This window comes from Podarcis vaucheri, assembly GCF_965113315.1.
Source record: "Podarcis vaucheri genome assembly, chromosome: 13".
NCBI classification, from domain to species: Eukaryota; Metazoa; Chordata; class Lepidosauria; order Squamata; family Lacertidae; genus Podarcis; species Podarcis vaucheri.
Window position 1 is genome coordinate 12,752,701 of NC_138751.1, and position 110,214 is coordinate 12,862,914.

General features: G+C 46.4%; 3 protein-coding genes across 5 annotated transcripts; 1 reads left to right on the top strand and 2 right to left on the bottom strand.

Annotated features, from left to right (window-relative positions):
• Positions 1 to 1,051: 1,051 nt before the first annotated feature.
• NFATC4 (nuclear factor of activated T cells 4) lies at positions 1,052 to 32,093 on the bottom strand. Its single transcript, XM_082195772.1, has 10 exons — positions 31,547 to 32,093; positions 22,494 to 23,481; positions 14,542 to 14,704; positions 11,455 to 11,654; positions 9,655 to 9,827; positions 8,615 to 8,755; positions 8,248 to 8,303; positions 6,928 to 7,054; positions 5,930 to 6,451; positions 1,052 to 4,103 (listed from the first exon to the last, which is right to left on the bottom strand). Exons 1-10 carry the CDS (start codon positions 31,641 to 31,643, stop codon positions 4,036 to 4,038), a joined length of 2,535 nt encoding a protein of 844 aa, XP_082051898.1. The 5' UTR covers positions 31,644 to 32,093; the 3' UTR covers positions 1,052 to 4,035.
• Positions 32,094 to 41,132: 9,039 nt separating this feature from the next.
• LOC309516828 (ubiquitin carboxyl-terminal hydrolase CYLD-like) lies at positions 41,133 to 69,602 on the top strand. Of its 3 annotated transcripts, none has more exons than XM_082195769.1 (15): positions 41,133 to 41,234; positions 44,958 to 45,419; positions 46,236 to 46,565; positions 47,651 to 47,756; positions 50,854 to 51,245; positions 52,053 to 52,221; positions 60,545 to 60,689; positions 62,011 to 62,133; positions 62,753 to 62,844; positions 63,202 to 63,265; positions 63,574 to 63,706; positions 63,919 to 64,027; positions 65,015 to 65,133; positions 67,408 to 67,624; positions 67,970 to 69,602. In XM_082195769.1, exons 2-15 carry the CDS (start codon positions 44,991 to 44,993, stop codon positions 68,152 to 68,154), a joined length of 2,613 nt encoding a protein of 870 aa, XP_082051895.1. In that variant the 5' UTR covers positions 41,133 to 41,234; positions 44,958 to 44,990; the 3' UTR covers positions 68,155 to 69,602. The 3 variants fall into 3 exon arrangements, with proteins under 3 accessions (XP_082051895.1, XP_082051894.1, XP_082051896.1); XM_082195768.1 differs by having other exon boundaries at positions 41,138 to 41,214; XM_082195770.1 differs by lacking the exon at positions 41,133 to 41,234 and adding an exon at positions 41,396 to 41,553.
• A 5,134-nt stretch (positions 69,603 to 74,736) lies between these two features.
• On the bottom strand, positions 74,737 to 75,666 carry LOC309517434 (olfactory receptor 2D2-like; the record flags this gene model as incomplete). Its single annotated transcript, XM_082196670.1, has 1 exon — positions 74,737 to 75,666. One exon carries the CDS (start codon positions 75,664 to 75,666, stop codon positions 74,737 to 74,739), a length of 930 nt encoding a protein of 309 aa, XP_082052796.1.
• Between the last annotated feature and the right edge of the window lie 34,548 nt (positions 75,667 to 110,214).

Below are 110,214 nucleotides of genomic sequence, written 5' to 3' on the forward strand. Positions count from 1 at the left end.
TAGATCCACACCTGAGTAGGTGTGGAATGCATGACAAATTGCAGTTGCTAGCGCAAGAGACTCTTAATCTCAGGGTTATGGGTTTGAGCCCCACATCTGGGGAAAAGATTCCTGGATTGCAGGGGGTTGGACTAGATGACCCCTGTGGTCCCTTCCGACTCTACAATTTGATGTACGGAACGCTTATGTGGGGGACGAGGTGGGGCACTAGCTCTACATGCAGCCACTTCCATATTCATTCCCACTTAGCAGTTGGGAATGTTTCTAGACATTCCTTGATGTAGCCCACAGCGCTCAAGGAATGGGTACAATATGAAAATGAGACTAAGGGAAGTAGGGTTGCCATATTTCAAAAAGTAAAAAGCAGGACAGTTGAGCTTTTTTTTTTTAGACACACCCCAATGTTGTTGTTTTTAAAAAATGCAAAAAAAAAAAAAACAACCCAAGATTTTTCAATGGTCTTGCTAAAGATAGTGGGTAAATTCCCACGGACATCAATTCTGCCTTTGAAATCCAGGTAATGTCCGGACGCATGGCAGCCCTAAGGGAAGGGAGGATGGTGATAGACAACTGCTAGAAATCTAGCTAGACGTATAGCTCAGTTGAAAAGGATGGATCCTGAATAAAGTGCAACCTGCAACAAAATGGTGCAGCGTGGATAGTTCCTGGTCATTGTGCCAGCCCGCCATCCATGCTTTTCTCCATCGGATTCTATTCATTCCCCTCTCCCATCCATCTCTCTCTCTCTCACACACACACACGCACAACCTCCCACTTCTGTTTTCCCTCCCTCCATAGACTTCTGCAGTTCTGCAAACCCTTGGTGTGTCCCCCTCCATGCCCCAGCCCACCCCCCACCCCCAGTGTAGCTGCAAAGCAACAGCTCTTGCGCATGGACATCACAAACAAGAGAGAGGGAAGATAACCACCACCAGACAATAAATTTCAGTTTGGCATTTCCTCCAGCTGCTTCTCTGCTTGCTAGAACTTCCCTTTCTTTCAGATACCTCCGGGGCAGAAACACGCACAAGACAGCATTGCACAACAAGGGTTATTTCCTTTAGACCTTTTTTATGTGTTTAATTACAAAAGAACATTCCCACCACTCCCCCAAAGTACATATCAAAAATATAAAATGCCAGCCACTCCTCCGCAACAAGGAAAACGCTGGGGGGCTGTTACCATTTCCGATCCCTGAGTCTCTGATCACAATCTCAAGGAGCAGGATTTAAGGAAGGTGGGAATCAACATCAGGCGTAACTACTGTCTCCCCAAATTTCAAAACACCCTATTAAGTTACTGTGGTACACTTCATTTCCTTCTTTGAGCTTTCTGCTCTCTACCAGCCTCACACAGATGCCCGATTATTTTGGGTGGGGGGAGATGATTGCTTTTAAAAACAGCTGCTATCAACTCTGAGTTGCCAATCCCCCGTTTGTAGTTTGGTGGCGGCACCCTCTCTCAAACTGCCTAACTGCGTATTCTCCACTTGATTGAAAACTCATCACCCAGATAATGCAAACTGTTGGCTCAGAAAAGCTGGGATTCTGAAACCTGAATAAATGTTGTTAAAGAAATAATTTTGAATACTTTGACTCATTTTGCATAAACATCCCATTTCTGCTAAATGTGGAGAATGGAGTCACGGTGACGGTTGAGATTGTGCAAGGCAGCCAGGATCCTCACATTTTCTAGAATAGTCCTCGTAGGCTTAGGGCCTAGAACTTTGATTTTTTAAAAAATCACTGTGATTGTAAGGGTGCAGAAAGAGCTCACAGGACTCTCAGCTGCAGAGCAAGCCTAGCTTCACAAATGTGCATACCGGCCAATCAAAATTCTGGATGAATTATATCAGGCTTATCTGTCTCCTATGCTGCCACTTCAGGCAGCTTACCTACTTTATTATAAAAAGGTACTGGATTGACCTTTATTAATTCAACACCTTCTTGGTTTTGTTTTTTAAAAAAGTTAATGTGCAAAACTGCTCTGAGGATGCAGGGGGGATCCTGGCTGCGTCATCAGCACTGTGCACAGCCAGTTCCTGCTGCAAGCTCACAGAATACTTCCCTCCACTTCCCACTCACCTGGTCAACTCTGGAGAGGAATACACATCTCTTTTGAGTGAAGGTAGGAAGGCCATTTCCAAAGCAGCCCATTGCTCTGAAAACATTATGTGCCTCTTCATCTTCACCTATTACAATAACCCTTGTAAGGGAGAGTGTTCATGAGGACTAGGGACTACTGTTAGCACCAGTGACACATCTTATGGCTTTTTCTCCTGACTGGAAATGATTTCCCTCCCCGCGGACCAACTTGGAAGCATATATATTAAAGGTGGGAGGACAACAGTGGTACGGTTCCTTTCCCCTTCCACACACATCAGCAGCTTCTTCAGCAAGGGCACAATTATAAAATAATTCCAGAACAAGGAAACTGGCAACCATCGAGGAAAAAATTCGTCACGGCTGTTCTTCAGAAGGATCACTGCACCACAGGAGATGACGGGTGGAGGGGGTGGAGAGGGTGGTACATCAGGGGTCTCCATATGTTGCTGTTCAACTCCAACATCCATTTCCCTGGACCACAGGTCATGTTGGTTGGGGCTGGTGGGAGAACATCTGGAGAGCCATGGACTTCTCATACCCACAGAATGGCCTACCAAAGAGTCCCCCCAGAGCATTCGACAAGGAATACCTGCAAGCAAACAACAGAGCCTGGGAAATGTACTGGCATGGATAGGGAACTTGGTGCCGTCCAGATGTTGTCAGGACTCAGCTGCTGTCTGTCTTGGCCAACACGGCCAACGGTCAGGGTTGATGGGAGCTGGAGTCCAACAACATCTGGAGGAGATTCCCTAGCCCTGATATAATGACACATTCCAGGCTTAACACTCCTTGACAATGCCCTGAAGCAACTGAACAAATGCAGGAGAATTTACACGACGCTTCCCTGCCACTGCAAGGCAAGATCAGGAATCAGGGGCATTCTGCCTTTCAAGAGCAACTTTCCTTGCGCTCCTACTTCTCTAGCCAAGGAACCTTCTGATAAGGTTCTGCAGGCAGGGCCGGCCCACCCATGAGGCAAGGGGATGCAACCACCTCAGGGTACACAAGGGCAGCAGATTTGGCCTCCAAGGAATGCATCGCCTGCTACTCCTTGTAGGCCAGATCTATCGCTTCCTCAGTTCCTCTTGTTGAATAGGAGGTGCTGCTGGTCTCCTTCCATCCTTGTTCCCAGGACAGATCACTATCCACCCTCCCTGTTGTAGATCTTCACTAGTCCTTTCCTCCCTGGCATTTTGTGGTTCAGCTCAGGGGCCAAAATGTCTCGGGCCAGCCCTGTCTCCAGGAACCTATGGCACAAGCCATTTTGGAAGTCATTTAGACATCACCATCAAGGAGAAACTTGGAGCCCTTGTCAATGCCAAGGGGAGACGGTTGGTGGTGTGGATGGACGGACACGGCCGAGAGCAGGTGGAGAAAATGCGCAGAAGACTGGACGGATGAGCAGAAGGGACAGGGCAATCTGGCAAATGGAAGGCCTCACCTAGATGGCCAGCCTGGGCCATGGAATTCATTGCAACACACTGGCCAATATCATACATTTTAAGGAGTCACAATATAAGGTCGCTCTGGGCCATGACAGCCAGATGTGCAAGCCCACTTCTCGGTCCAGAATGATACATATCTCTGAGCACCAGATACTATGAACAAAAACAGGTGGCCACCACAGTGTTAGCTCTGCTGGTGAGCTTCTTTTGAGGCTTCTTCTGCCGGGACGTCTGAGAATGGAGAGCCACTGCCTGGGCCATTCTGAGGCTGACTTTGCCCTTTATGGAAGCATTGGCAGGAAAAGAAAAGGAGTGGTGGAAGGAATGAATAAAAAGGATAGGCAGGAAAATGTCAGAGGCAAAACTCATGGACGCAGAGAGTCCCTGAAAACTGGCCACTCAGGGTGATCTTTGGTGTTGCCAACTTTCTCTGGGTCAAAGCTCCAGGTTTCTCTTAGAAGATCAGAGCGCAATCCAGCGGCATCTCAGCTCCGCCTGCCTTCGCAGGAGGGCTCGGGGAAGTCGCTTAGGTCCCTGCCGATGATCTCGGTTACTGTGGAGAGAAAAGAGGTCAATGTGGGCGAGATGGAGAGGGCTTGAGAGAAGCCTCGTAAGTGCTGCCTTGGGAGCTCAGGGGCAAACTACTCAAGCCCCCCCCCCCCCCGGGCTTGGAGATGAATTTGTTTGTTTGCAGCAGGTGGATCTGGTCCTCTTGAGCCTGCTTGTGGGTTGGTGTGCAACTCCTAGTCAGATCATGCAGTTCTCTGGATTCTGCTATGTATTTCTGATGCGCAAAAAGTGTGCACAAAATTACGCCTTTTATGTAAAAGACGTGCAAAACATGTGGGTTTCTTTTACTTGTGAATGCACTGAAAAGTGCATATTTTAACCTTAAAAACATGTGTTTTAAGTAAGAAGTGTGTAAGTTAAAAAGCTAATCTGTGCATTCTCTAAAACACACACAATGAAATAGACCTATGGCTGACCTCCAAAGAGACAAAAAAGAGGGACTGAATTAGTTGCTCAGCCTGTCCTTACCCAAATCTCACCTAAGCAAGTTCATGACCTAGGCAAATTGAAATTTCTTAATTTCTCTATTCAACATCTGCAATAAGAGAAAAACACCACCAGCAGTGCTGCTGAGTTTATGTTTCCTGGGGCCACTTGCGGCCTAGGACAGGTGAGGCAGATCAGCAGGTGGAACTTGCAGAATACTGTGGCCTGGGATTGCAGAGGTGACATTTGCATGCTCCATATCCTTCAGACACCTGGGGCCTCCCCAGGCATCCTTTTTTATTATTTACTGTGCATACATGATGACTTATGCTCACAATGCTATCGGGGTGGTTAGACACGATCCTGCTTTTGAATACTGTTCGTGCCTGCAAAAGCTTCATTTCCAGTCAGTGCATATTCATAACCTCCTGCTGAAATCCTGTAAATTCTGAATACCACAAACATTTTTTCTACCCTGCTTTTGTTGTACAGACAGCAGTAACAAACAAAAGCAGACAAAATCCACCATGAAAATACACTATTACTGTGTCATGAGCATACAGTTGTACCTTGGATCCCGAACACCCTGGAACTCGGACGTTTTGGCTCCCAAAGGCCGCAAACCCGAAAGTGATTGTTCCAGTTTGCGAATGTTCTTTTGGAATCTGAACGTCTGATGGAGCTTCCGCAGCTTCTGATTGGAAGCAGGAGCTTCCTGCAGCCAATCAGAAGCTGCAATTTGGTTTCCGAATGTTTTTGAAGTTGAATGGACTTCTGGAATGGATTCCATTCGACTTCCAAGGTGCGACTGTATTGAAAAATGCATCCACAATAAACCACTAGTCTGGGGCGGTCCATAAAAAGGTAAAGGGACCCCTGACCAGTAGGTCCAGTCGTGACCGACTCTGGGGTTGTGGCGCTCATCTCGCTTTACTGGCCGAGGGAGCCGGCGTACAACTTCCGGGTTATGTGGCCAGCATGACTAAGCCACTTCTGGCGAACCAGAGCAGTGCACGGAAACGCCGTTTACCTTCCTGCCAGAGTGGTACCTATTTATCTACTTGCACTTCATGTTTAAGAAATGCTAGGTTGGCAGGAGCAGGGACCGAGCAACGGGAGCTCGCCCCATCATGGGGATTCGAACCGCCGACCTTCTGATCGGCAAGTCCTAGGCTCTGTGGTTTAACCCACAGCGCCACCTGCATCCTGGGGAGGTCCATAGATTACCACGATTCTGACAATATCTATCTGTCTGTTTGTCTATCATCTATCTATCTATCTATCTATCATCTATCTATCTATCTATATCACCTGTAAATATCTCAAGAGAAGACACAAAGACATGTTTTTGTTTCCCCGCCCCCTTCACAGCTCTAGCTATACCTTCCTCCAGCGTGATCCCGTGAATGGGCAAGTTATCCCGGAAGCCACCATCGAATCCCGATTTCTCCAGCTCTTTGGCGCTATGTTCTTGGGACCCCAGCTCCGGATCTGTCCATTCCGGAGTCCTCTCCCCGCTGCGGTTCTCTCCCCGCCCTGGTGGCTGAGCGCCGAGTTGTGGGCTGGGAGGCTGGAAGTGGGGCGGGCGGCATTCTAGGGCATGGAGATGGGGCAGGCCCGCTGGAGACAGGAGCGGCACAGAGAGGTTGACGCCCCTATAGGCCTCGTTTTGAGGGAAACGGAAGGCAGGGTTGTAGCGGTTGGGGGAGGAGAAGGAGCAAGGGTTCCAGTCGGGGCCGTAGGGGGAGCACGGCGGGGAGCGCTCGGGGCAGTAAGGGAAGGGGGGTCTGGAGGGAGAGAAATCCATGGCGCCCTGTGCCGGCTGTAGTGGAAAAGGAGAGCTCTGAGTGGTGTGGGCGAAACCATGGTGTGGGGCATCTGGGAGTGCTTCTTCTTTGAAGATCACTGGAGGAGATGGGTGGGTTGAAGAGGAAAGGGAGGGGGGAGAAAGAAAAACCATCAATATCACTTTTAGCAGTCATAAAGGTAAAGGGACCCCTGACCATTAGGTCCAGTTGTGACCGACTCTGGGGTTGCGGCGCTCATCTCGCTTTATTGGCCAAGGGAGCCGGCGTACAGCTTTAGGGTCATGTGGCCAGCATGACTAAGCTGCTTCTGATGAACCAGAGCAGCGCACGGAAACGCCGTTTACCTTCCCACTGGAGCGGTACCTATTTATCTACTTGCACTTTGAGGTGCTTTCGAACTGCTAGGTTGGCAGGAGCAGGGACCGAGCAACGGGATTTGAACTGCCGACCTTCTGATCGGCAAGTCCTAGGCTCTGTGGTTTAACCCACAGCGCCACCCGCGTCCCATTTAGCAGTCATACACCCTCTCCATAATATCCCCCCCCCCCATTTCCAGTTTGCACTTTGATGTACCTGGTAAGTATTTGAAGGCCTGAGCAGGGCTCCTTTTCCTGCGTCCGTTGGAGACGTAAAAATAGGTCTGAACAGGCCGAGACACTCGTTTGTTGCTGTATTCGGGGACAGTGAGGGTCAGTGAGGCCTGTGGAAGCAGGAAAAACGCAGCAGGTGATGTGTTGCACAGTAGAAAATTGCCAAACGGAGGTTCGCCTATCTATATAACCAGCCACAGTTCATGAGCAGGCATTTACAGAAGCACTTCAGATCCTCAAAATCGTTTCTGGGTTCCCTCGTATCATCTTCCTGCTCCTCATGAAAAGATCCAAAGCTGACTGGTTCCATTCCAGCATGAGAGGATATACAATGGTACCTTCGGTTACATACGCTTCAGGTTACAGACTCCAATAACCCAGAAATAGTGCTTCAGGTTAAGAACTTTGCTTCAGGATGAGAACAGAAATCGAGCTCCGGAGGCGCAGCAGCAGCAGGAGGCCCCATTAGCTAAAGTGGTGCTTCAGGTTAAGAACACTTTCAGGTTAAGAACGGACCTCCGGAACGCATTAAGTACTTAACCTGAGGTACCACTGTACACATTTTCAAACCCGCTCTGTGTACAAGCTCAAAGTGGGAGCCACTGTCAGCCATTCCACTGGGCGGCAGATGAACTAAAGATGAAATGGCATCTGGGAACAACTGCCATTGGACTCCCCATTCCCAGACCAGCCTCTGTCAGTGACCGTTCCACTTGGCAGGATTTGATTCCTTCCCGCCTTATCTCTCTATCCCTTTTATATCCCATCAATTTCAATGTTAATTGTTTTAATAATAATAATAATAATAATAATAATAATAATAATAATAAATCTGACTCGTGCTGGGGAGGGGCATCTTGAGGCCATTCAGATGCCACTGGGCTCCAGCCACAAATGATAGGAGTTATAATCCAACAGCACCTAGACAGTTTCCCCTTCCTGGACGTTGCATGTATCAGTAGAAAAACCACCAGGACTTATTTCCCTGCGCTGAATCTCCAGGAGCCTTTATGTGTGCATTTCCCCTCAATATACCTGTTCCTGGCAATAATAATTACCAGCACGGAGGTTTTTAAAAACCAACAAACCAGCTGTTCTCCAATAGCAAAGACTCATTACTTGTCTCTGTGTGATCAGCATAATGGTCCAGCCCAGGATTTCCCTGCTGTCATCCACGTTCAGTAAAAGTCTTTCCCCGTTCCCCACTAAACGTGTTTCAGAAACCTAGCGCCACTGCTGACAGAAAAAAGGCAGACTGCAAATTCACTTCCCACATGAGGAGATCACTGTCCAGAATTCTCACCTCTGTGCTTTTCAGCCGATTGACATTTGCCTCTTCCTCCCATTGGAGTTTTCCATCTGAAGCAAAACAGCAACAACAAAAGGAATTGACCAATATCAGATGGAGGGGAGGGCCTATTAACAAGGATGATGAGGGCAGGAGATTGAAAGGTGTGTTAAAGGCTTGCTGTATTTCTCTGGAGAGCACACCAACTGGCCGTGCAGGCCATCGCCTGCTATTTGTCCCCAGCATCTGGCAATTTAGTGGTAAACTGCCCCAGAAGATGGATGTTCCATCTCTCAGTTGTCATGACCGACCCGTGCTCCAAAGCAATTAAAGGCCAAGCTGCCGCCCCATCGCCACAAGTTAAAAATTGCGCACTGCTTACCGGGGCCTCGTTCAATGAAGACAACTTTTGATTCGGGCAGGAAGTTAGCACCAGTGATCACCATCTCTTCTCCGCCATGTACCGAGCACGCGCTGAGGCTGTAGTTTTCCACTTGGGGGAGCTCCTGAGCTGAGCGCTGGGCTGCGCGCAGGAGAGGAAAGGAGGGGTTCACAAAGGAGAGATCACCTTGCACAATGCTCCATTAAAAGGAATGAAGAACCGAATACACCCAGTGTACAAGAGAACTGCCTCCCCAAACCCCCCTCCCCCCCTATAAAATCCACCTTTTCCATGATGCCTCTGGCCTAGCCTCTTATGAATCAGCCGCCATTTTGTGTTCACAAATGGGATCAGCATAAGTTGGCCTAATCAGCATTGCGCTCTGGGAAATCACCTTTGTTTTTCTTGATCTCCAGAGATATGGGCGCATTCAGATGCAGGGATTATTGCATTTATAATGCTAACGCTTCCGTCCCAATTTCCAACAGTTCCTTTTACAACACATTACGTCTTGCTTCATATGACTTTTTGATCAATGCACCAAGTCACACTGAATTATTTCTTTCACACCAGTGGATGGTGTGTGACACTGCTCTTTATGTATGAATGCACTTCTATATAAGTCCGTGTAACTCACAGGCCTGTGCATTCCCCAGGGGGCACTGTTGCACTGATCAAGTAAAGTCGTCTGAACTATCTAAACCACACTATACATTTGAGAGTAGCATTATACCACTTCAAACAGTCATGGCTCCCTCTGTGCAAAGAATCCTGGGGCCTGTAGTTTTCTAAAGGTGCTGAGAGAGTTGCTAGGAGACCCCTTACAGACCTATAATTCCACAGCACCCTTAACAAACTACAGCTCCCGTGCTATTTTTTTTTTTTTTTTTTTAGGAGGGCGCAACAGTTAAGTGGTATTAGAGTGCTTTCAATGTCTGGTGTGGATGCGACCTTAGGGTTCAGACTGCCCTGCAGCTACATGGAGGCTTGCTTCTCCCATACACAACCACCCACCCACAACACCCACAGAGGGCACTCACAGCATTCGATGGGTACAGAGGCAGTCTGGATAGAGACCACCTTGCCATTTCCTTGCGGGACGTGGACCCGGAAGACCAGGCGCACCCGCGTGTTCTTGCGCCCGATGTCCGTCTCCCCCTTGCGCAGCTCAATGTCCGAATTCCGTAGCTTCAGGATCCCTGCGCAGTCAATACTGGTGCAGGGGGGGGGGGAGGGAAGGGGGAGTTGTCTGTGAATCCACGGCAGTTCACTGTTCATGTTATGCACCTCCTTCTCAATACATGGATGGCAAATCTCAGTCCCGTGGGTTAAATAGAGTCCTACAGGCCCCTTGGGACCCTAGCCACACCCCTTCCTCCCAGGCCTGCTCTGAACCCTCCTCGAGTGCTTTTGCCTGGCTAGAATGTTCCATTGAACTCTGGTGATGCTTCTTGCTCATTTGGATGGAGGGAAAGCCAAGAAACATGGCTCCTGTATTAAGCTAAGCATTGCATTTGTTGCTCCTCCCCATTTTTCCTTCTGGATCTGCCCTCCAGATCTGGGACCTGCCCTCAGAGGGTAGCTCCTCCCACTTTTGCTTGTGGCTCCACCCACCGCTGGCATGTGGCCTCCAGAAGACTGCCTGGAAGGAAATATGGCCCTTGGGCTAAAAGGGTCCCCCACCCCGCCTGAGAATAGAAGAGAAGGAAGAGTCTCTTAGATCATCAGCTTCTGTCTCCTACCAGCATCAGAATCCTGCCTAGAGCTGAACTGAAACTACACACACATTTGATAACTAGGACACATTTTGCCTTGGGGAAAATCAGGGTCACTGCCAGGTTTGGGTTACTCTCTGCAAGTGCCCTCTTCTATTTCCCCAACACAGGGTTTTCTTTTCTTTTTTCTTTCCTTTCAATGGGTAGACCAGAACACATGTACAGCCACCCAACATTTTGTTTCCCCCAGAATGCCTTGAGCCCCACTGCACTGCAAACCCAGAGGCATTATGGGGAAAAGAACATGGCAGGCAACAACTGCACTGGTTTTATGAAAAGGAAACTGGAGACCTGCAAAAGCTCAACTGGGCCCTGGCATTTGCCTGACCATGATGGGTGCTAGCACCTGTTGAGATCCAGTACTCCTTTCTAAAACTCATTAATCCCAAAGCACCCGCAAAACAAGAATAATGGGTGCATTCAATTTGAGAGTGGCACGGGATGGAACCTGGGGGATGGTCTACCTTGTTGCCCTGTAAATATATTATCTTTCTGAAACTGCACAAACCCACCTCCCTGTGTGTTGTAAACTCACTAAGTATGTTCATCCAACACAGGATAGGTTGCTACTCCCTGTTAAGCATCTATAAAGGTAAGGGGACCCCTGACCATTAGGTCCAGTCATGATCGACTCTGGGGTTGCGGCGCTCATCTCACTTTATTGGCAAGGAAGCCAGCATACAGCTTCCGGGTCATGTGGCCAGCATGACAAAGCCACTTCTGTTGAACCAGAGCAGCACACGGAAACACCGTTTACCTTCCCGCCAGACCTATTTATCTACTTGCACTTTGAGGTGCTTTCGAACTGCTAGGTTGGCAGGAGCAGGGACCGAGCAACGGGCGCTCACCCCGTCATGGGGATTCAAACCGCCAACCTTCCGATCGGCAAGTCCTAGGCTCTGTGGTTTAACCCACAGCACCACCCGTCCCGTTAAGCATCTATACTCAGTTGCAAAATCAGGTTTGCTGCTACGTAGGGAGGAATTTCCTTATTTTTTTATAATTGGGCATATTCACCAACCACATCACCTCCACTCTTCGAAAGCCCCACAAAGCAATTCTTACTTGGCAGCCATGTTATTCTCAGGCAGCAGGGACATCTCAAGGACCTTGGTGCCATTGATGATGGATTCATAGCTCGTGGTGGCAACCATTTTGCCAGTGATGCGGTGCACTTGGTAGAAGGCATGGGGACGCAAGTTCCGCTCATCCGCCGTGCCAATGAACATTTGTAAGGTAAGGGGCTTCTCATCATAGCCTAAAAGCTGGGGTGGGGAGAGAAAGGAGAACGGTAAGCTTCTCCGATATAAAATATCTCATCTTATTGCCGTGACCGCGGACCGAGCTTTTGAGTTCGTCTGAGGATGTGGCAAAATCAGTGTGATGATTGCCAGCCCTCTAGGAGAAAATAGTCACCCCAGACATTTTCCTGCACAGCCAAAGAGACTTAAGCGATCATCCCCGCCAAAGTCTGGCCACCTTCCCCAGCCAATGCATTCTGTAATGGGACATCTCACATGTGAATTTCCCCATCCACTTCTGAACATTCTGTGACGCTGCGTCATGGCAGATGCTCTGTATGTGGCAAAGGGGTGGCCCGGTTCATTTCCTTGCGAGAAGAACCCGCAATGGGTGGTCACGGATCTGCATGTTTTAAAAGTCCCAGTTTCAAATTCCTGGCCATCACCACTTCAGAAGGTTCAGAGACAGCAGGGCTAGGAAACAGTCTGTCCAAGACCCTGTGGCTATGATGTCACAGAATGTTCATAAACACTTAGCAGCTGAAGGAGAAGGTTCAGCTGTCATTAAAAAAAATAAAAATCAATGCAGTGGATATGAAATAAGTTTGCTTCAAATTCTCTGGAGACTTTATTCAGTCTTAAAAAATAAAATAAAATAAATTATGGGGGCTAATCCCTGTCTTAAATTAAGTTGTGCAATCACAGACCTGGAAGGTGGGCCTCTATTCCATGAAAAGAGCTCTGTGTGTCTTACATATTGATTATTCCCTGTCTCCACCACCTCCTTACCAGCCACCCTCTTTGGCAAAGGCCACTGCAGCTGGAGACATCGGTGGTCTTGCCTCAGGGACGCCCAGATGTTTCCAATCAGAGGCCAAGACTTCCAGCTGCAGTCGATTTGAGCCTTAAAGGAAAATGCTCCGTTTTTACCTCTCCCCTCCCCACTCATGCCATGGAAGATGGAAGGATCTGAGGCCTGAAGGATTGTGGGGGCAGTGGAAGCGGCCTTGGAACCTGCAGAAACCTATGCCAACTTTTGGAAAGGGCGGGGTGGGGAATGGGAAGCAGGGAGATGGCAGGAGGAAGGGGGAAGGGGGCGCAGCTTTAGGAAACGGAGGGTTTGCCTCTCTGCAAGGAAGGGCAAGTTCTGAACGCCTGCAGAAGAGGAGTGGAATTTGCCAGAAAGCATATGGAGCAAGGGGTGGGGGTATTTGTCCCACGTGCGCACATACAAACACTCCACACTCCGACTTGCTATCCCTAAGAGTGACGCAGAGGGGCTGGGTGCAGGAGGAGACCAGCGCTGCGAATCTGAGATGAGAGCGTGGGAAAGGGCAGCCCCAAGATCATGGTTACAGGGGAATGTGATGGGGAATGGAAGGGGAAGAACACACACACAAAAACGGAGTGGGGGGGCGGAGGCAACAAGAAGAGAGAAGGTCGGACCTCAGCTTTTCATGCCAACCTCCCTCCCACCCCAGTCCTAGGAAAATGTACATATAGATCTCCACATCGTAATTTGAGGAAACTAGGATACAAAGAGATGGAGTACAGTATAGGGAAAGTTGCATCACAGCACAAAAACACACACGCACTGATCAAACCTTCCTGTCACTATAAGAACAAGCAGGCCAAATATCACCCCCTCACTCTCATAAAGCCGTGGGTTGGTTTTGTTTTTTAAAAGTTTCAACCTTCCCACTTATTTAAAAGGCACTCATCTAAATTTAGCGTGCGGCTATTTCACAATTTGTTGCAAACAAAATCCGTGACATTTGTCTTTCTTTCTTTTCCTTTTTTTGGCCCCCGCAAGCAGCCTTTGAAGTGGGAATAGTTTTCATCTTTCAAATTTCTGGATGGAGACTTTCAAACCAGCCCTCAAAGAAAAGAGAATTAAAAGAAAAAGAAAAAAAGGAAGTTTCCCTTCTGGATTAGCTTGGCTGAAAATGCCGAGATATTTATATATGTATTTTTTTTAAAAAAAAAAAACCTACGTTGACAACAAGCTCCCTGGAGGCTGGGGGCAGAGGAGAGGGCTTTAAAAAATAACAACAATAGCAGAAAATTTAAAAATGCATATGAGCTCTTACGGAATAAAGGGTGTCGAAAGCAAAGCTGGCTTTACCTGGCTAAATGGCAAAGGTGGCACCCAGCCCTCATCCTGAAAGCCTTACCAGCTCCTATGCCAAATATGGAGGTGGAGCCTGTGATTATGTGGTGAGAATAAATATACTCTACACATGCTCAGGTGTACTCTCAGCCCACTTTCAAGGCGAAATCATGATACATAGGAGAATGCATTATTGCCTTTTCTACATTACCATACATTTCAAGGCTCCAGAAGTTTTTGACCTCCAGCTCCCATCAGCCCCACCCAGCAGGGCCAATGTTCATGGGATAATGGGAGTTGTTGTCTGATGACTTCAAGGCCATGAGTTCCCTGTGCCTGGCCTACAGTCGTTTTGTGAGACTGTGGTTGAAGAAGAAGAAGAAGAAGAAGAAGAAGAAGAAGAAGAAGAAGAAGAGTAGTAGTAGTAGTAGTAGTAGTAGTAGTAGTAGTTTGGATTTGATATCCCGCTTTATCACTCCCCTTAAGGAGTCTCAAAGCGGCTAACAATCTCCTTTCCCTTCCTCCCCCACAACAAACACTATGTGAGGTGAGTGGAGCTGGGAGACTTCGAAGAAGTGTGACTAGCCCAAGGTCACCCAGCAGCTGCATGTGGAGGAGCAGAGACGCGAACCCGGTTCCCCAGATTACGAGACTACTGCTCTTAACCACTACACCACACTGGCTCCTCCAGGAGAGATGCGAAGTGGGAACTTTTTTTTAGTTCATTGTCCCTCCTCCCACCCAACCCCCTGGTTCCGTTCTTATCCCGGTTCTTGTTAGCTCCCCCCACCCCTCAGATACCTTCACCACAGGGTGTCCTCCTGGAGCGGCTTTCACAGCACCCCTGCTGCCCTCCGTCTCGTAATGGGCTCGGTGGTGAGTTCGGGGCTGCACCTCGATTTTCAGCTCATACTGTTCGTATTGACTGGGGAGAGGCCAGTCCAGAGGGGGGAGAGCAGAAGACCTGGGGAATGGGCGAAAGGAAGGACCATGAAGTTGACGACTTAGGCACTAGAAGTGACCTCGTCCGACCTCCTCCTGCTCGCAACCCAAACAGGAATGCAGCAGGGGACTCGTGTACCTTTAATATGTAGCTGCAGCAAAGTGGAAACAGGAACACAGGAAGCTGTTAAGTAACAAACCACATTATTTGTCTACCCAGCCCACTCAGCATTTTCTACTCTGACTGACAGGATCTCAGGCAGCGATCTTTTATGGCACTTGCTCCTTTGAACTGAAGATGTCAGGAATCGAACCTGGAACATCACACGTGTAGAGCATGCGATCTACCCTGATGCTGTGGCTTTTCTTCCAATGGATGGTGGGTGATGCTCCCCCCATCCTGGCTGCAACAGGATGGCAGGTCCTACCAGAGTTCATACTTCAAAACAACTATTAAAAAGGCACATAAGATTTGACCAGCTAAATTTCTCCCCACCTACAATGCTCACAGGCACTCAGTGCAGAACCTCCAGCCTCCTTTCCCAAGTTTGCAGTTAGTAATATTTAAGAACATAAATTGCAAGCCTTGCAAAGGGATCTACAATGAGTTACTAGCCCTCACGTATTTCAAATATATATATTTTTTCTCCTGGCTTGTTCATCACCAATTTTGAGCTTGCCGTAGCTGAGGGGCTAGTCAGAGGCCAGAAAACTTTTTACATAGGCATTCATTCAGAGCACACTCCTGGTGAGTACCCATTTCACACTTCTCTTGCTCCAGATCATGATCCCTGCTGGATTCAGACTTAAGAACCATATCATGCAACCATCCTCTCTTACATGGTGGCCAATCAGAGGCCCTCGGAAGACCACAAGGAGAACATAAAAGCATAGGAAGATGTACAAATCAAATTGTATACAGTATAGCTCATTATTGTCTATAGATACTGGCATCAGGTATCCAAGGTTTCAGAAAGGGGCTTCTCCTAAGGATTACCTAGAGATGCCCAAGGATTACTTTCAGCAATGAAAGCAGATGCAAACCAAGCAGTTTGTCCACAGTAGCTCGTATCTAGAGATTTTGTGGTTGTTTAGTCGTGTCTGACTCTTTGTGACCCCATGGACCAGAGCATGCCAGGCACTCCTGTCTTCTACTGCCTCCCACAGTTTGGTCAAGCTCATGTTAGTGTATCTAGAGATATGCAGCTTCAAAACATGATCTGTTTTGCCATCACAGCTCACTGCCATAACTAGATCGATTCTCCGTGAATTGGTCCATCGCGGGGGGGGGGGGAGGTTCAGAATGGGGCAACCAAAACAATCAAGGGGAGGGAGGAATTACCCTATGAGGAAAGGTTGCAACCTGAGTTTGTAGCTCAGAAATTGAGGTAGCTCCATTGGTTAGAGTGTGGTGGCGATAACACCAGGGTCGCAGGTTTGATCCCTGCCTGGGACAGGAGTTGGACCAGATGATTCTCAGGGTCCCTTCCAATTCTACAGCTCTTATGATTCTGTGAATTGGAGCTTCTTAGCTAGAGATAAGTCAAGTACAGTGGTACAGTGGTGCCCCGCAAGACGAATGCCTCACAAGACGGAAAACTCGCTAGACGAAAGAGTTTTCCGTTTTGAAGGTGCTTCGCAAAACGAATTTCCTATGGGCTTGCTTCGCAAGACGACAATGTCTTGCGAGTTCCTGCTTGTTTTTTTTCCTCCCCCCTTTTTTCTAAGCCGCTAAGCCGCTTATCAGCTGATCCGATCAGCAGATAAGCCGCTAAAAGCCGCTAATAGCGCTAATCCGCTAATCCTTCAATGGACTTGCTTCGCAAGATGAAAAAACCGCTAGACAAAGAGAATCACAGAACGGATTCTTCTCGTCTTGCGAGGCACCACTGTACCCGGGTTAAGAACTTAATTCATTCTTGAGGTCTGTTCTTAACCTGAAACTGTTCTTAACCTGAAGCACCACTTTAGCTAATGCGGCCTCCCGCTGCCGCTGTGCCACCGGAGCATGATTTCTGTTCTCATCCTGAAGCAAAGTTCTTAACCCGAGGTACTATTTTTTGGTTAACGGAATCTGTAACCTGAAGCGTATGTAACCCGAGGTACAGTACGAAGAGGCATGATGGAAGTTTATAAAATGATGAACAGCATGAAGTGGATGGAGAGAAGTTTTTCTCAAATGAAGCTGAACATTGCAAGACTCGGAGCAGACAAAAGAAAGTGCTTCTCTATTCAGCACATCATTAAACTGTGGAACTCTCTCCCACAAGAAGTAGTGATGCCCTATTGGAAGACACAGGATCTACCCTCCCTGGAAGAGTGGCAGATGAAGGTGATCAATTATATGGGACTGGCTGAAATGACTGGCAGAATCCGAGACCAGGGGAAAGAGACGGCGGAAGAAGATTGGAAGAAATTTAAAATATATCTTAAGAAACATTGTAAAATTAATGAGGACTAAAATGTTGAAGTTATAGAAAACAGGGGATTACAGCTGTGGAAGATTAAGTAAAAGAAAAGAACAAGGAAAAATTTGATAAAAGTAAGGGGGAGGATTTGCTGAAATTAATTTGGGAATTGGAATGCGGAAAGGGGAGGTATGGAGAAGTCGGTGAAGTAAGGTTTAAGAAAAGAGGATTTGAAATTATACATGTTTGTTTATGTTTTTGTATGTTTGTATTGTGTATTGTTTGTGTTTATATAAACTGTGAAAAACCAATAAAAATTTTATATAAAAAAAGAAGTAGCGATGCTCACCATCCTGGATAGCTTTAAAGGATGATTAGACAAATTCATGGATGATAAGGATATCCGTTTGTCCCTAGCCACAGTGACTATCTTCGCCTTCCTGCCAGAGGCAGTATCCCTTTGAATACTAGTCACTGGAATCACAAGTAGACACTGTTACATGCAGGTCCTCCTTGTGAGCTGGCCATGGGACCCTGGCTGGCCACAGTGAGAAATGGACTAGGTGGGCCATAGGCCTGATCCAACAGGGTCCTCCTATGCCCTTATCTAAACAAACCAGTGGCCACCATGTGGCCCCAAATTCAATCTGCCTTATATGTAACTCCACAAAAGTTACTAGCCTTGCAGAGAGCTCTCTGTCCCTCCTACAACATTCTGCGGATGGAAAAGTGCCTCTTGCCATCCCTGGGCAATGGACTCTGTTTCTATGCTGGCTGCAGAGGAGTGATACAGCTCACTAGCCTGTACAGCAGGGATAATGATGATGATGATGATGATAATAACTTTTTAATTATACCCCACCCTTCCTGGTTCAGAAAACCAGGCTCAGGGCAGCTAACAACAAATTTAAAACACTTAATTGTAGAAGCAGCAGAAAATACAGTATAAAAACATGAATAACAATGAAATTCAAAGTTCAGAAATCAATTTGGGAGAAATCCATCTAATAAGCATTAGATAGTCACCAGGGCTAGCTGGCTGAATTAGTCCTACTTGGGCCAGCAAGGAGGCCAGGGGAGAATTAGCTGTGGGGTCTCAGAGCGGGTAATCTTCATAAAAGGGGAGGGGGAGGGAAGAGAAGGGAAATAAAAGAGCAGGCTGAATTCAAATTAAAAGCAGGGCAGAATGGGGATGGGGAACCTGTGGCTCTCTGGGCGATACTGGACTCCGTTCGGTGCCAGCGAGCATGGCCAATGCTCAGTGATGATGGGAGCTCTACTCCTGCAAACATCTGGAAGATCGCAGGTTCCCCATCCCTGCTCTGCAGCCTCCTGCATGCAATTGCTTGCCACCACTGTCTAGCAGGCCAGTGCGCTTAAAACACAAAAGGCTGGCGTACTTTGCAAATTAATTGTTCGTTGTACAAAGAAGCCCTCTGGCCTGTCCCAAATGTCAGCCAATCCATGTTTTTCTGGGCAACCCAGAGTTATATATGGGAGAGCTGTTGGCAAAGGCAGTTCCTTATCACTGGCCTTCTCTTCTCCAGGGCTGTCCCTGCAGATGTTTATTGGACTCCCAATTCCCCATCAGCCCTCAGCTAGCATGGACAATGGCCAATGATCAGGGGAGATGGGAGTTGTGCTCCAGGAACATCTAGAGGACCATGTTTCCTGCTTGACAGGGGTTTGGACTCGATGGCCCTTGTGGTCTATTCCAACTCTATGATTCTATGATCTATGTTGGCTACCTCCTGCTCTACACCACGTGTGATCTGATGAAGCTGCTCTTGTAATGATATATTTTAAAAACAACTGAAAAGCTTCAAATGCTTAAGATTTGGGGTGGGCAGAAGGCAAATCAGGAGCTACTGGTGGACCTCTGGGGGATCTGAAGTAATTCAGCAAGCGTTCCAGACTCCCAGTTGACTATCAGCAGCAACAAGTGAGAATGCTATAAAGCAGAGCCAGGCCCGTCTTACCCATAGAGGCTAGTAGCGCGGGGCTCCAAGTTCTGGAGGGCACCAGGCAAGAGTCCGGGGAACACTGAACAAGCGCACTGAGTGAGTGAGCATGCTCCCGCCACACATCGGCTAGGTTTTTCCCCTTTTAGCCTCCAGGCGCTGAATTCTGCAGGGCACCAGAAGGCTAAAAGGAAAAAAACCTAGCCAACGCTCAGTGGGAGCGGCGCACGAGCCCTCGCTCAGTATAGGCCCGCTTGCTCATTTTGCTGCCTGCAGTGGCCACCGCGGCACGAAGCGGCCAGCTGACCCAGGAGGTGCCGCGTCCAGCCTCCGCCTCTTCCCCGCCGGAGGAGCCACCCTGGGAAAGGGGGGGGGCACCGGAGGGATCTTTGCACCACGGCACCAGATATGCTTAAGAGGGCCCTGAGCAGAGCTTCCCGAACTTTTCATATGGGTGACACACTTTTTTAGACATGCATCATTTTGTGACACAGTAATTCAGTGTTATTAGCAAACTGGAGATTAAACCAATCTCTTTCCAGCCCCGGTAGGAGCACAAGGAGCATTCACACTGCAGCCAACACACAGTTTGGAAAGCTCTGCGATGAAAGAATGGTGGCGGAGAAGAAACCAGGATTGGTGTGAATGAGAGATAAAGGACTTATGAGGTCTGTTTAGATATAGGTCTCAAATTGCTGGATCAGGCATATGCTCAGAGCTACTCTGCTCTCAGCATATGCTCCCCTGGCTGGCCCACAGTCTTGCACCTGGCTCTGGCTGGTAGACAAAGTGGACCATATAAGCCTGAGATATGTGCAGACTCCTGCTGAAGGCCATTTCCAAACAGCGGGTGTTCCATGTGTTTGGTCGCCCTTCTCTGTGACCTCTGTGTCCGGTTTCAGAGACCGGGTTTCTGAGTACACCGTATCCAAGAAGTGGCCACACCATAGATCAGGCTTCCTCAACCTCGGCCCTCCAGATGTTTTGAGACTACAGTTTGCATCATCCCTGACCACTGGTCCTGCTAGCTAGGGATCATGGGAGTTGTAGGCCAAAAACACCTGGAGGGCCAAGGTTGAGGAAGCCTGCCATAGATTTTACATGCAGAGAGGCTATGAAACTGGGTGTCTTATTCTATGAGACTTCCTTCAATTTGCATACAGAGGGAGTTTGGCCAAGGACTCCTGCAAAACCCTTCCCCCTTGTACATGTCGTGCAGAAGAAGAGTTCCCAAAAGAAAGGGTAAAAGCTGTCTACACACTATTTGCTCTGTATCCAGTGCCCTCCCCACTGTCACTTTGGGAAGTGGTGTATGCATGTCAGCCAAAATCCATCTCTCTCCTGTACCTGTCTTGTTCTTTCTTATGAAATAGTTTTGATGCATTTTCCCCAGAACCAGCTGGGGAAAAGGACAACCAACTGCGCTTTAAGCTGGTACTGTGTACGCACCCAAAGGCTCTTTGATTTAGCCGTTTGGCGCTTGCAAATTTAGTCCCTTTAATGCAGCAGCTCAGCTTTTGCAAGGCTGACCTAAATTGCCAGTATCACCCTTATAGAAATCTATGCAAACAAGGCGGCAAGATATGCAAGGTCTACTGTATTTTAGTTCTCGTGGGGTTGTTGTCGCAGGCTAACCCATTGCATTCACAAGCTTGGCTTAAGAGATGCTAAGTTCTGCTTTGAAGAAACGGGGGACTTGGCTTGGCAGGATATTCCTGGCTATGGGCTTTGGAACTGCAAACGGGGTGGAGGAGGGAATGGATGGAGCCACTGCCCCTGAACTCAAAGGTCATGACGTTGATCCACCATGCAGGGGAAATTCTTCCAATCCAGCTGCTTACCTTAACAGGGAACAAGGCACTGCGTGTTTACGCCAGCTCCCACCCGTCCGCCCCCAGCACTGCATGCAGAGCTGGGGTCTGGGATGTGTAACTAGAGACACCAGCCCTTCTGCCTGGTCTGGTCTGACAAGTTGTTTTTATACAACAGAAACTCTGGCAGCCAAACCACAGAGCCGGCAATGGCGCTGGCAAATTCAAACCGGCTGGCTTAAGGGTGGGAGAGGGAGGGAGCCATGGCTTCCACCCCCATCCGCAGTTCCCGACAACGGCATGCTCAGGTGAAGGTCTTTGGATGCTAGAGGAAGATAGCTAGGATCCATGCTAGGAGGGCAGGAAATCTGCAATCGCTGGGGCTGCTCCAGATGCCCTGCTAATTGGGCATTCGTCCTGATTAGCTTGCGCAAAGCTTACGAAAAAGCTAGACGCCTGTGCTTTACTGAGCATTCCTTCTAATTTGTTTGTGGGCAGGTTATATGACAATGAGGTTTCATCTTGATTTGCTTGTGCAGTGGTTATACAATTCCTCAGTGCTATTTTTCCAGGGGGGCAAAGGGTGCCAGAGCTCACCACGAACTTCTCCCATGCTTTCTTAGAATCACAATGTTGCCCCCACCTGAGAGGTGCCAGAGCTGAGCTCTAGTAAGCTCCTGCTGGGGGGGGGGGGGAGCCCAGCATTTCCTCATTGATCATTTGTTTACACTACACGTTTTAGCGCATTTCCCCCATCCCTGTGAACCTGTGAGCCCTGTGAGCCCAAAGTCCATTTTTAAAAAGTGGATCTGCTGCTCGAGAGCACTTTAATCCACTTTAAATTGCACAAACCTAAATTTCCACAATCCTGCCTGTAAACTATGGATAGTCCAGAGGTGAACTAAAGAACTACATGTGAGGAAGATAAGAAGCAAAGCCCCATCCACACAATACATTTAAAGCACTCTCATAAAGCTCATAAACGCCCTCGGCCCAGTATACCTGAAGGAGCGTCTCCAACCCCATCTTTCAGTCCAGACACTGAGGTCAGGGCCGAGGGCCTCCTGGCGGTTCCCTCACTATGAGAAGTGAGGTTACAGGGAACCAGGCAGAGGGCCTTCTCAGTAGTGGCACCCGCCCTCTGGAACGCCCTCCCATCAGATGTCAAGAAAATAAACAACTATCTGACTTTTAGAAGACATCTGAAGGCAGCCCTGTTTAGGGAAGATTTTAATGTCTGATCTTTTATTGTGTTTTTAATATCCTGTTGGAAGCCACACAGAATTCTGGGGACTGCAGTTTGCTAAGGGCTGTTAGGAGATCCCTGCTCCCTTCACAGAGCTACAATTCCCAGACTAGTTTAATAATATGTGTGTGTTAGGGATCTGTCCAACTTGTAACTCCACATTCGCAAAGCCATCCACCTTCGGCTACCAAGATCTAGAGATAAGCACCAAAGATGGATATTCCCATCATGCCTTGCTTGGGAATCTCCCCAAGCCACCTGGATGACCGCTTTTAGAAACCCTCTCTCAGGCCATGGTTCCAACCCAAACTCTCAACATCCTTGCATGGAAGGAAGAAGGGGACCATTTATACAAACTTTAAAGAGCGTTAGAGTCTTGGTTTACCTGAACACAGGGCTGTGACCTCCAATGCGAGCTTTGGACCAGGCCAGTGGGGAAGGCACTGCCAGGTAATCCATTCCTTCCTTGCGCCCCACGCCAAGTCCATAGCCCCCCGTGGTGCCGCTGCCCCCATCCTCCCCATTGCAGCTCCCTTCCTCCTTCCTGGTCAGGGCCACTGTCTGCTCGGTCGAGGTCTTCCGGGCTTTCTGGGGGATGCTTTCGGCCGGTCGGGCTCCAGTACAGTTGAAGGGCGGCGTGTCGCCTCCTGCCTCCACGGTCTCCCCTGGGGTCTCCTCTCCAAGGCTGCCCCTCCGGGAGAGGCAGGGGGATGCCGAGGAGTGCGTTTCAGAGCTGGAGTACCGCCGCTTGCCACAGGGCGAAGCTGGCCGCGGGCCCAGGAGCATCCATCCATCCTCTGTGGCCCTGCTTGGGGAATAGCTGGCGCCGTAAGGCTGCCACGACTCGTCGGCGGGCGACCATGGCTTGGGGGAGCCCCGGGGAGAACCCAAGGGGGAACTGAGGGCAAAGCGGGCTGCTGCCTCGTTCAGCTCCCGCTCCACATCGTCCCCGGCGGGGGCTTCGTCGTCCGAAAAGAAGCTCCAAGGCGAGACGCTGCCGCTGCTGGCGGGGCTCGGGGTGAAGAAGCCGGAAGACGGGGTGGTCTCGCGGTAGCCCCCGAAAGCCTCCAGGAGGAGGTAGTCACGAGGCGAGGAGTCCCAGTCATCTTCCTCGGCCCGCCGGCCTGGCGAAATGGTGGTGATCTGGATGCTGGGGCATTCCAGCACACGGGAGCCTCCGAGGCGGACGCGCCGGGCGGGCTGGCTCTCAAAGGTGTCGCCGTCCAAGTCAGCCGGCCGGGGTGGGGGGGAGTGCATGCCTGCACGGCCCCCACCGAGATGCAGAGGGCAGGGGATTCCCAGGGGAGAGGTGTAGGGAGGCGGGTCTCCCAGGGCAAGTGAACAGTAGGCAGGGAGGTTGTCCGTATCCAGGTCTGTAAAAAGAGAGATAGAGGGGAAAAGAAAGAGATGAGAACCACCATGTTGGTTGAAAGTGATATATCGTTGGTATTTAACACCAAGGAAACTGGCAAATACTGCATTTTTCTTTGTATAAGACGCCCCCTATTTTGGGGGACTAAAAATGAAGTTGTTGAGCTTTATTGTGGGGGCTACAGTGGTACCTGTAAGAACTTAATTTGTTCTGGAGGTACGTTCTTAACCTGAAACAGTTCTTAACCTGAAGCACCACTTTAGCTAATGGGGCCTCCTGCTGCCGCCGTGCCGCTGCTGCGCGATTCCTGTTCTCATCCTGAAGCAAAGTTCTTAACCCGAGGTACTATTTCTGGGTTAATGGAGTCTGTAACCTGAAGCGTCTGTAACCCGAGGTACCACTGTATTGCAGAAAATTGCTCACCCACATGACCTGCGCTGCCACTCGCACGCATCGCAAGAGCCAGCTATCGTACTGACCAATCGCCAAAGTGACAGGCAATCAAAATCAGCACTTGCTGCAGCCTCCAACATGCCCTATAGCTGCTGACAATCTCCGGCTTGCGGCAGCAACCAATCCCACGTCCCCACTATGCACTATCCGTGGATAAGACCCCCCCCCCCAATTTTTCAAATGATTTTTTAATAAACAAACCTAGTCTTTTACATGGAAATGTACGGTATGTATAAATCTAAAACAAGTGTTGAATATGCAAAGAGAAAGAAGGTTCTTTTTATGTGGTGGTCTTGTGGTAAGGTGAAAGCTTACTTAGAAATGATATATAAGGAATTGCTTAAAACAATCGGGGCGGGCGGAAGCTTTTCTTTGGGGAATTATAGAGACAAAACTACCTAAATTGTACAGAAATTTATTCATGTATGTGACTACAGCAGCAAGAATGTTAATCGCCCAGAATGGAAAGAAGCCGAAGTCCCAGCAAAGGAAGAATGGATACAAAAACTTATGGAATATGCAGAAATGGTGAAACCTTGAAATGTTAAAATCTTTGTAAAATTAATGAAATGTATGAATTTGAAAAGGAGAGAGAGAGGGGGGGGGAGGGAGAACTACCATGTTGGAGTCAATCAAAGGTTTACTTGGCCACAGCATTCTAACAGCTTAGTAAGCTCACAAGATAGAGATAGCCATTTCCAGTTATTTGCCCACCCCACCCCCCACCCCCTGCTGCCGCAACTGGCAATCAAAGGTATACTGCTTTCGAACATGGGGGCTCCATTCTCCACTAGCTGTTGACAGATGTAGCATGTGGGCACGTTAATAAATCAATAAGGATCAAAACATAATTGTCACATCCACACCATACAATTAAAACACATTTAATGTATATTTAAAACATGTGGTTTTCCCCAAAAGATTCCTGGGAGCTGTAGCTCTCTAGAGAGGCAAACTACAGATCTTAGTACTCTTTGGGGGGACATCAAAGTGCTTTAAATGTGGGTGTGACCAATGGAATTTGGAGACCTTGAAGGTGACAGAGGATAATCTAATGTGCAAGTGATTCTCTACTCAGCAGTCCCAAGAGCAATAGGAAAAAACCAAGCTAGCAGGTTTACCATAAGTTTACCAAAAAGTGGCAGATTATACTTTTAGGCCAACAGACCACAGATGGGTAGTGATATGAGCATCTCTTTCTACTAGAAGAAGGGAACACAATTTGCTAAACTGCATGCAATCCCATGATTGTCTCACCCACCAATGCGATGTCTTGTGAACCACCTTTTTTGAAACAAGCAAAAGCTTTCTAGCTTCTATGGCTCTGAAGAGGACCTCAATCGTCATGCTGTTTCATGAAACAGTAAATGCATTTGGAGATATGTGTTTCCATTTGAATAACACAGTTAAATTTTAAAGAGCCAGCTCATTTCTATACCAATTGGTCATTGTAAGAGCCTTGTAACAGTAAGAATTTAGTGCCCGGGTACATGCATTTTCCTCTTCCCTCTCCTTCCCTTTTTCCTTTCATGCTGTGCCTTTTTTTTAGATTGTACGCCTAAAGGCAAGGATTAGTTATTTTTTATTGGGAGTTTCCCCTGGTATAAATGATTTGAAGGAACTGAGAAACACCCTAGTGAAGCCATGAGCCAACAGATGGCTGATCAGAACATCTAACAGTAAGAGAGCAGTGAGGGTCATAGGTCAGCGGCAGAGCAACTGTTTTGCTTGCAAAAGGTCTCAGGTTGAATCTCCAGATACAGGTAGAAACACCCCCAGTCTAAAACACTGGAGAGCTGCTGCCAGTCAGTGTAGGGTGAACCAAGGCTTTGACTCAATATAAACTTGCTTACTGAGTTGCTATCTTTCTACCTTCCTCCTCCCCACAGCTAGCAGTAGCTGAATTCATTACACCAAATATGCAACCCGATTGTCAAATTAATCCAAGAGAGGGCCTGAGCAATAAAGGGGAACCACCACCACCAACAGCAGCAAAAAGGGAGGTTTTTCAGCAACAATGAATCCTGGAAGGAGGCGTGCTTTCCTTTCGCCTATGGCATCCTGCATACGTCAAGAGAGAGAGAAAGCAAAGAACCCAAACCCCATGGGATGGATATTAAATATAGCTGGCTGGGGGGGAGGGACGACTACCCACAAGTCAAATAAAGGAAGAGGTATCCTCTTTCCCCCCCCCCTAGAAAAAACAAAATACATATACACAGCAAATATTTGGATAAAGATATAAAGAGGAGAAAAAGAAAGAAAGATGAAAGTTGATTTCTTCTTCTCTGCCCTGCAACCCTTTCTCGACTGACAGCTGCTTCTAATTTAAAGTTTCTCTCTTTCTGGTCTACAATTCCTAGGAATTGTAGTTTGCTAAGGGTGCTGGGAACTGTAGTTTCAAGAACCAGCAATTGCATAGCGGTTAAGAGTGCTGGACTTAGTACCTGGAAGGTCAGGGTTGAAAACCCTGCCCAGCCTCATCTGAATGTAACAAATAAACAAACAAACAAGGCGCCTTTAACAAATTACACTTCCCAGTTTCCTCCATGACTCTTAAAGTGGGGCAAAAGTAATTTAAAGAGATTGCGTGGCTGTGACCTCTCCGCTCCCGTCACTGCTTTCCATCATCTTCTTTCTCGACAGGGAGTGGATCACAGCACCCAAATGGCTCACACCTCAACTCTCCATCCAACCCAGTCTTGTCACATTACACCAGCTGTTGCCAACCTGGTGCCTTCTATGTGTTGTGAACTGCAAAAATGGAGCTGATGGGAGCTGCAGGCTGGTGGAAGACTACACTACACAACCCACTCCCAGGACCCTGTTTTGCTCCACCTTCTGCCAATATTCAGCGGGAATGAGCAGCAACTGTTTCCTGCTTGGGTGGTGCGGCTGGAAGATGTTGTGTGGTACTCGCAGGGCAATGCATGTGTGGTTGTCTGGGAGAGAATTAAGGGAAATTGGCAAAGCCGGAAGGCAGGGCAAGAATGAAGGTGGTAGCTCAAGAACACTAGGTAAAGGTAAAGGGACCCCTGACCATTAGGTCCAGTCGTGACCGACTCTGAGGTTGCGGTGCTCATCTCGCTTTATTGGCTGAGGGAGCCAGCGTACAGCTTCCGAGTTATGTGGCCAGCATGGCTAAGCTGCTTCCGGCAAACCAGAGCAGCGCACGGAAACGCCGTTTACCTTCCCGCCGGAGCGGTACCTATTTATCTACTTGCACTTTGACGTGCTTTCGAACTGCTAGGTTGGCAGGAGCAGGGACCGAGAAACGGGAGCTCACCCTGTCACAGGGTTCGAACTGCCGACCTTATGATGGGCAAGTCCTAGGCTCTGTGGTTTAACCCACAGCGCCACCCGCGTCCCTAGTCAAGAACACAAACACACACACAAGTAGACTGGCAGCCTTGTATCTGGGAAGGCAAAAAGGCAAACAAAGCTCAAACTGAGACTGCTGCATTGTAACTAAACAGAACCTGCAGGTTCAGAGGCACTCTATCCCAATGTTCTGCCTCCACCAATGGAACTGGTTGGCAGCTGCTGAGAACTGGGCACTGGGCTCGGTGGGCCTTTGGCGCTGGCTGGGGTTGATGGGAGTTGTAATCCAAAACATGAGTTTTGCAAAGGCAATACTGCTCTCGTTGGGTCGTAAAGGAAGCTTGCAACCCACCAGGTCAGATTGCATCCTTTATGTTTTGCATTGCCATTTTGTGACTTAAATAAAAACCCCATGAACAGAGGCAGTATATCTTTGAATGCCATGTGCCTAGGATTTTTTAAAACAACAACAAGGTGAGCTGCTGCGCTTGGGAGCTTTCCAGAGGCACCAGGCTGTCCTCTGTTGGAAGCAGGATATTTTGGGCTAAGATGGGCTTTGGTTTGCTCTGCAGCGAAAGCCCCAAAGTGGGGGGTGGCTCCCATCTTGCCGCCAGGAGTTGCCCTCCCAGCTTGCACCTTCCTTGGGCTGAGGGGCAGGTGGAGGAAGAAAGCCAAAGGCTCGCCTCCCTTTTTGAAACAAAAGCTTCTGAAAAGTTTTTTTGTGGGGTGGGGGGACGTGGGCTTAGAAAGTTCCCCCTGAACTTGGCCTAGTCTTCTTGGGGCCTCCACCCTGTTTTGTGGGCCAGAGACAAGGATCCAGTTGGATGGAGGAGAAAAGGGGGGGAGAGAGAAAATAAGAGAGACTGTCAGGGAGGGGCCGCCATCTGAACCCAATTAAAGGGCCATTTCCCAAAGCCCCAGGCTCCACTGGCAGGGACCCCTGTTGCCAAGGAAACGGGGCGCAGGCCAAAAGACGAAAAGGAAAATTGCACTGTTGCAGGGAGCTAGTTGAAACCGTATGCGGGAGGCTTGAAGTGTGTCTGCCCCCTCCTTCTTTCCCCACTTGCCGCCATCTCAAAAGCCACCCCCCCAACAACCCCAGCTCCCCTACACCCGGGATTTGAAGGCCTTGGATGGGAGCCAGTGTGGAGGGGCTGGATTCTGTGGGATCCCGAGGCCCTCTCAGACCCCATCTGGATTTCATTTGAACCAGACGCCGCCTGCCCAGAGACAGTTTGACCTTTCTCTCTGGAAAAAAAAACACCCCAGTTTCCTACCTCCGCCTCGGAGGCTGGCTCATACAGGGGGCTGCCAACTTCCTCCTCAAGCAGCGCCCTCAGCCAGGGTGTGGATATATTTTGGGGCAGCCAGCCCGCTTTCAGCTGAACCCTTTCCAGAAGCACCCCCACAAGTTCAGGGGGCTACAGGGGCCAAGAATGTCCCCCATACCAGCTTCCGAGGCAGATATTGGGTCGGGTGGGGGGGGGGGAATGGGAGTTGCAAACTTCATCTGAGAAAATAAAAGAAGGGGGAAGGATTTCCCCCCACCATCACCACCCCCACCTCCCATTCTCATTTTTCAAATATGCGTGTGGAAATGCATGTCACGCAACCCACATTTTTCCATTTCGGGATTCAAAGCCTGGATTTGCAAATGTGATATTTTGAGTTTTGAATTCTTCCTTCTGACGTGACCACTTCAAGCATCTGAGAAAGAGGGTTTTGGCCGACAAAAGCTCATGGCCCAATAAATTGGTTAAAGGTGCCGCTATGATCCGGGATTACCCTACGCTGCGACAACAATTAAATTATTCTGGGGTGAATGTTCATCCTGGGGGATTGGGGTCTAAGTTTGGTTTTGACAGGGGTGTGTCTGTGCGCATGAGACAGGTTTCAGACATCGAAGGGGGGGGGGAGCTTGGGGAAATACCAAAAATTATCTTAATTCACGATGAAAATTGAAGAAACGTTTGCAACTATGGTACTAAGAACACATTGGTTCCAACATGTCCTACTGCAAGCGGTTAAGCATCCAGATGACTTAACTGGAGATAAAGCAGTCACTAACTATACAGTGAACAAAACACCTGTTTACAGCCTCTCTTGTGTGTGGGCACATATGAATTACCACTAGGATGCTATTATTATGCCGTTTTGAACGTGCAGAAGCCTACTTCTCAAACTGATGGAGGGTTTGGCAGAAGAAAGGATTTATAGTTTCGTTTCATTCTTCTTGGGCATTTTGCACCACCTGTGACTAGATACCCTCTGCCAGATATATATTTCTGCCTGCTATTATTACCAAGCTAGTTTAAGCCCCACTTTTGGAGGAGGCAAAGCCTGTTCTTGTCAACTAGGTGGAGAAGAGTACATTCACCAGAGGGACTTAACGTAGGAGTAGGGGTGTTAGGCCTAGGGGCCAAATATGGCCCTCAAAGTTCCTCTACCTGGCCCTCACGATTCTCCCCAGGCCACACTCCTGACTTGCCCTGCTTCAGTCCCTCCTTGAGAGTTTTTGCCCTGTTAGAACATGCCCATGAACTCTGATAAATACTCCTTGCTTTTCTGGATGTAGGGCAGAGAGAGGCAGATAGAGAGATGTGTGTATGCTTGCAGAAACTACCCTACTGTATAATGAGGAAATTTGCCTTCATCGCTCCACCCACTTTTGCCTCTGCCCCCGCCCATGACTTGCCTATGGCTTGGGGAAAGTTGTCCCAAAGGGAAGGAGACCCCCAGGTTCACCACCACTGACTTAACTGCAGCTAATGTAGAGGAGCTCAGTGGTACTTAAAGGTAAAGGTAAAGGTACCCCTGCCCGAACGGGCCAGTCTTGACAGACTCTGGGGTTTGTGCGCCCATCTCACATCTATAGGCCGGGGGCCAGCGCTGTCCGCAGACACTTCCGGGTCACGTGGCCAGCGTGACAAGCTGCATCTGGCGAGCCAGCGCAGCACACGGAACGCCGTTTACCTTCCCGCTGGTAAGCGGTACCTATTTATCTACTTGCACCCGGGGGTGCTTTCGAACTGCTAGGTTGGCAGGCGCTGGGACCGAGCAGCGGGAGCGCACCCCACCGCGGGGATTCGAACCGCCGACCTTTCGATCGGCAAGCCCTAGGCGCTGAGGCTTTAACCCACAGCGCCACCCACATCCCCAGTGGTACTTACAACAACCCTATAAGGTAGGCAACCATTTCACGCACTGCGGCCAAGGCTAGGAAATCCTAGGTCACATTGGGCCAGGTGTGGGGACCCTGTGACCCTCAGTGTTTCCCAAACTTGGGCCTCCAGCTGTTATTGGACTGCAATTCCCACCATCTCTGACCACTGGGTCCTGCTAGTTAGGGATGATGGGAGTTGTAGTGCAAAAACAGCTGGAGACCCACGTTCTGCTCTAGATATGGCTGGACTCAAGCTACCATCAGCCATTGCAAGGCCAATGGTCTGAGCTGCGGTCCACTTCAAACTGGTCTTTTGACAGATCTTTAGGACTCGTGCTAGTTTTGTGGTTGTAAATTTTATCAGCTGTTTCTAAAATTTAAAATAGGGACCCTAGGGTGGACAGAGGGTAAAAAATAAATTTGAAAAACACACCAATAACCATCCAGTAACATTATGAGGGCCACGCAGCCCCCATCATTGTTTCAGATTAACCAATGTGTTCACAGCTAAACCACAATTTGAACCAAAGATTTTCCAGCTCACAGCTTCCGCACACATAGCAGCACACACATTAACTCTTTTTGATCAATACGATTTTCTGTATTATTATTATTTTAAAAGGGTTAACCAGTAATTGGTCCCAGGAACTCAGAAGCTACCAAAAAAAAACCAACAGCTCCACATTCTATGCAGAGTTCAGTGCAACCTGAAAGTTTTCAGATTCCAAAATTTTTACAGAAGCATGATGGGGCGTGTGTGAAACTCGAGACCGATTTCTTCTCTGATTCACTCACGCACTTTCCTCACCAGCATGGGCAGAAACGCAACACCCATCTTTAAAACGATTGCAAATAGTATTAACCATTTGCGTGGGCCGCGTGTTTTAGGGATTCGATTACTCACTCTCGGAGCAAAAGAACACACAGACTCTTCCTGCAGGGAGATGGGAACCTTCGTGCCATCTCCCTCCCCGCTTGTCCTAAAAAGGAAAGGGAGGGGGGGGCTTTTTCCAGCTACACCAGACACACGCACAAAAAACCACTTGATTCTCTCCCCCTCCCCATATATTATCACACCTCCCTCCTTGTAACCAACCATCAGAAGCCCCCATAACAACCCGCATCTCACCTTCCAAGGGGACCCCCATTCCTGGATGCTCCTTTTCTTCTTCTCCAAAAATCAGCTTGAACTCTAAGTCCTCGTCTTCGCAGTTCGCTGCGCCCATTTTTTCCAGGGGGTGGGGGAGAATCGGTGGATGCAGCCTTAATAGGGTTGCAAGCCCCTTCCTTCTCCCCCCACCCCTCAAAAAAAATGGGGGGCTGGATGGAGGAGGTTTTGGTTCGATTCACCTCTGCTCTCCCCCTTTTAACGCAATACCTCTTTCCGCGCCTTCTCCCCCTTTAATATGTTTTTTAAAAAAGTAATAAAGAAAAACTTTCCCCAAACAAACTTTTCCCTCTCCTCCAGCTGCCCCCCTCCCACTCCCTTCCTGACTGCTGATTGGCTCTTCAGAAAACACAAACCATGCCCCCATATGTCACTTTAAGCCACGCCCACCAAGCAGGGGAGAGGGGAGGGGGGGAGAAAACCCGAACTGGGCTGTTCTATAAATCCCCCATCTCACGCTCCCCGAGAAAATGAAAAAGGAACCACCTCCTCCCATCCCCTTTCTTGTCCTTCCAGATGGACCAGCCTACCTGGAGCCCATTGGAAGGCAGCCCAAGCAGGGCCCGCCCTCCTTAGGCTGCTTATTATGCACGGGTTGGACACACCCAGGCAGGCTGTTAAAGGCAGAGGGACGCGTCGCGCCTGCTGGGATTTACGCTGCGATTATTCTGATTATAGCGTGTGTGGTGCGCGCGAAGCCAGTTTTTTTTCAACCATGCAGGGAGAGGGTGACAGAGCCTATATGAGCACACGAAAGAATGGTGCAGCTGCCTAGATGCAGCTCTGGATATTTTGATGCTCCAAAACCCAACATTGGGAACATAATAACGTGGATTTCAGCCCACCTCACTTCCCAACCCGGAAAGCTGCGTGTTTGGTGCTTGCATCGGTGTTATGCAAAACATGAACGTCCGAACAAGTCGACACGCGTTTAAAGCACGGAGAATCCTGGGAGCTGCAGTTCCTCCTCACTGAACTACCCTTAAAAAGCTGCAGCTTCCAGGGTTATTTGGAAGTCATGCGTTTTCAATGGGCATTGAGTCTCCTTAAAACACATTATTATAGGGATCTGTTCTTGACAATGTTGAAACTACCTCTTTAAAATGGTTTGTTTTGGGTTTCCTGCTGCCATTCCTTTAAGGATCACAGGACAGTGCAATATGGTTGCTCCCGGGCCCCCATTTTATTATCATAACAGCTCGGTAAGATTAGGAGGCCCAAGGTCACCCATTGAGATTTGACACTGAGCAGGTGATTTGAGCCACATCCTGGTCCAACCTGTTCTAACCCAGTTTCTGCCATCCTGGTTCCCTGCAGCTATTTTGGATTACTGTGGTTGTGCTGGCTGAGGCTGGTGGGAGTTGCATCCAAAACATCTGGAAGGTAGTATTCTGGTGAAGCCTTCTTTTCCTCCAACTCTACACTTAAATCTAAGCTCGCCCCATTATCTTAAAGGCATGGAGATGGGATGTGGTACTCTGTGTGTGCTCAGAGGCACTGCCACTTCCTGGACTAGGATTACCAATTTACTAGGGGAAGAATACGGGTCTGCCTGGGTTTTATATTTAATCTGTTGCCTTAGGAGCAGTGGTTGCAAAAGCCACTTATTTGAAGTCAGTTCTTTGTCCCGGATATAAAATTCTAGGGGCATCCCTCAGATACTGGCCTTGTCCCCCAAACCCATACAGATCTACCCTCTGGCTGTGCCTGGGTTTCATGTTAGAAGAAGAGCAAACACTAAGACCCTGCTCAAACTGAAATCTGGCAGGTATGCACAGCTCAGCTTTACCTGGAGAGATGCTCAACTTGTAAGATTGGTTTTATATACAAATGTGCAGGCAGAGCATATTGGAAGCAAGAGACACCTATAGCAGGCAGCAATATTGCTGATTCTGAATATGATCCCCCCCCCCAAGAACAACAGTTTGTACCCCCACAATCCTGCTATTGATGCATTAAGTCCAGCTTGACTCAAAACTCTCTCTCTCCTCTCCAGACTTGGTATAATAAAGTATTTCACTGCCCCTCCCACTAGCTCTGATTAGTGCCACATTCCAAAAGCAGGGGAGCAAGAGTTCCAGGTCACTAACAAAGGCATCCCTAGTCATTAAGGATCACTGGCATTCTTTTGTCACTTCCCTGACTAACCCATTGTCTGTTGGGCGAAACCAAAGGTAAGGATCCTTCTGTACAAGGCAACTGAACTCATAGAAATTCCTATGGCTGAGTATGGATTTGAGGCCTGGTACCCCAACTTCTTCTTTTAAAAAATAAATAAAAAATTAGACAATTTCAACAAAACAAATTATCAGTCCAAATAACCCATTACATTAATTTCCCCCCTTTTTATTCCCCCCCATCCTTCCCTCCCCCCCCCCACACCAAGGACTTCCCTCAGCTCCCCTCTCTGATTTGTTTGCACATATTATTCTCTACATGTTAAAAATTGTACATATCATTGCCTTATCTGTCATATATACTATTAATAAATTTGTGGATGTTTATTCAAAACCTGCCAAGGAGTCCAAATCATTTTGTGTGTGTGTGTTTTTTAATAGTTTGTAAAAAGTTCCCAATCTTCTTTGAAGTCACGATTGTCGTCCTCACATAGTTTATGTGTCACCTCCCAGCTTCTAGTCCAACACTAGACAACCTATAATTGTTACTGAATGTAATGTTTCTTGATGTTGTGAACTGCTTTGGGTATGGTTTTCTATAGGAAAGTGCCATACAAATAAATGGTGATAATTACCGTCCAGGTTACTGGACAACTAGCTTGGCAGGGACAGAATCATAGAATTTTAGAGTTGGAAGGGACCCCCAATGGTCATCTAGTCCAGCCGCCTGCAATGCAGGAATCTCAGCTAAAGCATCCATGGCAGATATCCAACCGCTGTTTATAAACCTCCAAGGACAGTGAGTTCACCACCTCTTGTGGGAGCCTGTTCCACTGCTGAACAGCTCTTACTGTCAGAAAGCTTTTCCGAATGTTTAGTTGGAATCTCCTTTCTTGCAACTCGAAGTCATTGGTTCAAGTCCTCCAGAGCAGGAGAAAACAAGCTTGCTCCCTCCTCCCTCTGGCAGCCCTTAGTGCGTTCTTTAACTGGCTGGGAATCTCTCTCCTGTCATTGGAATGTGACACTGATCAGAGCAAGTGGGATGGGCAAAAGCTGCTTTTCAAAAGTAGTTCTGGAGTTCATCACAGTGAGTTCCTCCCAATAAAACTCTGATCTTTGGCGCAGACACCAAATGCGATCTTCATTGCTTCAGATTGGGACTTGATGATTTTGTCAGTTTTGGTTTCTCTCTTCCTTCTCATTCTTCTATTCTTAAATTTTCTTCTCTACATTTCTGCAGAAATTTACCAAATTGCAATTTTTAAAAAGCCAACGAACACCTGCCAGTATTTTGGTACAAATTTCTCCTAATATATACATTTTTGCAAAACTGTATGCTTTGGTATATTATTTTCACAAATGAATGCCTTCTTATGCACACTTTCTCCTAATATATGCATTTTCTGTACACAGTGCTTGGAGAGAACTGCATTGCAAAATTCAGAGGGGCGGTGAATTTCAAAGGCCACTTGCATTTTGGTTCACATATTAGTTCGAGAAGTTCAAATTAGGTAGTTTCTCATTGAGATGCAAACAAAATTGAATATGTACCCCATTCCAGATTGACAGGCCCCACTCTTGCAATCCCAACCGCCCCTCTTCCCCTAGAGCAAAACCCTGTGAAGCAGCCTACATCTTCGACACATGCAAGCCAGCTCCCCAGATTCCCCATCAGTCCACACTCCAAGGGGTTAACATTCTTTCATTCCCCATTTCCATGGCCCACGAGGGAGAGTGACGCATGTGGCCTTTGCAAAAACAGAGAGATGTCCCAGGCCAAAGCACGTGTCCTCCTTCTCTCGCCCCCCCCCCCGCCCGCTCTTTTCTTCTCCTTCCTTAACTTAATCAAAACCATCCGTCTGTTAGCGTGCAGAGTTAGGGCAAAGCGCAGCGCACAGGGCGGGACAAGTTTGAAATCTTTTCCTAGCTCCTGCTCCAAGCTGGACTTGGGGGGGGGGGCTTAGAACTTATCAGCATCGTCTCCAAGGATGCTGTAACTCCTGTCTTTCTGGACCTGCCAAATGAACCCCAGAAAGCTTTCACAGCCCCCACTGATTTTCAGTGTCGGTCCAACATCTGTCTGCCTACTCTATAAAAACTTTGCATTCCCAGCAGCCAGACATGGAAACTGTTTCTCAGTGAGATCCCCCTGTCTTCTTTCTTTCTTTCTTTCTTTCTTTCTTTCTTTCCTCCTCCTCCTCCTTTTTCAAAGAAGTTCTTTTAAACAAGCCAGGCAATCCCAGGGCTTCCACCACATATTTTTCTGATGGCTTGAATGGAAAGAAAGAATGAGAGAGAATGATCCCTTAAAGAGCAAAGATAGCTCTTTTTAAAAAATCTCCCAAATCCACAGTTAGGTAATACCCTTATTACTACAATTATTATTATTACCTTGTGTATATCCCACCTTACCTTTCCTCCCAGTGCTCAAGGTGGAAGGTGGAGCACAACACTTAGTTCTCCCTCTCTCTATGTTATTCTCACAACAACCCTGTATGGTAGGTTCAACTTGGGTCTCCAGCTGTTTTCGGACCACAGTTCCCATCATCTCTGACCACTGGTCCTACTAGTTATGGGTGATGGGAGTTGCAGTCAAAAACAGCTTGAGACCCAAGTTTGGGAAACTGTAGCTTAGAGACAGCAGCTGGCCCAAGGTCATCTAGTGGGCTTCATGGCCAGGTGGAGATTTGAACCCTGGTCTCCTGCACTCAACGCTCCAACCACTATACCACATTGCCTCTTTATAGAATGGCTTTATCAGGACTGGCCAAAACACAGAGGATTTGACCACCAGAACTGATTCTTGTCCTACTTACATTGAGATGGACAGATCGACAGGAGAACTATTTAAAGGGATGGGCCCTGGGGAAGTTTTTTTATAAATAAAATAAAATAGGGAGTTACACCAATTTTGCTTTTAGAGGAATAGACAGTTCGTACTTTTATTCCTGGCTCAATCAAAGTAAAAGGGAGACAAGAGTGAGGGTTCACAACGTGCCCTGCTTGGAGTTGAACAGCGCTGTTTTTGTAAAGATAATCATTAAAAACAAACTCTGAAATATAGAGTTTGTCAGTACAAATGATCACAGCAGTTCTCAGCAGCGTGATCACACAGCCCTGATGATCTGTGACAAGACTGGCTTAAATTTGTGCAATGTGGCCCAATTAAGTTTGTTTTTAATTGTACATATTTCCCCCAAAAAAAATGTTTTCCAGAAAAAGATGGGATTTGTTAGAAGCTCACCAAGGATGCTTCTTCCCAAATAAACACAGCCTGGTGTCTTTTAAGGAATCAGACTAAGGGTCCACCTAGCTCTGTCTTGCCAGGAATGGGGAGTCTGTGGAACCACCAGCCCCAGTCTGAATGGTCAATGGCCTGGCTGAATTAAGAGCTTCAATCCAGCAGCTTCTGGAGGAACCCATCTCTGGTCTACACAAACTGGCAATGCGTATTCCATATATAGGCAAAGTTCCCGTATACTTAAGCCTATATCTCCCTTACCACCTTACATGGAGCTATGGTACCTCCTGTATCCTTTCATTCCAATATGGTATGAACATGCTCCCTTTTTCTACAAACCTATCATCTGACCGGCAACCCTGTACAGTAGGCTAGTGGCCCAAACTAGATTCTGACTGAGCCCTTCCTCTCCATCGTCCATCTTCTCTAGCCTCCCTTCCTTCAGCAAGAGTGTTCAGCCAGATTTTAACTTTTTTCATTTATATCCCTCTTTTCTTCTTCAAGCTCAAGGCAGTGTACAGTGGTACCTCAGGTTAAGTACTTAATTCGTTCCGGAGGTCCGTTCTTAACCTGAAACTGTTCTTAACCTGAAGCACCACTTTAGCTAATGGGGCCTCCCGCTGCCGCTGGAACACGATTTCTGTTCTCATCCTGAAGCAAAGTTCTTAACCTGAAGCACTATTTCTGGGTTAGCGGAGTCTGTAACCTGAAGCGTATGTAACCCGAGGTAGCACTGTATATGTTCTGCCCGCCCCCCCCCCCCCCGATACTATCCTCATAACAACCCTGTGAAATGGGTTAGTGGCTCAAGAAAACCCAGTGGGAGCTTTAGGGCTGAGTGGGAATTTGAACTTGGCTCCCACCCCCAGCCCTCACCCAAAGCTGTAGCTACTACCTCACGCAGGCTTTCAGATACAGTAGTACCGTGGGTTAAATACGCTTCAGGTTACATACGCTTCAGGTTACAGACTCCGCTAACCCAGAAATATGCTTCAGGTTAAGAACTTTGCTTCAGAATGAGAACAGAAATTGTGCTCCAGCGGCACGGCAGCAGCAGGGGGCCCCCATTAGCTAACAGTTTCAGGTTAAGTATGGACCTCCGGAACGAATTAAGTACTTAACCTGAGGTACCACTGTACTTCTAGTAACCTGCAAGCAGAGGATGGAAGCAAGAGACAGCCCCACCCCCACCCCCCACCCCGGCAATTTGGTCATGCCCAGCAAGTGTTACTTAGAGGCACATAGTCACTGTGCCATGCCCTGAAAATATGAAATCATGATGTGCTAGGTAAAGGGACCCCTGACCATTAGGTCCAGTCGTGACCGACTCTGGGGTTGCAGCGCTCATCTCGCTTTATTGGCTAAGGGAGCCGGTGTACAGCTTCCGGGTCATGTGGCCAGCATGACTAAGCCGCTTCTGGCGAACCAGAGCAGCGCACGGAAAAGCTGTTTATCTTCCCACCGGAGCGGTACCTATTTATCTACTTGCACTTTGATGTGCTTTCGAACTGCTAGAGCTGGGACAGAGCAATGGGAGCTCACTCCATCACAGGGATTTGAACCACCGATCTTCTGATCGGCAAGTCCTAGGCTCTGTGGTTTAACCCACAGCGCCACCAGCGTCCCTTCATGATGTGCTAGAATAGAGTTAATTCTGAGCAGGATGTTCTAAGGAATTTTTCATTTTAAAAATTGGGACAGAAGAAGAAAGGGGAAAGGTGGATGGGAGGGAGGGGGGTATTGAAGAAAACAAGGCGCCACCCCCCCACCCGCCTCTGAATATTGACCTGCACACTTGCTGCCTCCTGATGGAAGGAATAGTTGCTGTTTCCGTATAAAACAGCATCAAACGCACACGCTTAAGCGAAGGAGTGGCTAAGCAAGGTTGAAGAAACAAAAGAGAATTTATCTGCTGGAACTCCAAATTGCTGTTTTCTTTTTCTTTTCCAGATGATCTTTATTGAATTTTTAGTTACATACTGTACATACACATACATTATATTTCACATTTGTTCTTGCTCTCCCGAGCTGACTTCCCTCCTTCCTTCTTCTGGCTTTTTTGTGTCCTCTTTGACTTTTCGCATTGTCTTTGTCCATTTTCCATAAGATTGTTCTTCTTCATTTTTTCCATTAAATGTCCGTAAACAAATAAATCTTTCTATATATTCAAATTCTTGCTGTCTGTTTACGGTATATTCATTTACAAATATTGTTCAATAATAATCCTAATGTACATTTTTAATTCATTTTGATATTATTATCCAGTAAATTTCTTGTATTTTCCCGTTATGAGATATTATTTTAATTCTACTGGTTTCCCTATTTCACATCATCTTCTCTATGTATAACATAAATTTTCCCCATTCTTTTTAATATGTTTCATCCCCCTGATGTTGAATTTTTGCTGTTAATTTGGCTATTTCTGCGTACTCCATAACCTTGTACTGCCATTCTTCTATTGTATGCTATTTTTGCTGTTTCCATACCTAAGCTAGCAATAGCCTCGCCGCCGTTGTTGTGTATAAGAATAGTTTCTGGTCATTCTTTTCAGTGTCTTTTCCCACCATTCCCAGCAGAAATGACACTGTTTTTTTTCAAAAACGTATACTTAAAAATCTTCTTTAATTCGTTATATATATTTTCCCAATACGTTTTCACTATGTCACAAGTCCACCACATGTGGAAGAAATTGCTGTTTTCAATTAGAACCGGGTAAGCAGTTAGCCTTAGCACCAGCCTGGAAACGACAGGTGAAATACAATGAAATTTTCTAGCTTTCCAGATTCCTTAACCTGAGGAGTACATGTAACAGAAAGTTACATGTTCTAAGTAGTTTTGAACTACAGCTCCCATCATCGCTGACTTTTGGCCCTGTTGGCTGGGAAGAAGATATTAGTGAGTGCAACGGTGGAACAAAAGCAACAAATCTCCTTTTTATAAATGTAAGTTTTTTTTTTATACATATAAAAATTAAAGCTTGAAAAACAAAGAATAAACAGTATCTAGTATCTGAAGAAGTGCGCATGCACACGAAAGCTTATACCAAGAACAAACTTAGTTGGTCTCTAAGGTGCTACTGGACAATTTTTTAATTATTGTTTTTATATATTTCAAAGAAAAAACAATATATAAAAATAGTTAGCATCAAGTATCAAGCATTTTTAAACAGAAAACTGAGAGAAAATAAAGAAAGAAGGAAAAAAATATATACAAGCTATATATAGACCTATGCAAAATATTTCCTCCAAAACCAATGAATCTTCCGCTTATGTTCAGATTTTACTGCACTTAACAATTCACTACAGCAACTAGTAGTTGCGGGTGGCGCTGTGGGCTAAAGCCTCAGCGCCTAGGGCTTGCCGATCGAAAGGTCGGCGGTTCGAATCCCCGCGGCGGGGTGCGCTCCCGCTGCTCGGTCCCAGCGCCTGCCAACCTAGCAGTTCGAAAGCACCCCCGGGGGCAAGTAGATAAATAGGTACCGCTTACCAGCGGGAAGGTAAACGGCGTTCCGTGTGCGGCTCTGGCTCGCCAGAGCAGCGTTGTCACGCTGGCCACGTGACCCGGAAGTGTCTCCGGACAGCGCTGGCCCCCGGCCAATAGATGTGAGATGGGCGCACAAACCCCAGAGTCTGTCAAGACTGGCCCATACGGGCAGGGGTACCTTTACCTTTACCTTTACAGCAACTAGTGGTAGTAAAAATAGGTCCTGGGACTAAACTGAGGTTGCCAACTAAACAGAAGGTGGATAGGATGGCTAAGCTTGCCTGCTGCTGCCCATTTAACCAAGATTTTATCAAAACAGCACCAGCCAGTTGAGGTTGGCATGATGAACTGTAAATTTATACAAACTGCCGGGTGATGATGACTTGTCTCCCACCAGTTGTGATTATAATTCTAAACTGTTTTTAATGCTGTCTTTTGCTGTAAGCCGCCCTGGAACTTTCTGATGAAAGGCGGGAGGCAAGTCATCATTATCCGGCATTTTCCATATATAGCAGGGTACAGAGGTGATGTTAAAGCTACTTTCAGCCTCAGCTAAGCTCCACCCACCCCCAACATCATTCATCTCTCTCTCCTTCCTCGTTTACATCTGCTTCTAGTCCTCCCCAATCTGCGCTCCGATTGGTCGCCTTTCCCTTTCGCGTCGCTTCCCATTGGCTCTCACCTTCCGCCCCTTTAAAAGTAGAGGCAACTTCCTTAAACGTGGTTCCAACATCAGTAGGGGGAAATCTTGTTGCATGCGCTTGAAAAAGTTAAGTCACCGCCTCCAGGTAGGAGCTGAAGGGGAGAGGTGAGTTTGCATTTGGGGCAGCCTTTGACTTGCTGATTTTTTTTTTGCACATAGGCGAGAATCTGCTTATCTATACGTTTGCTTGTTTGTTTTTAAATGCTAACTTGTTTCGGAAAGCGAATAGTTCCTTTTTGTTTCCCTTTTGAAACCTGTAAGAGGCTCACCAGGTCGGGGTGTGTCTGCGCTCGTGGGTCAGTGTCAGCCAGAGGCTTAGCCGTGATGGGAACGTCTTGGGATGTGAGGAAGGCATCTGAGCACGTGCAGAGTGTCTCCCAGGGCTCTCTGATCGGGACATTCCACAGCGGGTGCTGAATGCAAGGTAGTCCTCGGGGGTGATTTTTAATTAGGCCTAAAGCCTGACAACCTTTGCATTCTTTCAGAAATTAAGAAATATGCATGCATGGAGGAATAACACGGTGGCTAAGAACTTCGAGGGCCATGCGATTGCCAACTGACCAGACAAAAGCCAACATGGCTTGCTCCTGTTCCAGTTTGGTGCAGAGCTTACAGCCAAGTAAAGTTTTTTTGGGGGGGACAAAGTTGATGAGCCTTGTGAATCTTTAGATTCAAGCTGTTGTTAAAAGGGGTGGTTTCTAAAGTTTGCAATCCTGTGGCGGAAGGAAGGAAACAGGGTGTTGACAGGGAAATTCCTGAGTTTGACTAATTTTTTTCTTGGGGCATTTATTTCCTCTTCCTCTCTTTCTATTTTACTTTATCTGTGGGTTAGAAAAGCCTGCAATTTAATTCTAAAGGCGCAGGGGAGTGAAAAATATTAGTCCTCTGTGCATATATTTTGTTTATATTAGCATTTGCATACCAAGTTATATCTTATTTGCATATACTGGATCCAGTATGGCAACAAGTGTAGGCCAATACCCTGGTTCAATTAAAGGTGTTCCAGCTTTAAGGTATGTTTGAACACAGAAAGTGGTAGAGAGAAGACCCCTCCAAATGTTGTTTTGATTGCAAGTTTATGATTATTTGTGCTCATGATGCTAATGGGGAAGTCACATGCCTCCCAGCTTTCAATACTGTTTGTGCTTGGGTCATTCACGCTGCTTCGGTTCTAATCTGGAGGGCACAAGGTTGGGGAAGGCTGGTGCTTCAGGAAAACTGGTCCTAAACCAGAAAAGCAAAGGTCACATCCACAGCATACGACTTCCCCAAATGTATCATGGGAACTGTAGTTTACACTTCACAGGGCTGCAATTCCCAGCTTCCTTAACAAACTGCATTGGGGGGGGGGTATCCATATGCTATAAAGGTTTGGTGTGGATGTGAGCAAAGGGTGGGTGGTGTCTCTGTGTGTATGCCGTTGGTAATTTGCAAGGTTCCTGGGCGTTTTTATACACCCAGAGCCCAGCAATCTGGAGCCAGTGTGGTATAGTGGTTAGAGTGTTGGACGATGACCTGAGAGGACCAGGGTTTGAATCCCCACTCGGGCATGAAGTTCTCTGGGTGGCCGTGGCCCAGTCATGATCTCTCAGCCTAACCTCACAGGGCTGTTGTGAGGATAAACTGAAAAGCGGGAACCGCGTACAGTGGTACCTCGGGTTACAGACGCTTCAGGTTACAGACTCCGCTAACCCAGAAATAGTACCTCGGTTTAAGAACTTTGCTTCAGGATGAGAACAGAAATCGTGCTCCAGCGGCGCAGTGGCAGCAGGAGACCCCATTAGCTAAAGTGGTGCTTCAGGTTAAGAACAGTTTCAGGTTAAGAACGAATCTCCAGAACGAATTAAGTACTTAACCTGAGGTACCACTGTATATCCCCTTGAGTTCCTTGGTGGGTGGAAGGTGTATGTAAAATGTAATAAAATAAATAAATCTAAACATACACTTACTCAGATGTAAGTCCCACTGAAAACAGTGCACAACAGAATGAGTGAATAGATGCTGTGGTTTTTAGGGACGGCCCCCAAATGGTGTGGATTTGATTTAAATCAAATTGATTTAAGTCACTAGTCAGTAACACTTGATTAAAATCATTTCTTTTTTACAGAAAGACTCATTCTTGCTGGTATAATCTTAATATTTACAACCAGCTGAAGGTTTCATTTTTGGAATAATAAATTTTCAGAGTAGTTTTTACAGTTAAATCAAAAATTACTGATTTTGTTATGCTATTAGAAATACATAGATAATTATGAAATTATTGTGAGGTATAGTAAGTTAACTCTTTATATTTGGGCAACTTTTCTGCTGCACTTTTTGGGAAGGAGAAAAATAATCACTTCTTTAGTAGCAATTTATTTAACTAAACCAATAACATTATAGCATATGTATCCATGCTTGTTAACTGATGTGGTCAAACAATTTTTTAAAAACAACAACATTTAGACGGAGTTTTAGCACACATGAAAAACTAAAAACAAACCCTTATTTCCTGATGATACTGTAACTTAAATAGAAAACTATCTTTGGAAAGATTTTTCCTCCAAAAGCATTTTATTTAAAAAATCCAATTTAAATTTTAAAAAATCCAATTTAAATTTTAAAAAATCCAATTTAAATTTTAAAAAATCCAATTTAAATTTTAAAAAATCCAATTTAAATTTTAAAAAATCTGATTTTTTGAATTTTTAAAAAATCATTGATTTTTAGCCACCCTGGGGTGGATAATGGGGGTAAAAATACTCCCATTTCAAATGGCCACTACATTGAACCTAGGGCTGTTTTGAGTATGTCTCCCTTCCCCAGCTCCAAAACCAGAGTACTGTAGTTTGTTGGCTTTAGGGGCCCCCTTGAAGATTCCTTATATAGGTACATTGGAAGTTGTCTCCTACCGAGTCAGACGGTTGGTCCACCTCACTCAGTATTGTCTGGCAGCAGCTCTCCAGGTTTTCAGATGGGGAAGGGTCTGTTCCAACCCTACCTAGAGTTTTTGGGGAACTGGTCTTCTAAGCCTGTACTTCTGAAAGCCTTGCAGTTGCTTAATAATAATAATAATAATAATAATAATTTTTTATTTATACCCCACCCTTCCCGGTTCAAAAAACCAGGCTCAGGGCAGCTAACAACAAATTTAAAACACTTAATTGGTGCAACAAAAAACAGCATAAAATACCATGTGAAACATGAATAACAATACATTCAGAATTCAAAAATCAGTTTAGGGGGAAAATGCATCCAATAAACATTAGATGATCACCAGGGCTAGCTGGCTAAATGAGTCCTATTTGGGCCAGCGAGGAGACCAGGGGAGAATTAGCTGTGGGATTCCAGAGCGGGTAATCTTTTGATTCTTTCTGTGTGTGTTTGTGTGCAATGCAAAAAATCACAATGTGGGGAAAACCGTGAAGCCAGCCAATGCCTCTACATAGCTCCATCCTTATTTCAGACATTGTGATATATCGGTATAATGCGATAATAATAGTAATAATAACAATAATTTTATTATTTATACCCCGCCCATCTGGCTGGGTTTCCTCAGCCTCTCTGGGTCGCTCCCAACAGAATATTAATAATAATAAATGATAAAACCTCAAACATTAAAAACATATCCTAAGCAGGGAAGCTTCAGATGTCTTCTAAAAGTCAGATAGTTGTTTATTTCCTTGACATCTGATGGGAGGGCGTTCCACAGGGCGGGCAATGTTTATCTGGTGATATATCGCAGTGTTGAAAACCAGATATCGCCCAGCCCTGCTCACGGCAAGAATGTCAGAAATAGAGGGAATAGTCCATAAACTGTCTTGTTCCTTTTTCTTTCTCCTCACACAGGCAATTGATTTGTCTCTCACCTCTGCAGCAGCAATGAAGCCCCGGCAACTCTTAATTGCTGTGAAAAGTTTTGCAGGGCCCAGCAAGGCAGGGCGGGAGGTCAAGGTGGCCAGAGGCAGCCTGCTATGCCAAGAGGATGGCCGTGGGGCATCGCCAGACGGAACTTTCTGGGTCAGGGTCATGGATACGGAGAAAGTGGTTCTGCTGCCTCCACGGGTAGCCGTGGAACTGACCGGCGCCTGTTCTGGACTCTTGGAAGCTGTGACCAATGGGGATGAGCGCCTTGCTCTGTTCAAGAAGGAGCAGTTGATGCAGCGGCTCAGCGCCCTCCGGGAGGGAGACCAAGTCAGGGTCCAGATCACTTCCGCCTCCGGGAAGAAAGTTCGAGGCATCATTCGATACCGTGGGCCCATAGACAAGAGCAAGCACAATACCAGCATCATCTTTGGCGTTGAGCTTGTGGTGAGTTGGTGGGAAGGGCATCTTCTGTGGAGTCCGTTAGCAGGTTTGTTTTTGCAAAAAAAAAAAATCTCTGTGCAGAATACCGTATTTTTCGCTGTATAAGATGCACCAGACCACAAGTTTTTGGAGGAGAAAACAAGAAAAAAAATATTCTGAATCTCAGAAGCCAGAACAGCAAGAGGGATCGCTGCGCAGTGAAAGCAGCAATCCCTCTTGCTGTTCTGGCTTCTGTGATAGCTGCACAGCCTGCATTCACTCCATAAGACGCACACACATTTCCCCTTACTTTCAAGCAGGGAAAAAGTGAGTCTTATAGAATAAAAAATACGGTATATTCTCTTCTTAGCACACAGGTTTTTCGTTCCTTCTTCCAAGGAAGATAAGACCTGTATACACACACACGGGCACCACAATTTTATCTTCCCATCTGTTTCTTGGCCCACATTGTCCTAATTTATTTCAACGTTGAACTCAATGGGCAAAATATAATTGCAAAAAACAACAAACACAAAAAGGATTTCACATGCATAGCTTCAACCTGCATAGCTCTTTCTCTCACACAAGGAAAGGAAAATGGTGTAGGGAACCCTGATGGAATTATATTGAAGAAAGTATGTGTTCAGAGCATTGGACCGAGACTGGGGAGACCCGGGTTCAAATCCTTCTTTGGCCACACAGTTCACTTTGTGATATTGGGCCAGTTGTGGTCTGTTGTCCTAGCCTACCGCACAGGGCTGTGGTGAGGATAAAACAGGGGTGGGGAGAAATAAAGGAGGGAGCGCCTTTGAGATGAGCCCTGTTCCTTGACTTTTGTAGGGCTCAGCAGCCGGGAAGGGTTTCACCGACGGCACTTTCAAAGGCCACAAGTTCTTTTCCTGCCGGGAGAACTGCGGAGTCTTTGTCCCTGTCAACCGGATTGAGCCGGATGACTTGCCCGAAGGCAGCCCACCAGCGCCCTCGAGAGGCAGCATCCGGGAATGCACGCGTATCCAGCTGACGACAGGAGATCCCTTGTCGACTCCGGAACTGGAGATTGGGGACCGTGTTTTCTTCAAGATGGATGACAGCACCCCCACTGGCACGGTGGTCTACTGCGACTACCTCCCCAAGAAACAGGAGACTGGGGTGTTCGTGGGGATACACTTGGTAAGGAGGGGTCAACCCTTCTCTACTGCCCTCTGCTGGGAGGCAGAAAGAGCAATGGGGGAGGGTTCAGGCTGAAGGAACCCACTCTCCATACTGCAAGCAATATTTCATCTCACACCCATTTTGAGTACTAGAGCCCCCAAGGTGAGTTAAAAGTCAGGGGTGATGGGCATTGTGGCCTTATAAATGCTGTTGGTTAGTTATTCCCATGTTAATGCCGGCCAACATGCTTTAAATCTCCTGGTGCTTCAGGAAATATGTTTAGCGATGGCTTCTTGTGTCTCGTCCGCCCCTGAGTCCTGGCTCAGTGAGAGAGCATCTGTTTTGCATGCAGAAAATCCATGGTTCAATTCCCGGCATCTTCCGGAATTCTTGAGAAGCACTGCCAGTCAGTTCAGACAATACTGAGCTAGATGAACCAGTTGTTCTGGTTCAGTATTAATGGATTGATTTAGCACAGTGGCTCCCAATCGGTGCTCCATGGATCCCAGGTCAACTGCATAACCCACCCAGGGGGGTCCGTGGCACCGTTCACATAACAAAAACTACCACAGAAATATCGACATTGTCAAATGTAGGGGGTCCATGGCTTGGCTTTTGAAAAAACAGAGTTTCTCACAGATTTAGAGCATTTGTACCCTGCTGTTCAACCCCAAAAGGCTCCCAGAGCAGCTTACGTGCCGTCAGAACAAGACAGGCCTCACCCACAGGCAAAACATGGCACACAAGGGAAAGGAGGCAGGAAAGGAAGAGGAAGACTTCAGTAAGGCAGATTCTTGGGGTCCCTCAATTCCCCACCCTGGCCTCCACGCCTCACTCCAACCTACTGTTCTGGATATGCCGAATGTGGGCTCCAGGTTTTGAAGGCCCAAGACACTCTCCATGGATTCACCTAGCTAGCCCTTCCGTAAGTCTGCCTCCTCGCGGCAGCAAGCCTGGGGGGCTTTCTGCTAGGTGTGGGCCCTTTGCAGATACTGGCAATGTCCGCCTTGGTGCCCACACCAGGCTTGCCATGTGGTGATTAGGGGATGGGGATGAACAGCCAGTCCAGAGACCCTAGACTCTCTTTTACTGTCTCATTCTAGGATAAACCAGTCGGGTCCTGGGATGGCCTCTTCAGAAACCGTGTCCTGTGCCATATCCCATCTCCTGAATATGGGATGCTCCTGCCCATCTCTAAAGTACACAAAGGTGAGTTGTACAATAATGAAAGTATTCGGGATGCCGTCTGGTTTTTTTGTTTGTTTTTTATGTAGCAGGTCTGAGGGACCTATATCAATCCAAGGGCCTCATTTCCACCTGTGCAAACTTCTGGAGGCTGCATAAAAAGGGCCCAGGAATGGTCCATCTGGTCTGGTGCTCTTCTCAGATACTTATGGGAAACCTGGAAACCGGACTCCTGGAAACAGCAGCGTCCTCCACACTTGTGAATCCCATCAGTTAGTATTCATAGAACTGACCACAAAGGTCATCAAAACCAACTCCATGTAATGCAGGAATCTTTTGCCCAACATGGGGCTTGAACGCACAACCCTGAAATTAAGGGTCTCCTGCTCTGCTGACTGAGGTTATCCCAGCATACTGTGGGGTTTATGATTTAACCCGTCATAACCCTCTGCCAAGTGGGTCCAGTAATGGTTGCCCAATGGGCACTAGTCCAGCAGAGTTGCCAGGTAGCAAAGACTCTGTGTGGGTGGAATGCCAGAGCACAGATGGAAAACAATTAATCCACACGACAGACCAGCAGTCAGACATAATGAGTTTTAGATCGGCTTTTACAGCTTAATTGATTGCAGTACAGTGGTACCTTGGATTAAGAGCTTAATTCGTTCTGGAGGTCCGTTCTTAACCTGAAACTGTTCTTAACCTGAAGCACCGCTTTAGCTAATGGGGCCTCCTGCTGCCGCCGCGCCTCTGCTGCACAATGTCTGTTCTCATCCTGAAGCAAAGTTCTTAACCCGAGGTACTATTTCTGGGTTAGTGGAGTCTGTAACCTGAAGTGTCTGCAACCCGAGGTACCACTGTATATACAAGGTTCCTAAACGTTTCCTTGGAGAAAGGCACACTTGGAGAGAATTACTATCTCTCTCTCCCAAAAGAACCACAGCCCATCAAGAGTGTCCTTGCTTTTGCACAGCTTCACTGATCCACTGCTACTCAACGATCTTACTGATCCACTCTTCAGCTAGTCACAAACCTCTTCCAGAACATAAGTTTCACTTTTCAGTCCCAGAGAAGCTGCACATGCACTTCATTCCAGTGACCTTGCTTCTCTTGGGAACTTGCTTCACACAGAGACTAAACATAGATAACAATCTCTAGGCAGTTTAATGGAAGACAAGGCTGTCAAATGTTTGTGGCTGCCACTACCACTTACAGCAGTTTAGCCATACGAATAAATCCCACTGGTGGTTAGGGCGAGAGGCAAATGTGGGCAGGCCAGTGAACCTTAATTTTACCTTTGCGTAGCAAGCTGGTTTCTACATATGCTCAAAAACCCCGCCCTATCCTCCGTCCGGAAAAGAAAGAGGCATAATCGGAGTTCAAGGACAAATTCCAGCCAGGCAAAGGCATTGAACAGGAGTGCAGATTGGGACCAGTGAGGGCAGAGTTTCAAGAGCCAAATAGAGGAGCCCTGAGGTTTCCCCCTCCTCCTCCTCCTCCCCCTCCTCCTCCTCCTCCTTCTTCATTAGCAGGCGCATGTAACTACTTGGCTGGCTACAGAGGGATTAAGAAAGGATTTTAAGTAATATTAATAATAATAATAATAATAATAATAATAATTTTTTATTTATACCCCGCCCTCCCCAGCCAAGGCCGGGCTCAGAGCGGCTTACAAGCAATAATAAAAACAAGATGAGTGATTACAACTTAAAAATAAAAATAAAATACAACATTAAAATAATGGAACATTAAAATATTAAAATGAAGCCTCATTGCAGGAGAAGGAAAAGAAAAAAGAAAAAGGGGGGCGGAGGGAATCAAATTGGCTCCAATCCAAAGGCCAGGCGGAACAACTCTGTCTTACAGGCCCTGCGGAAAGAAATCAGATCCTGCAAGGCCCTGGTCTCATTAGACAGAGCGTTCCACCAAGTTGGGGCCAGTGCTGAAAAGGCCCTGGCTCTGGTTGAAGCCAATCTAACTTCCTTAGGGCCTGGGACCACTAGGGTGTTGTTATTTATGGACCTTGAGGCTCTCCGTGGGGCATACCAGGCGAGGCGGTCCCGTAGGTACGAGGGTCCTAGGCCGTGAAGGGCTGTAAAGGTCAGAAGCAGCACCTTAAATCTGACCCTGTACTCCACCGGGAGCCAGTGCAGCTTGAAAAGCACTGGATGAATATGCTCCCATGGCAGAGACCCCGTGAGGAGCCTCGCTGCAGCATTCTGCACCCGCTGGAGTTTCTGGGACAGCTTCAAGGGCAGCCCCGCGTAGAGCGAATTACAGTAGTCAAGCCTGGAGATGACTGTCGCGTGGATCACTGTGGCCAGGTCGGGGCGGGAAAGGTAAGGGACCAACTGCTTGATGCGGCGAAGGTGGAACATTTGTCCCTGCATACATATTTCTAGAACCGAAATACAGATCGCATCTCATTTATTTTTGACATTCGCGTTATCTATATAGGAAAAAAAGCGCGGGAACTGGCGAGGGGGGGGGGGAGAGGACCGGCCTCCCCTCCCCCTCTCGCTCTCGCCTCAGCACTCACCCCCCGCAAAGCTTCACTTTTTGTCAACTTTTCACAATAATAATAGTAGTAATAAATATAATAATAATGAAAAATGTCAGGTAGTCAAATTCCATGACATTTTGATGACAAACATCATTTTTAAAAGTATATATTGCTACCCAGCCAATAGTAAAGCAAAGGTATAGCTTTACATGGGGCTTTTTGGCAGCTGGAAGTCACAGGAACTCAGTAAAGCTGTGTGTACACCACTTGAAATTAACCAATGACAGTTAAATTTTATGAATTTTATGCAAATCCAGATGGTTCTCTGTGTTTTTCCACAATTCTGCTTCTAGCTAGTGAGAGGGACCAGGCGATGAGACCAGCCGCCTCCCCTTTTCCTGTCGGCCTTCAAAATTTTTCCTATGCATTGCCAATTGCACACCCTTAAGGGCTAGAAACTTGCTCAGGTTTCCCTGCCCATCTGTTTTAAAGTTGAGATTCTCTCCTGAACTTCAGAACTGCACACTTGGGAGGGTTTGTGGCCAAATTGGAAGCATATTTTTAGGCTTGAGGTGCTGGATTATCTAATATGCTGTTGTTTTTCTCTCTCCCTCTCTAAAGAACAAGCTGACAGAATCCCTGAGACTTTGCCCAGCAATTCCTCTTCACCCACCTCAGATGAATTTGAAGATTGCCCGTCCCCCTCATCCATCAAGTATCCCCCCAAACTGGAAGAGTGCTCACCCAAGGAGCCCCTAAGCTTGGCTGCTTCCAGAGAACTGGGGGACCACAAGACGAAAGACTTGGGAGTTTTGAAGAAGAAGAAAAATGGGGAGGAGGAGGAAGATGATGATGAGGAGGATGACAAAGAAGAAGAGGAGGACAAGCAGTATAGCCACCACCTCTTGGAGATCAATTCCGTGGTGGAGGTGAACGATCCGCCGATCTACGGGGTGATCCGATGGATCGGGGAGCCCCCTGATGAGGATGAAGCTATTGCTGGGCTAGAGCTGGTGAGAAGAAGGGTGTGGCAGTCTGGGGTGTGTGCCACCTGAATCACGTGCTCATTTTGTTGCACACAATGGCTTCACTATAAAATCTGTGCAGTGAATTTCCAAAGGCTCTACCAAAAATAGTTATCTTTCGCTTGCGGGGGCAGAATGCTAGTCCGTCATCTGTTTGATGTTGAGCTGCCTAGTTGCAAGTCTCTCTTGGGGTGAACTATTGGGAATCGTTAATTTAATCTCGGAAGCTTCACATTTCGTTTTGCTCAGTTACTCTCCTTCCCTTTGGAAATGGCCAAAAGCCACGAATTTACACACTTCCTGCATCCAGCAAGGCCAGCCAGCCAAACAAACAGTGCTTCAGCACTGGAAGATTGAACCATTGCAGTAATGGATTAAGGCTCTGCCAATTGCTCAGAAGTGCAGGTGGGCAGAGTACTGTTGTGCTTATGTCCAATTTTCAGACTTCCCATATGCATTCGATCAGCCACAGAATGCTGGATTGGACCCTGGCCTGATCCAGCAGGCTTATCTTATGTTTTATGTGAAATGCGCTTGAACTTAAATCTCGCAGCACTGTTATTTCCCCTCTGTGGTACTCATTTACTACCTGTTGAGGTGCGATGAGTCTTGTCTTGCTATCCCAGCTGGTATGTAAAGATGGCGTGTGCCATCGCAAGCTGAAGGGTTCAGGTCATAAAATCGTAGAACTGTAGAGTTGGCAGGAACCCAAAGGTTCATCTACCCACCTGCCCCCCCAGTGCAGGAGCCACAGCTGCAGGATCTTGTTAAGGTTGGGCCTTGTATGTTTTCCAGGAGGAGCCACTGCCTTCGGGATGCACGGATGGCCAGTACAGAGGGACCCGCTACTTCCACTGCCAACCCAACAAAGCACTCTTCGTCAAGCTGCGGCACTGTCGTCCCGACTCACGTTTCGGCTCTCTGCAGAATCTGGAGAACCCTGTTTTGCGTTGCAACCCCTTGGGTATGGCGTAGATCATTATAAATATGTTTATCTCCCATCTTTCCTCTAGGGAGGAGCATGTGATTATCCCTTTTCCCCATTTTATCCTCACAAAACCCCTGTGAGGTGGATTAGGCTGAGAGGTGGTGACTGGCTGAAGGTCACCCAGTGAGCTCCGTGGCTGAGTGGAGATTTGAACCCCAGTCTTCCTAGTACAGTCGTACCTCCGTTTACGTAACCCTCTGGTTACATAAACTTCGGGATCCGCACGCAGCAAACCCGGAAGTATTTTACCGGGTTTTGCCGTGCGCGCATGCGCAGAAGCGGTCCTCAGGTTGCAGAAACCTCGGGAACCAACCAGACCTCTGGAACGGATCCCGTCTGCAACCGGAGGTACCACTGTACAGCTCTTCTTTTTTTGATTTTTTTTTTATTTTTACAAGTATAAAATTATAACAATATAATCATAAACATCCAAATTTATAGATTACTGTCAGGGGTTCAGAAGCAGAGACGCAGAGAAGGGTGGAAACAGAGAGCGAGGGGGAGGAAGCCGAAGGGAGAATGAGTGATGATGACGACCCGAGATCTCCAAGCCTAAGCAGTGAGTCAGAGGACTCCCAAAAGGGAGCCCCAGTGAGCAGAGCAAGGGGGGGATCCGGGGGGACACCCCAGGAGGAAGGGAACAGAGGAGATTCAGAGAGCAGCAGCTGGAAGTCGGGACCCACGCTCATAACTGAGGGCGGCAGCAGCTGGAAGTCGGGACCCACGCTCAAGACTGAGAGCAGCAGGGAGGAAGGTAGCCAGGCATCGGGTTCCGGAGGCTGTCAGCAGGAGGGAGGGCACGAGTCAGGGGTGGTCACGCCCTCCTCAGAGAGCGAGGCAACGGTTAAGAGGAAAGTAGAGAGTTGGGCGCGCGCGCCAAGTTCAAATGCAGCGGAAGCTGGAGCAGTAAGCAGCCCGGAGAGTGAGCCAGGTCCTAAAGCCCGCCGCAAGGAGGCAGAAGGATCAGGGGGGTCAGCGTCAGAGGAGAGTAGAAGGGAGGAGGCCCAGGGGGGCAGAAGGACCCAGAGACGTAGGGAGAGGCGAAGGAGGTGGAGCAAGGCTAGGGTATTAAGCTGGTGTGCAAGAGGCGGGGACTCAGACGGGTCTTCGCCGACCTAGAGCAGAAGGTGTAGAGCTGCACGCTGCAGTTCGGAAATGAAACCTGTAACTCAATAAAGACTCTTTTAAAGTGGACGCTGTGTGGCGTGGTCCTATGTGAGCTGGGACCTGGTAGCAGCTCTGACAGTAAGACCCGTCTCCTCAAAGCTTCAGAAACCTGAAACCTCGCAGCGGGAGCAGAAGCCGCTAGGGGAGGAAGAGGGGTGTCTGTAAGCGAGCTCACAAAGGTTAGCAAGATGACGGAAGAACAGAGGATCTCCGCGCTGCAAGAGGCAGTGACCCAGTTGTCCTCAGAGGTATTGGCTTCCAAGAAACGGGAGGAGGAGACTACAGCCGCCTACAGAGACCTACACGCCAGGTTTGAAATGCTTGTTAAGCAAGGGCAACCGGGACCCAGACCGGAGGGCGTGGGATTGGCACGGAGAGCAGGAGGGCTTGTGGCTCACTTCGATGGGACTTTGCAACAGTACCCTAATTTTAGAGCAGACGTAATGTGCGCACTGCAACTGCTGGCAAAAGACTTTAGAGATGAGGAAGAGAAGGTGGGGTTCATATTGTCCCATTTGCATGGGGATGCCAAAGCCTGGCTGCGCAATTTGTGGAGGGATAAAGATCCGGCGCTTCAGAATGCAGATGCCTTTATCAAAGCGATGGATGCGTGTTTTTTGTCTACTATTGATGTGGATCTTGCCAGACGGGAGATTCATGGACTAAAACAAGGGAGGGCGAGCGTCCGGCAGTATCACGCCCGATTTTTTGCGCTGGTCAGTGCTTTAGAATGGGATCGGGATTCGCCCCCTGTCAGAGACCTCTTCTGGGAGGGTCTAAGTTCAGCGGTTAAGGATGAAATTGCAAGGGGGGAGAGGCCCCGAAGCACGCAGGAGGTGGTCCAAAGGGCGCTGACTGTGGGGGTGAGGCTGGAAGAACGTCCATGGTGCAGAGATGAAGGACGTGGAGGGCGCGAAGCAGCGAGAAGTTTCTCTTTCGTTCCGAGGGAAGCAGCGCGTGCGCAATCCACACCTCCGCCAGGAGGGGGAGGGGAACCGATGGAGGTTGGAGGTGCAAGGGCTCAGTCAGCAGCCAGAGCCCTAGCACCGGCAGCAGTGAAAGCGAAGCCTCCTAGAGGGAACAGGAAGTGTTACATCTGCGAGGATCCAGGCCATTTGGCGAAGGAGTGTCCCCGGAGGCTCCACAAGCACACTGCAGCCTCAGCAATGGTGACTGCAGCAACGCAGCAAGGAGAACCACAGCAGGGAAACGACAATGTCTGGCTGGAGACGGAGGCACTGGGGCCCAGCCAGACGCATCTGTGAAGCAGTCCCCAGCAATCTTGCAACCCACGGATCCCCTCCCACCCAAACCAGTAGTGCAGCTCACAGCATCTCTCCAGCTACCCGACGGCGTCACTATCGAAGTGCCGCTTTCTGTGGATTCTGGAAGCAACGCAGACTTTATAGCGCAGAGCTTTGTGGAGCAGCACGCTATACAGCTATTGCCTGCCACTCTGCCCCTGCAAGTCGTCACAGTGGATGGCAGAGAGTTGCTAGGGGGGCAGGTGGTGAAGCAGACGCCACCGATGGTGATGCGCCTTGGCAACCACAGGGAAGTCATCAGTTTTAATGTCACCCAACTGTCGGACACGCCCATTGTGTTGGGCATGAGTTGGCTGGACAGGCACAGTCCGACACTGGCTTGGTACCAGAGACAACTGATCTTCGGCTCCTCTTATTGCGCAGAACACTGCATCCTGCCCCGACGGGAGGGAGAGGAGGAGGAATCACAACTGCAGTTGGGAACGTTGCAAGCGGTCCCCCACAAATACGCGAGCTTTTTGGAGGTCTTCTGCGAGAAGGAGGCGGACAAGCTACCCCCTCACCGGCCATATGACTGCAAGATTGACCTCCTACCGGGGGCGACGCTGCCGAAGGGGCGGCTATACTCCATGTCTGAAGATGAAATGCAGGAACTCAAACAGTTCATCGAGCATAATCTGGAGCGTGGCTTCATCAGAGAGTCCAAGGCAGTGGGGGGCAGTCCCGTTTTCTTCGTGAAAAAGAAAGACACGCCCCAAAAAAGACTGGTTGTGGACTACCGCCTTTTGAACCAGATGACCAAACCGTCTGATTACCCCATGCCCAGGATTGACGACCTCCTCGCGACGGTGCGCAAGGGACGCGTGTTCACCAAGTTGGACCTGCGAGGGGCGTACAATCTCATCCGCATGCGGGAGGGCGATGAGTGGAAGACGGCCATGTTCACACCGCTGGGCACCTACGAATACAGAGTTATGCCCTTTGGATTACAAAATGGCTCTCACTGTTTTCAAGCTTTTATGCATCACGTGTTGGAGGGACTCCTCTACAAGACATGCGTCTGCTTCCTGGATGACATCCTGATTTTCTCTGACTCGCAGCAAGCTCACGACCGAGACGTGAGGGAGGTGCTCAGCAGGTTGCAACAACATAGACTGTACGCCAAGCTGGAGAAGTGCCAGTTCGACACGACGGAGGTGGATTTCCTGGGATACAAGTTGTCGGACAAGGGGATAGCCATGGACAGCACCAAGGTTCGTGCGGTATTGGATTGGAAAAGCCCGCGCAACCGGAAGGAGGTCCAGCGGTTTGTCGGCTTCGCCAACTTCTATCGCAAGTTTATCAAGGGGTTCGCGATGCAGACGGCAGCAATTACGGACACGCTCAGCTCCAAAAAAAAGAAATTCATCTGGACGGAGCAGGCGGAACAGTCCTTTCAAGCGCTCAAGCATCTCTTCGCATCGGAGAAGCAACTGCTGCATATCGACCCCAGTAAACCGTTGAGGGTAGAGACAGACGCGTCAGACAGAGCCGTGGGAGCTGTCCTGCTGCAGCGAGACCCGCAGGGGGTGTGGCGGCCGGGAGCGTTCTACTCCAGAAAGCTCAGCAAGTCGGAGCAGAACTACACCATCTGGGACAGGGAGTTGCTGGCCATTCATGCAGCTTTCAAGGCGTGGAGGCACTTCCTAATCGGCGCCAAGCACACGGTGCAGGTCTGCACGGACCACAAGAATCTGGAGCACTGGCGCACGGCTCAGTTCCTGAACCAGAGGCAGATACGTTGGGCGGAGTTCTTTGCTGACTTCAATTTCCGAATAGAGTACGTCCCAGGCGACACCAACATCATGGCGGATGCACTGTCCCGAAAACCGCAATACCTAGAAGAGGTGACGCCAGCGGCGGCCATGCACATCTTCGCACCGACGGCGTGGGCGTGTGCCTCAGCTACAGTAGACCTGGATGCGGTGCGACGTGCATTGCGGGACGACTCATTCGCGCAAGACAAGATGGCGGAACTGCTCAGAGGCACGGCTACCACGGACGAGTTCCAGGTGCGGGACGGCTTGCTCCTACGCAAAGGGGCTGTCTATGTACCAGGTGACGACCTTCGCGCCAAGGTACTGCAACAGTTGCACGACGCACCCACGGCCGGTCACTTTGGCACAGAGAAAACGATGGAATTAGTCGCGAGAGACTTCTGGTGGCCCAGGCTGAGAGGAGAGGTCGCGGACTACGTCGCGAGATGCGACACCTGCCAGAGGGCCAAGCCGGTACACAGACCACCGGCGGGACTGTTAGAACCGCTGCAAACACCGTTTGAACCGTGGGAGAGGGTGGCCCTGGACTTTGTGACGGATTTACCCAACTCGAGAGGCAAGACAGCTGTGCTAGTGGTGGTGGACTTGTTCACCAAGATGGCACATTTCATTCCGTGTGCGAAGGTGGCCACGGCGGAACAAACCGCCAAACTGTTCATAGATCACGTGTTCAAAGTGCATGGCCTGCCACGGTCTATCCTGTCCGACCGAGGACGCCAGTTCATCTCGTCTTTCTGGCAGAAGCTGATGGGTTTTCTAAATGTCAAGGTCAATCTGGCATCAGCAAGACACCCGCAGACCAACGGGCAAGCAGAGAGGGTCAATGCCATCATGCAGCAGTACCTGAGATGCTATGCCAATCAACAGCCTGCGACGTGGGTGGATTACCTGCCGCTAGCCGAGTTCGCTTACAACAACACGAAGCACGTGTCCACAGGAGTGACGCCGTTCTTTGCCAACAATGGGAGGAATCCCAGAACCTTCCCGGGACTGGAGAGAGTGGGGGAAGGAGAACCACAGACGGCGGACGCGTTCGCGTCAGAGCTGCAGGCGGTCCACGATCAACTCAGACGGCAGCTGGAGCTAGCTAAGCACGCCTACAAGGTGCAAGCTGACAAGCACAGGCGGGTGGGCGAAGTGATCCAAGTGGGAGACTGGGTCTGGTTGGCAGCCCACGCAGTGCCGACCAGGTCGCTTGCCAAGAAGAAGTTGGGGCACAAGCAGATCGGTCCGTACCAAGTCGAAGCGCAGATCAACCCGGTAGCCTTCCGACTGGCGCTGCCGGAGGGTTCCAGAATGCATCCGGTGTTCCACAGGTCGGTGCTCACTCCCTACAAGGCACCTCACAGGTTCCAGGAGCCAGGGACGGCGCCAAGTCCGCTCCGGGAACGGACGGAGACGCGGGAGGTGAAGCACCAGGACCACATCAACGAGGTCACGGAGATTTTGGACTCCAGATGGGGGGAAGAGGGAGTCGAATACCTCTTAGCCAGAGAGGGCACCCGGGCCAGCGCCAATAGCTGGGTACCAGACTACGCTTTGGAGGAACCCCTGCTCAAGGACGAGTTTCATGCCCTCTTCCCACACAAACCCATGCCAGCGAGCTTCTTCGACGACTGGTTGTTCACACCCACACTTTCTTCCAGCACGTTCCATGGATTCGACTCAGAAGGGGAACCCGCACGGAGCACCCGTTCCCCAGAAGGTTCACCGGCAGGTTCGGCATCAGGCAACTCGTATTGGTGGGACGATCGACCAGAGGAGCGATGGCGCAGGAAGTGGCTGGAGATGCCAGGTCGAGCGACCGACGCAGAGACTGACATGGACGTGTTCGGGGAGGACCTCGGGTTCGAGCACGGCGGTACAGAGATGGAAGAGCAACAAGTCAACGTCGACGACCGCGAGGGGGAAGACTCGGAGGTCTTCAGTTGGCGGCCACCCACGGGGAGCGACCTGTATCCAGCATTCCCTCCCATGATGATGGAGCGCCCAGCACCCACACCTGACAGCGGGGAGGGGGGAAGGGGGGGCTTCGAGGGGGGGATGGATGTCAGGGGTTCAGAAGCAGAGACGCAGAGAAGGGTGGAAACAGAGAGCGAGGGGGAGGAAGCCGAAGGGAGAATGAGTGATGATGACGACCCGAGATCTCCAAGCCTAAGCAGTGAGTCAGAGGACTCCCAAAAGGGAGCCCCAGTGAGCAGAGCAAGGGGGGGATCCGGGGGGACACCCCAGGAGGAAGGGAACAGAGGAGATTCAGAGAGCAGCAGCTGGAAGTCGGGACCCACGCTCATAACTGAGGGCGGCAGCAGCTGGAAGTCGGGACCCACGCTCAAGACTGAGAGCAGCAGGGAGGAAGGTAGCCAGGCATCGGGTTCCGGAGGCTGTCAGCAGGAGGGAGGGCACGAGTCAGGGGTGGTCACGCCCTCCTCAGAGAGCGAGGCAACGGTTAAGAGGAAAGTAGAGAGTTGGGCACGCGCGCCAAGTTCAAATGCAGCGGAAGCTGGAGCAGTAAGCAGCCCGGAGAGTGAGCCAGGTCCTAAAGCCCGCCGCAAGGAGGCAGAAGGATCAGGGGGGTCAGCGTCAGAGGAGAGTAGAAGGGAGGAGGCCCAGGGGGGCAGAAGGACCCAGAGACGTAGGGAGAGGCGAAGGAGGTGGAGCAAGGCTAGGGTATTAAGCTGGTGTGCAAGAGGCGGGGACTCAGACGGGTCTTCGCCGACCTAGAGCAGAAGGTGTAGAGCTGCACGCTGCAGTTCGGAAATGAAACCTGTAACTCAATAAAGACTCTTTTAAAGTGGACGCTGTGTGGCGTGGTCCTATGTGAGCTGGGACCTGGTAGCAGCTCTGACAATTACAGTAGTACCTTGGTTCTCAAACTTAATCCGTTCTGGAAGTCCGTTCCATAACCAAAGCGTTCTAAAACCAAGGCACGCTTTCCCATAGAAAGTGATGCAAAATGAATTAATCCATTTCAGATTTTTAAAAAACCTAAAACAGCGATTTAACACGAATTTTACTGTCTAACGAGACCATTGATCCATAAAATGAAAGCGATAATCAATGTACTGTACTATAAAATAAATAAGATAGTATTGTAGATGATAAAAATTAAAATAATTGCTTTTTCTTACCTGCACTGCTTTTCTCCATTTCCAGAGTCACACAATCAATCAATCAGTAGCTGAACTGGGTTCCCCACAAAAACAAAATTAACTGGAAAAGCTTTAAAAACCAAAACGCAAAATAAATAGCAAAAACAGAAGCGCCAAACTTAATCCATTCTGGAAGTCCGTTTGACTTCCAAAATGTTCAAAAACCAAGGCGCAGCTTCTTATTGGTGCAGGTGCCCTGGAAACAATAGCTGACAGCCGCATCAGATGTTCAGCTTCTGAAAAATGTTCGAAAACCTCTACACTGCTCTGCCAGTGTATGAGGGAAGGACCATAGATCAGTGGTAGAGCATCTGCTTCCCAAGGTTCAGCCCTCGGCATCTCCAGATTGGGCTGAGAAAGAAATTCTGGAGAACCACTACCAAACTTGGCCCTCCAGATGTTTTGGGACTACAATTCCCATCATCCCTGACCACTGGTCGTGCTAGCTAGGGATGATGGCAGTTGTAGTCCCAAAACATCTGGAGGTCCAGGTTTGGCCATGCCTGGTGTAGACCAATGTTGGGTCTCCAGCTGTTGTTGGACTACAATTCCCATCACCCCTGACCCGCTGGCCTTGCTAGCTAGGGATGATGGGAGTTGTAGTCCAACAACAGGTTTGGGAAACACTGGTGTAGACAATGAACTAAATGGCCCTATGGAGTGACTTGGTGTCATGCAGCTTCCCATGTGTACACAGTGATTTCATCCTAGGGGGTGGAGGAGAAAGACCGACCCGTCTTCCCTGTCACGTCTAACAGCTCACTGGGAACCCCAGAGGCATCTCCATTGCCTATAAAGCACAAGGTCAAATCCGTGAGCAACCAAGCGAAGGGGTAAAGCAAGACGCCAGGAGGAGGTGTTGTTCCTCACCTGTTCTCCCTCTCTCCCCATCCTCCCGAAGACTTCCGTGGGTACGCCAGCAGCAGAGTGGAAGAGGACACGCCACCGCCACCGCTAGGTGACCAAGGCATGGAGCATCTCTCAGGATGGAAGAAGGGGATCCAAGGTCACTGCAACTCCTGCTACTTGGATGCCACTCTCTTCTGGTAAGGTTGCAGCAGGCAGGTGACGTGATGCAGGGACCAAGAAGTTTGCTTCCTAAGACTGGAGCAGGTGGAAGCTCTGAACAGATCTTGGAGGAGGAGAGGGAAGGGAAATTCCTTGTGTAAACAGGATGACTGTTGGATATCACCCCACAAAAATTATTTCATGTAGATACAGGCATGTCCAACAGGCAGATCACGATCTACTGGTAGATTGTGGGGGTGTTGCAGGTAGATTGCGGAATGAAAGTTTAGTGATCACCTTTGGCCAACCCTCCCATAAAAAAAGCTCAACAACTCCTGGCAATGACAATGAGTAGATCACTGTCAGTCTTTTTATACTGTGAGTAGATCACAGTCTCTTGGGACTTGGATGTGCCAGAATATCTGCACATGTTTTAGAAATCGCAAATCTGTCACTTGGGACCAAAGCGTGGATCGGCAAGTTGATTAAACATTTCCGTTCTGACAACCACAGTATTTGCTGCAGAGATGCCAACAGATCCAACAATTTTAGCAAGGAGGGATAATTTCTGCATGTATTTACACTGGACATGTATACGTTGCATGGCCTTATCTTGGAGGGTGGTAAAGAGCTTCGGCAAAGCTCTATAATTGCCAGCTTGGATGCAATATCATTTCATTTTTGTTAGAGCGGCTGATGAAGGCAGAAGCTGAAATGTTTTGCCTCATAAAGAAAATTGAGTGAGGGTTTTTTTGTTGCTGAAATCACAGAAACCTATATACTAACTTTAGGTAAAGGTAGAGGAGCCCTGGACGCTTGAGTCCAGTCAAAGGCGACTATGGGGTTGCGGCACTCATCTCGCTTTCAGGCTGAGCGAGTTGGCGTTTGTCCACAGACAGCTTTCCGGGTCATGTGGGCAGCATGACTAAACCGATATTGGTGTAATAGGATACCGTGGCAGAAACCAGAGCGCACGGAAACACTGTTTCCCTTCCTGCCACAGTGGTACCTATTTATCTACTTGCACTGGCATGCTTTCAAACTGCTAGGTAAGCAGGAGCAACGGGAGCTCACTCCATCATGGAGATTCGAACCACCGACCTTCTGATTGGTAAGCCCAAGATGCTCAGTGGTTTAGACCCCAGCACTACCCACATCCCCTTTACTAACTTTGTTCACACAGAGAGGTAGGTAGATAGATATAAAAGGCTGGTTCTGTCCTCTTTTGGACTTAACAAGACATACATATCTTCTCCATTCCCATTCCCTGGACTAAATGCTAGAAGCTGCTCCTAAGAGGTGGAAGGGACAGAATTCAGACATCTTAATAACCACACTTTCTCTTTTTCTCGCTTGCAGTATGTTCACTTTTACCTCAGTGCTGGATTCGATGCTGCTGCGCCCAGCAGACAAGAACGATGGTCCGTCTTACACTGAAACACGGGATCTGCTGAGAACGGAGATCGTTAACCCTTTGCGCAAGTAAGTTTCTGTCGTCCTAGCCATGGCTAAAATGCCTCGGCTACTTCCTCCTTTTCCTTGGATCAGGCCTATGCCATCAGGAGCCGTATGTAATGGGTAGGATAATGTCACAATATGGCATAGTTAATCGGATTTGGCTCTGCGATGACATCGCTGAGGGGAAGTGAAGACAAAGTTACATTAAGATATATAAAATTTGATGGGTCTTGCAGAAAAACTCTTTGCTTCCCCACTTTCCCACACTTTGAGTCGCTTCCCAAGAAATCCTTTATATTTTCTGCTGGTGAACATGTAATGGGAAAAAAAAATAGAAAATAAGGGGGGAAAGCTCCAGATGATGGTCTATCCATTTCTTTGTAAACCTTAAGAAATAAGTACAGGTAAGCGAAGCCTCTTTGACCAAGCCTCTGAGCTCCTCGGGTTTCTTCTGAGCCTTGTATTCCGTTAAAATGCTCCCATTTCACTAGAATTCAGAGTGGTTTTGCAGGAACTGTAGTATTGCTTATAAACATGTGTTACATACTGCTGCTGCTTTTCCCTGCCACCACTCTCTCTCTTTCAAAGTCTAACCTGGTAATGACACCACCGTTGTTATTGTTTTGTTTTTTTGCGGGGACAGGAATGGATATGTCTGTGCCACCAAAATTATGGCCTTGCGGAAGGTTCTGGAGACGGCTGGACATTCCTCTGGCTTCACCCATGAAGAAAAAGGTTTGATGGCAGCCTGTGCAGCGCTGTGGTGTGCTTGTGTATTGGATAACTCTGTATAACGAATTAGGGAGGGAGACGGATTCTGTGAACCTCAGAGCATTGTTCCCCCATTCTTTGTGCATCAAACAATCAAGCCCTCAAAGTGCCACATTAAAGTCCAGTTCTCAATTGCAGTATAAAACACGTTGCCAGAAAGGATGATGCTCTTAACTCTCAACTTGATAACTCAGGCAGCATGATTAGTTAGGTTTTGTTGCTTGTTTTTAAGAAATTGATGTGACGGGTGGGAAACTGATATGTTTGAATTAAAGGTGTTGCTGGTGGGGCTTGATTACTTCATGTCCTCTCCCCTCACAGACCCAGAGGAATTTCTCACCCTGCTCTTCCGAGTGTTGAAAATGGAGCCACTCTTCCAGATTCGGTGAGTAAGGTTGTTGTCATGCTGCGGCTCACATGGCTGTCAATAAGTGGCCACTTCCAACTCCAGCATAAGCACCAACGGGCAGGAGCAGCAGAGTTGGCCAGTGGCCCAGGCATGACTGGAGGGTGGGGAGACACTCCGCACAGCGTTTTAGCTCCCCACCTCCTTTGAAGGGGAATTGTGGGTGAATTGTGCGTGGGGGGAGAGAGATTGGAGGAAAGGGTAGAGTGAACTATGAGTAGATAGGATAGGTGGCTCACTTAGATGTTGATGTATTCTCACCTTTATTTTATCCTCTTCCCATGAAGCTCTGCTGGTCAGGACCCCCACGGCTGCATTTTCTACCAGATATTTATTGAGGATCACCTGACCCGGACAGTGCCCACAGTCCAGGAGCTTCTGGAGGGGTCTCTGGTCACTGGGGACCTCAAGTTCACAGAGGTGAGTTCAAGGACTGGAAAGATGGTGGGGATCAAGTTCCACACCACCATGCATGTTGCTGCAAGAGACCATAAACAGGTTCCAAAAATGGAGGTCACCTGTGTTTAAGGAGACCTCATTTGTGTGATGAATGTTATGGAAAGGGCCCTATCAATAACTCCCATCCATTCTCCCTCTTCTCCCATTTCCCGTGCTTCCTTACTCCCTGGCAGGCCCCCTCTTGCCTGATCCTGCAGATGCCACGGAATGGGAAGAACTTCAAGGCCTTTCGCACCATACAGCCCAGCCTAGAACTTGACCTCACTGACCTTCTGGAAGACAGTAAGTGGTGGTGAAGCCCTCTGGAAGCTAAACAAGAATTTACAGAAAGGATGGGAAGCCATTCTTTAGTCCAAGGGACACATTCCATAGTGGGCAAGATCCTGGGGGCTAGTGTGTGAGTGTGAGGAAGGAAGGAAGGAAGGGTGGGTGGGTGGGTGAGTGAGTGAGAGAATAAATGAATAGACTGGTGGTTAAAAGAACAAAGAAGGTGTTTTACTCCTGTTAAAGAAAGCCACTGCAGGGCTGGTGGGGAATAAAGCCACAGACATTTGGCTTTTTGCCCCTGGGAGGTTACTCAAAGGAACATGGCCTTGGAAAATTGGGTTCCCAGCCCCTGAAATAAAGAGGTCTACATTGGAGGGAGAAAACTACAAGTGTTCAGGAATGGAGAAGGAGGAAACATTACCAAAACAACAACAACCACCCCCTCACTATATTTCAGCCACTTGGAGCTCCTTGGAAAAAACACAAACTTCTGATAATTGAGTTCTAGAAATAAAGTTGGGTGAAGAAGGGACTTTGTTTTATCTGTTAGGGGAAAAAGGCTTCTTAGTCAAACTTGCAGAACAGAAAGGTTTTTGTCAAGAGTTCCAATCCTGGAGAGGAAAGGCATTTTGGGAATGTGTGTAGTGGAAGTGCTTCTAGTTTACCATCGCTATACAGTGGTACCTCGGGTTAAGTACTTAATTCGTTCCGGAGGTCTGTTCTTAACCTGAAACTGTTCTTAACCTGAAGCACCACTTTAGCTAATGGGGCCTCCCGCTGCTGCCGCTGCGCCGCCGGAGCACAATTTCTGTTCTTATCCTGAAGCAAATTTCTTAACCTGAAGCACTATTTCTGGGTTAGCGGAGTTTGTAACCTGAAGCATATGTAACCCGAGGTACCACTGTAGTTGTTGTACGTGTGTGTTTTTAGGCTATTTATGTCTTTAACCCAAGACTTCCACTTCTTTGACTGACCCAAATGTTTCCAATCAACCTCTTGCAGGCCCCCGAGAGTGCTGCATTTGCCAAGGGCTGGCTGTGACTGAGTGTCCGGATTGCTACAGGGACCACAGCTTTGGTGCTCATCACATCAAGCAGTTCTGCAAGCTTTGCAGTCAGCAGGTACTGTGGGGTTGGTCACCAGCTTATCAGAGCGGGATAGAATTTCATTGATTTCGTGTTATCTGTATACCGCTTATACAGAAATAGTCTTTTAAGCAGTTCACAGAGAATTCTGCAATATCTTTGAGTGAAAAATGAGTCATAGGGAGATTGTAGCCTGTCTAGTGCAGTCGCCTCAAACCCTTTCAGACCAGGGAATCTCACCTTTAGCCCAAATATGTATTGGGGAGTTGAAGAATGTAATCCAGAATGTGGCAGCCAGACTGGTGATTGGGAGCGGCCATCGAGACCATATAACACCAGTCCTGAAACACCTACATTGCTCCCAGTACGTTTCCCAGCACAATTCAAAGTGTTGGTGCTGACCTTTAAAGCCCTAAACGGCCTCGGCCCAGTATACCTGAAGGAGCATCTCTACCCCCATCATTCTGCCTGGACACTGAGGTCCAGCGCCGAGGGCCTTCTGGCGGTTCCCTCACTGAAAGAGGAGAGGTTATAGGGAACCAGGCAGAGGGCCTTCTCCGTAGTGGCACCCACCCTGTGGAATGCCCTCCCAACAGATGTCAGGGAAATAAACAACTATCTGACTTTTAGAAAACAACTGAAGGCAGCCCTTTTAAGATAATTTTTTAATGACTGTGTTTGATTGTGTTTTTAATATTAGGTTGGGAGCTGCCCAGATGGGCGGGGTATAAATAAATTATTATTATTATTATTTATCTTGGGATTGGGCAGCCAAGTGGATTAAGAATGAGTTTAATCCATCAACATGAACAAGCTCAACCTCCAACAAAATATTGCAGCGCACCCTTGCTTCCTAGCAGGTGTGTTCCTGTTTAGGGTCAAGTCAAGTCATGCTCTCCCTCCCAGCAGGCCAGTGCGCCATTCAGCATGTGGCCGCTTCTTCTGAAAGAAGCTAAATTGCCTCTCTCTGCCACCCCCTCTCTTCTCAGAAAACTTTCAAATGCTCCAGTCTTAAGGTTATCACTTTAGCGTACTCAGCCCACCACATTAACGGTGTGATAAAAGAGTGCCAACTTGGGGTCGGGGATAGACCTTGGAGTCTCTAATTTCAGTCATGCCCTGTGCGATGCCAAAACTCAGGGACCCTCCACCTCTCGAACTCCATCCTAAATAATAGTAGTGGCGCCTGCCCTGTGGAACGCCCTCCCACCAGATGTCAGGGAAATAAACAACTATCTTGACTTTTAGAAGACATCTGAAGGCAGCCCTGTTTAGGGAAGTTTTTAATGTTTGATGTTTTATCATGCTTTTAATATTCTGTTGGGAGCTGCCCAGAGTGGCTGGGGAAACCCAGCTAGATGGGTGGAGTATTATTATTATTATTATTATTATTATTATTTATTTATTTATTTATTTATTTATTATTTGTCCTGCTGGATTAGGCAAGTGACCCATCTAGTCTAGCTTCCTGTTCCTGCAGTGGCCAACCAGCTGCACAAGAGCTCTCTCCTCTCTTGCGGTTTCGGGAATCTCATATCCACACATTCTGTGTGGAAAAGCACTTTATTTTGCCTGCCCGGAACCTTCCAATATGCAGCTTCGCTGGATGTCCGAGTTTCTAGTACAGTGGTACCTCAGATTACATACGCTTCAGGTTACAGACTCCGCTAACCCAGAAATAGTACCTCAGGTTAAGAACTTTGCCTCAGGATGAGAACAGAAATTGTGCTCTGGTGGCAGCAGGAGGTGCTTCAGGTTAAGAACAGTTTCAGGTTATGTACGGACCTCCCGAACGAATTAAGTTCTTAACCCGAGGTACCACTGTACAGTGGTGCCTCGCAAGACGAAAAGAATCCGTTCTGTGATTCTCTTCGTCTAGCGGTTTTTTTCGTCTTGCGAAGCAAGCCCATTGAAGGATTAGCAGATTAGTGCTATTAGCGCTATTAGAGGCTTTTAGAGGCTTTTAGCGGCTTATCTGCTGATCGGATCAGCTGATAAGCACCTTAGCGCTATTAGCGGCTTTTAGCTGCTTTTAGCGGCTTATCTGCTGATCGGATCAGCTGATAAGCGGCTTAGCAGCTTAGAAAAAGGGGGGAAGGGGGGAAAAACCAGCAGGAACTCGCAAGACATTTTCGTCTTGCGAAGCAAGCCCATAGGAGATTCGTTTTACGAAGCACCTCCAAAACGGTAACTCTTTCGTCTAGCGAGTTTTACGTCTTGCGAGGCATTCGTCTTGCGGGGCACCACTGTATTATGAGTGAGGGAGAAGACCTTCCTTCTTTTTTCTACCTCATTTCCTGCCCTCTGTAGGTCCACAAACACCGTGCCCGGCGCAGCCACCAACTTCGCCCGCTGCATCTCCCCGAGGAGCTTTCCCGCTTGGCCTCCTTGCCCGACTTCATCCCCCGCCAGACTATGCAGCTCTTCGGCGTCCTTTGCATCGAGACCAGCCACTACGTAGCGTTTACCCGCCATGGCCCAGATGTCCACCAGTGGCTCTTCTTTGACAGTATGGCTGACCGTGAGGGTGAGTGGCCTTATCCTGCCTGTTTGGAAGAACACCCAGAGCTACTTCCTGTCATAAACTAGGAAAAAGGGGTGTGGGTGGCGCAGTGCTGTGGTCTAAACCACTGAGCCTCTTGGGGCTGCTGATCAGAATAATAATTGTTATTGTTATTGTTATTATTTCTTTCCCCAGCCACTCCGAGCGGCTTTCAACAGAGCGTATTGCCTGAAGGGTGGGATATAAACTGAACGAATTAATAGTTATTTCCCCCCCATGTAGATACACTTTTTGGGGAGCCTTTTGCTTTCTTTTTCTCCTTGTCTTCTTCCCCTCCTCCTAACCCTATTAATTTCCTTATTTTTCCAGGTGGGCTGAATGGCTTTAACATTCCCCAAGTCACGCCCTGCTCGGAAGTAGCGGACTATTTGGCAATGCCCCCTGAGGCACTCCAAGGCCTGGATCCCAAATCCTTGCCCACGTATGCCCGCCGGCTGCTTTGTGATGCCTACATGTGCTTCTACCACAGCCCTTCCCTTGGCCTGTACAAATAATACAGGGTGAAGAATGTGAGGTTCCAGGAGATGGAAATACAGAATTCTAGGATTCCCATGCCTGGACAGGTTATGCTGTAGATGTGGCTGGGAACCTGAGTCTCAAACCAGAGTTGTGCAGATTCCCAGCCCGCGACAAACAGTGTGGAAATGTGCGCTATAGCTTCACAGAGCCCACTTCCTGCTTCAGGAACATTCTCTGTCCTGATTGGCTTGCAGTAATCCCTACCTGGATTGGATGCCTTGCACACTGGTTTTTAGAGACAGGCCTATGCAAACTTCTTAATTTAGGTTGGGAGTGGCGGTGTTTTCTCTCTCGTCCTTTTCAACCCAAGGGTTACATTTCCTCATGGGCAAATTTTCTGGGGCCACATGTCTGTGGTTAGGCAAAAGTAGTTGGGGCACTTTTCTCATTCACAAAAAATTTTTTTTGCCATGCCTTGGAGGTTGCTACACACACACTCACACTACTCGTGTGAGAAGCAGCCTCAGAAATTCAGAAGTGCTTTCCAGACAGTAAGAAGCACATGAGGGAGTGAAACTGGGCCAATGAGGGTTATGGCTTGGGAGATGTAATGCAGCCTTAGAAAATGCCTGGTGGGGGCATCTTGAGGGCCATATAGCCAGGACCAGAGGACCACATTCAGCCGTTGGGCCTGAGTCCTGTCCCTTCTGATTTAGACAAGACATCACTGGAGTCTTTCCCCTCGCTCCAGAGTATTGGTGGTAGCTACTCTACATGGACAGAAAAACTGCTTTTCACCCCTTCAGACCAGGAACAGGGCACCTGTGGTCCATCCAGATGTTGTTACTCTAATTCCCTTCATCCCCAGTCATGGACTTGCTGGAGCTGATGGGAGTTTGAGACCAGCAACATCTGGAGGGGCCACAGGTTCCTCACAGCTGCTTGAAACATTCCACTGACAGAGGCACTTTGTTTGTCAGTGACTTCTGTTTATGTTACCTGTGGCCACCTCCATGCTCTCCTTCTTCCTGCCCACTTTGAATAGTATGTATTCATTGATCCTAAATTACTGTATTGTGAAGGACACCCTCGTGCCACACAAACCTGTGTGAACCTTGCTGTCCTAGTTGGACGTTGACCAAGTCTTCCTGCTATCTGAAGTTCAGGTGAGAACTGACTAGAGGGCGTCTTTCACCTGTGGTGCTTCATAATTAGAATTCCCTCTCCAAAGAAGCTTGCCTGGTACCACTTTTGTCCTCCCAGCACCAGGCTAAGGCAGAATTGTTCAGGTATTCCAGCATTTTGTGTAGCTGGGTTTTCAGGTTTCTGTGCATTTTTTATTGTTGTTGTCGTGTAAAGGCCAACATTTTTGTGCTGTACATTTGAATTTCAATGTATTTGTGTGCATTGCTTTCAAGGCATGCTAGCCTGGGAGCTTTTGCTGGTTTATAAGCTTTAAAATAAACACATAGCCATCTCTGCCTTCTGAAGTGTTTCTATTATTTATTTGGCTGTGGCTGTTTCATTATGAGTATTTAATAGAACTAGTGTGACCTGCAAGCAAAGACTGTGTCTTGCCAAATGCAAGGTGGTTATTTTGTTTAGGATTCAGAAGCAATATGAAACACAAGTGGGTGAGAAGAGGATTTTATTCCTAAATAGCAAGCAATACACACACACACATACCAAGACATGCAGTTCTATCTGTCACTTGGAAGCCCTGAAAGAAGTTGCGAAGTAGCCTTGGATTGCTTTGCCCTGCAGCAAATCAGTCTGTGCATGAGCTTCTAAGTTTCTCTGCTCAAACCATCTGATTTTTATAGATAGCCACCTCCTTTCAATGCCCTCCCTCCGGTAACAATTTCTGACATCAGAGAAGGTTCCCAGCATTGTTTTCCTAGACTGATTCAGGTAGCTGTGAGTGGGGCTTCAGCTATTCTCAACTGATTTTGACACCAGAGAAGGTTCTCACACCTTCAAAAACTTAGCAACTGCAAGGGAGGGGGAAGGAGCAGAGGCAGGAAGGGTAACCATGTTAGAATCACTACCTCCTCTGTTAAGTTGTGGGTTGACATAGCAGCCGGCACAGCGATTTCTTCAAGTAGCTCTTTTATTCTGGTAAGCTGGAAATAAACTGACTGCGAACAGCTCAGCCGGCCTGTATTTATAGTCAGCCGGCTGTCAACATTGTAACCATAACAGCTCAGAGTTCCCGCCTAAAATAACGGACGCGGACCTGAGTGAAAACTATCTACCGACCTGAGTGAAAACTATATACAGTATCCCCCTGTTGGCCCAGGGTGAAACTACACTACATAACACCCCTCCCCACCGAGATAAGGCGTTAGTTACAATCATAATGGTTTCCTTATATACAGCACTACGCGTAATGGTTCAATTAGGCACAAAAGCCTATCGGTTACATTTCCCCTACTTAGACCAACAGTGATACCTGTCCAACAACATAGTCCTTTAAATAAGTTGGGCGCTTGGAAACTCTGCCAGACCGCCGGGGACTGGTAGCCAAGTCCGGAGGGCCACACAGTTCTCGCTGAGGCTGTGGTGCGACCCTAGGTGGCGTTGGAACCAACTCCCCTGGATCCGCTGCTGTGGGTGGAGCCTCCGCAAGTGGAGTGGTCTGAGTCTGTTCTGAAACGGCTTGGTTCGGCTCCACGCTGGCAGTTTGCGAGGGAGGTGTAGGTGGGGCCTCGCCATCTGTACGTGTCTCTTCCGGAGCCGCAAGCGCAGTTGGGGGCACCTCGGTAGTGTCCAAGTCCCCAACCCTGCGCCTGAACTGCTTATGGGCCGCCGCCTCAGGTCACCGCTCGACCGGCTACACCCAGACTTTGCCGTGGCTGAACCCCCAGGCTGTGCCAACAGAACTCCAAGGGCCAACCGGAATGTGCTGGCTGCGGAGGCAACCATTCCCGTGCCAAGTGTCGATTCAGAGACGCCATCTGTAGGAAGTGTTCCAGAAGGGGCCACATCGCTAAGGTCTGCCGATCGGCTCCGTCTGACACCCCCCCTTCATCGACTTGCAAGTCCAAGTCTTCACTCCAGTCGGCCAAGGAAAGTTGTTTCGCTCTCACCAACTGCCGCTGCCCGTCTAGAACCACGATTGGCCAAACCGACTCGTCGACGCGACGCAAGCTGAACGTCACGGTGCTCATTGAAGGAGCTCCATGTGACATGGAGATCGACACCGGGTCTGCCCTGTCCATCGTGTCATGGAGCACCCTCAAAAGACTGGTACCCAGAGTGTCCAAAAGGCAACTCGACTCTCACCGCGTACACCTGAGAGACTACCAGGGAAACGACATTCCCGTGGTAGGCGTTGGCCGGTTCCGGATCGCCTTCAAGGATTTTTCGGGCCTGCTCCGGTTGGTGGTGGTCGAAGGTCAGTGGCCAAGCCTCCTAGGGCTAGACTGGTTTGATGCCCTCGGCCTGGAAATCACCGGCATCAACTGCATCTCTAACGCAGAGACTGAGGGTCTGGTCAAAGACTTTGCCGAGGTTTTTGACGGCACCTTAGGGCAATATACAGGTACGCCCATCTCCTTTAGCCTTGATCCTCGTCGCCAGTGTTAAGTTGTGGGTTGACATAGCAGCCGGCACAGCGATTTCTTCAAGTAGCTCTTTTATTCTGGTAAGCTGGAAATAACTGACTGCGAACAGCTCAGCCGGCCTGTATTTATAGTCAGCCGGCTGTCAACATTGTAACCATAACAGCTCAGAGTTCCCGCCTAAAATAACGGACGCGGACCTGAGTGAAAACTATCTACCGACCTGAGTGAAAACTATATACAGTATCCCCCTGTTGGCCCAGGGTGAAACTACACTACATAACATCCTCGATATACAATTGGTCTTCCGGTTGGATTTTCCCATACAGACTGCAGTCTGGGGTGTTGCTGATTGCTGCGACTTCTCCCTTCACCCAGTTTTCCATTCCCCAACTCACCCTTGCCTCTCAGTCATGCTCTGCGATTTTCATAGGTTGGAATTTCTTCCAAATTTCAAGTGGTATTTTGGTGCAATGCTTGGTTTTAATTATGCCTTTGTCTAATTCTGAGCAATACGACAATGCATTTGCTTAACTCTGTAGACTCCGTTCCAGTACAGTTGAACGATCTGGATGATACCATCATAGTAAGTGTGGTAACATTGTGGCATCATATTACAGTCGTACCTTTGATCTGGAAATGGCTCAGTTGCCGAATGTTTTGGTTTCATTCTTTATATAGCATGAATATATGTATGTTTCTTTATATAGCATGAATATATGTATGTTTGAAGAGCGTTTATGCCCCCTAATGAACCGGGTTTTATCTTCTGCTATTTATGCATTACTGTATCTAATCTATTTCCTAGAATTGAGCTCCATATTTTAAAGTCCTGATTCAGGAGTGCTATATGATAGTACCACTGCATTTAGAAGGATCTTTATTTATTACCACTATTCTTGCCATTTCCCATGTTTTAGCAAAAACATGACTTACCATAATTTCATTTAATGTCTCTGACAAAGAGTGTTTTAATTCATTCAAAAATTAGTTATACTACTCAGCTGTGAAACTATCTTATCTGGGGACTTTGCATTTTTAAAACTTATTGACCACTCTATGGAGTTTAGAGAATGTTATATGAGATTGGAGTTTATCAGATTCAGTTTAGGTTAGACATGAAATTTAATTTTCCATCTTTTTTCATAATTTCTCAGATTTTTTAAAAAATTCATTTGCAACATCTTCAGATCTTGCAATCAACTTACCCTCATTGGTCTTTAATTTTTGGACCAAATTATTACGTTGTTTCTGTTTTAACAAATATGCTAAGAGTTAGCCAGCTTTGTTTCCTTTTGCAAAGGAGCACTGTCTTATGAATGGTTCTCTGAGTTACTGTGGAATGGATTTCTTGCATTTTGGAGAATTTAAGGAGAAGCCCTCCTGCGGAAGGCAGTGACCACCTGGGTAAGTCAGGGATGATAATATAATACTGCACCGTCACCAGTCCAGTGTGTGAACATCTGAGAGAGCATTGAATTCTAGTACAGTTCAATCCAAGAAAAACAACAACTGACAGACAGAGTAATGTGTACAGGGTTATATATATATATTTATATATTACAATATGTGTTGGTATAATACAGTTGTGGCTGAATGGTAGAAATCAGCTTGAGGACTGATGAAATCCAATCTCATCTGAACAGCTGTCAGGAATAGAGCACTCAATGCATTTCCAAAATAAGCACTAATGTTTAATTTCAACACCTTAAAAACACATTAGATCTTGGTCTTTTTCTAAACTAAAAAATGTTAACACCAAGCTAGCTACGTAACTGGAAAGGTTTGGATAGAGAATGCTCTCCCTAGGCTTTCATACAGTGAAGAGATCATTAATCCTACAACAATACACATGGCTAAAATCCACGCTGAATGTCAAACTGCCGATTTCCACTAATATCTTGTTCTAGGGAACTGTGTTCTAGAAGTTACCCTTTTGCATGAAAGCAAGCAACAAGGTATAATCTTATGCAAAAATGTTTCTCAAATTGAGCTGAAAACTATAGGTATGTCATCATTATGGGAAAAAAAGTCTAAATACCGTATTTTTCGGTGTATTAGACAAGGTTTTTTGACTCAAAAATCATGTCAAAAAATGGAGGTTATCCTAAACATGGATAGTGCCATGGTGGCGTGCAGCGCAGAGGATGAACAGAACCCATCATGCTAGCCCAGCCCTTGCACCGAGTGAGGGAAGGGCACGAAGCGTTCACAGAGTCCACGGCTCCAGCCCAGCCCTCGCCACCAGAGTCATGTGGATCCACACTGGATGTCTGCCCGCTCGCACTGCGGGGAGCCTAGCCGGTTGAATCAGCCCTTGGCAGGTGACTAGTGGGTAGGCGTGACCTTTCTAGACCTGGTAAAAGGCCAAGGCATGCTGCCACTGTGTGTCTTTTCCATCTTCCTTTTGTCCTTTGAACTGCTGGACTGCTAGCCTGCAGTCACTAGGTAAATCTCCCTTATTATGGGTTAAACCTGTTTTTATACGTTTGTAACTTTAAGCCTAAAGCCTGCCTTCAGGGATCACACTGTGCTCTGCCTGATCGTGAGCAAGCTTTCTTTTTATTTCTTATGAATAAAGACACTGTCGTCTTCATTCTTTTAGGAGGAATTCAAGGGGTCTTGCCAGCAAAATGTTCGAACACCTTTCAATCTGGACAAGACAAACTGAATTGCGTATTGTCTTAAGAAACTCACATGAGTTTGCAACTAGTATTCTGCTGTGTAAAGGGAAAGGCACTCTGCTAAGTAAAGGAACTTGCTAGCCCAAGTTACGGAGAATATTAATAAACAATATAGCCTCTCCTGCCACCCTGAACATTCCCACAGCCCACACATGATGTTTTGAAGATACAAATAGGGCTTGTGGTTTGCTTCTGTGAGAACGAGTAAGGGAGACTGCTCAAAACCTCAGCCTTCTGACTAGGCTTCAGGGCTGAGCAGAGACTTGATACGCAAATACAAAGCACATTAGGTCTTCTCACACAGCATTCATTAAGGGGAACTGGCAGAAACTGGACAAGACCCGGACTAATAACATGAGACGTCAGCATCTTATTCCAAGCCCCTTCTGCGCAGGACTTTTGCTGCTGCTGCGTGGATATCCTTGTTGCGCAGGGTGTAGATGATTGGGTTGAGAAGAGGAGTGACCACGATGTAAAAGACAGCGAGTTTCTTGTCGCTGTCAGGGTCGGTCACTGACGGGGGTTTCACGTACGCAGCAATGACCGTGCTGTAAAACAGGGTGACAACCGCCAGGTGGGACACACACGTGGAGAAGGCCTTGCGCAGTCCAGTGGTTGAGTGCATCTTCAGCACAGAGAACAAAATGAGCCCGTAGGAGGCCAGAATGACAGCCAGAGAGGTCAGGATAACCACCGCAGACGTCCCAAAAACAATCATCTCTGTGGAATGGATGTCGGTGCATGCCAGCTTCATCACGATCGGCAGCTCACAGATGAAATGGTTGACGTGGTTGGGACCGCAATACGGGAGGCGGAGGGCGCAGATGACGTTTGTTGTAGAGACAATGATGCCACCAGCCCAGGAGGCTGAGGCCAGCTGCACCTGGCGCCACCTGCCCATGAGGATGGTATATAGCAGCGGGTGGGAGATAGCCAAGTAGCGGTCATAAGCCATGACACCCAGGAGAATGCACTCGGTGCCGCCCATGCACGCAATGGCATGCATCTGGACCACACAGCGTGTGAAAGAGACGGTCCCATTCTGGCTCAGGAGGTTTGCCAGCATCGGGGGCAAAGTGCAGGTGATGTGGCAGATCTCCAGGCAGGAGAGGTTGGCGAGGAAGAAGTACATGGGTGTGTGGAGCCTCAAGTCGGTCCACACCAGCGAGATGATCACCAGGTTCCCCATAAGAGTGAGGGAGTAGATGATGAGGATGATCACAAAGAGCAGAATCTGCGTCTTTCGGTGGTTGGTAAGTCCAACCAAGACAATCTCAGTGATCGACGTGCTGTTTTCCATCCCCGCACTGGCCTCCTACTGGCAGGAAAATGACAACTCATTTTGGCAATTGAAAAGAAAAGAAAAGAAAGAGAAAGCAGCAACAGTGAGAGACTGCAACATTCTTTGGGAACTGAGAGGAGTGAGATTGCTGGAACATCGAGATTTATATCCAGTGCTTTAAAATTTTTATGAAATTAAAAGCTGCCAGTACTCACCATGAAGGAGGGACGCGGGTGGCGCTGTGGTCTAAACCACTGAACCTAGGGCTTGCTGATCAGAAGGTCGGCGGTTCAAATCCCCATGACGGGGTGAGCTCCCGTTGCTCGGTCCCTGCTCCTGCCAACCTAGCAGTTCGAAAGCACTTCAAAGTGCAAGTAGATAAATGATGTGAAGGTAAACGGCATTTCCATGCACTGCTCTGGTTTTGCCAGAAGTGGCTTAGTCATGCTGGCCAAAAAAACTGTCTGCTGACAAACATCGGCTTCCTCGGCCAGTAAAGCGAGATGAGCACCACAACCACAGAGTTGTCCACAACTGGACTTAACAGTCAGGGGTCCCTTTACCTTTTTACTCACCATGAAAATATTACAGCAAGTGCACTTTTGACATTTTGAGGGATGAAAGGTGCCAGTACTGCGTACCCCATGTATACCCCCAGTAAAAACACTGTTTATATTATCTATATATCCAGTGCTTTTTTTGGGGGGGGGACACAGGGGTATGCATACTCCTAAACATTTTGTGAATCTTTGTACTTTTGTCCATTTACTGCATTTATTTTTCCCGATTTCAACTATAAACTGGTGATTTTCTTGAGTCAAAATGAGAGTACCCCTAAACATTATTTTTTAAAGAAAAAAAGCACTGTAAATCTCTCTCTGTCTCTATCTCTATCTCTATCTCTATCTCTAAAGCCCAACATATTTTGAACACTTTTCATTTCTCAGGGACACTCTTGAACATAAAATTTCAAAAAGCTAAACATCAGTCTGGTAAATTCTATCAGTATTTCTATAGGAATGTTTAGTATTATTTTATACAAACTACTTAAGAATGTGTGTGTGTGTGTGTGATATACTTTAATTAAGTGACATTAAATAAAATTAATACTTGGTTTCTGTATGTTACTGCAACTTTTTCCAGCATCTCCTCACCCCCTAGCAGTTAATCCCACCTAGCTCACAGGTTGCCCGTTGAGCAGTTTTTACAACCTGCTAAGTCAAGAAGTTAAAGCTGCCCTGGATTGTACCATGTCAGATGGTTATGTGCAAGACAAATGATTTTCTCTTTTTAAAAGAGACATTTTTGCACATTATAAAATATTGCCAAGACTACTGGGAGGACCATGAGGATGGGTCCTGCAACCACAAAGATGGAGAAAGCTCCAGTGAACTCCTAGGCACTTAGAGACTTCCCCCCTTCCTTTCCATAGGATTGGTTCCTTTCCGCTTTTCTGCCCTCTGTTCTCTGGGATTGGGGCAACCCTAAACCCATACAAATTATAATCCCCAATCTATAAATTGAATTGAAATGGGTGAGCTTTCCTTGAGCAAAAGGCCCACAGTATTAGCAATTTAAATAAGAGGCATAGTAATTAATTAATCTCTGCTAAAACAACGAGATGTGCTCTTCTATTCCTCTGGCATGTCTGGACCAAGACGTTTTGCTGCCTAAGGCAAAGAACATGATGGTGTGCTATGTACTGAAATCAAGTAGACCAGTGGTTGAATCTGATTTTGACATTAGTGATGGGACAGAAATGCATGGGGGCACAAGACACACAGCTGTTCTCCAGCACCTCACCACTGTTGCTTGCTCCCCCGCATCTGTGGCCCATTGTCACTCCGCCTAATGATAGGGATGGACTTCCCTCTCTCCCTCCCTCAGATACCAGTCTCAATTCCAAATGGCTGAACAGGACTTTACCTTCATGCTTCTCTCTGATTTTCCTCCTCAAGAAAGTGGGCTCCACTTCACTTTCTAAGGCAGGATACTGAACAGTAAAGCTGATTGTCGAACTACCAGAAACTATGCGGGGAGACTTGTGCCATTTTTCCCCTGCCCAAACATACACCAATGATGGAGGTCAGTGATCTCTGTGCTGCTTCCAAAAGATTGCTTGTGGCAGGATCTTGGCAGCCTTGTGCCTAGTGGTTTCCTCCTTCAGCACAGAAGTGTGAAGTATCTGCAGCTGCCTACTGAAGACCCATTGGAATTAATTATGGAGATGGGCTGCAGGCTGTTTTTTATTTTCTCTCTGACCTTCGTATTTTATGAAGGTTTAGGATCCAGTAAGATAATGAAAGGCAGGGGACCTATGCCATGGGGACTGTTCCAACCCCCTTTGGTGCTTTCCTTTGCATCATTATCAACCTGTTGTTGTTGTTGCCTCTTGTCTCAGGGAGGTCAGTGGTCACAAAAGCAAGGGGAGAGCGAGAGCAAGCAGGGGTTGCCAGAGCTCTCTTCATCCTGAGCTGCCCAGAGGCAAGGTACACCCCAGGGTGCTGTACTGGAGGGAAATATATGGGGATACACCTTTGGGGCTTTCTTTTTCCAGAGCAGGAATGATGATGCATTTAGAGTATATCAGACTTTACCTCATATCAAGAACCACATTTTTCACTGAATTCTCAACTATTATCTCTTTTAAAAAAATAATTTTTATTAATTTTCCGTTTAACAGCCCAGTCATATCACGTTAATTACTCTGAATTATATCAATACATATAATAAAAATCCAAATATTTTGCTGAATTTTAAATTTTTGTTGGGGGTACCCATGGTTCAAGCTCAGAAAGGGTCCAATCATCTCATATTTCTGCTGCTTTGATATTTCACAAGTCCTATCTTTCACTCTTCTTGCTGTTATCATTTTTCTTCTTAATAACCCTCGAGTTGTTTCCACAAGCGAGATGAAGCAAGCAATATTATGTTTCTGTGTGGGCTTACACGTTGATCCAAACGTCTTATTCACGCGGCAGGCGCCATTTCGACAGTTCCGATGAAATACAGTCTAAGTGTCTGCTCATTAATTTTCCCAGACCAGTTGTTCCATAAATCAGTCTTTCCAGGGGGGATATTGCCGAATAGACATAATCCAAATAAAATAGCAGAACAGTGGCTCACCTCCCCCTTTGACTGTAAATCTCGCAACAAAGTCTGTCTCGTAATGGCGGATCCAGATTTATGACTGCGTCCCCAAGAAAGCCTTTCGTTTCCTTTCCAAATCTTCAACAAAGCAAAGCCTTTAATTAATATTTGTTTCCACACAGTTTATTTTTCAGTCTCACTTGCTATAAATCATTGTGACGGTTCTTCTAGGGGAGGGGTTGTTAGGTAAATCATTGAAAAAGAAAGAAGTCCCCCCCCTTCCGTTCCGTTTCAACACACCGACATAGCTGTGATTCTTTGCTGTAGTCTTCTGTTCAATCCATCCCATCACTCTTAACTTCTCAGCGGTAGATTTGATTAGCAGATAAAACACCCTCTCCTTCGCTCGAAACATGTACATTTACCTTTTACATCAAATTATTTTATCTTAAGCAATGCAACTAGGTCGCTTTCAGAAGCAGCGTCAGGGAGATCCAAAGCTCACTCAAGGGCTTTCCGTCCAGTGCCCCCACCCCCCTCCTTTCAAACTCGGGGGTGATTTATTGGCAACCACAGATGAGGCTGTGTCTCCCCATCCCCTGGGGAGACCCCGGGAGGCTGATTTACTCCCATCATCAGCCCCTTAATTACCTCGTGTGAGCCGGAGAGATGGTATTGTCGGCCATCTTCCAAGGCACCCCTAGCGGGCCCCCTCAACTATTATCTCAAGATAATGGAAATGAATGTCTTAATACCTGAGTGAAAGTACATTTGATAGGCTCTAGGCATGATATGTGTTACCTGTTTGGTTGGAAAGCCACTCTTGTGGATACAGAATGCAATCATAGCAGCAAAATGGTTCCCCTTCCTTCTTTGCTTTATAGTAACCCAGGCTTTCATACAGTGAAGAGGTCATTACTCCTACAACGATACACATGGCTAAAATCCATGCTGAATATCAAACTGCCGCTGTCCACTACTAACTTTTTCTAGGGAACTGTGTTCTAGAAGTTACCCTTTTGCATGAAAGCAAGCAACAAGGTATAATCTTATGCAAAAATGTTTTTCAACTTGTTTTTAACTGAACTGAAAACTATAGGTATGTCATCATTATGAAAAAAGTCTAAATATATCAGAAGCTCTCAACATTTTCAGCTACACCAATTTTTGTAATCTTTTATAGAAGAAACAAAAGGACAAAGTAAAATGGTCAGTTAGCTAAGCTAATGCACCAAGCTGCCTTGTAACTTTTGAATAAATGTTATTTAATTTTTGTTTTGCTTTTTAAGTCCCAAGAGAAGCCGCACCAGATAAGCATGAATTACAGAGACTTTGGCTTCTCAAATAGCAGCATCCTGAAGACTGAAAGAGCCAGTGAGGAATGTTTGTGTGTGCTTTTAAAAACTGACCAGCTTTAAGAGTGCTTACTGTATTTGCCTGTACACCTCTTTCCAGCATACTCAACCTATAGCACTTCCCTTCTGATGGATTAAACACACCCAGCACTGTTGGGGATATTGGAGGATGGTGTACAAACTCCAGATTCCTCTTTGTCAGTCTTTCCGAACCTGACTCCCCCCCCCCCAGATAATTTGGACCATAACTGACATCAGTCTCTGCCAGCATGGCCAACGGTCAGGACTGATTTAGTTGTGGGAATCTGCTGTATACTGAGTTGGCAGAGTTGTGCCATTTGTTGGCACATGTGTGCCAGGTAGGGCGCAGCATGAAGGATGAACAGAACCCATCATGCCAGCCCAGACCTTGCACTGAGTGAGGGAATGGCATGAAGTGAGGAGGCCAGGGATGCGGTGGCGAGGCAAAGCTGGGTTCTGGGGCCCAGAGACGCCCAGTGGTAGGCAGGGCAGGATGGGGATCCTTGCGTTGGGGTGCCTGGTTCACTCCCCCTCAAAATCATGCACCTGGGGCTATGGCCCCCATGCTCCCCCCTCCACTATTCGTCTGTATTGAGTCAAGCCATTAGTCCACTAAGATCAGTATTGCTGATGATGTATTGCCATTGGCGCTTTAGGGATTCGGGCAGGAGTCCTTCCTAATGCAACCTGGAGATGCCCAGGAATGAACCTGGGGCTTTTGGAATGAATAGCACATGCTCTGCCACTGAGCTATGACCCTGATACTCTGTATGCCCCCACATGACCTTTTGAAGATACAAATAGGGCTTGTGGTTTGCTTCTGTGAGAACAAAAGAGTAAGGGAGACTGCTCAAAACCTAAGCCTTCTGACTAGGCTTCTGGGCTGAGCAGAGACCTGATACGCAATTACAAAGCACATTAGGCCTTCTCACACAGCATTCATTAAGGGGAACTGGCAGAAACTGGACAAAACCCAGACTAATAACACAAGACGTCAGCATCTTATTCCAAGCCCCTTCTGCGCAGGACTTTTGCTGCTGCTGCGTGGATATCGTTGTTGCGCAGGGTGTAGATGATTGGGTTGAGAAGAGGGGTGACCACGATGTAGAAGACAGCGAGTTTCTTGTCGCTGTCAGGGTCGGTCACTGACGGGGGTTTCACGTATGCGGCAATTATCGTGCTGTAAAACAGGGTGACGACCGCCAGGTGGGACACACACGTGGAGAGGGCCTTGCGCAGTCCAGTGGTTGAGTGCATCTTCAGCACAGAGAACAAAATGAGCCCGTAGGAAGCCAGAATGACAGCCAGAGAGGTCAGGATCACCACCGCAGACGTCCCAAAAACAATCATCTCTGTGGAATGGATGTCGGCGCATGCCAGCTTCAACACAATCGGCAGCTCACAGATGAAATGGTTGACGTGGTTGGGGCCACAGAATGGGAGGCGGAGGCCGCAGATGATGTTTGTTGTAGAGACAATGATGCCACCAGCCCAGGAGGCTGAGGCCAGCTGCACCTGGCGCCACCTGCCCATGAGGATGGTATATAGCAGTGGGTGGGAGATAGCCAAGTAGCGGTCATAAGCCATGACACCCAGGAGAATGCACTCGGTGCCACCCAGGCACCCAATGGCATGCATCTGGATCACACAGCAAGTGAAAGAGACGGTCCCATTCTGGCTCAGGAGGTTTGCCAGCATCGGGGGCAAAGTGCAGGTGATGTGGCAGATCTCCAGGCAGGAGAGGTTGGCGAGGAAGAAGTACATGGGTGTGTGGAGCCTCAAGTCGGTCCACACCAGCGAGATGATCACCAAGTTCCCCATAAGAGTGAGGGAGTAGATGATGAGGATGATCACAAAGAGCAGAATCTGCGTCTTTCGGTGGTTGGTGAGCCCAATCAAGACGATCTCAGTGACCGAGGTGATGTTTTCCTTCCCCATGTTGGTCTCCTACTGGCGGGAAAAAATGGCAGGGAAAGCAGTGACAATGAGAGACTGTAGCATTCTTTGGGAACTGAGAGGGGCGAGATTGCTAGAACACCGGGATTTATATCCAACGCTTAAAAAAATTAAAAAGGTGCCGGTACTCACCATGAAGATATTACAGTAAGTACACTTTTAATATTGGGGGGGGGAAGGTACCAGTAATGTGTACCCCATGTGTACACCCAGAAAAAGCACTGTTTATATCTATCTATGTAGTGGTACCTTGGGTTAAGAACTTAATTTGTTCCGGAGGTCCGTTCTTAACCTGAAGCACTGCTTTAGCTAATGGGGCCTCCCGCTGCCGCCACGCCACCGGAGCACGATTTCTGTTCTCATCCTGAAGCAAAGTTATTAACCCAAGGTACTATTTCTGGGTTAGCGGAGTCTGTAACCTGAAGCGTATGTAACCCAAGGTACCACTGTATGTCTATATGTCACTAAAGCCCAACATATTTTGAACAGTTATCCTTTCCCCAGGACCATAGGCATAGCAAGGTTAGGTGGTACCTGGTGTGGAATTTTTTTTGTCACACCCCCCCCCGAAATTGAAATCTGTCAAAGATAGCCAACCCCCCCCCCCCACGAAAGCCGTGCAGGCGATGCTGTTGCTGGTCCTGATCCCACTTTGCTCCTTCTCGCCTCCCTCCTCTCCCCCCAACCATCTCTCTCTCTCCCCTCAAACCAGTTGGGCTGCAGAGATCACCTAGGCACCCCTTCTTCTCTCCCCACAACCCTCAAACCAGTGTGCCTTGGTCCTTAAATGAAAGGCGGCATCTGGCTGTCCACTGAAGGAGAGAACTTGTTCAGAGAACATCGCCCTGTGACTCCAGTCTCAGTCTCCCACTCAGACACAGGAAGCGGAGACTGTACGCATCGTGGTCGTGCCCACTGACTTGAGAGAATGTTCTTTCTCCTTTAACTGGCAAGATTCTCTCTTACGAAGATGAAACCAAAGGGAGAAGACTGATCTTTCCCTCACTCTCCGTAGATCAGAAAAAAGGTTCCTGCTCTTGCATATATGAAAATTTTCAAAGTCTGGATGCTAATGCAATAACCTGGTTTTTAAAAGTCGTATTTGCAAGAAGATATGTTTCATTGGGATCATCAGCAGTCTGACCATGTAAGAACTCGGGCATCTGCATGATTTTTTTCCCAGGAGAGATGCAGCAAAGTACAAAATGTGGTGGCGAGGCCTGGCACCATGTCTGTTAAGCTGAGTATTGACTGCCTTTGAGAAACTAATGGATCATATTTCTCCCACTCTGTTATTTCTCGATGGGCAGACCTCCTGATCAGTGAAATGCAGACTTGCTGTTTGACAATATTTTACCACCACAGCTGAAACCTTCAGTTCTTTCCCTGGCTCCCCTTGCCCTGCCCACCCTGAATTCATTGCACTGCTGCTCCAAGCAAGCTCACAGTCCCCGCATATTTCCCCTTTTAAAAACAGAAGAAAACGTGGAGGACACTGCCCTCCTTCCTCCACCACTGTTCAGGACTCTTGAACATCAAATTTCAATCAGCTACAGATCAGTCTGGTAAATTGTATAAGTATTTCTATGTGAATGTTTAGTATCATTTTATATAAACTATTTAAAAACTTTTATATATTAAAAAGTGACAAATTCTTTAATTAAGTGTACTGCCATGTACTGAAATCAACTAGACCAGTGGTTGAATCTGATTTTGACATTAGTGATGGGACAGAAATGCAAGGGGGCACAAGAACACAGCTGTTCTCCAGCACCTCACCACTGTTGCTTGCTCCCCTGCATCTGTGGCCCATTGTCACCCCTCCTAATGATAGGGATGGACTTCCCTCCCTCCCTCCCTCCCTACCTCCCATGCACACCAATCTCAATTCCAAATGGCTGAACAGGACTTTACCTTCATGCTTCTCTCTGATTTTCCTCCTCAAGAAAGTGGGCTTCGCTTCACTTTCCAAGGCAGGATACTGAACAGTAAAGCTGATTGTCGAAACTACCAGTAATTATGCGGTGAGACCTGTGCCATTTTTTTCCAAACGTGCACCAATGATGGAGGTCAGTGATCTCTGTGCTGCTTCCAAAAGATCGCTTGTGGCAGGATCTTGGCAGCCTTGTGCCTAGTGGTTTCCTCCTTCAGCACAGAAGTGTGAAGTATCTGCAGCTGCCTACTGAAGACCCGTTGGAATTAATTATGGAGATGGGCTGCAGGCTGTTTTTATTTTCTCTCTGACCTTCGTATTGTATGAAGGTTTAGGATCCAGTAAGATAATGAAAGGCAGGGGACCTATGCCATGGGGACTGTTCCAACCCCCTTTGGTGCTTTCCTTTGCATCATTATCAACCTGTTGTTGTTGTTGCCTCTTGTCTCAGGGAGGTCAGTGGTCACAAAAGCAAGGGGAGAGCGAGAGCAAGCAGGGGTTGCCAGAGCTCTCTTCATCCTGAGCTGCCCAGAGGCAAGGTACACCCCAGGGTGCTGTACTGGAGGGGAAATATATGGGGATACACCTTTGGGGCTTTCTTTTTGCAGAGCAGGAAGGATGATGCATTCAGAGGCATCCTGAATCTGATAACTTCCACCAACTCTAAGCAGCATGGTCATTAAGTCAGGGGTCATGGAAGTTGTAGTCCAACATCATATACAGGGAATAAAATTGGTTACCTTATGAAATAGGAATTTCAATCAACTTCCATCTGTTGATCAAAGGAATTTTCCCCAAAACCATAACACAAACTGACCTAACACAAAAAAACCTAGTTTTATTATTAACAAACATGTAAAACCAGAAGCTCTGAGGTCATTAGCACAATTTAAAAATTTCTTAAACCAAAGGGGTAGAGAGAGAACATGATTAATTTCTAAAGCAGGGGTCAGCAAACTTTTTCAGTAGAGGGCCGGTCCACTGTCCCTCAGACCTTGTGAGGGGCTGGACTATAATTTTTTTGGCGGGTGGGGGAATGAACAAATCCCTATGCCCCACAATGAAAGCACACATTCTACTCATATAAAAACACCAGGCAGGCCCCACAAGAGATACATTTTAAATAAAATTCTACTCATGTAAAAACACGCTGATTCCCGAACCACCCATGGGCTGGATTTAAAAGGTGATTGGGCCACATCTGGCCCCCGGGCCTTAGTTTGCCTACCCATGTTCTAAAGTGTACACTATATTGCTGAGTGGCAATTTAGAGATTTATGGAACCTCTTAAAAAGATATAGGAACGAGATATTGGCACACAGGTTTTTCCCAAGGATTGGAATAAAATCTTGGAAACTTGACCCTTACAATCTGCTTCCAGTTTTCATAGGGAAAACACTCATAAATGATAGAAATGGGATTTTAAAAGAGAAACATATAGTAAACAGCAATTTAATTCATAAAATACAAGAAGTTGAAACTCAGCCATGAGCACACTCAAATGGGGCCCTACAAAGTAACTGATTTTTAAAGAAAATAATCACAAACCTCTTACTATTTCAGAAATTAACTTTATATTGAGTGACATAGCCTGTAGCTGGCTATAGATATACCAGGTCATGCATGTTCTAAACCAAACAAGTATATGAGCTCAGGTAACCTAAATAGTTTTGAACAACGTCTTGAAAGGTCCAAGCCTCTAGGTAAGGACGTTATTTCTCAAATACACAAAATTATCACACAATGGGCTCCTCCTCTCCTCGTTGCAACACAATTAAAGTGGAGGAAAGTTTTGGAGAGGAAATAGTTGAACAACTTTGGGATTAAATTTGGAATAGTTTGCTGTTTGGTTCTGCCTTAGTGAAGACCTGAGAAAGTGTTTTAAAAATAGGACGGCTTTAATTGTCTGCCTACTTTGAAACATTACTATAAGCACCAGCTGATATTTACCTTAACCATTTCTGAAGCTTTTGGTGAAATAATGACATCATTTTGCATGTTTACATTGTTAACTGAGATTAAAAGCCATTAAAATAAACTTCTAAAGAGTGTGTAATGTGGCTATGACCCCAATTTGTTGAAGAAGACTGAAGGAAGGTGTTAGTTTTCTTCCAAAAATTAATTATGCAAATTATTCAAGCATTCTGTCTTAAGAAAAAAAATTATCTAAAGGGAGGGGGAGGTTATGCAGTAATCCGCAGCTGCTGTGTGAGTGTTTTTTTAATGCTTATTTTTGAGGTGGCCAAGGAGCATTGAATGTATCTTTTCTTCCATTTGCATTATATTTACATTTTATTGAGAGAAGAAAAATGCAAAAGTTACATAGTTCTCATTTCTGATTAAACTATGACATGATGGCTATCAATTGAATGGGATAATACCCAAATGGTTGGAAATACCACATTCCTTTATCACAACTAACTTAAGATGGATATGGGCTACAGGATGTTAGATTTGTCAATCCTTTCTTCTCAGTTGCTCCCTACTATTCAGCTGAGGCCTCATCAGAATAATATGACATTTTGGGGAAAATATACAGCCTAGTAAACCAGTACTGGAGGCTAAGATAGAGAAGATCTCCACAGCCACCATATATTTTCCTCTTGTGCTCAGATAAGTGGGGACAAAGGACAGCCACACACTGCAAAAAACCAACATGCTGAAGGTGATGAACTTGGCTTCATTAAAACTGTCAGGTAACTTCCTGGCTAGGAAGGCTATAGTGAAGCTGGCAATGGCCAGCAAGCCCATAAAGCCCAAGACACAGTAGAACATGGTGACTGACCCTTCATTACATTCCAGAACAATTTCTTTAGACACAGAGTGTATATCCAAATCTGGGAATGGGGGAGACGTAGCCAGCCAAACACTACAAAGAACGGCTTGAATCAGGAAGCAGGAAAGAACTATGGAGGTGGCCTGCTGTTTCCCCACCCATTTCCTCATCCTGGAACCTGGTTTGGTGACTCTGAAAGCAAGGACCACAATGATTGTCTTCGCCAACACACAAGAAACTGCCACTGAAAAGACGATGCCAAATGCTGTTTGTCGAAGGAGACAGGTCACTTTCTCAGGTTGACCGATGAATAGCAAAGCACAGAGGAAGGCAAGAAAAAGGGAGGTGAGGAGAGTGTAGGTGAGGTTCCGGTTGTTGGCTTTAACTATGGGAGTTTCCCGGTGCTTAATGAAGACCCAAAGCACCAAAGCTGTGATGAAAGAAAGGGAAAGAGCAAAAGCAGTCAAAGTGATCCCCAAAGGTTCTCTATAAGACAAGAAACTGATGTCCTTTGGAATGCATGAATCCCGTTCCATGTTTGGGTAATGATCTTGTGGGCACTGAAGGCATTCATCCATGTCTGAAAAATAAATAAATTCAAGCTTCTATGCATTGCGGCACAATTTTTTTTCTACTAAAATAATCCAAAATAATGACAAAATATTAAATATGAGTTGAAAGGTATAATCCAAAAGATTCTTCTGCTTCCTTTCCCTATATCCAAGATTCAGCCAAGATTCAGTTTACATGTTATCACTTAACATGAAAATTCTTGAGAATTTTACTTGCTCTTTACTTGTATATGTGCCAGATTTTCATTGACTAGAAATAACTGATCAATTGATCCCTAAAAATAATTATGGAATATGTTGGTTTTCTGTCAAAAAGAGTAATTTGATAGGTATAAACTGGTGAGTACTGTGTTCCATAGTCAGAGAAGTGAAAAATTCTATATTTAGTTATGCTCCCACGCACACATTATTCCAACCACTTCTTTTAATATATAGTACAAATTTGTAAACATCAACTTGGTGTCTTGTTTATGACGAAGTGGGGAAAAAAAGGGTTAACCTTTCTAAAAAAGCCAGAGGCCTTTTTACTAAGCATCATAGGCAATGACATTCCAAAAAAATTAAGAGAAATATTTTTATATGACACAGCAGCAGCCCAAACATTGATAGCAATGAACTGGAAAGGAGAAAATTCTCCAACTATAATGGATTGGCAAAACAAGTTACAGGAATATGTAGAAATGGCGCAAATGACTAACAGCTTGAGAGGCAACACAAGGCAATCATTTGCGCAAAAATGGGGAAAATATAATAGATATTTACGAAATTACAATAGTGGTATAAAGTCTATAGCAGCATTTGATTGATACTGGATTAATGAAATATAAATCAAATAAGTCAAAGGTTAAGTACTGTTCTAAGAATGTATTAGAAAGGAAACAAAGGATAAGCTAATAATGTTAGGTATATTCACAAACAGAAAGAAAATACACATTGGGAAATGATAGGAAGTCCAATTATGTGGTGGTTTTTTAAATCTATGTTAATAAATAGAGAAGAAAACAAGAGATAGTAGAAATATAAATTAAGTTTATTGTTTGTTAACAAATTCAGTATCTGAAGAAATGTGTATGCACACGAAAGTTCATACCAATAACAAACATAGTTTGTCTCTAAGGTGCTACTGGAAGGATTTTTTTATTTTGTTTCGACTATATTTGTTGTATAAGATTGTCAATAAAGTATTAAAAAATAATACTAATAAAAGGGAAGGATCAATACACTTCTAGCTATTTCCAAAAAGTTCTTTTTTGTAACTCTGCAATCTTCAGTTTCCCCGTCAAACAATCATGATATCTTCTCTCGAAAGGGTGATGGTTTTTTCTTTCCTTTTTGGGGCAAATAATAACCTCAATGACTTGGGACTGCTATGGTTAACTTTATCAGACTTTACCTCATATCAAGAACCACATTTTTCACTGAATTCTTAACTATTATCTCAACATAATGAAAATGAATGTCTTAATACCTGAGTGAAGGTGCATTTGATAGGCTCTAGGCATGATATGCATTACCTGTTTGGTTGGAAAACTTCCCTTGTGGACACAGAATGCAATCATAACAGCAAAATGGCTCCCCTTCCGTCTTTGCTTTATAGTAACCCAAAGGGCATTTATCATTACAAAGAGAAAGGGGCTGCACCTGTCCACAAATGAAAGAAGAGAAGGTTTTCTCTTTTGCAAGCTTGCATATCAACACTGGGAACTGGGAATACCTCTGGAAGTAATGGATATGGTGCAAAATACGAATGGACCTCACCTGGTTAAAACTGCTGGGCCACACAAAGGCTTCTTCCCAAATCCTCAACACTTCTTCTTGGGGAGCCATGGAGTCTATCTTTCCAACTTTGATTCTCTGAAAGGACTGATTTGGGAATGTGATCCAGTTTATAATATCAAATCCAGCCTCTATCTCTCCATTTTCATTGAAGGAAACCTTTTCCCCAACAGTATTATTAAATACTATTCTCTTAACAAAGTGGTTAAGCTAAAGAAAGTGGGCATAAAGAAAAAACAATCAATGGATATGTCAAAGGCTGTGGATCATTCCCACTTCATCCCAAAACTCTTGAAAGACTTTACGCCTGGTCATCGTAGATATAGAGTGGGAGAAGTGGGAGAAGACTATTGCCAGAATGTTCTCCTTGATGGCTTCCCCAAGCTGTCTGATTGTCTGCTATAGGAAGCCCTTCCTCCTTTGTTCTCAGGACATTACCTTCCACAACTCTTGATTCTGAAGTTTCACTCCTCCATTTACTATCACTCTGTCTTTGTATCTAGATGAATGCATGGCCTGCAATGCATGTGCTACTGCAAAGGCAGCTGTGTAGACACAATAGCTGTGGCCAGTCATGCTCATTTCAATAACAGATGCAGGAAGGGTCTCCAACTTCTCTTCTCCACTGCAGATGTCTTTATCCTGTAGGTCTACCATAGAGTTGGGGAACTGACACCCAAATGCCTGCTCCCAGAAAACCCCAAAGAAGCCATCTTCTTTCTCTGAAGTAGGGTTTCTCAACAGAAGAAATTTCTGGAATCCTACAACCTCACTGGAGTGAACAGCAAAGGATATAGCACCATGTAGGAAGCCTAGGTCCCAATCTCTTTGTAAAGTAAAGGAAGTGAACTCCATCTGTGCTGTCATAATCCAAACTTTATCATTTCTTTTTGTTGAGGGAAGCTCATGTGCTAAAACGTGGGAGAATGCCCTCAGGATGAGCATGGTTTCAATTTCACCATGCATGACCAATGCATTGACAGTGCTCCTCATAATGCTTTCTTTCATTGCAAATCCTTCTTCCACCATCTTCTCAATATCACTGGTAAAAGACATTTTGGGAATTCTCGCTATGAAATCAAAGCAGATACCTCTCTGGGAAAATTTGTGGATCACATTTTGTTCAAATCTCTCTCCATTGTCATCCTGCCCAGAAATTACTCCAATCCATGTCCACTTGAAATATAACAGTATCCGGACAATTGCCTCATATTGATGCTCCAAATTTGGGAACATTTGGTGATAGAAAGCAGCTTGGGTTTTCTTATCTATCACTGCCGGAGAGCCGTATACGATCTAATGGAAATTTTAAAAGTTATGTGAGGAGAAAAAGACCAATTAGGTGTTGTCAGGGGCTCAGGAACAGAGGCACAGGGGAGAGAGGAGATGGAGAGCGAAGGGGAAGGATCTGAGGGCAGCGTAGGGGAGTATGGCAGTGACCCGAGAGATTCCATGAGCTTCTCCAGCAAATCAGAAGATTCCCAGAAGGAGGCGCCGATGGTCAGGGCAAGGGGGGCCAGCGGGGACTCCCAAAGCAGCAGCTGGAGATCAGGGCCAGCTTCCCCACCAGATCGTAGTGGGGGGGAGGAGTCCCAGGTGTCAGGGCCAGCGTCTCCTCCAGCAGGGAGAGAAGATGAGTTGAGACTGACCACACCTCCACTAGGGAGTGGGGGAACGGAGGGGAGGTCAAGTTCAGCTAGCCTCCCCGAAGGGGGAAGCAGTGACAGGAGCAGTGTAACGGTCAGGAGGAAGGTTGCCGGCTGGGCGCGCGCGCCAAGTTCAAATGTACAGGCGCGCGGGACAGCAGAAAGCCCGGATCGGGAACCAGGTCCTAAAGCCCGCCGGAGGCAGGGGGAAGACTCAGGGGACTCAGCGTCAGAAGAGTCTAGGAAGGGCGAGACCCCAGCTGACAGGCGGACCCAGAGGAGGAAAGAGCAGAGGAAGAGGTGGAGCAAGGTTAGGGTCTTAAACTGGTGTATGGGGGGAGGAGACTCAGACGGAGCTTCGACGGTCTAGAGTCTCAGACGTAGAGCTGCACGCTGCTGATGTGAAAGACAAACTGAACTTCAATAAAGACTTTTGTATATAACCATGAACTGGCGTTGGTCCTTTGTGAGCTGGGACCTCGGGCAGCTCTGACAGGTGTGTTCAGAGATTCTGTGGTGTTTTGGAAAGGCATGTAGGAGTATTTGTAGTGCAAATACACTGTTGATGTCAATATGACAGTCCCACTATTGCATTTGTATCAGGCTGACTTCTCTGACACTCCTGCCACCCCATCTGAAGCACTGTAATGACATCAGTTCAGGGAGGTTAGGTAAGCACCCCTATCTGGCCCTGCCATTACTGGTTGCTGCTCCACCAGGCCACAGAGTGTGAACGATACTTTAGATGATACTTTAAAATTTTCATTTTTATATTAGCACTTTCCTTCCAGCTATTTAAGATCTATTTTGAGGAGTGCATGGTGGTTGGCAGGAAGCAATCAGGTTGGAATTGGAGCCAGGTCCTGGACTTCCGGGGAGAAGCCATAGCAGGTTGGTTGCATCTGTCATGAGCTCTTGACAGATGTAATAAAGTGGTGATTAATGATAGAGCAGTGATGGGAAACTGAGGGTCGGCCTCCTTCACCCCAAAATCTTAGGCTTCAAAAAGCAAGAAAGTATTGCAGACAAGTTTAAATGTAATAAAACAGAAGGGGAAGTTGAGGGTAGTCAGGTGGGGGGATGCAGGGAATTTAATTAGTTATTATTTGTCATGATGTGATTATGGAAAAAACAATAATGTAAAACTCAATAAAAATATTTTTTTAAAAGAGAGCCTGTCTTCTCCTCCTGCCTCCCTCCATCTCTGTGCAGGCGATGCTGTTGCTGGTCCTGATCCCGCCTTCCCTCGTCAGAGACCCGGCTCCTTCTCACCTCTCTCCTCTCCCCCCCCCCCAGCACCTCTCTCTCTCTCTGTCTCTTCTCAAACCAGCTGGGCTGCAGAGCTCTTTCAAGCCCAGCTTGGGAGTCGTTGTCTTTCTGGTTGTTGAGGAGCATGCTGTGCTCCAGCTGCCTTGGGCCCGCCATTGACCCAGATCAATCCCGTGATCGACTGACCGATCAGGATTGACGGGTCGGACATAGAGGATATATAACAAGCTGTCTGATGGAGAAGGAATTCCTTCTCCTTTGATCTCCCCCTTAATTTAAATTGAGTACTACTAGCTTTTAGCTAAGCAGCTCCAATCCCTGTCTTTATAACTGATTTGATCAAATTAAACAGAACTTCTGATTCTAAGGATTTATTTGTTCTTCCAAACAGATGCATCAGACAAAATAACTATGTGTCTCCTCCTCCTGATTTGCTGTAATCTTACGCAGAGAAATAGAATAAGAACAATGAACACAGAATGACCATCAACGGAGAGAAATTTGAAGACAGAGAGGTCACTTCTGCAACAGCAATGAAGGAAGCAGTTAATGATGAAGTACAAAATCCACACTCTGCATTTAAGAAAAAGCCTTTGACAGTATTGAAAATCATCTAGAGAAAAACAAAAATGAAGCTACGGTACTGAGTATGAAAAAGAAAAGAAAATCCTTCTACAAACTAACAAAGAGTTAACTGACCTCCTTGATCACTAAGAAAATAAGCTGAGACATTGGATTTAATATTCTAAGACACTACAGAAGATAAAGCAGGAGATTTAAAAAAAAATCTTAATAACATGACGAGCAACAGAAATTCCAGAAGTCCTCATTACAGTAAGATATAGAAATTGTTCATAGCAGTCTAGCTTCCAATCAAAATAAGTGTGGCATTTTCCCATGATATTGTTTTTTTGCTTTGACAAATTTATAACAAAATGGCAGTTATTTCATCCTGCAATCCATAGAAATAATATGATTTACTTCCACTATGCAGAGGAGGGCAGTTTCAAAATTTTCATCTATTATTGGCTTTCTCACCTTCAGTTTACTGTTGTACCTTTACAGGCTACCACAATTTAAATATTGTGTTACAGGATTCAATAATTACATTGGAATTCTGCTCAAGATCCTTTGGATGTTGTTCCTTGTTATTCTTAATGTTCTATTTTATTTTTTGAACACTTGCAACCTCGACTGGACACAAGCTGACTGAAAGCAATATATCTGCTGATCATTTTGAGTTTGGTAATCTTTTTTACTATATGTTGGAATTTGTTATTTATTTGACAGTGTTGCACGAAATACCTCACTTTCAATTATCTATTTTATATGTCTGACGTTATCCAAGGTCATACCTTGAAATGTTAAAGGTTTTAGCAATCAAAGTGCATGCATCTTATCTGTGGAATCTTATGCACAATACTGGATACCGATTGCTGTGAAGTGTGGAGAATGATTTTGTGCTCATGTCCTGCCTGTGGACTTCCCAAAGGCATTTGATTGGCCACTTTGAGAACAGAATGCAGGATTAGATAGGCTCCTGACTTGATGCAGAAGGAGTTTTTTAATACTCTGACTTCTGGAAGCCTCACATGACAAAACATTGCAAATAAAACTTCTGAAAGGAAACTGTTTACATGTAAACGGATGAGCAAATGCCTTGTTAACCTTTCCTACTGCATTCATACATCTTACCTGTGGAATCTTATAGATGCTTGGGATATCTCCCACGTGGTGACAGACTTCAGAGACAGGTCCCCCAATGACTGCTCCAGGATTGTTCTGTCTATTACATTTGTAGTTGGGGGTTAATTTGCCCAGTGTGGAGAAGAGTTCCAGTGAGGCATGATAGGTCCACCTTGCATCAAAATAGCTGTTATAGATATTGAATCCCAGGGTGACATTCAGTAAAATGTGTGGGTTTTCATTGATCTCCTTGACAGCAAATATCAAGGCCAGGATATGTTGGTAGATGTGGGTCATCACCCTGCAAACAGAGTTACTTGCACTTATGAGAGTGGATTTGCTGCCAAATATGACATATGCTTCTCTTAAGTTCCATGCATTATTACTGAATACATTACAGTATAATGGTTCAGATCTAAGTATGCATGAGGAGCTATTGTTACATGCAGCTGTGCTCACCAGCACAATGCTGATACAGCACTCAGAACATCTTGGGAATTCCTCACAGTCCAATAGCTCTGCAGATTTTCAAGGTACAGTGGTACCTCGCAAGACGAATGCCTCGCAAGACGGAAAACCCACAAGACGAAAGGGTTTTCTGTTTTGGAGGCGCTTCGCAAGACGAATTTCCCTATGGGCTTGCTTCGCAAGACGAAAGCCCATAGGAAAATCTCCGGGGACCTCTTTTAAATGGTGGTGGTGGGGAGCAAAGCCTTTCCCCCCCTCCGGCCTTCAGAAGAGGTCCAGGAAGGCCGGCGGGGGCCGAAAGGCTTTGCTCCCCACCGCCAGCATTTTAAAAGCAGTCCGGGATAGCAGGGAAGTGCTTCCCGCTATCGCGGACGGCTTTTGAAGGCAGGCGGGGGGAGCAAAGACCTTTGCCCCCCGCCCGCCTTCAGAAGAGGTCCTGGACCTCTTCTGAAGGCGGGCGGGGGGCGAAAGTCTTTGCTCCCCCCTGCCTGCCTTCCCGGGAGAGCGGAGAAAGGCAGCGCGTTTCTCAGCTGTCCCGGACGGCTTTTGAAGGCAGGCGGGGGGGCAAAGACTTTCGCCCCCCGCCCGCCTTCAGAAGAGGTCCAGGCTTTGGAAGGCAGGTGGTGGGGACCTCTTCTGAAGGCGGGCGGGGGGCAAAAGTCTTTGTCCCCCCTGCCTGCCTTCCCAGGGGCTTTTACATCGCCCTGGACAGCGGAGAAGTCCTCCCCTGTCCCGGGCGATTTTAAAATGCCGCCCGCCAGCATTTTAAGATCGCCCCGGACAGCGGAGAAGTCCTCCGCTGTCCCGGGGTTTTTTAAAATGCTGGGGGTGGGAAGAAAAGCCCTTGTCCCCCCCCAGCCTTCAGAAGAGGTCGGGGGACAGACTGTCCCCGGACCTGGTCTGAAGGCGGTTTCCATAGGAACGCATTAATTGATTTTCAATGCATTCCTATGGGAAACCGTGCATCGCAAGACGAAAAACTCGCAAGAAGAAAAAACTTGCGGAAAGGATTAATTTCGTCTTGCGAGGCACCACTGTATTTGATTACATACCATGCTATTCGGCATCAGTCATATTTGGAGTAAACTCACTGAAACAATTGAACTAAGTATCCCAATTCTCTTCATTTCAATGGGTTTACTCTGAATATGACTTAGCTGACTATCACCTTTAGTGTTGGTCTTCAAAACGGGGTCAAATATAAATAAAATCAAACGTAATGAAAAATAACTTAGGAACATAGGACACTGCCCTCTAGCTCAGAAGTGTCCACACTAGCTGGTCATGGGTCTCTGACATTTCCTCTGCCCTACCTCAAGATGTCAGAGATTTGAAACAGAGACCTTCTCTGGACAATGAAGATGCTCTATGTTGAAGTGACAGCAACTTCCACTTATCAATACTTTCACAGCAAATAAGAAACAATCCAGAGAAAGCAATAAACATAGTAATAAAAAAGGACCAAAATCAAAAAATAATCCTCATCTCCAGTCACTTCTCTCTCACGGTTTCTTCCTTACAACCTGGAAATTCTTAAATACTCCTAAGCAGTATTATCATCTCAAAGCTGAAGGGTAATGTGGCATAGCTAGGACAGAAACAGGGCATTCAGATACATGGCATTACAAAGGAACTTTAAAAAAAAAGAAAAGCCTTACACAGTGTCTTCAAAGATGTCATTAGAAGGCAGTTTTCTGAAAGAGATTGGAATGGAAAATCTATATATCTGAGCTATAATGCTGGCAATGATGAAGTCTCCTGGTTGGTAAAACTTGTGGAGAATAGGAAGAGAGTTGCTGACACTGCATTTGATGTCAGGCGTCTTGTATGCCACCAGAGGCAAAAAGACCAGGACTGCCAATGGCAGTAGCTTCTGTGAAATAATTCCTTCTCTACACCCATTCTGTTGCCTCCACATTATACCTAACTGGGTTCTGTGTTGCGTCCCACAGCCTGATTTGAATGGCCCCACACAGGATGATGTGTGGCTCTGACTGTGCCATCTAATATGTCGATGATCAGATTTACAAAACCCTCACACCAAATTGGATGGGGGATAGTTATGGAATCCTTGTGTCTTTTGTGTTTTTGTCATGGTTACTACAGCTGCCTTGAGACCTGGAGATGTAGCAGCATGTAATCAAAATTAATTAGATAATTATAAGGGAGGTAAGAGCCTATTCAGAATTACAATTTCTGTGAGACCTTGCAAAATAAACCGTGTATCTCCCCGGGATAGCAAGAGATATTGAGGCATCTACTGATTCACATCAACAAAAGGCCTTCTGTATAATGAGATATTCAGAAGAAGAAAGTACCACAAGAGACGTCTGCATTTGGCTTCAAAGTTGACATTTTATTCATTTATTCATTAATATTATTGCATCTTTATTTTTGCAATAATAAAGAAGGCACATAGACATAGAAACAAATCAAAGGGGTAGAAACAAAAAAGTTTTAAAACCCTCGGGACACAGATTCCAAGCTGAGCTAAGTGTTTTATCAACCAGTCGAGAAGGAGTGGAGAGTTTAGAGTTTGACCCTTATGGTTAAACTGTCAAATAGGAATTGGGAAGCACTTAGACAGAGCTTAAACATAAGATATGGCTCAGACAGGGATTAAATTAGAGCCTCAAAAGGGCTTTATTGGGGGCTAGCTAGGCAGGGTAACCTAGATTATGAAAGTTCCTACAGGGGGTTGCCAGTGGGTTCCTGGCTTCATGAAGCATAATAGAGAAAAATCTATGAGAAATCAGTTGAATCCTGAACATTTTAAGTGAGAGTTTTAAGGGTGGACTAAACTGGGCTCCTATTTTATGAAATATCCTAGTATCCTGGAGACTATTAAAGCACCTATAAAAATTTGGATGAATATAAATAAAAATAATAAGGATGACTCCTATCAGCTTGAGAAATTAACAATATGGGCCAACACAAAATTAAAAATTGGAAATCAAGTAATAATTTTGCAAAATTGGATAAAAAAGGTATTTTGACATTGAATCAATTAATTGATGGAAATTACAAATTTGTGGAATATAAGACTTTGCAAGTAAGGTATGGATTAACCAGTGAAACACAATGGCAATACATCCAATTGAAACCTATGTTGGAAAGGCAGCTTGGTCCTGACGCTATGGCAGCATCGGAAACACCCAGGCTGCTACAAGATTTAATCTCTGCAACAAAAACAAAAAACCCTACACTTGCACTATATAAAACCCTACTCAACATGAAGAAATATGACTTAGAATATGACAGACAAAAATGGAGCGAAGAGTTAGGGGTACAGATAACAAATGATATATGGGAGTCAAGTATAAAATCAACAGAAATAGCCTCTATGGGTCTAAGACTGAGACTTATTCAACAGAAAATAACATTCAGAGTCCACTGGATTCCAGCAAAGCTATACCAGAAGAAAATAACAAGTGCAGACAACTGCTGGAGGTGTGGGAGTAAAAATGCGAACTTAGTACATATGATGATTAACTGCCTGATGATAAGATTTTGGTGCGAGGTGAGGATATTTATAGCAAGAGTAATAAAAAGAAATTGTTATCTAGGGGAATTGAATTTAATTCTAAATTATATTCTGGAAACATGGGAGATTTCAAGGGGTCAAAAAAAAATGAATGTACTGTTAGAAGCAAAAAAAACTTGTTTTGAGGAATTGGAAGAGCTGCAAAAAGATTCCATTGAGCACATGGATTGATAATATGGACATATTAGCTACATACGAACGAATTGCATGTCGACGCAAAATAAGAATGGATAAATATGAAGCAATCTGGAACGAATATTTAAGCAATAAGGCGGATAGAGGTGGGAAGTAGAGGGAGGAGAGGTGGGAAAATATTGTTTAAAAAGGTGTAGTCTTGGTATATCAGTGTATTCAAATCTGAATTGTCAAATTGTGTTATTACTGTTATTATGGTTTTTGTTGTATGTGTCTTTTGCGGTTGTTTGTATCGAAAAAAGGATTAATTTTTTTTAAAAAAATGTGAGAGTTTTAAGTAATGTTCTTCACCATCTCTGTAAAGAGTTTTGACTGAAACAAAATGTAGTGCCTTATCAGAATAACAATTAAGTCATAACCCTTACCACGTTTGTTTAAATGAAATTCCAGGTTGGTTTAGATTATTGCAGCTTTAGGATGTAGACTAAGCGCTTAAATAAGTGTGTCCCCTGACACTTGCCCTTCTTGGTTCCTTAGAAAAAATAAAAAAAATTCCTTCCAGTAGCACCTTAAAGACCAACTAAGTTAGTTCTTGGTCTGAGCTTTCGTGTGCATGCACACTTCTTCTGATACACACTGTGTATCTGAAGAAGTGTGCATGCACACGAAAGCTCATACCAAGAACTAACTTAGTTGGTCTTTAAGGTGCTACTGGAAGGAATTTTTTTATTTTGACTATGGCAGACCAACACGGCTACCTATCTGTAATTTGTTCCTTAGAGTTTGTCATAGAGGGTTGACTGTGGGTCCAGGCACTGATTTGTATTATTAGTATCAACCACGAGTTTCCTTTCAATCTTATTTCTAACCTACCCAGTTTTCCAACTCCCTCCCTCCCTCAATAGTTATTCCACATTCTGTAATTTTTGATTTTTTTCTGAAAACATTTGGATGTTGTCGAGCTTATACAAACATCTGCTTCCGGATCCCCAGTTGAGCTAGCTGACCAGGTTGAGGAGGTTACACTACGTAGCCCTGACTGATCTGGGATGAGGATATTGTTCCGGCAGAGCTCAACAAGAGCATTCCAAGGTCCTCCTATTCCAAACCCTTTCGTCTCAGCAGATTTTTGGGTCCAAAGCAGTGAGAGAGAATGGGGAAACTCAGCAATATTTCCTGATAGAAATAACCTGGTCTGCATATTCAGAGAACTACAAAATTCCGTTTGTCTCTAACATCAGCCAAACCCGTAGTAGCTCAACTGAAATGAATAGTCATGATTAAATAAGCTCCATGCATTTTCGGGAGTTTTATTGAAGCAGAATTTAGTTAGATCCAGCCCTAAATTCCTATCCATACAATACTCAGTTCAATTCATTTCCATGTATATGAACAAAACGTAACACAAAAGCATATATAATATTTATTTATTGCACTGAGTGTAGAGATCAACTAGCACAAATGTGGCTGAGAAAGCAAAGTACTGCCAGAGAGTCAGAAGATTTTTCAGGACTGCAGTTGGATCAGCTAATAACTGGGATTAGATTAGGGCCTGGAAAGAGCTTTATTAGGGGTTAGTTAGGCAGGGCAACCTAGAATATGAATCAGTTTATTCCCGAACACGTTAAAATGAGAGTTTTAAATTATTGTCTCTGTAAAGCGTTTTGGCAGAAACAAAGGGTTTCAAAGTAACAATTGAGCTACAACCCTAATCAAAAGTGTTTAATGAAATCCCAGGCTTGTTTAGGTCATTGCAGCTTTGGGATGTAGACAAGCTCCCTTGACCCTGGCCCAACTTGGCTTCCTAGAATGTATCATAGAGGGTTGACTATGTGGGACCAGGCACTGATTAGTATTATTATTAGTACTTACCATCAAACAAACAGTCAGCCTACCACTCCCACACATAGATACATTGAAGCCAAGAGGACACAGAAATACAGTGGTGCCCCGCAAGACGAATGCCTCGCAAGACGGAAAACCCGCTAGACGAAAGGGTTTTCCGTTTTTGAGCTGCTTCGCAAGACGATTTTCCCTATGGGCTTGCTTTGCAAGACGAAAACGTCTTGCAAGTGTTCCGATTTTTTTTCGCTCCCCCCCTTTTCCTAAGCCACTAAGCCGCTAATAGCCTTTTAGCCGCTAATCTGCTAAGCCTTTAATAGCCGCTAAACCGCTAATAGCGCTAATCCACTAAGCCGCTAATAGGGTTGCTTCGCAAGACGAAAAAACCGCTAGACGAAGAGAATCGCGGAACGGATTAATTTCGTCTTGCGAGGCACCACTGTACATTTAAAACATCCTGCCAACTTCTAAAAGGCCAAAGATAGTTAAAGGCTAAAGGCCTGGTTATGGAGGAAAAAATGTGGACTGCTGCCTCCTTAGAGATAGCATTCCACAAACAAGCAGCTGCTGCAGCAGAAAAAGTCCATTCTCGTGTTGCTACCCTCTGGACCTCTCATGGAGGAGAAACGTGAAGATGAGCCTCAGATGATGAATGCAGGGTCCTGGTTAGTTCATACGAGGAAATGCAGTTTTTGAGGTATTGTGGTTCTGATCCATTGAAGGTTTTATAACTCAAAACCAGCAGTCTGATTGGTCCTGATCTTCAGCAAAAGCATTATATAGGCTTTCCCTTCCCTTTGCAAGGGCTCATGGGACATCTTTTTCCCATGAGTCTTTTGCATGGAGAAGGTACCAGGCAAAACCTTGCCCAGCATTTTGCTGCAATCTATGGGCCACCAGCACTGCCAAGCAAGAAGAAGAAAAGTTTGGATTTGATATGCCGCTTTATCACTACCCTAAGGAGTCTCAAAGCGGCGAACAATCTCCTTTCCCTTCCTCCCCCACAACAAACACTCCATGAGGTGAGTGGGGCTGAGAGACTTCAGAGAAGTGTGACTAGCCCAAGTTCACCCAGCAGCTGCATGTGGAGGAGCAGAGATGTGAACCCGGTTCCCCAGATTATGAGTCTACCGCTCTTAACCACTACACCACACTGGCAAAGGCAAAGGCATCACACACTTATTGGGTGTGGAACATGGCTTAGAGGTATAAAGTGACTATGAATTTAAGATATAAAGCTTGACAGTATACTGGTAGTAGCAATTGGGTGCTTGCTCAGGAACAATGCTTGATATAACTTGCAATCCATCTTGATGGGGAACATTGGCAGAAAGTGATTCAAAATCTATTTATGTTGTGGTTGTTCCCCCTAGGAAATATTTAAGAGTTTTATATACAGATACTAATGCAGAGATAGAATTGCCGTGCAGAGTTGCCTTATATATATATAGCATACCAAGCACTAGGGCAGTGCAGGAGTTGCAGTGCATGGCTAAATGGAAACAATTGGGGTTTGGCTGATGTGACATTGAGAGAAATGAAAAGGTACAGATAGGAGGGGGAAACTGGAAGCTAAAAATTTCCTCTCCTGGGGGTGGAAGAGTAGTAGAACGAGAGTTTCACAGTAACTTTTGGGTGAGAGATTGAAGTTGCAGCTGTGTCTGGGGTTTCTTGCAATAAATCAAGAAAGTGTGTGTGTAGAAATATTTTCACGAGAGAGAGAAACTTCCCAATTAAAAACAAAATATATTTCCTTGTACGGGTACACTTCTGAAGAATTGTGCTTCCTGAAGAGGTAGTAAGCTGGAAAAATATATAGCTGTACAGTTTTGCCACTGCACAGCTTGTGGGTGGTTATGAGAGGTTCTCTAGAAAATTGGATTCAGATGACTCAAGTTCTTCTATTTCGGAAGTGGCATTGGATGGCTGGACAGTGTTCTTGAAGCTACCAGCATGAGTTTGACCAAACTATGGGAGGCAGTGGAAGACAGGAGTGCCTGGCGTGCTCTGGTCCATGGGGTCATGAAGAGTCGGACACGACTAAACGACTAAACAACAACAACAAATTGATTCTTTCCATGAGAAGTGAGATTGTACCCAAGGTGACCGAGGCTAAGAAAATAAAGAGGCACATTTGAACGAGCATGAACTTCAGCTGAACTGGGGCTTTGTACTTTCAGATTTGTTCATTCCTTCTTCTTACTAACTGCCCCTTGCTGTTCAGCTCAGGCTTTAGCAGAATGATGTAGCATTTAGGGGAAAAGATGCAGCCCAGTAATCCAGCACCGGAGGCCAAGATGGAGAAGATTTCCACAGCTACCATGTATTTCCCCTTTGTGCTCATATAGGCTGGGACAAAGGTCACCCAAACACTGCAGAAGACCAACATACTGAATGTGATGAACTTGGCTTCATTGAAACTGTCTGGCAACTTCCTGGCTAGGAAAGCCACAATGAAGCTGACAGTAGCCTGGAAGCCCAGGAAGCCCAGGACACAGCAGAACATGATGACTGAACCTTCATTGCAGCCCAGAAGAATCTCTTCAGCCATTGTGTTCATGTCTACATCTGGGAACGGGGGCGATGTTGCCAGCCACACCATACACTGACTGGCTTGAATCAGGGAGCAAAAAAGAACAACAGAAATGGCCAGTCTATTCCCCACCCATCTTCTTAGGCTGGACCCTGGCTTGGTGGCCATGAAGGCTAAAAGCACTATGACAGTTTTGGCCAAAATGCAAGAAACTGCCACTGAGAAGATAATGGCAAAGGCAGTTTGTCGAAGGAGGCACGTCCCTTCCTCGGGTTGGCCAATGAATAGCAGAGGGCAGAGGAAGGAAAGCAGGAGGGAGACAAGGAGGTTGTAGGTGAGGTTCCTGTTGTTGGCTTTGACTATGGGGGTATTGTTGTGCTTAATGAAGATTCCCAGCACAAAAGCTGTGATGAAAGAAAAGCAAAGAGCAACAATGGCCATACTTATTCCCAAAGGTTCTCCATAAGACAAGAAGATTATATTTTTTGGAATACATAAATCCTGCTCACGGTTTGCATAATGATCACTTGGACATTCTAAACAGTCAGCCATGTCTGGGGAGAAAAACAGGCTTTAGTAAAACCAATCTGCTTTTTTCTTCTTCATGACTTGCCTACTCTACCACTTATTCATCTCTTTACATTCTTCTGTGCTCTCAATTTAAAATTTGCATACCTTACCTGTCAGGTTGGAAATCTTCCCTTCTGGACATGAAACACAGCCATAGCAGCAAAATGGTTTCCCTTCCATCTTAGTCTTCCTAGAGCCTGGATGGCAGAATTCATTACATACAGAAAAGGGCTGTGCCTGTTTAGACATGAAATCAGTGAAAGTCTGAGATAATTGTATCCACTATGTCAAAGGGGCATTTTGTCAAAAATGCACACATCCTGTTCAGACTGGCTAAGGCCATTCCTAGAATCTTTTACAAATGTATAAGAAATATTTTTGGCAAATAATTACACTTACTCCAGGATTTGGCCAACATGTTTCCCACTCAACAGAACACTTTGCCACAATCATCCATCATTTTATGAATTTCTCAGTTTTGTGTGGGTACATGTTGATTAATCTTTCATTATATTTTTAAAATATCAAATGACATTCAAAACTAGAGGTTAATAGTTTAGTATTAAATGGGTCTAAACACTAAATAGGTATTCACAGAATGAGAGCCTTAGAGTCCAAGATTTTCCTTCCAGTTATTTAGGTATGTATTGACCATACCTGGTTAAATTTGGTAGGCCATACAATATCATTAGAAGAAATGTTCAATGTTTTCTCTTTGGGAGCAATGACATCTATCTTGCCAAGTTTGACTCGAAGAAAGGAGTGGTTTGGGAATGTTACCCAGTTGATAATATCAAATCCAGCTGTTAATTCTCCATTTTGATCAAAGGAAACCTTTTCCCCAGCACTGTTGTTAAAGGAGACCCTTTTAAGGAAGTCATGGAGCTAAATTGAAACAACAGGGAAGTTAACAAACTATGTTTTAGCTGCCCCCTTGAAAGTTCATATTCACTCATGATCATAGTAAAGCACCCTGATAATGCAGTAAATCTGATATACCCTATATTAACATCTTCATCATCATCACCCATCAGATTTTAATGAGCTATATCTCCATCATCAGGATATCTGCCAAGTCAGAAAAAATCACTTGAGGAAAAGACCTTGCGACATTAATGTTGAGAAAGCTGTCAGCTATCTGGTATGAATTCAGTTTCCCTATTCTTGAAGGACCAAGTGCAGAGACTATAGGTGCTCCTAGATCAAATTGTGTTGCTGGAGAAGCAGGTTTGCTTACTGGCTGGGAGTGGTTTTCAACAACTTTAATATATGAATAAGGATCTAGTGGTGTTTTGCCAAACCTTAGGTAAACACTGTGCATGTGAACTCTTTTTGGAGTTGGGTTCCAAAATGTTTTTAAAAGTAACAAGTAGAAACATACCATTATTTTCCCCAAACAATAGCAAAAGTATGCCAGCATCAGCCCTGAACTTATGATGTGCTGATGATGGCATGCATGAACTCTCCTGAATCTCTGTGCTCAAGAAATTACCTGCCATGGTTCTTGATTCAGAAGCTTCCCTCTTCCTCCATCCATCTTTGTTGCATGTTTCAATTTGAATGACTGCATGGATTCCAAAGCATGTGCTACAGCAAAGACTGCGTTGTACACACTGTAGCTGTGGCCAGTCAGGCTCATTTCAAAGACAGATGCAGGAAGTGTCTCCAGCTTCTCGTCCCCCGTGCAGATTTCCCCAGCCTCCCATTGTACCTCACTTTGGGGGAATATACAATTAAAAGCCTTTTCCCAGAAGATCCTAAGAAATACATCTTCTTTTGCAGAGAAAGGATTTCTCATCTGAATGAATTTCTGGAATCCTAGGACCTCCTTGGCATGAACTGCAATGGATAAAGCACCATGGATGATATTTATGTCCCAAGTATTTTGGATGTGAATTGATGTGAATTCCATCTGGGCGGTCATAACCCAGACTTTTGTCTTCCTTGTAATGTCCTCTATTTCTAAAACCTGCGGAAGCATTCTCAAGCATATCATAGTATGAATTTCACCATGTAGAATCACAACGTTGGCAGTACTATCTATAATAATCTTATATGTTTTAATCCACTCAACGAACGTTTCATCAACATCCTCAGTAAAATAGAGTGATGGTAAAGCTTCTACAAAGTCAAAGCAGATGCCACTCTGGGAAAACTCAGGAAGCACAGTCTGTACAAAACTCTGCCCATTGTCATCATCTATGAAAACCACCCCAATCCATGTCCAGCTGAAAAACAACAGCAATTGTAGGATCCCAGCATTCTGTCGGTCCACATTTGGGAACATCCTCTGGAAGAAAGCTCCTTGAGCATGACCTTTAATCACAGGGGCAGAGCCATACCCAACCTATAAATATGCAAAAAGAATGTTGTTTTACATAAATTCTGTTTATTTATTTATTTAATAAGAACTTTTGAACAAGTTTCTTTAGCATGCTGCTTTCATCTCTGAATCTTTAAAGTCCATCTAACAGGCATCAGAAGGATGACTGAATTCTTAAAGTCCAGGGCCTCAGGAGCAAATCTTACCTGTGGGATTTTGAAGATACCGAGAATGGTTACCATGAAAAAACAAACATCTGAATTAGGTCCCCCAATGACAGCTACAACATTATCCCCCACATCACACTTATAGTTTGGGATGAATCTTCCCCATGTGGAGAGGAGTTCCAGTGAAGCCAGATAAGTCCTGCTAGCAATAAAATGGCTATTGTAGATGTTGAAGCCCAGGGTGAGGTTGGAAAAGATCTGGAGATTTTCATTTATCTCCTTTACAGCAAATACAAAGGCCAAGATGTGCTGGTAGCTCTGAGTAATCAACCTGCAATTAGATTTTTATGCTGTGTCAGAGTGTTTCACATTTAGAATACAGGACGTGGTGCATCTCTATTCAACGAATCTCTGAATTTTACCCCAATAAATGCCTCTTATTTAGAAACCAGACATGCATTCATGTGCAATGTTCAAAAGCTAGGGAGTGGGTGGCACTGTGTGCTGTGTTATGGGGTGAGGTCTGTCCTAGCTTCTGCCAATCTCAGTTTAAAAGCACACCAGTGCAAGTAGATAAATAGGTACCACTCGGCAGGAAGATAAGCAGGGTTTCCTTGTGCTCTGCTTTCTGTTACAAGTCCTCCATGTGCCAGTAGTGGTTGAGTCATGCTGGCCACATAACCCGGAAAGCTGTCTGAGGACAAATGCCGGCTCCCTCGGCCTGAAAAGTGAGATGAGCGCTGCACGCCATAGTCATCTTTGACTGGACTTAACCATCCAGGGGTCCTTTACCTTTACCTTTTTTACCTTATTCAGAAACCAGACATATGCATTCATGTCGCCCTGACCTAGCCACTGTGATCCACGCGACTGGATTATTGTAACTCGCTCTACGTGGGGCTGCCCTTGAGACTGACCCAGAAACTCCAGCGGGTGCAGAATGGCGCGGCGAGACTCCTTATGGGGTCTTCGCTGCAAGATCACATTCATCCGGTACTATACCAGCTGCACTGGCTCCCGGTGGAGTACAGGATCAGGTTTAAGGTGCTGGTTTTAACCTTTAAAGCCCTATACGGCCTAGGACCCTCGTACCTACGGGACCGCCTCTCCTGGTATGCCCCACAGAGGAACCTACGGTATGCAAATAAAAACATCCTGAAGGTCCCAGGCCTCAGAGAGGTTAGGCTGGCCTCAACTAGAGCCAGGGCTTTCTCGGCTGCGGCTCCAATCTGGTGGGATGCTCTGTCACAAGAGACTAGGGCCCTGCTGGACCTGACATATTTCCGCAGTGCCTGCAAGACAGAGTTGTTCCACCAGGCCTTTGGTCAGGGCCAGCCTGACTCCCTCTTCTGGCAACCTGCACAGAATTTTGCTTAACGGTTGCTACTAATTTGATTTTAATTAATTTTTATAATGAAATGTTTTTAGAATGTTGGATTATTTGATTGTCTGATTATTTGATTGTTGTTAGCTGCCCTGAGCCCGGCTTCGGCAGGGGAGGGCGGGATATAAATAAAATTTATTATTATTATTTATTATGTTCAAAAGCCAGGTTCATACACGTAAATGCTACTGATATAAAATTTGTTTTATGCAGATGTGAGCTCCTTTGTGTTGATATATTCTTATACTTTCTACTAGACTGATCATCTCTCAAAGGGTGAGGTGGCAATGATATAAATGCTACTAAAATTGATCAAAGGCCATAAAGAAACCTGAAGACAAAGCAAAGTTAAATGGGAAACCATAGAACCTGCAGTGGAGGGGTGGTTCAGTCCAGAAAATCCAACACAATTATGGTGAGACCTAAATCGCAAATCCAGTCTCAGCAAACCTCTTCTGAATATAGAAGAAAATTATTTACCAGGAGAAAGCTGGTTCAAGATTTACAATGCCTCATTTAATTGTGAAAAGATGTGCATGCAATTCCATTTTCATTTGTAATCAGATCACACTTTTATGGTGTCTTTCTATATATTAAATAATTTTTGTATGGATTGTATATATGGATTTTGATGATGAAGAAGAAGAAGAAGAAGAAGAAGAAGAAGAAGAAGAAGAAGAAGAATGTTTACACCTGTCAGTATATAATTTCGAGTGACAAAGGTAACTAAAAACAGCTATAGCATAAGTTGCAATATGTTTGATGCAAAATATTATAAAGGTTGATAATAATCTAGTCACAGCTCTAAAATATGTCTTTGGTTCATGGCCAGTCGTCGAGTCTTGGCTGTTCTAACTACAAAAAATTAACACAGGTACATTTTCTTGATTCTAAGGGAATCGAATTCTTACAAGATGTCATCAAGGAGTTCTTCAGAGGGATGTCTTTCGAAGTTTATAGGGTTGGAAAGCGTGTAGATCTGAGAAATGATGGCAGCAATGGTTAGGCCTCCAGAACGATAATAGTTGTGGTTTACTGTGAAAGGTTCACTCATATTACATTGAGCAACATTAAGGCCCCTCATTTTGCACGAAATCTATCTGAATATCAATATTCCTATTCCCTCATTGCTATTCAATTATGTGTCTTTAAGTACCACAGCCTAACTTGAATGGCCACTCAGTTGACCTTTTGGCAGCCAATACTATAATATCAGTTATGGTCCCCCACCTGTCTTAAGCCCTGCTCTGAATAACACACAGGATATTAATCACACCCATCCACATTGGGTCATTGTTTTCATAGTAGCTCCTGGAACTCGCTTGGGACTTACAGAAAAAGTTGAAGTAATCATGGTCAATTGGATAATTCTTGGGTAGATAATCATGGATGCAGAATTAGAGGTTCTCTGCCGGTTGCAGGTGCAAACAAGCCTATTGTGTGTTTTTGAAGAAGTTTCATTTGGTCCACCTGTGAAGAAACATTTCTGCACTGTTGAGATATGACAGGCACCCACCATTGGTGCTTTCCAGGAATAATGGAAGTAATTCTTCTTTCAACAAGCATTTTCAGCCAGGTGGAATGGTCTCAGCTTTAGATGTTTATTTTGTATTGTTTTTCTAACTTTTTTTTAATTTTTACATCATTTAAACTGTTTTACTTGTTCACATGTAGAACAAATTGCAATTGATGATGTACCATTACAAATTGAAAGACTAAATAATGATCTTTCCACTTGATCCCATTTTTTTCTCCAGCGTTGTTTTTATTGTGCCTTCCCATCAGTTTTCTCTCTATGCTTTATTTTGTTCCATCTATTAATAACTCATAACTTTTTCACTAGCTGTTTTCATTTTCTACTATTGCTTTTAGCATGTAGACAACCTGCTTAAATAAGTCAGCTCCCTTGACCCTGGCCCAACTTGGCATATCATAGAGGATTGACTGTGTGGGTCCAGGCACTGATTAGTATGATTATTAGTACCTGATGTTCTTAAATGGGCCTTCCCACCACCGTTTTCTCTCTATGTTTTATTACATCTATTTTTTTACTAGATCCCCATTGTTTTCATTTTTCTATTATTACTTTCCCCACATTGTCTCCCACGTTAGAACAAATATTGAGCCCAATGCTTTCCCAAAGGAAAAACCTTTCCATTTGGTTGAGGGGTGTTCTCAGAGGCAAGCATCCCTGAGTGGTCATTACTCAGTAATATTCCTTCTTCCTCTTGCATTTTCCATGATCACTCAGCCAGCTGTGGCATACTAAAGTAGCTTACCCAGATTATAGATGACAGAGCTTTTTGTTAAGCATGGCAATGAAATTCTGATCTTAAATATACTGTATGCTGTAGCTGGCTAGGAAGTGCAGGTCATGCACTTTCTAAACCAGCCAAGTATTATTTCTCAAATATAAAATATTCTCACACAGTGGTCTTCTCCTGCCCTTATCACACTATAATTAAAGTTGGGAAACGTTTGGTTGAGGAACTAGATAAAGAACTTTGGCAACAAATTGCTAGGCTAGGGAGGCTGCACAGCATTGGGAAAAGGTTGAGCGGAATGCAGAATTCACACATGCACACTCTCATCCACTTCACAACAAGAAGGCAAGTTAAATGCTGAGCCTACTGAAAGGACAAAGAAATTGTCCTGCAAATAAGGCAGAAAATCAAAATAGCGACATATACCGTATTTTTTGCCCTATAGGACACACATTTTCCCCTCCAAAAATGAAGGGGAAATCTGGGTGTCTCCTATGGGGCGAATGCAGGCTTTTGCTGAAGCTTGGAGAGCGAGAGGGGTCAGTGTGCACTGACCCCTCTCGCTCTCCAGGCTTCAGGAAGACATCCGCAGCCTAGGCAGCCCTGTGGGAGGTCCTGCAGGGATGTCTAGGCTGCGGATAGCAGCCTGCTTCCCGGAGCGTCGGGCGCCCTGAAAGCAGAGCGCCCGGCGCTTAGGGAACACATCCACAGCCTATGCAGCCCTGCGGGAGTTCCCCGGAGGGCTCCCCACACTGCGGATAGCAGCCTGCCACCCGGCGCACAGGGCACCCTGAAGCAGAGCGCCCCGCCCGCCAGGCAGACATCCGCAGCGTGGGGAGCCTTGCAGGAGTTCCCCGCAGGGCTCCCCTTGCTGCGGATAGCAACCTGCTGCCCGGCGGGAGGGGCACCCTGAAGCAGGGCGCCCCTCGTGCCGGGCAGACATCGGCCAGCCCCACAAGCTTGGGGGACAGCAGGGAGGCGCAGCGCTGCCATCCCGCTGTTCCTCGACCTGGTTCGGTTTCCCCGACCTGCTTTTGGGGGGGAAATAAAGGGGGGGAATTTCCTTTATTCCCCCCCAAAAAAACTAGGTGCATCCTATGGGACGGAGCATCCTATGGGACGAAAAATACGGTACATTAATTCCAGTTAAATATGACATGATGAAGCCATACTGAATAAGATAATGAACAAGATATTTTTGTATTAATTCTTTATTCATCTAAGTCACTCTCTTCTGTTCAGTTCAGGCCTTAGCA

Excerpts from the sequence above, each read along its gene's own strand:
- NFATC4 (XM_082195772.1), bottom strand. The coding sequence starts at position 31,643 with ATGGGCGCAGCGAACTGCGAAGACGAGGACTTAGAGTTCAAGCTGATT. Across the intron at positions 11,655-14,541 it reads GAGGACACCCTGTGGTGAAG|CTTTTAGGCTATGATGAGAA; the intron begins GTATCTGAGGGG and ends TCCCCACCCCAG. Across the intron at positions 8,756-9,654 it reads CTCTGTACCCATCGAATGCT|CCCAGCGCTCAGCTCAGGAG; the intron begins GTGAGTGCCCTC and ends TCCTGCGCGCAG.
- LOC309516828 (XM_082195768.1), top strand. The coding sequence starts at position 41,182 with ATGCGCTTGAAAAAGTTAAGTCACCGCCTCCAG. Across the intron at positions 41,215-44,957 it reads AGTTAAGTCACCGCCTCCAG|GCAATTGATTTGTCTCTCAC; the intron begins GTAGGAGCTGAA and ends CTCCTCACACAG. Across the intron at positions 52,222-60,544 it reads TTTGCGTTGCAACCCCTTGG|ACTTCCGTGGGTACGCCAGC; the intron begins GTATGGCGTAGA and ends ATCCTCCCGAAG.